The 144,179-nt window shown below is 47.8% G+C and overlaps 1 protein-coding gene across 1 annotated transcript; it reads left to right on the top strand.

The window, feature by feature from the left end:
- The first annotated feature begins 27,033 nt into the window (after positions 1-27,033).
- LOC147108494 (bone morphogenetic protein 7-like) lies at positions 27,034-134,475 on the top strand. Its single transcript, XM_086004276.1, is given in 10 exon segments — positions 27,034-27,058; positions 27,303-27,495; positions 67,605-67,753; positions 88,305-88,412; positions 97,305-97,362; positions 110,136-110,167; positions 115,519-115,534; positions 125,649-125,715; positions 127,642-127,752; positions 129,266-134,475. Coding segments are annotated over 10 exon segments (909 nt in total). The 3' UTR covers positions 129,416-134,475.
- Positions 134,476-144,179: the final 9,704 nt, after the last annotated feature.

Here is a 144,179-nt window from a genome sequence, read left to right as displayed (position 1 = left end):
TATACTCTAATAATGAACACTACCGATATGCAATATAAAATTTAAAATTAACACGTTATACCTTAATCCTTTATACACATTTTTGAACAAAGCTATATACAAGCACTGCCCGTCTCCGGGCGGCCAGCCTAATCCCTGTTTGGGCTGCCACAGGCTGCTCCCTGTGGCGTGGCTGGATTGATCCCAATTTCTAGTCCCTCACAGCTTATGGCTGTTGGTTGGGGACTTCTGTCTTTTGGCTTCTCCCTGGCTCGGGAGTCCACCCTATTCCACTGGAAAGCTGGTGACCATACTTTCTTGGGCTGGGGTACCTGAAGAGACCTCCTAGGGAGTGTCGCTGGTGGGGCTACCCCAGCGAGCGGACCCTTAGCTCGGGTCACACTCCTTGCTAGCTGGGGACCTCCTCCTTCGGGTCCCTTCCTTCCCAAACCTGGGCTGGGGACAGGCAATCCCTTGCCACCGGCTGCCGGTGGCTGAGAGCCTTCCCCTTCAGGTCTGAGACCTGGTTCAGGCTCCTCCCTGGAGTCCCACAAGAGAGGGGGAATCGCTCGGGCCAAGTGCTGGGGAATTCTCCTCTCACGCACGCAACTGCGCCTGCGTGTGCAGTCTGTGTGAGCGTATGCGCTGCAGGCTGAGGATTTCTATTCTCAGGTTCAATCCCAGCTGCCTGTTTCCCTGCCCCCGGCTCAAACACCCTGCATTGTTTAATATAACTGGCAGCCTGCCAGTAATCCTGTTCTAAATCCTTTTCCCTTACCAGGGCTGCCTTAAAGGTGGAATCTTGGGCTTGGGCCTGCTTTTGGTCCGGGGCCAAAGCTATCCCCTGTGTGCCTCCCCTGCCCTGGATTGTTGCTACCAGACCTGCTCTCCTTCCCTGTCCCCCTGCTTCAACAACTTACACTGGTCATGAATGGCTTCTCCCCTAACACAAGCCACAGCGCCTGCCTGTGCAGCCTGTGAGCTTGTACCCGCTGCGGGCTGAGGATTTTTGACCTCAGGTGCACTCCCAGCTACCTGTTTCCCTGTGGGTCCCATTAAGCTAAATGGGACTTTGTTAGACCGGGGTGAATTGGTCAGGTCTTCCGAGTGGACCACCATGCTGGAAGCTCCAGTGTCCACCGAATATCTCCCCTGCACCGTCTTCACCCCCATTTTAACATAGGGCCTGCTCCTCTCAGCATTTTTGCGGGGACACAGGTCAAGAGGCTGTGCTGGCTCTAGTCATTTCTGGGAGTGGTATGGGGCAGATGGGGTCAAAGCACCGGTGGTGGCTGCTACTCTCCCCTGGCCAGTCAGGAGAGACCGTAGGGACTATAAAAATGACTCGATCGCAGCGGGAGGGATATCTGGTCCTGCCTTTTGGGCTGGGGCTGTGGGATCCTTTCCCTGGTTAACCTCCCAGGGATTCTTACAGTCTTTTCTCCAGTGACCGTCTTTCCCGCACCCATAACAATTTAACCTAGCCTGGGAGGGACGGTTCCCCTCCTGGTGCCACTCTTTCTTACTCTGGCTCCCAGGTTTAACCTCATGGACCTTTTCCTTGGGTTAGGGCATCTCGATACACCTTAGGTTTCTAAAGGCTACTGTGAGCTGGCGGATCACTGCTTCTTCGGTGCTCTGGGGGTTTCGGGGGTCAAACCAAGCTGTGACCTGGGCTTGGATCTGGGGTAGGCTGTTTGTCATAAGACAATGGAGCCAGTGGGTCAATTGGACTGGGTCCAGTGCTGCCCACCCAGACATTCCCGGGCATGTGCTCCGGTAGACTGGCCACAGCCTGTCTGCGAACGCCTTTGGGGACTCCCCTGGGAGCTGCAGCGTTCTTTCTACCCGGGCGAATGGACTACCATCATTGAGTCCCGTGGCCTCCAATATCTCATTCTTGAGACCCTCATAATCCCTCTGCCCCCTTTTGCACTCACCAGATAGGGACTGGAGGAGATCACCTGCCAGGGAAAACAGCAGAATTTTTGCTTGCTCTGCGTCATCGCAGTCATTTACACAAGCTGCCTGCTCTATCTCCCTGAAGTGAAGAGAGGGGTCTCCCTTTTTAGTGAGCTTGGGGATGTGGCTAACCATGTCCCTGAGCTGGTGGGTGCCATACAGCACCACAAACTGATTCTGGATGGCCCCTGACTCATCTTCATCAACGGGCGGACCGTACCTCCGTTGTCGGAGGGGGTGCATTGGTCCCGGTCCCGGCCTATCTAGCGGGGCCTGCTGTGCTTCCTCTACCACCTCATCCTCCACCCCCCTTTGCTGCCAGAGCTCCTGAAAGCTCGGAGCCGTGGGTGGCGGTCGTGGGACCTCTTGTTAAGTCCGTGAATGATTGAGACACGGACTAGCAGGAGAGAAACAAAGAGATCTTGACTGGTGAAAGGCATAAATGAAACTAAAACAACAGAGGCTCTCTAGCGCCTTTTATACAGGGGTGGTCACTGCCGGTACTGCAGTCTGAGACCAGTTATTCTCTTAAAGGTACATACACAACAATTCCTCCCCTTTTAGATAAACAGTACATAACATTCATTTAACAACTAATGATAACGAATTACAATCACAATTACTGTTGCTAGATACATTGGTTAAGTTTAAGCAATTATAAGTTCAGTCTTTGAGGAGGCTTCCTGATTCTGTCTGGATAACGCCTCTTTGGGGTATCAGGTTCTTCTGGCAATGTTGAGTCGGAATCAATGTTGTTGTTTGGTTCATCTGCTTCCAATATTACCGGGTCTGCGGTAGCTGCAATTGGAATGTCGATTTCATTACCAGGTGTATCAGATCGTGGTGTGGAGTTGACGTTTTCCAGTGACTCTAGAATCTGGTCAGCATGTCGTCTTATAATGCGCTCCCCAATGTCCACGGTATACATGAGAGGTCCTTGTCGTGTACAAATCGTTCCTGGCTGCCATTTCTCAGTGCGGTAGTCCCGGGCCAAAACTGGTTGACCTATCTTAAAACTCCTGGTCGGCCTTTCATTCATATTCTGAAACTGCCTGTTCTCCACATCTCTTCGGACGTTTGGCTTAACCAAATCCAAGTGGCATCGTAGTCTTCAATTGAAGAACATCATGGCTGGAATTTGGTTGGTAACCGCATGTGTCGCATTCCGGTAGGCAAACAAGAAGTTGTCCACCTTGTGTTGTAGGGGTATATCTTCATTACACATTGCCTTGATAGCCTTCTTGAATGTTTGGACAAACCTCTCGGCCAATCCATTAGTGGCTGGATGATATGGGGCAGATGTGTAATGCTTAACACTATTGTTCTTTAAGAACCTCCGGAACTCTTCAGACACAAACTGTGGTCCATTGTCAGAGCAAATCTGTTCAGGCAGCCCATTCCTGGCGAATATGGTTCGTAAAACTGTGATAGTTTTTTCCGTGGTGGTTGAGGACATTTTTATTACCTCTGGCCACTTTGAATGTGCATCCACCGCAATTAAAAACATTGAGTCCATGAAGGGACCAGCAAAATCAATGTGCACCCTTTGCCATGGAATGAGGGCCACTCCCATGGATGCAGAGGAGCTTGTGGTGGGGCGTTTTGGACCTTCTGGCATCCTGCACAGCTCTTGGTCATCTCTTCGATTTCTCTATCGATTCCCGGCCACCACACAAACGCTCTGGCTAAGCTCTTCATTTTTACCCTACCCAGATGACCCTCATGAAGCTCATTGAGCACTCTATCCGTCAACTTAGGTGGAATTACTACTCTGGATCCACACATCAAGGTTCCTCTGCACACTGACAGCTGTTCTCTTCTCGGCGAGAATGCTGGCAGCAGTGGTTCGCCATGTGCTGACCATCCCTTCACCTTTAAATCATAGACCCGTGATAGTGTCGGGTCATTCCGTGTTTCCTTTTCTATGTTTGCATTCATCACAGGGAGACATTCGACTATGGTCGAGTGGAATAACTCCATTGGATCCACTGCAAGGTCTTCTTCTTCCACCGTCGGCAACGGTAGACGTGACAATCCATCAGCATTTCCATGCTGTTTAGTTCCTTTGTACTCGATGTCATATTGGTGTGCCCCTAGGAAAAGGGACCATCTCTGCAGCCGTTGTGCTGTCATTATCGGTACGCCCTTCTGAGGGTTGAAAATGGAGACAAGAGGTTGATGATCGGTTAGTAGAGTAAATTTTTGACCATGCAGATAGTGATTGAACTTCTTCACCCCCCACACTAGGCTGAGGGCCTCTCTGTCAATCTGGGCGTAGTTACGCTCGGCAGAATTTAACGAGCGTGACACAAAAGCTATCGGCCTCTCCGAACCATCAAGGAATTTATGTGACAGTACCGCCCCAATGCTGTAGGGAGACGCATCACACGCCAGCCTGATTGGCAGTGCTGGGTTGTAGTGAGCCAATACTTCCTTTGAAGTGATTAAGTCCTTACTCTTCTGAAAAGCACGCTTACAATCATCGCTCCATTTCCATGCTACCCCCGTTTGTAGCAGGGCGTTCAGTGGGTGCAGAATTGTCGACAAATTTGGCAAAAACTTCTGAAAGTAATTCACCAACCCGAGGAATGACCTCAGCTGCGACACATTTTCAGGCGCTGGGGCCTTAACAACCGCTTCAATTTTGTCAGGGGACTTATGTAACCCCTCTTCATCAATCAAGTGGCCACAATACGATGTCTGTTTCTTAAAAAATTCGCACTTGGGGCGGTTGGCTCGCAGCCCATGTTCCCGTAGTCTAGTGAGCACCTGTTCTAGGTTGTTAAGGTGTTCACTGTCATCTTCACCTGTTACAAAGATGTCGTCCAAGTAACACTGAGTCCCCGGAATCCCTTGCAGGACTTGTTCCATCGCTCTTTGCCATATCGCCGGAGCCGATGCTACTCCGAATACCAATCGATGATACTGGTAAAGACCTTTATGAGTGTTTATCGTGAGATACTTCCTAGAAGACTCTTCAACCTCCATCTGCAAATATGCTTGTGCTAGGACAATTTTTGTAAAACGCTTCCCTCCAGACAGCGAGGCGAAGATGTCTTCTATCCTTGGAAGAGGATATTGTACTGTGCGAAGGATAGGGTTCACCGTCACCTTGAAATCCCCACAGATGCGAATCTTCCTTGGCTCTCCGGACTTATTGGTTAACGTTTTCTTCATGACAGGAACGATGGGTGTTGCCCACTCGCTCCAGTCGACCTTAGACAACATGCCCACCTTCTCCAGATTCTCCAGCTCTGCCTCGACGGCTGGGCGAATTGCATATGGTACCGGTCTCGCTTTGAAAAACTTGGGAACTGCATTCTCTTCTATTTTTATCGAGGCGATTATGCCTTTAAGCGTGCCCAGTTCTTGTTGAAATACCTCTTTGGTGTTAGCTAAGATTGTTGACAATCGTCCAGGAGTGACGTCTTCATCTTTTTTACCGTCCACCGTCATTGCATGAATGGAATGCCAATCTAAGTTTATCTTCCTGATCCATTCCCATCCCATTAACGGTGGTCCACCATTTGGCAGTATGTAGAGATACAATTTCCGTATTTTCTTGCCATTGTATTCGACAGGCACCCTTATTTTTCCTCTGGAGTATACTTTTTGCCCCGTATACGTCGTCAAGATGATGGATGTCTCTCTCAAGGGTATGTGTGAAAATAGCCACTCGTAGTCACGTCGATTCATGACGGTTAGCGCTGATCCTGTATCCAATTCCATTTTAACTTGGGACCCTACTTATCGTGAGAGTGACCCAAATGGTTCGGTGATCCTCTTTTGCGATTACATTGTGAAGTTTGAGACAGCTTAGTCTTCTGTTTCCGGATTCACTATCGCTCATCTGGTCTTCGGAACTACTGTCCGTCATCTTTTGTACTTTCTTGTACGGTTCCTTAGTAGCCTTTTTGTTGTCGCTGGTCTTCTTCCCAGACCTACAAACTCGTGCAATGTGTCCAATCTTCCCGCATTGTCTGCATATTTTATCTTTGGACCAGCAGTCCTTCTGGTCATGGTTAGTTCTGCCGCAGCGATAACATTTTGCAAATCCCCGTGTCACTTCGTGGGTGCCGTATTCCTGTGGTTTTTGTTGAATTTCTGCAGATCCCCTGGCTGCTGCTTCATACGATACTGCCACGCTTAAAGCCTTATCTAGCGTCAGCTCTTTTTCTGCGAGTAACTTCTTCTGTGTTCCTTCACTCAGGAGTCCACAGACAAATTTGTCCCGTAGGGTATCTGCCAGTCCTGCTCTGAACTGGCAGTGCTTTGATAGCTTGCGTAGTTCCGTAAGATACTCAGCATTGCTCTCATCTTTGTGCTGAGTTCTCCTGTGGAATTTAAATCTTTCTGCTATCAACAGCGGTGCAGGGTTTAAGTGCTCCTGTAGAACAGCAACAATTTCGTTAAAACTCTTCGCCTTCGGTTTGGCTGGAGTAATCAGGTCCCGCAATAGGCCGTACGTTCTAGCGCCCATTAAGTTTAACAATACTGATGCCTTTTTCCCCTTCACTATATCGTTTGCCTCGAAATATACCTCGACTCTTTCCACATATGTGGTCCAGTCCTCTAATGTTTTATCAAAAGCAGTGATACAGCCAGTCTTCGGCATCTTGCAAATCTAAAATGGCACCTCCCGCGCTTTGCCTTCTTCCCCGCTGTTGTTAGCGCTGCTTTCCATGGTTTCTTGCGCGTATTCTTTTTCTTTTATTATTTTCCCGTCGTGGAGCGGACCCTCTGGGATGTTTCCCTCCCTCTTCTGAGGTCCGAACGCTGCCCAGCTTCGAAACACCAGCCGCGCCCTGTATGCTCCACCCTCTCTCTCTCTCCTTGCTTCCCGACTCGCTGCCCGGCCCCGTTGCAGCCCAGGAAGGATCAGAGCACTACCTGCCACCAGCCCAATTAGCTGGGAAACCACGGACCAAGGAACCCAGCCTGGCTCTGGACAGTCTCTCCTGCAAGTTTTGAAATCGATGATTGACGGTCGACGCCCGTTTCTCGAGTTTCAATGGCCTATTTTTTTTTTTTTTTTTCTTCTGGCTCCGACCTTCAACACGTCGTCGGAGCTGCTGCTGAGTTGCAGGTACGTACATTTCTAACTCATCGCCAGTGTTAAGTCCGTGAATGATTGAGACACGGACTAGCAGGAGAGAAACAAAGAGATCTTTACTGGTGAAAGGCATAAACAAAACTAAAACAACAGAGGCTCTCTAGCGCCTTTTATACAGGGGTGGTCACTGCCGGTACTGCACTCTGAGACCAGTTATTCTCTTAAAGGTACATACACAACACCTCTGATTCCCTGACCAACCTTTTCCTGGGTTTTGCCGGTGGGACGGTTTTATTTGGGTTGCCGGTAAAATCCGGCTGACCTGCCTTTGGGCTGATCAGACATATCATCCCCTTTGCCCTCTTTAAAGCCATATTCAAGCTTTCTATCTCTTCCCTGCAGGGACCATGATCTGCTTTCTCAAACCCTTGCTCGCAGGCCACCTTATATGCTGCCTTTACCTCCCTAACCTTTTCTTCCTGCGCTTTTACTTCTTGTATGGGGCGGGCGTTCTCCTCCCGCACCCTCATCTCATTGCTCTTGGCCTCTGCAACTAGGCACTTCAGGTACTCTGACTCGTGCCTCGTGTGGCTTTTGCCCTCACTAAACTGGACCACCAGGTGCTCTATCTTGGCCTGGTATTCTTCAACCTCCCTTTCCCTATCCCAACTATCTGCTCTAGATTCCCTAAGCCTGCAGGTAACTTCCCCAAGCCTGCGGGCACCTAACCACAAACAGACCAGTGGGCTGATAAAAAGAAAACCAATAACTGCTGCTCTCTCCAGACCCAAACCACCATCTGCTACATCGCATACCATTGCCGATGGTCCTGCCACCGTCTCCATTTTGTAGAAATTAACGGGGATGGGGTTATAACTGGGGTTATAGTCTCTGGCCAGTCAGAAGTATCTGAGCTGCTCCAGAGCCCCGTGCGGTTTCGAATCGCCCCCCTTTTCTTGGTTCTGACTGCCAGACTTATTCAGTAGCAATGTAGACAAAATGAGACTCATGGTTGGGTGCAAAGAAGACCAGTATTTATTGAAATAAAAGGAAATAAATTGAAAATAATCAATGCAGCACACCTATGTTTAATACAGCACTATTTTGTTTAATACAACACTCTTTTACTTAATACAGCACTTTTACCTAGTGCGGCACACTTTTACTTAATACAGTACACTTTTGCTTACTACAGCACTCTTTTGCTTAGTACAACACTCTATTACTTAATAGGGGAGAGGAAACGGACACATCGAGGGAAATTTGACTAAAATTACAATTTTAACAAAATTCCCCTTAATTCCCACCCCTAATACCTCTCTAAGTTGCCTTGTAATGGGCCAGAAAATCTATGCTCACCAGTGACACACCTGCTCCGTGCCCCTGCAGTCTGTATTCTTCACCACCCCAAAGTAGAGATACCCCAGTATTTAAAAGTAACTGCTGGAATTCCACATCGTTTGGGCGGGCTTGCTGAGCTGTTCTTCTGTAGGCAGAGCATGGAGGCGATGTGGCAGAGAGAGAGAGAGATGGCTTCCTGAGAGGCTATCTATATACCCCAATTGGGAGCCGAAATCTTCGCGTCCAAATCCGCATGTATCTGGGCTATGCAAAAGGGAATCGATCTGTCCCCATTGACTGTGATGGGTTTTAATGTATTACCCCATTCATTGACTGGTTTAAATAAAGCTGTCTCAGTTTGAAAAAAACATGTCTGTTTCCTTAAGTGCTGAGTAAACAGCCCTTGGATGTTAGTGTAAACAAATCCAATTGTCCTGCGGTCACCGCCCAACCGCAGTTGATTGACAGTCTCAAGTACTTAATCTCTTGAGTCAACATTGTAGAGCTTTCGTGTGAACAAACATCCATTGTCCTGCGGTGAAACTTCCTAAACTGCAGTTGATTGACAGTTTAAATAGCTCATTACTTCAGAGGCTGGGTTTTTTTTAAAATCCTTTGTCAGCCATCTTTGATTTTCCTTCCACATACACACAGGCTGTGTTGTGTCTTTTGCCACGAGGCCGGACAGCCATCTTTGATTTTCCTTTTCACATACACACAGGCTGCACTTTTCTTCTGCCACGAGGTCTGACGGCCATTTTGATGCCCTGGATTTTTAAAGGTATATTCTACCCAGGTTTTCTTTAATCAAAAATATAATCTTCGGGGCTGTACAAATTTTGGAAATTCTTGCGAAACCTTACACATTGGTTTCTTGCTATTTCCAACAGGTTTAGACCATCGGAAAATTTCCAGCCTAACTGAGGAAAATCTCTCCTTTAGAGTCAATAATAATGGATGAAATCAGTGAACACTTTGAGAGGCACAGGCTAATCAGGGGCAGTCAACATGGATTTGTAAAGCATATGTCATACTTGACTAATTGTTTGAGGAAATCACAGTATATATAGATAAAGGAAATACAATCGATATTGCATGTATGAATTTTCAGAAAACATTTGATAAGTTTCCACTAAAGAGAGTTCTGAAAATTAAGCCACATGGTATTGAAGGGAATGTGGAGAGATAGCTATCTAGAGAACAGAGAGTTAATAGCAGGTATAAAGGGCTATTTTTCAGATGGGCAGGATGTGGGTAGTGGTGTCCCAGAGATTGGTGCTGAAAGCACTTTTGTTTTCCATTTATCTAAATTATTTGGACATAGGCACAAGAGGAATGATATCAAAGTGTGGTATAGATACCAAGTTAGTGGGCATGGCAATCTATGAAGAAGAATGCAATAGATTGTAGGAGGAGAAGGCCAATAGGTGGCAGATGCAGTTCAATGTAGAGAGATGTGGAGTAGTTCATTTTGGGAAAAAGAGCAATGAAAGAAATTATACCCTAGATAGCAAAGTTCTTCATAGAGTGGAGGAACAGAGATCCATATCTTTAAAGGTGTGATTGCAGGTAGGGAAGGCCTTAACATGGAATTCTGGGTTTTATACAGAGAATATTAAAGCAAGGCAATGAGGTTGAATCAGTACAATACATTCAGTACCAGGAATGAAAGGTTATAATTATAAAGAAAAGTTTGAAAATGAGGGCTTTTTCACTGGAACAGATAGGGTTAAGATGTGAGGGGGGATCTTAAAGAGGTTTTCCAAATTATGAAAGGTTCTGAGACAGTAAATAGTGAACAATTATTTGAAGACGGCATAGGCTCCAGAGTAACACTTGAGGACAAGAGGCAGGGTTAGGAACATTTTTCACAGAGACTTATTAGAACATGGAACACTTTACTGCAAGTGGGCATTGAAGCAGAGATTGTATCATCATTTAAAATGGAATTGGATAAGCATTTGAAATATTATAAGATAAAGGGAGAGGGAGATGGGCTTAGAGTAGTCTGGTTGAAGAGTTAGCACTGGCAGAGGCCCCTGGGCCAAATCAGCTCCTTCTGTACTGTAATTCTATGATTTAAAGGTCTGATAATTTATTAATCTTGTGACTGACAGTATGGTATTCTGAAGTGGTTCCAACAGTAGCGCATCAGAAAATAAAATTATTCAATATCTATCGATGCACCTACATCAATCTATCTATCTATCCACTTTTTCTATCTATCATTTATCTATCTATCTATCTCTAGTTGTCCATCTATCTATCTCTGTCCATCTAGCATTGTTTGTCTCTCTGTCTATTTATCCCTTTATCTATCTCTGTTTATCGATTTCTTTATCCATCTATACACATATATCTCTTTGTTTCTGTCTCTCTAATTACATAGAATTACAATGGCCCCGAAATTTACGGGCCAACGCGTTCGGTGCGGCAGGGAGGAGTTAGGGACAGGAAACCCAAAAATACGGGTTTCCTGAACATCCTGCAGTTTTGCTTTTAATTTTTTTCTCCAGGTTTTCCGCTTGACAGCCAGCGTGACTGACAGACTGGCTGCATATAGGGCAAGAAAGACTGTAGCAGAATGATGTAGTGGAGGAGCAAGTAGAGAGAGATCACTGTCGTGCGTTCTAGTAGAGAGATCTCGGAGGGGTGCAGATGGTGGTCGGGAGGCGAGATCGCAGAGAGGGTGGAGATGGTAATCAGGAGGTGAGATCCCAGAGAGGGTGGAGATGGTAATCAGGGGGCGAGATCCTGGAGAGGGTGGAGATGGTAATCAGGGGGCGAGATCCTGGAGAGGGTGGAGATGGTGGTCGGGGGGCGAGATCCCGGAGAGGGTGGAGATGGTGGTCGGGGGGCGAGATCGCGGAGAGGGTGGAGATGGTAATCAGGAGGTGAGATCCCAGAGAGGGTGTCGATGGTAATCAGGGGGCGAGATCCTGGAGAGGGTGGAGATGGTGGTCGGGGGGCGAGATCCCGGAGAGGGTGGAGATGGTGGTCGGGGGGCGAGATCGCGGAGAGGGTGGAGATGGTGGTCGGGGTGCGAGATCCCGGAGAGGGTGGAGATGGTGGTCGGGGGGCGAGATCGCGGAGAGGGTGGAGATGGTAATCAGGAGACGAGATCCCAGAGAGGGTGGTGATGGTAATCAGGGGGCGAGATCCTGGAGAGAGTGGAGATGGTGGTCGGGGGGCGAGATCGCGGAGGGGGTGGAGATGGTAATCAGGGGGCGAGATCCCGGAGAGGGTGGAGATGGTAATCAGGGGGCGAGATCCCGGAGAGGGTGGAGATGGTGGTCGGGGGGCGAGATCGCGGAGAGGGTGGAGATGGTAATCAGGAGGTGAGATCCCAGAGAGGGTGGTGATGGTAATCAGGGGGCGAGATCCCGGAGAGAGTGGAGATGGTGGTCGGGGGGCGAGATCGCGGAGGGGGTGGAGATGGTAATCAGGAGGTGAGATCCCGGAGAGGGTGGAGATGGTAATCAGGGGGCGAGATCCCGGAGAGGGTGGAGATGGTGGTCGGGGGGCGAGATCGCGGAGGGGGTGGAGATGGTAATCAGGAGGTGAGATCCCGGAGAGGGTGGAGATGGTAATCAGGGGGCGAGATCCCGGAGAGGGTGGAGATGGTGGTCGGGGGGCGAGATCGCGGAGGGGGTGGAGATGGTAATCAGGAGACGAGATCCCAGAGAGGGTGGTGATGGTAATCAGGGGGCGAGATCCTGGAGAGGGTGGAGATGGTGGTCGGGGGGCGAGATCGCGGAGGGGGTGGAGATGGTAATCAGGGGGCGAGATCCCGGAGAGGGTGGAGATGGTGGTCGGGGGGCGAGATCGCGGAGGGGGTGGAGATGGTAATCAGGGGGCGAGATCCCGGAGAGGGTGGAGATGGTGGTCGGGGGGCGAGATCGCGGAGAGGGTGGAGATGGTAATCAGGAGGTGAGATCCCAGAGAGGGTGGTGATGGTAATCAGGGGGCGAGATCCTGGAGAGAGTGGAGATGGTGGTCGGGGGGCGAGATCGCGGAGGGGGTGGAGATGGTAATCAGGAGGTGAGATCCCGGAGAGGGTGGAGATGGTAATCAGGGGGCGAGATCCCGGAGAGGGTGGAGATGGTGGTCGGGGGGCGAGATCGCGGAGGGGGTGGAGATGGTAATCAGGAGACGAGATCCCAGAGAGGGTGGTGATGGTAATCAGGGGGCGAGATCCCGGAGAGAGTGGAGATGGTGGTCGGGGGGCGAGATCGCGGAGGGGGTGGAGATGGTAATCAGGAGACGAGATCCCGGAGAGGGTGGAGATGGTAATCAGGGGGTGAGATCCCGGAGAGGGTGGAGATGGTGGTCGGGGGGCGAGATCGCGGAGAGGGTGGAGATGGTAATCAGGAGACGAGATCCCGGAGAGGGTGGAGATGGTAATCAGGAGACGAGATCCCGGAGAGGGTGGAGATGGTAATCAGGAGACGAGATCCCGGAGAGGGTGGAGATGGTAATCAGGGGGCGAGATCCCGGAGAGGGTGGAGATGGTGGTCGGGGGGCGAGATCCCGGAGGGGGTGGAGATGGTAATCAGGAGGTGAGATCCCGGAGAGGGTGGAGATGGTAATCAGGGGGTGAGATCCCGGAGAGGGTGGAGATGGTGGTCGGGGGGCGAGATCGCGGAGGGGGTGGAGATGGTAATCAGGGAGCGAGATCCCGGAGAGGGTGGAGATGGTAATCAGGGGGCGAGATCCTGGAGAGGGTGGAGATGGTGGTTGGGGGCCGAGATAGCGGAGGGGGTGGAGATGGTGGTCGGGGGGTGAGATCATGGAGCGGGTGGAGATGGTAATGGGGGCGGAGAGATCACAGGGGGGGAGTGGAGATGGTGATCGGGGGAGAGATCATGGAGTGGGTGGAGATGGTGATGCGGGGAGAGACTGCAGGGGGAGTGGAGAAGATGGTCGGGGGGAGAGATCGCGAGGGGGTGAAGATGGTGGTTGGCGGGAGAGATCGCGGATGCTGGAGATGGTGGTCAGGGGAGAGATCACGGGGGCTGGAGATAGTGGTCGGCGGGAGAGCTCATAGGGGGGTGACGATGGTGGTCGAGGGGAGAGATCACGGGCAGTGGAGATGGTGGTCGGGGAGAGATCGTGGGGGCTGGAGATGGTGGTTGGGGGAAGAGATCGCGGGGGGTTGGAGATGGTGGTCGAAGGGAGAGATCACAGAGATCGTGGTCAGGGGGGCGGAGATGGTGGTCGGGGAGTGGAGGTCGTGGTTGGGGGAGGTGAGATTGTGGAGGATGGAGACGTTAGTCAGGGGATCCGATCGCGGGTGGGGGGGAAGCAAACAGATCGCGGGGTTGGGTGGGGAGATCGGGGGTCAGAGATCATGGAGGTTGGTCGGGGGTTGGACAGATCATGTGGGGGTTTACAGGGCAACTTGTTGGGCTGGGAGGAAACCCATCTGCTCCTCCTGGCCCATAAGCAGTGCTGTAAAGGTACTTACCTGACAAATCCAGCCCTTCTCACCTCCTTTAACATGCTGAGGTTCCTAAGGCCAGGGAAACCCGGTCAACATGAGTTTAATATAAAAAATTGTTAAAATGCAGGCACGCAGCCACCTTAAAAGGTTTTACTGACTGACCGACTGACCGACCTCCTGAAACCAGATTGGTCACCCACCCCCTGTCCTGCCTCCGTTAAAACTGGACGTGGGCGATCTCGCCCCCCGACCCAAAGTCACCCATTTTTGGCGGTTAAAATTACCACCTTGGAGTCTACAGCACAAAAACAGGCCATTCAGCCCAACTGGTCTATGGCCAGCATTTATGCTCCACAATAGTATATCCTTCAACAGTATTTCTTTCTCCATCATATGTTTATCTAGCTTCCCTTTTAATGCATCTATGATATTCGCCTCAACTACTCCTTGTGGTAGCGATTTCCACATTCTCACCACTCTTTGGGTAAAGAAGTTTCCCCTCAATTCCCTATTGAATTTATTGGTGACTATCTTATATTTATGGCCCCTAGTTTTGGTCTTCCCCACAAGTGGAAATAGCTTTTAATGAATTTTTACATATATGTAATAGTGCCTATACTATCTCTTCCCTAACTTCTTTTAATTTGCACAATGCAATCCATCCAGGGGTTTTATCCTCTCTAAGTTTGATTTGTTTATCAATTATATCTCCCCCCCTCCTTTCTATCTTAAACATCTATCTTTTTTGATCACAAAATTTCTCAACTCCATCCGGGTCCTTTTGCAATTATCTTCAATGTGTCCTCTAGTTACTGACCCTATCAGTTTCTCCTTATCTACTCTATCAAAACACCTTTATTAAATCTCCCCTTAACCTTATCTGCTCTAAGGAGAACAATCCCAGCTTCTCTGGTCCAAGCAGCGCCTGAACAGGAATTTGAATCCTGGACCCTCAGCTTAAAAGTCTGATGCACCATCGACCGAGCTCTCCAGGCTGAAAATCACAGGGCTTGCCAGGGTTTGAACCCGGAACCTCTTGCATTTTAATCAGTGAACCTCCCTATGCAAAAATCATACCCCTAGACCAACAAGCCACTAGCAAATCTAGCTCTCCATTTATTTAGCTGTATTTCTGTCTGGAATTATCTGTATCTCTCAATCTACATCTCTACTTCTCTATCTCTCTCTTCACCCTGCTAGCTCAACCTATCTATCTCTACACATATCTATCTTCGATATCTCAACAAGACTGGTATTTATTGCCCATTCCTAGCTACCCTGAGGTGGTGATGGGTCGCCTTTTTAGTAGCTTGATATGAGTGGCTTTCCAGGCCACTTCAGAGGCTAGTTAAGAGTCAACCGCGTTGGTGTGGGACTGGAGTCGCAGATAGGCCAGACTGGGTAAGGACAGCAGGCTTCCTTCCCTAAATGACATTAATGAACCAGTTGGGGTTTTACAACAATCCAACAGTCAGTTTTACTGATACCAACTTTTTATTTCCAGCTTACGTTCTCTGGATTATTAGTCCAGTAACATAAGAACATAAGAAATAGAAGCAGGAGTAGGCCAATCGGCCCCTCGAGCCTGCTCCGCCATTCAATAAGATCATGGCTGATCTGATCCTAACCGCCAATCCACTATCACAGAACCATCTCCTGAATCTATCAGAATTAGACACACAAAATAGGAGCAGGATCAGGCTACACGGCCCCTGGGCCCGCTCCGTTACCCACAGGGCCATGACCGATCCGAACCTAGACTCATGTCCAAATTCCTGCCCGCTCCCCGTAACCCTTAATTCCCTTTACTTCTAGGAAACTCTCTATTTCTGTTTTAAATTTATGTAATGATGTAGCTTCTACAACTTTTTGGGCAGCATATTCCATGGACCTACCACCCTCTGAGTGAAGTAGTTCCTCCTCATCTCAGTTTTGAAAGAGCAGCCCCTTATTCTAAGACTATGCCCCCTAGTTCTAGTTTCACCCATCATCGGGAACATCTTCCCCGCATCCACCCGATCCAACCCCTTCACAATCTTATATGTTTCAATAAGATCGCCTCTCATTCTTCTGAACGCCAATGAGTAGAGTCCCAATCTACTCAACCTCTCCTCATATGTCCATCCCCTCATCCCCGGGATTAACCGAGTGAACCTTCTTTGTACTGACTCGAGAGCAAGTATGTCCTTTCTTAAGTATGGACACCAAAACTGTACGCAGTATTCCAAGTGCGGTCTCACCAATACCTTGTACAACTGAAGCAATACCTCCCTATTTTTATATTCTATCCCCCTAGCAATGAAAGCCAACATTCCATTGGCCTTCTTAATCACTTGCTGCACCTGCATACTAACCTTTTGAGTTTTGTGCACCAGGACCCCCAGATCCCTTTGTACTTCAGTCCTTTCCAGTTTCTTGCCATTAAGATAATAACTTGCTCTACGATATTTCCTGCCAAAGTGCATAACCTCACACTTTCCAGTATTGTATTCCATCTGCCAAATCTCTGCCCACTTACTTAGCCTGTCGATGTCCCCTTGCAGGTTTTTTATGTCCTCCTCACTCATTACTTTCCCTCCCATCTTAGCATCATCTGCAAACTTTGATATGTTACACTCGGTCCCCTCCTCCAAATCGTTAATATAGATTGTAAAGAGTTGGGAACCCAGCACTGACCCCTGCGGAACACCACTAGTTACTGATTGCCAGTCTGAGAATGAACCATTTATCCCAACTCTCTGCCTTCTGTTAGATAGCCAATCCTCTATCCATGCCAGAATATTACCCCCAATCCCGTGATTTTTTATCTTAAGCAATAATCTTTAGTGTGGCACCTTGTCAAATGCCTTTTGGAAGTCTAAATACACTACGTCCACTGGTTCCCCTTTATCCACCCTATACGTTACTTCCTCAAAGAACTCCAGCAAATTTGTCAAACATGACTTCCCCTTCATAAAACCATGCTGACTTTGTCCTATTAAATTATGATTATCCAAATGTCCTGTTACTGTCTCCTTAATAATGGACTCCAAAATTTTACCTACCACAGATGTTAGGCTAACCGGTCTATAGTTTCCAGCCTTCTGTCTACTGCCCTTTTTAAATAAGGGTGTTACATTAGCAGTTTTCCAGTCTGCCGGGACCTTTGCCGAGTCCAGGGAGTTTTGGAAAATTATTTCCAATGCATCCACAATCCCTACCGCCACTTCCCTCAAGACCCTAGGATGTAAGCCATCAGGTCCAGGTGATTTATCCGCCTTGAGTCCCATTATTTTACCGAGTACCACTTCCTTAGTGATTTTGATCATGTTTAGCTCCTCCCCCACTTTAGCCCCCTGTTTGTCCAGCGTTGGGATATTCTTAGTGTCTTCTACTGTAAAGACTGATGTAAAATATTCATTCAGTGTTTTTGCCATCTCCATATTTCCCACCATTAATTTCCCGGTCTCATCCTCTAAGGGACCAACATTTACTTCAGCCACCCTTTTTCTTTTTATATAACTATAAAAACTCATACTATCTGTTTTTATATTTTTTGCTAATTTACTTTCATAATCTATCTTCCCTTTCTTAATCAATCTTTTTGTTATTTTTTGCTGTCTTTTAAAGTTTTCCCAATCCTCTATCCTCCCACTAGATTTGGCTACCTTATATGCCCTTGTTTTTAGTCGAATACTATCCTTAATTTCTTTACTTAGCCACGGATGGCTGTCTTTTCTTTTACACCCTTTTCTTCTCAGTGGAATATATTTTTTTTGAAAGTTGTAAAATAACTCCTTAAATGTACACCACTGATCATGTATCGTCTTACCCTTTAATCTATTTTCCCAATCCACTCTACTCAATTCCGCTCTCATACCTTCATAGTCTCCTTTATTCAAGCTTAACATGCTTGTTTGAGATCCAACCTTCTCACCCTCTAATTGAATATGGAATTCAACCATGTTATGGTCACTCATTCCAAGGGGATCCTTTACTAGGACATTTTTAATTAATCCCATCTCGTTACACATGACCAGATCTAAGGTTGCTTGCCCCCTGGTCAGTTCAGTTACATACTGCTCAAGAAACCCATCCCTAATACACTCAATGAACTCATCCTCAAGGCAGCCCTGCCCAATTTGATTTGTCCAATTAATATGATAGTTAAAATCCCCCATAATTATAGATGTTCCCTTATCACAAGCCTCAACTATTTCCTGATTGATACTCCGTCCAACAGAGTTGCCACTGTTCGGAGGCCTATAGACTACGCCCACTAGTGTTTTTTTCCCTTTATTATTCCTTACCTCCATCCAAACTGTTTCATTATCCTGATCTTTTGACCCAATATCATTTCTCTGTATTACAGTGATTCCTTCCTTTATTAACATAGCCACCCCACCTCCCCTTCCTTCCTGCCTGTCCTTCCTGATCATTAAATAACCTGGTATGTTTAATTCCCAGGCATTGTCACCCTGCAGCCATGTTTCTGTAATGGCCACAAGATCATACCCATATGTAGTTATTTGTGCCATTAACTCGTCTATTTTGTTACGAATGCTACGTGCATTCAGATAGAGAACTTTCAAAGATGTTTTGTGACACTTAGTTCCTGCTTTTGTCCTTTTTATTACTTTACCTTTTACTCCATACCTTCTGCCCCTTCCTGACACGCTCTGGTTTTTAATTTCCCCACTGCTACCTAAGTCTATGACCTTCTCTGTTGTCATTTTTATTATTTGCTCTCTAGGAACCTCCCCCCCACTAGTTAGTTTAAAGCCCTCTCTACAGCCCTAGTTATATGATCCGCCAGGACTCTAGTCCCTGCACTGGCCAAGTGAAGCCCATCCCAACGGAACAGCTCCCTCCTGCCCCAGTACTGGTGCCAGTGTCCCAGGAAGCAAAACCCATTTCTCCCACACCAGTCTTTGAGTCACGCATTTAACTCTCTAATTGTATTTGTCCTAGCCAAATTCGCTCGTGGCTCAGGTTATTACCCTTGTGGTTCTGCTTTTTAATTTGGCCCCTAGCTGCTCAAACTCCCTCAGCAGAACCTCCTTCCTTGTCCTATCTATGTCATTGGTACCAACATGGACCACGACAACTGGATCCTCCCCCTCCCACTCCAAGTTTCTCCCCAGTCCAGAGGAGATGTCCTTAACCGTGGCACCGGGCAGGCAACACAGCCTTCGGGACTCTCGCTCTCGGCTGCAAAGAACTCTATCTATCCCCCTAACGATACTATCCCCTACCACTACAACATTTCTTTTAACTCCCCCCACTTGAATGGCCCCCTGCTCCACGGTGCTGTGGCCAGGCTGTTCATCCTCCCTGCAGTCCCTGCTCCTGTCCCCACAGGGAGTAAGAGCCTCGAACCTGTTGGACAAGTGCAAGGGCTGCGGCTCCTCCAACACTACCTCCTGGATCCCCGTACCTGCCTCACTTCTAGTCACACCATCCTGGCCCTGGCCACGGACTACATCTGAATTAATTAATCTAATTGGTGTGACTACCTCGTGACACACAGAGTCCAGGTAACTCTCTCCCTCCCTGATGTGTCTCAGTGTTTGAAGCTCGGACTCCAGCTATTCAAGAAGGGTAGTAGGGAAAAACCGGGGAACTACAGGCCAGTGAGCCTAACATCAGTGGTAGGAAAATTACTGGAAAAAATCCTGAGGGACAAAATTTGTCTCCACTTGGAGAGGCAAGGATTAATCAGGGATAGTCAACATGGCTTTGTCAAGGGAAGATCATGTCTGACTAATTTGATTGAATTTTTTGAGGGGGTGACTAGGTGTGTGGATGAGGGTAACGCAGTGGATGTGGTATACATGGATTTCAGTAAGGCCTTCGATAAAGTCCCGCACAGGAGACTGGTCAAGAAGGTAAGAGCCCATGGAATCCAGGGTGCCTTGGCACATTGGATACAAAACTGGCTTAGTGGCAGAAGGCAGAGGGTGATGGTCGAAGGTTGTTTTTGTGACTGGAAACCTGTGGCCAGTGGGGTACCACAGGGATCGGTGCTGGGTCCCTTGCTGTTTGTGGTCTACATTAATGACTTGGATATGAATGTAAAGGGTATGATCAGTAAATTCGCGGATGATACTAAAATTGGTAGGGTGGTAAATAGCGAGGAGGGTAGCCTCAGTCTGCAGAACGATATAGATGGGTTGGTCAGATGGGCGGAACAGTGGCAAATGGAATTTAACCCGGAAAAGTGCGAGGTGATGCACTTTGGGGGGTCTAACAAGGCAAGGGAATACACAATGAATGGTAAGACCCTAGGCAAGACGGAGGGTCAGAGGGATCTGGGTGTGCAGGTACACAGATCCCTGAAGGCGGCGGAACAGGTGGATAAGGTGGTAAAAAAGGCATATGGGATACTTGCCTTCATTAGCCGAGGCATAGAATATAAGAGCAAGGAGGTTATGATGGAGCTGTATAAAACACTGGTTAGGCCACAGCTGGAATACTGTGTGCAGTTCTGGTCGCCACACTACAGGAAAGATGTGATCGCGTTAGAGAGGGTGCAGAGGAGGTTCACCAGGATGTTACCAGGGCTGGAGCGCTTCAGCTATGAAGAGAGACTGGGCAGATTGGGTTTGTTTTCCTTGGAGCAGAGGAGGCTGAGGGGGGACATGATTGAGGTGTACAAAATTGTGAGGGGCATAGATAGGATGGATGCTGAGGAGCTTTTCCCCTTAGTAGAGGGGTCAATAACTAGGGGGCATAGATTCAAGGTAAAGGGAGGGAGGTTTAGAGGGGATTTGAGAAAGAACTTTTTCACCCAGAGGGTGGTTGGAGTCTGGAACTCACTGCCTGAAAGGGTTGTGGAGGCAGAAACCCTCACAACATTTAAGAAGCATTTGGATGAGCATTTGAAATGCCATAGCATACAAGGCTACGGGCCAAATGCTGGAATATGGGATTAGATTAGACAGGGCTTGATGGCCGGCATGGACACGATGGGCCGAAGGGCCTCTATCTGTGCTGTATTACTCTATGACTCTATGACTCTAACACGGAGCTGGAGTTCCTCGAGCAGCCAACACTTACTGCAAATGTGATCACTGTGAGCATCAATGGTGTTCACCAGCTCCCACATATTGCAGCAGCAACACATCGCCTGATCTCCCATTCTATGTAATTAATTAAATTTATTAATATTATTCTTAAATATCCTCTGCCCCGATTCTAGATGGTGAATATCACACCTTAGAAACTATAAACCAAAGAGATTTAAGCTTAAAAGGGAGAAATACTCACCAACCAATCACTTACCCGCTTTCTGGTGACGTCACACTTCGATTACTTTTTACCTCTCTCCTTCCAGACTGGAGACTGGTAAACCTACCTGGTCTCTGGGGCCCTTTATAGCCCCACTCTGCCGCTCGAGTTTCCCACCGATGCTGTGAGGCCTTACCTGGGTCTCTGGGACTTTTATAGCCCCGCTCTGCCACTCGAGTTTCCCGTCAACGCTGTGAGGCCTTACCTGGTCTCTATACTACACTATCAGTGACACTACTAGTGTTAGCTGTGGCTCAGTGGGTAGCACTCTTGCCTCTGAATCAGAAGATTGTGGGTTCATAATCCTACTCCAGAGATTTGAGCTCAATAATCTAGGCTGCCACTCCAGTGCAGTACTGAGGGAGTGCTGCACTGTTGGAGGTGCTATCTTTCAGAGGTTCTATCTGCTCTCTCAGGTGGACGTAAAAGGTCCCATGGCACTATTTCAGAGAATAGCAGGAGAGTTATCCCCGGTGTCCTGGCCAATATTTATCCCTCAATCAATGTAACAAAAACAAATTATCTGGTCATTATCACATTGCTGTTTATGGGAGCTTGCTGCGCACAAATTGGCTGCCGCGTGACTTCACTTCAAAAGTATTTAATTGGCTGTAAAGTGCTTTGGGATGTCCAGTGGTCGTGAAAGATGCTATATAAATGTAAGTCTCTTTTTTACCTGACCCAATGGTTTCTTAAATTCAGTTTGGGCTCTAATAATGAGACAGAAAAGGGGGAAATTTTCCGTGGCCACTAAATAGTGGGAAAGAGATAGAGTAGCAAGTTTGCAGGCAAGTTACAGGAAGATGCAAGAACTACAGAGTAGTGATAACAGGGGATAATGGGGGACTTCAATTATCCTAATATAGACTGGGATAGTAACAGTGTAAAGGGCAAAGAGGGGGATGAATTCTTGAAATATGTACAAGAGAACTCTCTTGATCAGTACGTTTCCAGCCCAATGAGGAAGAAAACAGTGCTGGATCTAGTTCTGTGGAATGAAGTGGAGCATGTTTCAGTGGGAGAGCATTTGGGGATCAGTGATCATAATATCATCAGTGTTAGAACAGTCATGGAAAATGACAAGGTACAATCAAGAGTAAAAATATTTATCTGGAGGAGGCCTAACTTCAGTGAATTAAAAGTGGATCTGGCCCAGGTGGATTGGAATCAAAAATTGGTAGAAAAAACAGTAATTGAACAATGGGAGGCCTTCAAAGAGGAGATGGTTCAGGTAGAGTAGGCACATTCCTATGAGAGGGAAAGGAAGGACTTCCAACGCTAGATCTCCCTGGATGACTAAAGATATAGAGGTTAAAATGAGACAGTAAAAGAAGGCTTATGACAATTATAATGTTCATAATACAGTAGAGATCCAAGTTGAATATAGAAAGTACAGAGAAGATCTAAAAAGGGGAGTAAGAGGGCAAAGAGAGAATATGAGAATAGAAGGGAATCTAAAAGTCTTTTATAAATATACTAGCTGGGGGTGCCCAGCGGTGCCGAGGCTTTTTCGAGAGCATGTTGTTGTTGGAAGAGAGAGAGAGAGTGAGTGGGGGGGGGAAAGAGAGAGAGAGAGAGAGCGAGTGGGGGGGAAGAGAGAGAGAGAGAGTGGGGGGGAAGAGAGAGAGAGAGAGCGGGGGGGAAGAGAAAGAGAGAGAGAGCGAGTGGGGCGAAGAGAGAGAGCGAGTGGGGGGAAGAGAGAGAGCGAGTGGGGGGGAAGAGAGAGAGCGAGTGGGGGGGAAGAGAGAGAGCGAGTGGGGGGGAAGAGAGAGAGCGAGTGGGGGGGAAGAGAGAGAGCGAGTGGGGGGGAAGAGAGAGAGCGAGTGGGGGGGAAGAGAGAGAGCGAGTGGGGGGGAAGAGAGAGAGCGAGTGGGGGGAAGAGAGAGAGCAACTGGGGGGGAAGAGAGAGCGACTGGGGGGGGAAGAGAGAGCGACTGGGGGGGAAGAGAGAGCGGCTGGTGGGGAAGAGAGAGCGACTGGGGGGAAGAGAGAGCGACTGGGGGGAAGAGAAAGCGACTGGTGGGGAAGAGAGAGCGACTGGGGGGGAGAGAGAGTGACTGGGGGGAAGGGAGAGCGACTGGGGGGGAAGAGAGAGTGACTGGGGGGGAGAGAGAGCGACTGGGGGGGAAGAGAGAGCGACTGGGGGGGAGAGAGAGAGACTGGGGGGAGAGAGAGCGACTGGGGGGGGAGAGAGAGCGACTGGGGGGGAGAGAGAGTGACTGGGGGGAGAGAGAGCGACTGGGGGGGAGAGAGAGCGACGGGGGGAAGAGAGAGCGACTGGGGGGGGAAGAGAGAGCGACTGGGGGGGAAGAGAGAGCGACTGGGGGAAGAGAGAGCGACTGGGGGGGAAGAGAGATCGACTGGGGGGGAAGAGAGAGCGACTGGGGGGGAGAGAGAGCGACTGGGGGGGAAGAGAGATCGACTGGGGGGGAAGAGAGAGCGACTGGGGGGGAAGAGAGAGCGACTTGGGGGGAGAGAGAGCGACTGGGGGGGAGAGAGAGCGACTGGGGGGGAGAGAGAGCGACTGGGGGGGAGAGAGAGCGACTGGGGGGGAAGAGAACTCCCTCCCCCCTCTCCCTCACACTCCCCCCCCTCCCTCACACTCCCCCCCTCCCTCACACTCCCCCCTCTCCCTCACACTCCCCCCCTCTCCCTCACACTCCCCCCCTCTCCCTCACACTCCCCCCCTCTCCCTCACACTCCCCCCCCTCTCCCACACACTCCCCCCCTCCCTCACACACCCCCCACACTCCCCCCTCCCTCACACTCCCCCCCTCCCTCACACTCTCCCCCCCTCTCCCTCACACTCCCCCCTCTCCCTCACACTCCCCCCCTCTCCCTCACACTCCCCCCTCTCCCTCACACGCTCCCTCCCCCTCTCCCTCACACTCCCCCCCCCACACTCCCCCCTTGAGCTGAGCGGCGGCCGGCACCGGGAGCGGGAGAGCGGGCTCTCGCGGGCGGGCGCAGGCGCAGGCGCGGTCAGTGCCAGCGGCGCGAGGCGTCCCGCAGGGAGCAGGCAGGGAAACCCCGCGGCCCGGCGGCCGTTAGCGAGCGGCTCGAGCGGGAAACTTCGGGCGGCCCACCCGCGCTCCAGCCCCGACGCCATCAAACCTCCCCGCCCGGTGGAGGAGCCCGGGCCCCGACACCGTCAAACCTCCCTCACCTGAGAGAGAGAGAGAGAGAGAGAGTGAAATTTGTTGCTTTTAAAAAACGCCGGTTTTTCCGGTCCCGCACTCACGGGAAGAGAGAGAGGGGGAAGTAGAGAGAGAGAGAGAGGGAAGAGGAGAGAGTGGGAAGAGGAGAAGGAGAGAGAGGGAAGAGGAGAAGGAGAGAGAGAGGGAAGAGAGAGAGAGAGAGAAATTTTTTGAGCTTCAGGCCTGCCTGCAGCGGGCCTGGAGAGCAGCACCGAGTCCCCCCTGCGCGAGGGTGAGGAGGAGGGGAGGGACGGCAGCGGTTAGGGGATCACTTAATTTCCTACTGTTGCTAAACACAATTTAAAACTCAAATAAATTGTTATTTAATTCCCTAACACATAATTCAAATATTTACCTTAGTTCCCTAACACACAGAAAGTGTGGGGAAAAAATCGTGAAAAATCAAGATGGCGGCCACTCACCTCGGTTCATAACGCTAAGGCCCGCCCACACACGCACCGATTGGTTGACCGTCAGGTCACCGAAGCGTAGGATCGGTCAATCGTCAAGTCACTCAACACTGAACTGTATGATAGCACGCGCCAGGAACCCGCCGTACGATTGGTCGACCTCGATGTCACACGGTCGCTAATGAGATGCTAATGAGCGGAATGTTGAACGTTTTTTGGATACCGCGGGCGCGATTTTTGTCCGGCCGAAATGTAAATACACCTATGACTGGTCCGTAATCGTAAGCTTTCTTTTGACGTGACGCACGCGTCGGTACGCTCTATAACTTTCAAACGTATAGAGAACAGACAGACAGACAGAAGAGCCGCTTTATATATATAGATAAATAGTAAAAGGGTAGTCAATGGAAGGGTAGGGCCGATTAGGGACCAAAAAGGAGATCTTCTTGCGGAGGCAGAGGGCATGGCTGAGATACTAAATGTGTCTGTCTTCATTAGAGAAGAGGATGCTGCCAATGTAGCAGTAAAAGAGGAGGCAGTAGCAATATTGGATAGGGTAAACATAAAGAGGTGGTACTTAAAAGGTTGGCAGTCCTCAAAGTAGAAAAGTCACCCAGCCCAGATGGGATGCATCCTAGGTTACTGAGGGAAGGGTGGAAATTTCAGAGGCTCTGGCCACAATCTTTGAATCTTCCTTAGATATGAGGGTGGTGCCAGAGGACTGGAGGATTGCAAATGTTACACCCCTGTTTAAAAAAGGGAAAAGGGATAAACCCGGCAACTACAGGCTAGTCAACCTAATGTTGGTGGTGGGGAAACTTTTAGGGACAATAATCTGGGAGAAAATTAATTGGCATTTAGAAAAGTATGGGCTAATAAATGAAAGTCAGGGTGGATTTGTTAAACACAAATCATGTTTGATTAACCTGATCAAGTTCTTTGAAGTAATGGTTGATGAGGGTTGTGCGGTTGATATTGTGTATATGGACTTTCAAAAGGTGTTTGACAAAGTACCACATAATAGACTTGTTAGCAAAATTAAAACCCATGGGATTAAAGGGACAGTGGCAGCATGGGTACAAAATTGGCTAAGGGGCAGAAAGCAGAGAGCAGTGGTGAATGGTTGTTCTTCAAACTGGAGAGAAATATACAGTGGTGTTCCCCAGGGGTCGGTATTAGGACCATTGCTCTTTTTGATATATATTAATGACCTGGACTTGGGTATACAGGGCATAATTTCAAAGTATGCAGATGATACGAAACTAGGAAATGAAGTAAACAAAGAGGCGGATAGTAACAGACTTCAGGAGGACATAGACAGACTGGTGAAATGGGCAGACACATGGCAGATGAAATTTAACGCAGAGAAATGTGAAGTGATACATTTGGTAAGAAGAATGAGGAAAGGCAACGTGAACTAAATGGTACAATTTTAAAAGCGGGTACAGGAACAGAGAGACCTGGGGGTGTATGTACACAAATCTTTGATAGTGGCAGGACAAGTTGAGAAAGCTGTTAAAAAAGCCTATGGAATCCTTGGCTTAATTAATAGAGGAATAAAGTTCAAAAGCAAGGAAACTATGCTAAACCTTTATAAAACACTGGTTAAGTTTCAGCTGGAGTATTGTGTCCAATTCTGGGCACCACACGTTAGGAAGAATGTCAAGGCCTTGGAAATGGTTCAGAAGAGATTTACTAGAATGGTATCGGGGATGAGGGGCTTGTTATGTGGAGAGACTTGAGAAGCTGGGGTTGTTCTCCTTAGAGCAGAGAAGATTAAGAGGAGATTTGATAGAAGTGTTCAAAATCATGAATGGTTTTGACAGAGTAAATAAGGAGAAACTGTTTCCAGTGGCAGAAGGGTCAATAACCAGAAGACACAGATTTAAGGTGATTGATGAAACAACCAAAGGCGACATGAGGAAACATTTTTTTACATGAGTTGTTGTGATCTGGAATGCACTGCCTGAAAGGGCGGTGGAAGCAAATTCAATAGTAACTTTCAAAAGGGAATTGGATGAATACTTGAAGGGAAAAATTGACAGGGCTATGGGGAAGAACAGGGGTGTGGGATTAATTACATAGCTCTACCAAAGAGCCAGCACAGGCACGATGGGCTGAATGGCCTCCTTCCGTGCTGTATCATTGTATGATTTTATGATTCTATGATGCTCTCAGCACATATCGGGAAGTTAAGTACCCCCAATTCAACAACAACAGCAACAATTTACATTTATACAGCACCTTTAAAGTAGAAAAACATTCCAATGCTCTTCATAGAGGTGTAATCAGACAAAAAATCATAGTTTTCCTTCCATTCATTTTATTTTCCGATATGGACTCCCAGCACGTAAGTGGAAAATATGCCCCAGAGTCAGAATGAACTCCTGGCTTCAAACTCTGGGTACAAAACATGAGAATGTCGCAAACCTGGTCAGTTGAATCCTAAATTTACACTTGCACCAGTTAAAACACTTGAACAGAAAATCCTTCACTCTGCTTCTGTCCATAATGCAAAAATGTAACAGATGCAAGTCTGTTTCCAATACATTCTGCTTCTCTAAAGAGAAGCTTTATAGCTGGTTATATGGTGCAGTTGTACATTACATGCTGTCCGTTGAATATCCTCCTGTGCTTCCTGTTTCTAGTGGAATACGACAAGGAGATTTTCCACCAGCGGCGACATCACAGAGAGTTCAGGTTTGACCTCTCGAAGATCCCAGAGGGGGAGGCTGTAACAGCAGCAGAGTTCCGAATCTATAAAGACTATACAAGGGAGCGCTTTGAAAACGAGACCTTCCAGATTACAATCTACCAGGTGCTGGAGGGGCACACAGAAAGGTGAGTGAAAGAGGGGCATGGAGGCACTGGTTTACAGGTAGTTGGGAAAGTCTCACAGCACATTTGGCTCCAGGGTGCGAATACTGTCTAGGCATTCAGAGACTGTGTTTAATATCCCCTCAGAGACATCACGACATGTCACAAGATCTGGCTTTGCTGCCTGTCTCTGGAGGCAAAGCACTGCCAGAGCAAGAGTACTTAGAGCACTGCATTCAGTTCTGGTCTCCATATTATAAAAAGGATATAGAGGCACTGGAGAAGGTGAAAAAAAGATTTACATGGGGTTGTAACTATCAGGAAAGATTGAACAGGCTGGGGGTCTTTTCTCTACAAAAGAGAAGGCTGAGGGGTGACCTGATAGAGGTCTTTAAAATTATGAACGGGTTTGATAGGGTAGAGAAGATGTTTTCACTTGTGGGGGGAGTCCAAAACTAGGGGTCATAAGTATAAGATAGTCACTAATAAATCCAGTAAGGAATTCAGGAGAAACTTCTTTACTCAGAGAGTGGTTAGAATGTGGAACTCGCTCCCACATGGAGTGGGTGCGGCGAATATCATAGATGCATTTAAGGGGAAGCTAGATAAGTACATGAAGGAGAAAGGAATAGAAGGATATGCTGATAGGGTGAGATGAATAGAGTGGGAGGAGGCTCATGTGGAGCATAAAAACCAGCACAGACTAATTGGGCTGAATGGCCTGTTTCTGTGCCTTACATTCGATGTAAGGTAAAGGACCAATCATCAGATCGCCATTTTAGACTGTAGTGGGTTGGCTGAGCTCCCACCTTGCTTATACAGGTAAATGTATGGGTGGTTTGCCATGTTAACACGACCAACCTCTCCCAGCCGGAATGGTAAGGCCGTAAATAGATTCTATGATAGTCACACATGGGCACCAATGTTTCCTTTAAGCTGCACGGCAGTCTGGAGGTCCCGCGCAGCTGGCTCACTGGCTTTTGAATGGAAAAACCGCGCATGGGCGGAAATTTGAATCGCCGCGCAGCCTGTTAAAGGGGCCGTGCACCCAAAAAAAAATGCGTGGGAACATTGGTGGGCACATTGTTCCGATATTACCAAATCCACCCTGGGATAAAAACAGGGCAGATATGGTACAGTAGAAGCTAGGTCACCATATTTTTATTTTTTCATTCTCGGGATGTGTGCGTCACTGGCAAGGCTGGGATTTATTGGCCTACCTTGGTTACCCTGAGAAGATTGTGATAAGCCTTTTTCTTGAATCGCTGGTATTAGAGTTCTTTGAGGATGTAACGAGCAGGGTGGATAAAGGGGAACCAGTAGATCTAGTGTATTTGGATTTCCAAAAGGCATTGGATAAGGTGCCACATAAATGGTTGCTGCATAAGATAAGAGCTCATGGTGTTGGGGTTAATATTATTAGTATGTATAGAGGATTGGCTAACTAACATAAAACAGAGAGCCGGGATAAATGGGTGATTTTCACGTTGGCAAACAGTAACTAGTGGGGTGCCACAGGGATCAGTGCTGGGGCCTCAACTATTTATAATCTATATTATTGACTTGGATGAAGGGACTGAGTGTAATGTAGCCAAATTTGCTGACGATGCAAAGATAGGTGGGAAAGCAAGTTCTGAGGAGGACACAAAGGGCAGGATTTTCATTGGGCCGTGGAGGCGGGATTGGAGGCGTGTGGGGGGTTAAAATCTCAAAATCGGGGGGCACAAAGCCATCCCGCCCCCAACCCGCCTCCATGCCAGTTTCAAAGGAGGCGGATACCCGACCTGTGTTGGGACCCGCCTCCCCAAGGCGGGAAGGGGATTAGTGCCAATTAACTGCCTGTTAACAGGTAGTTAACAGGCATTTTTTAGCCTAATCCCTATTTTTATTGCTGAAGTGTGGGATTCCCGATGGCTCCCAACCACGCCAAGTTAGCGAGGCAGACAGTCGGGCTGAAGGGCTTGGAGGGTTCGAGATGTCCAGTGTTCAGGTGAGTGATGGATGCATGAGTGCAGAGGTAAGTGTGTTTGGTGTGTGTAAAGTGTTTAAATAACTTTCATTACCTTTACTTACCTTTGCAGCCTTCCTTCCGTCAGGTCTCGGGAGTCCCTCATCTCACCGGCACAGAAAGCAGAATGGCCGCGAGCTGTCAAAAGTTGCAGCATTCAGCTTTCTGTTCTGGAGAGATCTCTAAATCAACTTGGAGTACAGATTGTCAGTGTTTGACAGCTTCAAACAGCTGTCAAACGCTGATATTTCATCTGTCAAAAGCTTTTGTTGCTGGGTGGCCTTTAATTGGCCTGCTGAGCCTGCTGGGCAGGCTCAACAAGGTCAATCAAGTGAAAATCGAGTGGGTTGGCCACAACTCGATGGAGGCAGGACTACAACCCCGAAAGTTGTAGTCCCGCCGCCTAAATGAAAATCCAGCCCAAAGAGTCTGCAAAGGGATATAGATAGGTTAAGTGAGTGGGCAAAAATTTGGCAGATGGAGTATAATGTGGGAAAATATGAGGTTATCCACTTTGGTAGGAAGAATAGAAAAGCAAAATATTATTTAAATGGAGAGAGATTACAGAATGCTGCGGTACAGAGGGAACTGGGTGTCCTCGTACATGAAACACAAAAAGTTAGCATGCAGGTACAGCAAGTAATTAGGGATGTTGGCCTTTATTGCAAGGGGGATGGAGTATAAAAGTAGGGAAGTCTTGCTACAACTGTACAGGGCGTTGGTGAGACCACACCTGGAGTACTGTGTACAGTTTTGGTCTCCTTATTTAAGGAGGGATATACTTGCATTGGAGGCAGTTCAGAGAAGGTTCACTAGGTTGATTCCTGGGATGAAAAGGTTGTCTTATGAGGAATGGTTGAGCAGATTGGACCTAGACTCATTGGAGTTCAGAAGAATGAGAGGTGATCTTATTGAAACATATAAGATTCTGAGGGGGCTTGACAGGGTAGATGCTGAGAGGATGTTTCCCCTCGTGGGGGAATCTAGAACTAGGGGGCATAGTTTCAGAATAAGGGGTCGCCCATTTAAGACGGAGATGAGGAGGAATTTCATCTATCAGAGGGTTGTGAATCTTTAGAATTCTCTACCCCAGAGAGCTGTGAGTGGAGGCTGAATCATTGAATGTATTCAAGGCTGAGATAGACAGATTTTTGAACTACAGGGGTGTCAAGGGTTATAGGGAACAGGCAGAAAAGTGGAGTTGAGGCCAAGGTCAGGTCAGCCATGATCTTATTGAATGGCGGAGCAGGCTCGAGGGGCCAAATGGCCAACTCCTGCTCTTATTTCTTATGTTCTTATGGTAGTGGTTTTGGTACAACTGAGTAGCTTGCTAGGCCACATTAGTGTGGGATTGGAGTTACATACAGGCTAGACCAGGTAAAGACGGCAGGTTTACTCCCCTAAAGGACATTAGTGAACCAGTTTGGTTTTTATGACAATCCGACAGCTTCATGGTCAGGTATTTTTTAATATAACTGAATTCAAACATAATGCAAGTGCGATATAAAATAGAAGAGTTTAACCTAGGCTGACCTAACATGTTTGCCCCCCACAACCCCCCAAAAAAGGAATGATATTTAATATAGCAGTATCTGCAGCAGCCTGAATCAGACACACTGTAGGCATTACAGATTTATCGTTTTTAAAGCTGAAAGGATTATTCTCATAACAAGAACAGGGGCCCAGGGATTCCACTGTCACACTGGGCTTTGACATATAGCACCTTCTGCTGGAGGGTGTGGGGGGAGCACGGGTGGGGTTTTGTTCTTTGATGCTGTATTTTGTCAGTCTGTGTTGGGCTGTGAGGTAAATGAGGCACAATAAAGGAATTCACATTTTGTTCCCTTTGGGATAATTGTTTGATGGTTCTTGTGCCATTTCAGTTGCCGATCACTGTATATTTATAACACACATCCTTTGACCCATGTGGAATGCATATATTTATCAGTACTAAAAAGTCATTTGACACTTGTCTGCCTGGCTGTAGCTGTGGCTCTTTAATGTACATTTACATTGTATGACAGATTACACAGCAACCAACAACTCATTCAAATGTTGGCAACTTCACTTCTGGATGCTGCATCTTCCCTGATGGTTGGAGGAACGTTTGTGTTGGCCACTGATTGGGAAACTGGATTATAAAAGCACCCTGTTAATGTGGGATTAATCGTTGCCCGCAGAGATAAAGTATAGGGCAGCTGAGAGACAGGCTGGCTACGTAGACTGATGCGAGCATTCTCTGCTATATCTGGTGTAATCAACCACCACCTAGACCGAAGGGTGTGTTGATACGGGATGGAGGACAGAAGTACAGTCACAAGATTGGTAAATGAAATACAGCAGTTAGCTGTGTTTTATTTTTAGAAAACGGGGAAAAAGGTTCACGTCTGTCAAAATCCAAAAACATACGACGTTCAAAAAAGAAACATGAAGAACAAAACCATCACCCACCCCGGGTGGTTAGGAAGGCAGTCCTTAAATCAATTTTCTCCAAAACAATAAGCCAGGGTTACTTTACCACTGGATCTTTCTCAGCCAGTCCAGGGATCACATCAGGCTCTCAGAACTAAACAATATTCCATCCGGGTTCAACAGCAGACCTCTCTGTGGCAGCTGCAAGCTGGCCCCCAACAGCAGCCTTGGCCTGGCGGTCCGGTCCGGTCCGGTCCGGTCAGGTCAGGTCAGGTCAGGTCAGGTCAGGTCAGGTCAGGTCAGGTCAGGTCAGGTCAGGTCAGGTCAGGTCAGGTCCTGGCCCTCTCCTCAGACACTGGCCATGAAGGGATGCACTAGTTTGCCTTTTGAACTCCTGAGCTAATGGGTAGATTTGCCTCAGGTGTGTTGGAGGTGGGTGTGGCCTTCGCCTGAATTGGAGTGAGAGGGGGACTTTGCCTCCATCTGGTGGCCACATACCGTCCATCCACCACAAACCGCCCCCATAGCTCACACTGGCTAGAGATTCAAACATGTGCTAAAATGACAAAGGCATGGCTGTGGGAGGGGAGCAGGGAGCAAATGCAGAATTGGGGGGGAGTGAATGGACCAAAGGCTTAGAGGTACAAATTTTAACTTTGATTATAAGTAGTTTTAAATGTCAAAGAGGGTCAGCCTTGGCTCAGAGGTAGCACTCTTGCCTCTGATCAGAAGGTAGTGGGTTCAAACCCCACTTCAGAGATTTGAGGCCCCGTCTGCCCTCTCAGATGGATGTAACAAGATCCCATGGCACTATCTGAATAAGAGATAAGTTCTCCCGGTGTCCTGACCAATATTTATCCCTCATTCAACGCCACTAAAACAGATTACCTGGTCATTTACCTCATTGCTGTTTGTGGGAGCTTGCTGTGTGCAATTTTAGCTGCTGCATTTCCCTGCATTACAATAGTAACTACATTTCAAAATTACTTCATTGGCTGTGAAGACATTGGCCCAGTAATTCCGTTCCAAACGCGTGAGTACGGTCGGGGTACTCACGCGTCTGGCTGGAGGAAATGCCGGTTTTCAGCATGCACAGCGCATGCGGGGAAAACCGGCATTTCCTGTCCTCTGAACGAAGGGGTTCAGAGGCACAGCACGTGCGACTGCACAGGCAGCGCGTGCGCAGTGAACTTCGTCGATTTCATTCATAGATTCAGTGAGGTTAAGTCCTTACAACTTACACATGAAAAAAGCATGTGTAAAGTTGCTCCACAGGCTGCGGAGGAAGATATATTTTATTGTGGAGCTTCTGAAAGGCAATATTTTTGTTTGGGAAAGGGAGGAAAGTTATTTTAAGAAATGCTGAGGTAAGTTTAAAAGTTTAATTTTTTTTTTTTAAACGAGTTTTCAGTACTGTAGGTAGAAGGAGCAATTGTGGCTGTGTGAATTGAATTTGCTGTGTTTATTAAATGTGAAAATGACTGTTCTAAAATGAGTAATGTAACATTTCCAACATTTTTAAGAAAGAAACTTTTCATCAGTAATATATTCTTTTAAGTAATTATGTATGTATGTCCGTATATATTCCTTTATGTATATGTATGTATGTATATATTCCTTTACTTATGTGTATATGAATGTATGTATTTCATTATGATTTTCCAATAAGTTACTTTCTCTGAAAGTCATAATTAAACACATACATTCATACACATAAGTAAAGGAATATATACATACATACATATACGCAAAGGAATATATACGGACATACATACATAATTACTTAAAAGAATATATTACTGATGAAAAGTTTCTTTCTTAAAAATGTTGGAGTCATTTTCACATTTAATAAACACAGCAAATTCAGTTCACATAGCCACAATTGCTCCTTCTACCTACAGTACTGAAAACCCGTTTTAAAAAACAAAAATAAACTTTAAAACTTACCTCAGCATTTCTTAAAATAACTTTCCTCTCTTTCCCAAACAAAAATATTGCCTTTCAGAAGCTCCACGATAAAATATATCTTCCTCCGCAGCCTCTGGAGCAACTGTACTCATGCTTTTTTCATGTGTAAGTTGTAAGGACTTAACCTCACTGAAAGCATGAATGAAACTGGCGAATTTTACTGCGCACGCGCTGCCTGTGCAGTCGCACGCGTTCTGCCTCTGAACCCCTTCGTTCAGAGGACAGGAAATGCCGGTTTTCCCTGCATGCACTGTGCATGCTGAAAACCGGCATTTCCTCCGGCCAGACGCGTAAGTACCCCGACCGTACTCGCGCGTTTGGAAGGGAATTACTGGGCCAACATTTTACATGTCAATAAAATGAAAAATTTAATAATTGCACGATTTGCCCCCTCGCATCTGCGACTGAGGGTCCAAGGAGGTGCATTGCGCAAGAGGTCATCGTCGCACGTATCCTTACAGTGTTCCCTTTCGGGAACTGTATGAAGTGGTGGAAGGATTTCTGGCCACGTTAACGCTCCTTCCGTGACCATAACCATCTTCATACCAGCCATTAGGGTGGTGAGTCCTATGGCGTGAGGGTTTTACGGGCTCCCACAACCCATCTGAGGGGGGGGACCACCCACACCCGTGGACACAAGTGTCCCGCTGGATGTCCACCCAGAATTTATAGTTGGAGCTCCGACTCCACTTGCCGGGACTGTCTGGAGCGGGGTTCGAAACCCTACTCCTTCTGGCCCAGCGGCGGGGATGCTTACCGCTACGCAAAAGGCCCACTCCGCGCAAAAGGTGACACCCATACGTTTCCTGCGCCTTTTCCCTCCCCGTGACTGGAGCCCTATGCTGCCACTTGAAAGACCAAGCTATCATCTGTCCTTTTTGCGGCGCCTTGGACTTCTCATTACCAATGATGAGCAGGCGCTGCGCCTCCACCTCGTTGAGGAGATTGTTGAGGTCATCATCAGTTCAATTGTGAGTTCTTTTAATGCCGTGAATTGTGCTCATTCCAGCCATTTCACGTTGCTAATCGGAGTGGGCCTTTGGCGTAGCGGTAGGATCCCCGCCACTGGGCCAGACGGGGTAGGGTTTCGAACCCCGCTCCAGACAGTCCCGGCAAGTAGAGTCGGAGCTCCGGCTCTAAATTCTGGGTTGACATCCAGTGGGATATTTGCGTCCGTGGGTGTGGGTGGCCCCCCCTCCTCGTATAGCTTGTGGGAGCCCGTAAAACCCTCCCGCCATAGGACTAACCACCCTAATGGCTGGTACAAAGATGGTTACGGTCACGGAAGGAGCGTTAATCACGGCCATAAATCCTTCCACCACTTCATACAGTTCCCCAAAGGGAACAGTGTGAAGACACGTATGACGTCGACGTTGCTAAATAAATAAATGGAATGAAAAAAATTCTTTCAGGGCTTTTAAAAGTCTTTAAATTGCTTTAATTCTGTTTAAAACTACTTCAGATTCTTCAAAATTATGTAAACGTTTTTAAAAGTTTATAAAAGTTACCAAAAGCTTCATAAAAATACCAAAAACCTATTTGAAATGCTGCTCTGCATGTAAAAATGCTTTGCAGCTTGTGAGCAGCATTGGGGTCGTGTCCTATTAAACTGAGACCTCAAGGGGCGTGTCTCAGTTGCACAGCGCGCTCCAGGCTTCGCGCTGGCTGCACTCCTGGGTGGCGTGACGTCAGACGCTGCCCGGGATTCTTCTCTTTCAAAAAGGAATTCCAGGCGTCCCTGGAGGTGAACGGCAGGCGCGTCGGGTAAGTGCAGATCGGGGGCTTGCACGCGCGGCAAGCCCCCGATCCGAATTTCTGCCCCATTAGGTCATCCTGAGGTGTGAACCTAAAGGCACTATCGAAATGCAAGTTATTTCTTCTTATCTATTGGTCTACGGAGTAGTGAGGGTACCATAATCAACCTGGTTTTAAAAAAGCAAATGTTAACATATCAGTATAATAGCAAAATACTGCGGATGCTGAAAATCTGAAACAACAACAGAAAATGCTGGAAAAACTCAGCAGGCCAGGCAGAATCCGTGGAGAGAAACAGAGTTAACGTTTCAGGTCTGGGACCCTTCATCAGAACTGGAAAAAGCTGGAAATGTAACAGATATTAAGCAGGTGCAGAGACAGGGTGGGGGTGGGGGCTGGTGTTAGGAGGCAAGGAAGGAATTCAAAGAACATACCGTGCTTATGTAAGAGGCAGGAAAGATAAAATCTTGCAAATGGGAATGGCAAAATCATACAGCATGAAAAATGGGGGCAGGGGTTATAGTTTGAAATTGTTGAACTCAATGTTGAGGTCAGAAGGCTTTAAAGTGCCTAATCGAAAGATGAGGTGCTGTTCCTCGAGCTTACGTTAAGCTACATTGGAACAATGTAATAGGCCGAGGACAGAGAGATCAGAGTGGGAGTAAAGTGGTGAATTAAAGTGACAGGCAACCGGAAGCTCAGGGTCACCCTTACGGACTGAATGGAGGTGTTCCGCAAAGCGGTCGCCCAATCTGCGTTTGGTCTCCCCAATGTAGAGGAGACCACATCGTGAGCAGCGAATACAGTATACTAAATTGCAAGAAGTACAAGTAAATTGCTGTTTCACCTGGAAGGGGTGTTTGGGGCCCTGGACAGTGGGAAGGGAGGAGGTAAAAGGGCATGTGTTGCATCTCCTGCGCTTGCACGGGAAGGTGCCAGGCGAAGGGGAAGGGCTGTTAGGGATGATTAAGGAGTTAACATATCAGATTTGTCAATATAGGGAGATTTATAAAAGACAGGATCTAAATAACAATTTCAGGATTAATTTCAATCTGTTAGGTGGACAGGAGACAAATTAAATTGAACATAAATGTGAACTATTCCACAAAGATCAAAAATTGTGTGTTAATGAGTATACAATGAACTGGCACAAGTAGAATTAGAAAGGGAACTGAGTGGAATTGTGTTTTTAATGTTCAGGTAATGTGGTGAAGTAATATAAAAAGCAAATAGAATGCTGGGATATATAGTCTGAACTGTAGAATACAGGTCTACAGAGGTTATATACAATGCACTGGTCACACGTCACAGTTGTATGGTGTTTAGCTCTGGTTACATGTCACAAAAATATATACATGCAACGGAAAAGTCAGAGAAAACAGCAACGAAACAGTTCCAAATGTAAAGGAGGTGAACTATGAGGGCAGGTTATAAGATCTCAAGTTTCACAGTCTAAAGATAAGATGGTTCAGGGGAGGGGCTAATCGTGGTGTATAAAATATTAAATGGGGTAGAAAAAGGAATCCCAGAATATTATTTCAAATTATGTCAGGGAAATAGGACCAGAGAGCATAAACTTAAAGTAGTGAAAAATTAGTTGAAATCAATATTATATGAAAAACTAATGTGATGTGGAACATTGGTTAATCACCTATCTTTACTTTGGCCATCGCCAAAAGGTTTGACATAACCATCGTGTTTTTAAACAAGTGGCCATTGTGCACTCTCTCTTCATGCCTATATACTTTCCTCTCAAATCTATGTGTTATAACTCAAGGCTCATCTCTGAATCTTGTATCATTAACTCAGGGGTTCCCCAGAGCTCTGTCCTGTCTCCCACTCGGTTCCTTCTTCAGATGTGTCAGATTAACCCAGTCAGCAGCATGCTTGCCTGTATGTCAGAATGTTGTAGGTTCAAGCCCCACTCCAAGACTTCAGTACGTAATCGAGACTGATACTTCAGTACAGTAGACAGGGGGTGCTGTATTGTTGGAGGCGTCATCTTTCAGATAAGACATTAGACTGAAATTCCACTTAAAAGTTTCCATAGTACTATTTTAAGAGCAGGTGGTTCTCCCAGTGTCCTGGCCAACATTCATCAACCAACACCACCAAGAAAACGCATTAATCTCATGTTCTGCTTAAATCTTGCTGTGCATTATCAGCTGCCATTTATGAATACACAGCACTAATGAGTGAACTCCAAAAATATTTCACTGGTTGTGAAGTGCTTTGGGACATCCTGAGAATGTGGCAAGGTTCTATAATGAATGCATTTATTTTCTTACTTTCATATCAATGACCCTCCCCATTCATTATCCACCCATTCACATTTTTCTGATAATTCAACTGTACATTCATTAACTTCCTTCAGATCGCACACACTTGGTACTCATAACTTTCTTCAGATCACACACCCTCAGTGCTCACAGCCTCCAGTCCTCTTGCTGTGCAATCGTGGAAACACTACTTCTAGGTCTCCACCATACCCTTCAATGGGGCAATGAAACATTGGGCTAGATTTTCGGGGAGCCGTCAGGCGGGGTTTCAGGCATGTGGGGGGGGGAAATCCCGAATTTGGGGGTCCCGCCACCATCCCGCCCAAAACCCCGCCCCACGTAAGTTTCAGGGGCGGCGGGTACCCGCCCCGCACTGGGACCCGCCGAAACCAGGCGGGAAGGGATTAGTGCCAATTAACTGCCTGTTAACAGGTAGTTAACAGGCAGTTTTTAGCCTAATCCCTATTTTGAGGGGTTTCGTGTGCGTTTCCCGACTGCTCCAAACTACGCCAGGTAGAGCAGGCGGGCCGTCGGGTTGAAGGAGTTGGAGGGGTCGCGATGTCGGCGCTCAGGTGAGTGATGGGTGCATGAGAGCAAAGGTAAGTGTGTTTGGTGCGTCTAAAGTGTGTAAAGAACTTTTACTTACCTGCACTTACCTTAGCAGCTTTTCTTCCTTTAGCCGTTGGGAGCATCACTCAGCCGGAACTGAAAGCTGAATGGCTGCGATCTGTCAAAAAGTGACAGCCTTCAGCTTTGAGTGCCGGTAAGAGTTCTAACTGAGTCTGTGCAGAATGACTCAGCTTAGAACTCAGAGTGTCAGTGTTTCACAGCTTCAAACAGCTGTGAGACACTGATATTTCATCTGCCAAGAACTCTTGACAGATGAAATTTCAGTCTGTGACGTCACTTGTTGCCGGGTGGCCCTTAATTAGCCTGCTGAGATCGCTGGGCGGGCTCAACAAGGTCAATCAAGGGAAAATCGGCGGATTGGCCGGACGTCGAAGTAGGCGGTTTAAAAACCCAAAAGGGGAAGTCCCGCCTTCTTCCCGACAGGTTCGGCAAAATCTACCCCATTTGTTGTTTCCATTTTTCAAAGATGCATTAGGATAGACTCCCCTCTTTGAACACCCATTGGGTGCCTGTTAGGTGCAACGTACCTGAGGTGAGCTGTGTCTGTAAGAGGATAGGAGTGTTCTTATTCCCTCTCCCAGGCCAGTGGCATAGTCTGGGTGAATTCCAGGCACAGGGGCATTCACTGGTAGGGCCTTACATTGACATTAGGGGGGGCAGAAACACAAATGCAGCTGCAGGATGTCTGGAGAGTCGCAGGAAAAGGTCCTGAAGAAAGAGATCATCCTGGGGGGTAAATTCCTAACATTAATACTGCCCTTATTTAGAAACATAGAACATAGAAAAATAGGAGGAGTAGGCCATTCGGCCCTTTGAGCCTGCTCCTCCATTCAATATGATCATGGCTGATCCTCTATCTCAATACCATATTCCCGTTCTCTCCCCATATCCCTTGATGCCTTTTGTGTCTAGAAATCTATCTATCTTCTTCTTAAATATATTCAGCGACTTGGAGTCCACAGCCTTCTGTGTAAGAGAATTACACAGGCTCTACACTGATTGAAGAAATTTCTCATCTCAGTCCTAAATGTCCTACCCCGTATACTGAGACTGTGACCCCTCGTTCTAGACCCCCCAGCCAGGGGAAACATCCTCCCTGTATCCAGTCTGTCTAGCCCTGTCAGAATTTTATATGTGTCAATGAGATCCCATCTCATTCTTCTAAACTCTAGTGAATACAATGCTTCCAATGCTCGAGCTGACCCCGGGTCTCTGCAGGTCACCTGGTCCACAAGAAGCTCCATACAAACCCTACTTTTTTCTTCTATTAATTAATTTCATCAAATGCCCTTCTGCTGTCACACCCAACAATCTGACAGAGTAACGTGAGGCAGGAGGCTGCCAACCTCATTGTTGTGGAGAAGACTTGAAGTAATCAATCTCCACTCCTGTTTCCTCTCAGGGACTGAGTAAAAAGGAAAATTCATGATAGTTTTGCACATTTCTCACAATTTAACCAACAGCAACCAGGCTATTGCTTTTAATGTCTCCATCTTAACCATTCTTCAGTGATCAGAAGTGTTGCCCTCACTAACTCCTCCAAATTCAAATGGAGCTCCCACATATCCTTCATTACTCATGGTCCCTCAAAATGCTTGGTTTCCTCTTTCCTGTTAAACATTTCTTTCCATCCTCAACAGCGCATTCAATGAGAAGCATCTATCCTCGGTGGGTTTTCTTAAGTGTATCATGTTGCTTTGTAACTGGAGCAGCTCAATTGAAATGTTAGCATGTGCAGATTGACACACTGTGATAGAGACAACCTTATTTCCTTTGAATGCCAAAACATTAGACAAATGTGAAACTCTTAAGGGAAATGTATGTGAGAAAATAGCAGATTCCCAGCATTAACATCTCCATGTATGTAAGATCTGTCTGATTACTTCAAAGAAATGTCTGTGACTTCAAGGATTTCCCATGGGATAAATAATGTCCTAGCAGCTCGGCTTTAGTTGAGGGAGGAAATATGAATTCTGTGACAAAATTAAGAAATTAATTGTTCATGTACATCTTCAGATCAAGAGAAACCTGTTTCCTCCAAAGTCTTCTCACTATCAAATTCTGCTGATATATATTCTGAAAAACAGTATCTTGCTCTAGCATTTGACTTCGGTGTATTGATTAACCTGTAAATAAATCTGACTAATTAGCCTGTATCCATTGATCTGTCAGTGCCCTTTAATCTACTTTCGGAGGAAACGGGAGAATGTCTGAGCTTCCCATGTGAATTCCAATATTACTCAATTAAGGGGTAATTGTTAACCTAGATGCACTATCTCAGCACATCACATCCAAGGGGCAGGTTATAGGTGCACTGAGCTTCTTATGGAAGTAGCCTTATTGCCGCAAGCATAAAAGTGTTGGAAAAAAGCCCAACCTGCAACACTGTTCCAATATCCAGGGAGACTCTATTAACCCCTCTTGGACCTGAACAAGCTTGTTGTCTAAGTATGCAATCCCTCTCTTACTTCTAGCGGGGTGAATTTCTACAGGGGTACTTCTGCTTGTCCGCTGTAACTTCAGCTGAAGAGCCATAGAAACCCTTGAAAAGTAACGTAAACAGGGTTTCCGCAGCCCCCACCCCCACTCGGAAGTTAGGGCGGGCGGGCAAGCGCAAGAATCCCCACAACATTCGCTCCCCAGCCTCTAACCACTTGTCCTCTGTTGAAACCTTCCTTATCTTTCTCTATGTTATCAATACTATATCATGGTCAGGGCTTATCTGAACTTTGCTCTCTTCCTTCTAAGCTCCAAATCTACCATCCAACTCTGCATCTCCACTATGCTGAAATCAAGAATCATCGCAGAACCTCCTACTCTAAATTTCCCAAGTCCTCAAAACTAGATCTCTTTATTTCCCTCAATCCTTCCTTCTTCCTGCAACCTTCCGGCTTTTAAAATCAAGTTTGGTGTCGCCTAATCACTAATTCCGGATTTACCTCATCTCTTGTCCTGTCCTGCACCATGGGCGTTACCTTCTAAATTTAAAAAAATAACTTAATGATAAATATTTGGAATAATCTACCCGACAAGGTAATAGAGAACAAAACATTTGGGTAATTCAACATGCAATTGAAAGAAAGGATTTGTATTTCTACAGCATCTTTCATGACCTCAAGAGACCTTCGGACAGAAGGAAAGAAAGAACTTACATTTCTATAGCACCTTTCACGGCCTCAGGACATCCCAAAGTGCTTTCCAGCCAATGAAATACTTATTAAGTGTAGTCACTGTTGTAATTTAGGGAAACATGGCAGCCAACTTTCACACAGCAAGCTCCCACAAACAGCAATGAGATAATGATCAGATAATCTGTTTTTGTGATGTTGGTTGAGGGATAAATATTGGCCAGGACATCAGAGAGAACACCCCTGCTCTTCTTTGAAATAGCGCCATGGGATCTTTTATGTCCCCCTGAGCGAGCAGACGGGACCTCGATTCAATGTCTCCTCAGAAGGCCTGCACCTCCAACAGTGCAGCACTCCCTCACTACTGCACTGAAGTGTCAGCATAGATTATGTGCTTAAGTGTCTGAGTGAGTTATTGAGGCACGGCTTACAATCTGGATGCTGAGATGCAAAAATTAGAATAAGTGGGGGGCGGGGGATGAGCTTCAATGGGACAAGTCACCCTTCTCCTTGATTTTTTGCTTTAGTATAAATCAGGTGGCCTTCAACTGCAAAATCGAAGTCTGAATTATGATACAGTTGAGTTTTTTAGTTTTGTGAGTAAAATTAGATACAGATGACCGTGATTAAGGGACCCAAATGATGGCAAGCCCTGCTATGGTGCACTGTGGGTCATGTCGTTTTTATTACTGCATCAATACACATGTTTCAATCTGACATCAAATACTGAAGCTTTGGCACCAAGCCTTCCTAGAGGCCACTAAAACCAACAGAGCTTTGTTTTTCTTGAAAGGTTAAAAAAGTATATTTTTAGTACTAAAGTGGGGACGATCCACTGTGCTGACAGGTTGTCAACATTTTCCATTCATTGCAGTTCTTAATTTGAAGTGAATGGATTCTATTAAACATCCACTCTGTGGTCACATCTGCATTACATTTTGAAAGATGATATTAGGCTGCTTTTGTTTTGATATCAATCCACAGGGACAAAGTATAATTTCCAAGTCTAAGCAACATGGGATTTTAAAATAATTCCGCTTCTGATTGTTATTCCTTCAAGTTGACTATCAGGTACTAGGTTTATATCAGGTGCTGGGTTTATATCACATACTGGGTGTATGTCACATACTGGGTGTTGTGGCGAAATAAAATTAGTTAAATCCGCACACTAGTCTGTAAATGGTAAAGAGCCAAGCAGTTTATTTAAAACACAAAACTATTCAACAGTACAATACAAACAGTCCGCGGAAGTATCTAAAGGCTGATCAGGGAGTACAGCTAGAGCTCCTTAGCTCGTTCCTGGCTGTCTCCTCGATTGACTTCAATTTCTAATATTTAAGTGTACAAAAGTCGTCGATACCTCGTGCACAGCTCATGACATTGTTCTAATTGGCTTAAAGCCCACATGCACAATTCGTTACATTGATTTGATTGGCTTGAAGCCCGCATGCACAATTGCTGAATGTCACATGAGCTTCATGATCTCATCTGTTGTTCCCTACGTGATTTTACTTTCCTAGTTCACGGCTGGTGCCTCTGCCTCCGCTGTCATCACAGAAACCAGAAACCACAGAAACCACACAGTGCAGATAGAGACCATTTCGGCCCATCGAGCCTGCACCGACACATATCCCACCTGATCCCCGTAACCCCACGTATTTAATCCCCCTAACACTAAGGGTCAATTTATCATAGCCAATCAACCTAACCCACACATCTTTGGACTGTGGGAGGAAACCGGAGCACCCGGAGTAAACCCACGCAAACACGGGGAGAATGTGCAAACTCCACACAGACAGTCGCCCGAGGCTGGATTCGAACCCGGGTCCCTGGCGCTGTGAGGCAACAGTGCTAACCACTATGCCACCGTGCTGCCCATCCTGTGTGCAAGTTGCACTGTTAACCCCTTAAGTCCTGAAGGGCACCTATGTTACCCTTCAATAAAAATCCACTTCACTGGGTATATATCAGACACCATGGGGGTGAAATTGGGCTCGGTAGAACCCGTTTTTTGTGTGCTACGAAGCACCTTAGGGATCCAAAATGCATTTGCTGCACACGCACACTTCTGACATGAAGCACGGCAGATGCCATATTGGTAAAGGGGTTAGCGCACTTAACGTCTGCCGGAAGTATGATGCCAGCGCTGCCATTTTGGAGCTCCAAGCTCCAGCCGAAGCCTTCTCTTAACCTCGCATAGCAGCATGAAGGACCCCTCCACCAGTGCTATTTAAAGGGATCATCAACTTCTTACAGGTTAGTTGCTGGTTATTGCTTCTGGCTGTTGCTGCAATTTTACAAGTTTTGGGTGCTTCCTATAGTTGTTTAAATATTCAATAATCTACAGGGAGTGGTGTGGCAGGTGCTAAAGCATTTTTTGCTGAGTCCAAGGCTTCTGCACAGAACAGATGCTCCCAGACATGGGTGCAGTAGTAGGTCTTCCTCTTGAAATCAAGTGTGACTGGGAGAATGAGCAGAGGCCATGCAGAACAAGACAAGCTGCTAGAAGAAGGAAGAGGAGGAGGGGGAGAAGGGCTCTCAGCAGGAAGCCATATCTGCCCAGGGTGTTCAGGGAGCAATTCTCCTACCTGAACTTCAGCGACGACCAATGTTTGAGACATCTGCACTTCACTAAAGAGGTTGTCACAGAAATCTGCCAACTACTGCAGCCACAATTCCAAACTCAGAGCAGGGCAAGGACTGCATTGCCACTGGCTGTGAAGGTGACTGTAGCTAAGAACTTTTATGTGCCTGGCTCCTTCCAGGCTGCTGTTGGAGATACTAGTGGCCCAGAAATTCGGGTCTCCACGGGTGAGTACGCGCTGGATACTCACCCGTGGGCCCGATGGAAGTGCCGGTTTCTTGCATGCACTGCACATGCGCAGGAAACCGGCACTTCCGTTCCTCTGAACGAAGAGGTTCAGAGGTCGAACGCGTGCGCAGGGGAGGCTGCGCGTGCGCATCAAACTTAGGTTTTTTTTACAGGTTTTCCCAGGAGGGTAAGCCTGCAGAATTTACACATTTAAAAAGCAGGCGTAAGGCCTGCTTTTTACAAGGTAAGTGGTGAATTAATTAAAATTAAAACATTTTTTCCACAGGTTTATTATTTTTAAATACTTTAAAGCAAGGTAAGTTTATTTTTAGCCCCGTTAGAATGCACACATATTGCTTTGCGTGTGCCTCATGTCAAATCTGTCATGTACCTGAATCAAAAGGGATTCCACTCCCTCAATGTGCAGCTGGTGTGTGACCACAGGCAGCACATCATGCAGGTCAATGCCCGATATTCTGGCAGCAGTCACGGTGCATTCATTCTGCAGCAGTCCTCTGTGCCAGCTGTATTTCAGCCACCACGGCAAACCAAAGGGTGGCTACTGTGCGACAAGGGCTCTCTGCTGACGACATGGCTCATGACTTCAGTTCGCAACCCAGGCACCCGCGTGCAGCATGCAAACAATGAGAGCCATGCTGCCACAACAAATCTTATAGAACAGATCATTGGCATCCTGAAGCAATGATTCCGCTGCCTGGACTGCTTTGGGGGAGCCCTTCAGTACTCGGCTGAGCGGGTCTCAATATTTGTGGTGGTATGCTGCATGCTGCATCCTTGCCATCATGAGGGAAGAGCTCTTGCCACCACCTATCAGGCAAGAAGCTGAGGAGCAGGAGCATGAGGAGGCGGAGGAGGAAGAGAAGGACGAGGAAGGCAGGCATCAACTGAGACAGCCCCATTCTGCCCGGGCTGTACGTGATGAACTAATTCAAGGGCGATACCACTAACCTCAACCCCAATTCCCTATTCACCAAAAATCCCACACTCCTTATCTACCTTCTGTCAGTGGTCAGCACATCACTGTCCTTTTGTTCACAATACAAAAATAAAAGCCAACACAAGATACACATTCCAATCCAAATTTATAAATTTAATCATGATGTTGTAGCAGTACCACCGAGTGTCCCTTACTTACCTACATAATTCCCTTTAACTACGTTTGTATAGAGTTTGTATGTTCGGGCCGTTGCCCCTTTAAGAACGCGACCTAACGCGATGACGCGGGCAAACGCGATGACGCGGCTAAACGCGAGCCGGCCCAGCTCGGCCTCCCACTCCCACGACAATCGCCGGCCCGGCTCGGCCTCCCGCTCCCTCGACGGCCGCCGGCCCAGCTCGGCCTCCCGCTCCCGCGACTTCGGCCGCAACGGCCAGCTGCAGTGCCGGGTAACGCGATGACGTCACGTCGCAAGTCACGTGACCGTCCCAAGCACGGGCAAATGCAATGACGTCATCACGCAAGTCACCTGACTACCCAAGCACGGGAAGAACGCGATGACATCATCACGCAATCCATGAGACTGCCTACTCAGTCCTCGTGGTGTCTCCGTCTGGTGAAGACCTATTTTATGGCTCTCCTGTACCTAACTCTGCAACCTGTTAGAATTCCTCTGTTCCTGCATTAAAAATCTTTTTGATTGTTCTCCTGGAGTCGAACTCGATTATTAAGTAGGAATTCGTCCAATACATACATAGGTGAACCCGAATACCTACAATTAGTGACCCCGTCTCCGTGAATGTTTTTCACGGAGGAAGCGTGCAGCCTGAACCCCGCCTCTGTGAACGTTTTCACAGAAGAACGGCACGACGAACAACAACCGATGAACAACAACCGGCGAACAACAACCGACGAACACCAACCGACGAACACCAATTCCTACAATTGGTGACCAACGACGTGAGGATGGGAGCTCATCAATACCTACATTGGTGACCCCGTTTTTCGTGAACATTTTTCACAAAAGCAGCGCAGCCGGACCCCGATTTTTCGTGAACGTCTTTCACGAAAGAAGCACGCCTGGAAGCTACAGCCGTTTCGCTCAGCTACCGCAACACTGGGAGCAACAACCGCCCTCGTGCTTTATCCTGGTAGAAGCCCCGTTCGCCTTGTGCAACATCGATACGGCGCAGACCATGTACCTGGATACGGTCTCCGTTTTCGACAGCTCTACCGAATTTCGGAGCGTCAGCCTCTTCAACAACCCCACGGCAGAACAGCAAGTATAACACCCTCACAGCGCGGGTACAGCATGTTTACGGGCTCACAGGATCGGAGCGCGCCCCGGCGGAGCAGCCACAAGGACTCGGCCCTCGTAAAACACTCCTCGCAACCTACGAGGACTCGCTCCTCGCAAACCACGAGGATTCCTCCCTCGCGAACCACGAGGACCCATCCCTCGCAAACCATGAAGATTCGCCCCTCGCAAACCATGAGGACCCATCCCCCGCCGACGCCGCACCAGCCCGTCAGCCTGCTGGTCTGTTTTTTTACCATGCTTTTCGGCGCGACGGCGAAGCGTTGCCGCCCTCCCGGCAGTTTTTCCTCCTACCGAAATCAACAACAACTAGAAGCGTTGCCGCCCTCCCGGCAGTTTTCCCCCCTACTGCAATCAACAACAACTAGAAGCGTTGCCGCCCTCTCTACAGTTTTCCCCTCAACAAAAGCAAACATCTACTGACACTGCGACCATCGAGGACGGGTCCAACGGGCATCCCGTGGCCGCGATTGGCCACGCAAAAATTGCTGTCATCACCGATCACTGATCAACGCAGCAACGGTTCACTCACTTCTGTGTTACCGTAGTAGCACTACGGCACGCACCGTTCCGTGCGTTCCCGACTGCCGGAGAGTTCGCTCGCCTGTCGGTGAGTTCACCGACCAGCTCAGCCCCACGTTTTTTTCCTCCTGGATCACCCGTTCAGCGTTCCTGCAGATTTCGTCAGACTGGGGACCTTTTCCCAACAATGACAGAGCCATGGTCCGTGTCTGCCCAATCTGCCAGTCGATATGACGCAGCCAGCTGTTTCGCCCCGGCGCCCGCTTCGAACCACGGGCTACAGAGGTCACACGCTTCCACGGTCCTTCGCATGGCTGAATACGTTTTATTCGCCATGACGCCACGGTCCTTCGCAAGGCTGGATACATTTTATCCGCCACGACGCACGCAAGGGTCCGCTCACGACCAGCACATATTTGGACCTCGCCCGCCAAGTCGAGACAGCACGACTGCCTAGACCACCGACCACCCATCGTCGTTACGCCAACCCAAGTACGACCACCCGCCAGACCGTCAGCCAGCCAGCAGTCTCCGTCTCGAGACTACAGGAGTCATTCGGACAGGCTCGTCAGACCATCTCATCGTTTGATGTCGACCATTAAAGCGAATTCTGGGGGGGCGCATGTAGCGGTACCACCGAGTGTCCCTTACTTACCTACATAATTCCCTTTAACTACGTTTGTATAGAGTTTGCATGTTCAGGCCGTTGCCCCTTTAAGAACGCGACCTAACGCGATGACGCGGGCAAACGCGATGACGCGGGTAAACGCGAGCCGGCCCAGCTCGGCTTCCCGCTCCCGCGACAACCGCCGGCCCGGCTCGGCCTCCCGCTCCCACAACGGCCGCCGGCCCAGCTCGGCCTCCCGCTCCCGCGACTTTGGCCGCAACGGCCAGCTGCAGTGCCGGGTGCCGGGTAAACACGATGACGTCACGTCGCAAGTCATGTGACCGTCCCAAGCGTGGGCAAACACGATGATGTCATCACGCAAGTCACGTGACTACCCAAGCGCGGGAAGAACGCGATGACATCATCACGCAATCCACGGGACTGCCTACTCAGTCCTCGTGGCGTCTCCGTCTGATGAAGACCTATTTTATGGCTCTCCTGTACCTAGCTCTGCAACCTGTTAGAATTCCTCTGTTCCTGCATTAAAAACCCTTTTGATTGTTCTCCTGGAGTCGAACTCGATTATTAAGTAAGGAATTTGTCCAATACCTACATAGGTGAACCCGAATACCTACAATGTAATGTATACAAAAATAAACTAATCAGCCTTGTGCATTCCCTTAGTACCTGTTTTCCGTGTGCCTTTGCCTGTCCTAGAGCTCCTATGAAGTGCTACCCCAGTGGCTGCAGCATGGCTGGTGAAAGGCTGCTGAATTTCAGTGGAGGAGAATGCAGATGGCCTTGGAGGGCAACCTCAAGCAGCTCTTGGCCTAGAAGACCTGGCTTCAGACTGCACCATGTCGGCATGTGCAGCAGCAGTCTGGGCGGGCTGGCTGACAGGTAACAGCAAGGGCACTGGCGGACTGGCAGGGGTGGGAGCACGAATGCTGTCATCCTGAGAGAGGAAAGCAGGTTTGTGCTCCATGGAGCCACTGCCATTCCCCCAGGGTGGTGCCTCAGCAATCTTAGTAATCTGTTGGAGGACAAATTGTTGGACTGCTGTGACACCCTGGAAGCTCCTTTGAACACTGGTATCCAGAGCCATGATGGCAGCAGTCTGAGCTTCCACTACAGCACACAGACGTTGGGTGGCTGCTGCATGTGCTGCAATGTAAGATTCTACATCAGCCATCAGACGCTGTATCATGGTTGGTTCCACAAGTGCTTTGATGGAATTAGTCACCAGTTCCATGCTGGAAAGGATGGGCTCCAAGCTCTGCGCAAAGCACTGTGCCACGTTGGTGCCGGACTCCTCCATGCTCCTTGACATTGAACGGAGGCTTTCTGGCAGGATTCCCAATGAACCAAGCCTTTCGGTGTGTACACGCATCAGCCTATTTCTGTTGCCTGGCCCATTGAAATCCTCATCGGAGTGCTCTGCAGCAGAACTCGTGTGCGAGCTCACCCTCTGTAAAGCTGGCACCTGCGCTATCTTTGCCCCCTGCCTTGGCTGCATTGCACTTGTGCCCGGTGTCCCACCACATGCAGATCCCGCCTCTATTCTATCCTCTAAATTAAACGCTGTGTCAATATCTCAGCTGGTGGCTGCACATGTGAAATCAAGTGATGGTGTGTCTTCATTATCACTGTCTTCTTGCTCTTCCTCCACTGCCTGGCCAGGTTGCAGTTCTTGGGTATCTGAAAGGAAAAAGGGACAAGGGTAAGGTTGTGGTGAGGAGAGAGGTGAAAGAAAGTGCATGCTTAAACCAACTGCAGCTTGTAAGTCAGAAGACATTGTGGGATGAGGGGGAAGTGAGATCTGAGCAGGACGATTAGGTAGGAGGATACCATCATCTTCAATGGTATTTCTTATGTTCTTATGTTCAATTGAGTCAGCCCCGCTGGTGGCCATGGCCTCAGCAATGGCCCTTCCCATAATGGCCAGCTCCGTCGTCTCCATGGGAGTTAGAACATGCAGACACACCTGTCCCCCTCCTGTTAGTTCCTGCTGCCTCTGGTTGTGCGCCACCTTCGCCTGCAAGAGTCATAGAGTCATAATGGCACAGAAGGAGGCCATTCAGCCCATCGAGTCCACGCTGGCTCTCTGCAGAGCAATCCAGGCAGTCCCACTCCCCTGCTCTATCCCCATAGCCCTGCAAGTTTATTTCCCTCAAGTGCCTATAAAAACATTGAGTGTCTCCTCTTCCATCGGCAGCGAGTTCCAGGTCCTCACCACTCGCTGTGTAAAAAGTATTTCCTCATGTCCTCCCTGTATCTCTTGCCCAAAACCTTAAATCTGTGTCCCCTAGTCCTTGTACGATCAACCAATGGGAACAGCCTTTCCCCGTCTAGCCTATCCAAACCCATCATAATCTTGTACGCCTCTGTCAAATCACCCTGCAACCTCCTTTGCTCTAATGAAAACAAATCCAGCTTCTCCAACCTGTCCTTGTAGCTAAGATCCCCCATCCCCGGAACCATTCTGGTAAATCTCCTCTGCACCCTCTCAAGTGCCTTCACATCCTTCCTAAAGTGTGGTGACCAGAACTGGACAATACTCCAGTTGTGGCCTAACCAGCGCTTTATAAAGGTTCAGCATAACTTCTCTACTTTTGTACTCAATACCTCTATTTATGAAGCCATACCCCATATGCTTTGCTAACCACTCTCTCAATATGTCCTGCCACCTTCAGGGACCTATGCACATTAACTCCCAGGTCCCTCTGTCCCTGCACACTCTTTAAAACTGTGCCATTAAGTGTATGTTGCCTCTCCCTGTTCCTTCTACCAAAATGCATCACCTCACACTTCTCTGTATTAAATTCCATCTGCCACTTGTCTGCCCATTCTGCTAGCCTTTCAATGACCTGTTGCAGTCGATTGGTATCATCCTCATTGTTTGCCACGCCCCCAAGTTTGGTGTCATCGGCAAATTTAGAAATTCTACTCTGTATTCCGATGTCCAGGTCATTTATATATATCAATAAAAGCAGTGGCCCCAGCACTGACCCTTGGGGAACACCACTGTCTACTTTCCTCCAGTCTTCCCATTTGCTTTGCTAACCACTCTCTCAATATATCTCGCCACCTTCAGGGACCTATGCACATTAACTCCCTGGTCCCTCTGTCCCTGCACACTCTTTAAAACTGTGCCATTAAGTGTATATTGCCTCTCCCTGTTCCTTTTGCCAAAATGCCAAAGAGAGAGGGAAGTGTGTCTGTGAGTGTCGTGCAATATGTTTGGGTGATGTGATTGTCATGGTTGAATAACTGGCAGTGTGTGAAAGCTGTGAGTGTGAGGCTTGAAACAGTGCTAAGTGTGTGAAGGTGAGATGAAGCATATGAATGTTAGGTAGGAGACCTGACTAATAGATATTGTTGGTAGGTGAGTGATGAGGGTGTGGTGAATTGAGCAATGGATAAGGCTAGTGGTGCAGTTGGTGATGCATTTGAAGATGCATTCACTGACCTCGCAGTGCTAGATCCAGGTTTTTGGGACTAAACTCCTGGCATTGACCTCCGCAGCTATCTGTTCCCACTGCCTTTGCGTGTGTCTGGAGGGCCTCCTGCCCCCCTGAGGGTACAGGACATCTCACCTCCTTTCCAACTCCTCCAACAAGACCTCCAGTGCAGCGACCAAAAAACTGGGTGCCCACTCACTCCCACGGTCAGCCATTCCTCATTCTTTTGGGTGCTGCCTGCCTCGTCCCTTCCTCTGCCTCCTCCTCAGTGTCAGCTGTGGCTCAGTTGGTAGCACACTCGCCTCAGAGTCAGAATGGTTGTGGGTTCAAGTTCCACTCCAGGGATTTGAGCACATAAAGCTAGGCTATTACTCCAGTGCAGTGCTGAGGGAGTGCTGTACTGTCGGAGGTGCCGTGTTTCAGATGAAATGTTAAACCGAAGCCCAGTCTGCTCTCTTAGGTGGGCGTAAAAGATCCCATGGCACTATTTCGAAGAAGAGCAGGGAAGTTATCCCTGGTGTCCTGGCCAATATTTATCCCTCAACCAACATAACAAAAACAGATTATCTGGTCATTATCACATTGCTGTTTGTGGGAGTTTGCTGTGCGCAAATTGGCTGCCACGTTTCTCACATTACAACAGTGACTCCACTTCAAAAAGTACTTCATTGGCTGTAAAGTGCTTTGAGACGTCCAGTGGTCATGAAAGTCACTATATAAATGCAAGTCTTTCTTTTTTTCTTTCTTCCTCAGGTGGTCGCGGAACACGTGGTGGCAAGGGCTGCGTCCTCATAAGACATAAGACATAAGACGTAGGAGCAGGAGTAGGTCATTTGGCCCCTCAAGCCTGAGCCGCCATTCAATAAGATCATGGCTGATCTGATCTTGGCTTCAACTCCACTTCCCTGCCCGCTCCCCATAACACTTGACTCCCTTACCATTCAAATATCTGTCTATCTCCACCTTAAATATAATTAATGACCCAGCCTCCACAGCTCTCTGGGGAAGAGAATTCCAAAGATTCACGACCCTCTGAGAGAAGAAATTCCTCCTCAATTCCATTTAAATGGGTGCCCCCTTATTCTGAAATTATGCCCCCTAGTTCTAAATTCCCCCACGAGGGGAAACATCCTCTCTGCATCTACCCTGTCAAGCCCCTTCAGAATCTTATATGTTTCAATAAGATCCCCTCTCATTCTTCTAAACTCCAATGAGTATAGGCCCAACCTGCTCAACCTTTCTTCATAAGACAACCCCTTCATCTCCGGAATCAACCTCGTGAACCTTCTCTGAACTGCCTCCAATGCAAGTATATCCTTCCTTAAATAAGGAGGCCAAAACTGTACGCAGTACTCCAGGTGTGGTCTCACCAACGACCTGTACAGTTCTAACAGGACTTCCCTACTTTTATATTCCATTCCCTTTGCAATAAAGGCCAACATTCCATTTGTCTTCCTAATTACTTGCTGTACCTGCATGCTAACTTTTTGTGTTTCATGTACAAGGGCCCCCAGATCCCTCTGTACCACAGCATTTTATAATCTCTCCCCATTTAAATAATAATTTGCTTTTTTATTTTTCCTACCAAAGTGGATAACCTCGCATTTTCCCACATTATACTCCATCTGCCAGATTTTTGCCCACTCACTTAGCCTATCTATATTCCTTTGGAGATTCTTTGCGTCCTCCACACAACTTGCTTTCCCACCTATCTTTGTATCATCAGCAAATTTGGCTACATTACACTCGGTCCCTTCATGCAAGTCATTAATATAGATTGTAAATAGTTGAGGCCCCAGCACTGATCCCTGAGGCACCTCACTAGTAACAGTTTGCCAACGTGAAAATTTCCCATTTATCCCAACTCTCTGTTTTCTGTTAGTTAGCCAATCCTCTATCCATGCCAAAATTTTACCCCCAACTCTGTGAGCTCTTATCTTGTGCAGTAACCTTTTATGTGGCACCTTATCGAATGCCTTCTGGAAATCCAAATACACGACATCTACTGGTTCCCCTTTATCCACCCTGCTCGTTACATCCTCAAAGAACTCCAGCAAATTTGTCAAACATGATTTCCCTTTCATAAAACCATGCTGACTCTGCTTGACTATATTATGATTTTCTAAATGTCCTGCTACCACTTCCTTAATGATGGACTCTAGCATTTTCCCAATGACAGATGTTAGGCTAACTGGTCTATAGTTGCCTGTTTTCTGTCTCCCTCCTTTCTTAAATAGGGGTGTTACATTTGCAGTTTTCCAGTCCACTGGGACCTCTCCAGAATCCAGGGAATTTTGGTAGATTACAAACAATGCATCCACTATCTCTGCAGCCACCTCTTTTAAGACCCTAGGATGCAGGCCATCGGGTCCAGGGGACTTGTCCACCTTTAGTCCCATTAGTTTGGCTAGTACTTTTTCTCGAATGATAGCGATTGTTTTAAGTTCCTCCCCCCCACCCCAATTGCCCCTTGATTATCCATTATTGGGATGCTTTTAGTGTCTTCTACTGTGAAGTCTGATACAAAATATTTGTTCAAAGTCTCTGCCATTTCCCTGTTTCCCATTATTAATTCCCCAGGCTCATCCTCTAGGGGACCAATGCTTACTTTAGCTACTCTCTTCCTTTTTATATACCTGTAGAAGCTCTTACTGTCTGTTGTTATATTTCTTGCTAGCTTACTCCCATAAGCTATCTTCTCTCACTTTATCATTTTTTTAGTTGTCTTTTGCTGGTTTAAAAAAAATTCCCAATCCTCTGGCCTTCCACTATTCTTCGCAACATTGTATGCATTTGTTTTCAATTTGATACCATCCTTTACTTCCTTAGTTAGCCACGGATAATGGTTCATCCTTCTCTTGGAGTCTTTCTTTCTCACTGGAATATATCTTTGCTGAGAGTTATGAAATATCTCCTTAAATGTTTGCCACTGCTTTTCTGCAGTGCTACCCTATAATATATTACCCCAGTCCATTTTAACCAAGTCTGCCTTCATACCTTTGTAATTACCTTTATTTAAGTTCAGGACACTAATTTGAGACCTAGCTTTCTCACCCTCAAACTGAATTTGAACTTCTACCATGTTATGATTACTCTTCCCAAGAGGATCCTTCACTTCGAGATAATTAATTAATCCAGCCTCGTTACACATTACCAGAACTAAAATAGTCTGCTCCCTGGTTGGTTCCACAATGTATTGTTCCTGCATACACTCTGAGGACTCTTCCTCAAGTCTACCTTTGCCAATTTGCTTTGTCTAATCAATATGAAGATTAAAATCTCCCATGATTATAGCCGTAACTTTCTTACCAGCCACTATTATTTCTTGATTTCTACTCTGTCCTACAGTGTGGCTACTGTTTGGGGCCCTGTAGACCACTTCCATCAGTGACCTCTTAGCCTTATTATTTTTTGTCTCCACCCAAACTGATTCTATGTCTTGATTTTCTAGGCCAATATCATTTCTCATTACTGTACTGATCTCATCCCTTATTAACAGAGCTACACCACCTCCTTTTCCTTTCTGCCTATACTTATGAAATGGCAAATACCCCTGAATATTCAGTTCCCAGCCTTGGTCACCTTGCAACCACGTCTCTGTAATGGCTATCAGATCATACCCATTTATTTCTATTTGTGCTGTCAACTCATCTATCTTATTACAAATGCTGCGTGTGTTTAGATATAGAGCTTTTAATCTTGTCTTTTTACCATTTTTCCCTACTCTGATCCCTCTTTCTGATGCACTCTTATGTGTATACGCTCTGTCCCTTCCTGTCATGCTCTGGTTATCGTTACCCCTATCGCTACCCTGCACTTTTGCCTTCTCATTTTTCTTTGACTTTTTAAATTTCCGCTCCCTCCCACTATTTCGTTTAAAGCCCTATCTACAGCCTTAGTTATTCTATTCGCCGGGACATTGATTCCAGCCTGGTTCAAATGAATCCCGTCCTGATGGAACAGCTCCCTCTTACCCCAGTACTGGTGCCAGTGCCCCAAGAATCGCAACCCATTTCTCCCACACCAATCATTGAGCCACTCGTTCATCTCTCTGATCTTATTTACCTTATGCCAATTTGCACGTGGCTCAGGTAGTAATCCAGAGATTATTACCTTTGTGGTTCTGCTTTGTAATTTAGCCCCGAGCTGCTCATACTCCCTCAGCAGAACCTCTTTCTTTGTCCTACCTACGTTGTTGGTACCTTCAAGGACCATGACAACGGGATCTTTTCCCTCCCACTCTAAGTTCCTCTCCAGCCCAGAGGAGATGTCCTTTACCCTGGCACCGGGCAGGCAACACAGCCTTCGGGACTCACGCTCTTGGCTGCAGAGAACAGTGTCTATCCCCCTAATTATACTGTCCCCTACCACTACCACATTTCTTTTGGCTCCCCCCACTTGAATGGCTCCCTGTACCACAGTGCTGTGGTCAGTTTGCTCATCCTCACTGCAGTCCCTGCTCTTGCCCACACAGAGAGTAAGAGCCTCGTAACTGTTGGACATGAGCAAAGGCTGAGGCTCCTCCACCACTACCTCCTGGGTCCCCCTACCTGCCTTGCTCATAGTCACACCCATCTATCCCTGACCATGGACCAAATTTGAATGAATTAATCCAAGGGGTGTGACTGCCTCCTGGAACACAGCATCCAAGTAACTCTCCCCCTCCCTGATGTATCGCAGTGTTTGAAGCTTGGACTCCAGCTCATCAACATGGAGCTGAAGTTCCTCAAGCAACCAACACTTGCTGTAAATGTGGTCGCCGTGGACCTCAATGGCGTACACCAGCTCCCACATGTTGCAGCAGTAACACATTGCCTGCCCTGCCATCTCTAATCTATTTAATTAATGAAGTGTTTAAGTTTTGAACGTTTAGTTTTGAATCCCGGCTCTTAATTTAAATTAATGCCCAATAAAAAGCAAGAAAAACTGACCAACCAATCACTTCCCTGCTTTCCTGTGACATCACACTTTGAATCTTTCTACCTCTTTCCCTCCCAGGTCGGTTGTCGCTGCTCCGGGCTCGCCGTTTTTAAACAGCCGCTCCGCTCCGCTCCCGCCCTTTTTAAACAGCCGCTCCGCTCCGCTCCCGCTCTTTTTAAACAGCCGCTCCGCTCCGCTCCCGCTCTTTTTAAACAGCCGCTCCGCTCCGTTCCCGCTCTTTTTAAACAGCCGCTCCGCTCCGCTCCCGCTCTTTTTAAACAGCCGCTCCGCTCCGCTCCCGCTCTTTTTAAACAGCCGCTCCGCTCCGCTCTTTTTAAACAGCCGCTCCGCTCTGCTCTTTTTAAACAGCCGCTCCGCTCCGCTCTGCTCCGGGCTCGCCGTTTTTAAACAGCCGCTCCGCTCCGCTCCCGCTCTTTTTAAACAGCCGCTCCGCTCCGCTCCCGCTCTTTTTAAACAGCCGCTCCGCTCCGCTCTGCTCCGGGCTCGCTCTTTTTAAACAGCCGCTCCGCTCCGCTCCCGCTCTTTTTAAACAGCCGCTCCGCTCCGCTCCCGCTCTTTTTAAACAGCCACTCCGCTCCGCTCCCGCTCTTTTTAAACAGCCGCTCCGCTCCGCTCCCGCTCTTTTTAAACAGCCGCTCCGCTCCGCTCCCGCTCTTTTTAAACAGCCACTCCGCTCCGCTCCCGCTCTTTTTAAACAGCCGCTCCGCTCCGCTCCCGCTCTTTTTAAACAGCCGCTCCGCTCCGCTCCCGCTCTTTTTAAACAGCCGCTCCGCTCCGCTCTGCTCCGGGCTCGCCGTTTTTAAACAGCCGCTCCGCTCCGCTCTTTTTAAACAGCCGCTCCGCTCCGCTCTTTTTAAACAGCCGCTCCGCTCCGCTCCGCTCCGCTCCCGCTCTTTTTAAACAGCCGCTCCGCTCCGCTCCCGCTCTTTTTAAACAGCCGCTCTGTAGAAAAGGGGGGGGAAGGTGGGGTGTGGTTTTTGGTTGCCCCTGGGGTTTGTCTCTGGCCAGTCAGAAGTATCTGAGCTGCTCCAGGCCCCATGCTGTTTCGAATCGCTCCCCTTTCTGGTTCTGACCGCCGGACTAATTTCAGTAGCGATGTAGACAAAACGAGACTCATGCTTGGGTGCAAAGAAGACCAGTATTTATTGAAATAAAGAATAAATTGAAAATAATGATGAATACAGCACACTTTTACTTAATACAGCATACCTTTGCTTAATACAGCACACCTTTGCTTAATACAGCACACCTTTACTTAATACAGCACACTTTTGCTTAACAGGGAGGAAAAATGGACACATCGAGGGAAAATTGACTAAAATTACAATTTAACAAAATTCCCCTTTAATTCCCACCCCTAATACCTACCTAGTTTGCCTTGTAATGGGCCAGAAAGCTTATGCTCACCAGTGAACGCCTGCTCCATGCCCCTGCGGTCTGTCTTAGATTTTTCACTGCCCCGAAGTAGAGATACCCCAGTAATTCAAAAGTAACTGCTGGTATTCCACTTCTTTGGGTAGTCTGCTGAGCAGTTCCTCTGGTAAGCAGGGCACGGAGGCGAGGCGGCAGAGAGAGAGAGAGTGGCTTCCTGAGGGGCTATCTTTATACCCCATTGGGAGCCGTTATCTTCGCGCCCAAATCTGGATATATCTGGGCTATACAAAAGGGACCAATCTGTCCCCATTGAATGTAATGGGTTTGAATGTGTTTCCCATTCATTTAATTGGTTTGTGCTCAGTTTAAAATGTCTCAAGTGCTGGACAAACAAGTCCTTAAGTGTTCAGTCAACAGCACTCAAGTGCTTTGTAAACAATCCATTGTCTTGTGGTCACCGCCCAACCGCAACTGATTGACAGCTTTAAGTACTTAAGCCCTTGAGTCAACATTGTAGAGAGCTCGTGTAAACAAACAATCCTTTTGTTCCTCTGTTGAACTTCCTAAACCGCAGTTGATTGACAGGTTTAAATACCTCAAGTACTTCAGTCAGTGATGGGGGATGTTCAGACAGGCTGCCTTTGTCTTCTGCCACGAGGCCTGACAGCCATTTTTGATGCCCTGGGTTTTTAAGGTACATTCCAACCAGGTTTTCTTTTAATCAAATAATCTTCGGGGGCTGCAGAAATTTCCAAAATTTTGCGAAACCTTACAGCTCCGCTCTGCTCCCGCTCTTTTTAAACAGCCGCTCCGCTCTGCTCCCGCTCTTTTTATACAGCCGCTCCGCTCTGCTCCCGCTCTTTTTAAACAGCCGCTCCGCTCCCGCTCTTTTTAAACAGCCGCTCCGCTCCGCTCCCGCTCTTTTTAAACAGCCGCTCCGCTCCGCTCCCGCTCTTTATAAACAGCCGCGCCGCTCCGCTCCCGCTCTTTTTAAACAGCCACTCCGCTCCGCTCCCGCTTTTTATAAACAGCCGCTCCGCTCCGCTCCCGCTCTTTTTAAACAGCCGCTCCGCTCCGCTCCCGCTCTTTTTAAACAGCCGCTCCGCTCCCGCTCTTTTTAAACAGCCGCTCCGCTCCGCTCCCGCTCTTTTTAAACAGCCGCTCCGCTCCCGCTCTTTTTAAACAGCCGCTCCGCTCCGCTCCCGCTCTTTTTAAACAGCCGCTCCGCTCCGCTCCCGCTCTTTTTATAAACAGCCGCGCCGCTCCGCTCCCGCTCTTTTTAAACAGCCGCTCCGCTCCGCTCCCGCTCTTTTTATACAGCCGCTCCGCCCTGATCCCGCCTTTTATAAACAGCCGCTCCGCCCTGATCCCGCTTTTTATAAACAGCCGCTCTGCCCTGATCCCGCTCTTTATAAACAGCCGCTCCGCTCCGCTCCCGCTCTTTTTATACAGCCACTCCGCCCTGATCCCGCTTTTTTATAAACAGCCACTCCGCTCCGCTCCGCTCCCGCTCTTTATAAACAGCCGCGCCGCTCCGCTCCCGCTCTTTTTAAACAGCCACTCCGCTCCGCTCCCGCTTTTTATAAACAGCCGCTCCGCTCCGCTCCCGCTCTTTTTAAACAGCCACTCCGCTCCGCTCCCGCTTTTTATAAACAGCCGCTCCGCTCCGCTCCCGCTCTTTTTAAACAGCCACTCCGCTCCGCTCCCGCTTTTTATAAACAGCCGTTCCGCTCCGCTCCCGCTCTTTTTAAACAGCCGCTCCGCTCCGCTCCCGCTCTTTTTAAACAGCCACTCCGCTCTGCTCCCGCTTTTTATAAACAGCCGCTCCGCCCTGATCCCGCTCTTTTTAAACAGCCGCTCCGCTCCCACTCTTTTTAAACAGCCGCTCCGCCCTGATCCCGCTCTTTTTAAACAGCCGCTCCGCTCCGCTCCCACTCTTTTTAAACAGCCACTCCGCTCCGCTCCCGCTCTTTTTAAACAGCCACTCCGCTCCGCTCCCACTCTTTTTATAAACAGCCGCTCCGCCCTGATCCCGCTTTTTATAAACAGCCGCTCCGCTCTGCTCCCGCTCTTTTTAAAACAGCCGCTCCGCTCCGCTCCCGCTCTTTTTATAAACAGCCGCTCCGGCCTGATCCCGCTCTTTTTAAACAGCCGCTCCGCTCCGCTCCCGCTCTTTTTATAAACAGCCGCGCCGCTCCGCTCCCGCTCTTTTTAAACAGCCGCTCCGCTCCGCTCCCGCTCTTTTTATACAGCCGCTCCGCCCTGATCCCGCTTTTTATAAACAGCCGCTCCGCCCTGATCCCGCTTTTTATAAACAGCCGCTCTGCCCTGATCCCGCTCTTTATAAACAGCCGCTCCGCTCCCGCTCTTTTTATACAGCCACTCCGCCCTGATCCCGCTTTTTATAAACAGCCACTCCGCTCCGCTCCGCTCCCGCTCTTTATAAACAGCCGCGCCGCTCCGCTCCCGCTCCCGCTCTTTTTAAACAGCCACTCCGCTCCGCTCCCGCTTTTTATAAACAGCCGCTCCGCTCCGCTCCCGCTCTTTTTAAACAGCCACTCCGCTCCGCTCCCGCTTTTTATAAACAGCCGCTCCGCTCCGCTCCCGCTCTTTTTAAACAGCCACTCTGCTCCGCTCCCGCTTTTTATAAACAGCCGCTCCGCTCCACTCCCGCTCTTTTTAAACAGCCGCTCCGCTCCGCTCCCGCTCTTTTTAAACAGCCACTCCGCTCTGCTCCCGCTTTTTATAAACAGCCGCTCCGCCCTGATCCCGCTCTTTTTAAACAGCCGCTCCGCTCCCACTCTTTTTAAACAGCCGCTCCGCCCTGATCCCGCTCTTTTTAAACAGCCGCTCCGCTCCGCTCCCGCTCTTTTTAAACAGCCACTCCGCTCCGCTCCCACTCTTTTTATAAACAGCCGCTCCGCCCTGATCCCGCTTTTTATAAACAGCCGCTCCGCTCTGCTACCGCTCTTTTTAAACAGCCGCTCCGCCCTGATCCCGCTCTTTTTAAACAGCCGCTCCGCTCCGCTCCCGCTCTTTTTAAACAGCCACTCCGCTCCGCTCCCACTCTTTTTATAAACAGCCGCTCCGCCCTGATCCCGCTTTTTATAAACAGCCGCTCCGCTCCGCTCCCGCTCTTTTTAAACAGCCGCTCCGCTCTGCTCCCGCTCTTTTTAAAACAGCCGCTCCGCTCCGCTCCCGCTCTTTTTATAAACAGCCGCTCCGCCCTGATCCCGCTCTTTTTAAAACAGCCGCTCCGCTCCGCTCCCGCTCTTTTTAAACAGCCGCTCCGCTCTGCTCCCGCTCTTTTTAAACAGCCGCTCCGCTCCGCTCCCACTCTTTTTAAACAGCCACTCCGCTCCGCTCCCGCTCTTTTTAAACAGCCACTCCGCTCCGCTCCCACTCTTTTTATAAACAGCCGCTCCGCCCTGATCCCGCTTTTTATAAACAGCCGCTCCGCTCTGCTCCCGCTCTTTTTAAACAGCCGCTCCGCCCTGATCCCGCTCTTTTTAAACAGCCGCTCCGCTCCGCTCCCGCTCTTTTTATAAACAGCCGCTCCGCCCTGATCCCGCTTTTTATAAACAGCCGCTCCGCTCTGCTCCCGCTCTTTTTAAAACAGCCGCTCCGCTCCGCTCCCGCTCTTTTTATAAACAGCCGCTCCGCCCTGATCCCGCTCTTTTTAAACAGCCGCTCCGCTCCACTCCCGCTCTTTTTATAAACAGCCGCGCCGCTCCGCTCCCGCTCTTTTTATAAACAGCCGCTCCGCCCTGATCCCGCTTTTTATAAACAGCCGCTCCGCTCTGCTCCCGCTCTTTTTAAACAGCCGCTCCGCCCTGATCCCGCTTTTTATAAACAGCCGCTCCGCTCTGCTCCCGCTCTTTTTAAACAGCCGCTCCGCTCCGCTCCCGCTCTTTTTATAAACAGCCGCTCCGCCCTGATCCCGCTTTTTATAAACAGCCGCTCCGCTCTGCTCCCGCTCTTTTTAAAACAGCCGCTCCGCTCCGCTCCCGCTCTTTTTATAAACAGCCGCTCCGCCCTGATCCCGCTCTTTTTAAACAGCCGCTCCGCTCCACTCCCGCTCTTTTTATAAACAGCCGCGCCGCTCCGCTCCCGCTCTTTTTATAAACAGCCGCGCCGCTCCGCTCCCGCTCTTTTTAAACAGCCGCTCCGCTCCGCTCCCGCTCTTTTTATACAGCCGCTCCGCCCTGATCCCGCTTTTTATAAACAGCCGCTCCGCCCTGATCCCGCTTTTTATAAACAGCCGCTCTGCCCTGATCCCGCTCTTTATAAACAGCCGCTCCGCTCCGCTCCCGCTCTTTTTATACAGCCACTCCGCCCTGATCCCGCTTTTTATAAACAGCCACTCCGCTCCGCTCCGCTCCCGCTCTTTATAAACAGCCGCGCTGCTCCGCTCCCGCTCTTTTTAAACAGCCACTCCGCTCCGCTCCCGCTTTTTATAAACAGCCGCTCCGCTCCGCTCCCGCTCTTTTTAAACAGCCACTCCGCTCCGCTCCCGCTTTTTATAAACAGCCGCTCCGCTCCCGCTCTTTTTAAACAGCCACTCCGCTCCGCTCCCGCTTTTTATAAACAGCCGCTCCGCTCCCGCTCTTTTTAAACAGCCGCTCCGCTCCGCTCACGCTCTTTTTAAACAGCCACTCCGCTCTGCTCCCGCTTTTTATAAACAGCCGCTCCGCCCTGATCCCGCTCTTTTTAAACAGCCGCTCCGCTCCCACTCTTTTTAAACAGCCGCTCCGCCCTGATCCCGCTCTTTTTAAACAGCCGCTCCGCTCCCGCTCTTTTTAAACAGCCACTCCGCTCCGCTCCCACTCTTTTTATAAACAGCCGCTCCGCCCTGATCCCGCTTTTTATAAACAGCCGCTCCGCTCTGCTCCCGCTCTTTTTAAACAGCCGCTCCGCCCTGATCCCGCTCTTTTTAAACAGCCGCTCCGCTCTGCTCCCGCTCTTTTTAAAACAGCCGCTCCGCTCCGCTCCCGCTCTTTTTATAAACAGCCGCTCCGCCCTGATCCCGCTCTTTTTAAACAGCCGCTCCGCTCCGCTCCCGCTCTTTTTATAAACAGCCGCTCCGCCCTGATCCCGCTCTTTTTAAAACAGCCGCTCCGCTCCGCTCCCGCTCTTTTTATAAACAGCCACTCCGCCCTGATCCCGCTCTTTTTAAACAGCCGCTCCGCTCTGCTCCCACTCTTTTTCAACCAAGATGGCCAAGTTGTGGAGGATGCAGCAGACCACCACGAAATGGGACACCTGCTCCGGCATGTACTGGAGGGCTCCTCCCGGGTGGTCAAGGCAACAGAACCGTTGCTTCAGCACCCCGATGGTCTGCTAAATGACGTTCCTCGTGGCAGCATGGCTGTCCTTATATAACTACTGACCATGAGTGGTGGGGTTGCGGAAGGGAGTCATCAGCCAGGTGTAGAGTGAATAGCCCTTGTTTCCAAGCAGCCATCCTCGGGTTCGACGAGATGGCACAGATGACTGGCGCAGGATGAAGGCATCATGACTGCTGCCAGGATACCGGGCATTCGCCATCATGTTGTGCTGGGCCTGGTCGCACACCAACTGCACATTAACAGAGTGGTAGACTTTGCGGTTGCAGTACATCTCAGGATTGAAATGCGGTGCCCACAAAGCCTCGTGTGCAGTCGATGGGGAAGCTCGATATCCTGGCAAAGCCACATGCGCACTCCTCTTGCTTCTCTCTGTTCAGAGAGAAGACAATATAGTGCCTTCTCCTGGAGTACAGAGCCTCTGTGACCTCTCGGATGTAGCGATGGACGGCAAAGTGGGAGATGTTAGCTATGTCGCTTGCTCCGGCCTGGAAGGATCCGGTAGCAAAATCCTTCAGGGCCACGGTCACCTTGAGGGGCACTGGCAGCACCATCGTTACCATGCTCTGAGGCTGTAGGTCTGCTTCCAAGAGGTGGCAGAGTTCTGTGGCCACCTCCTTGGTGAAACGGAGCCTCCGAATACACTGCTCCTGGCTTAAGTGCAGGTAGAAGTGCTCTCGGAAGACCCTAGGTGGGTAAGGCCAACTGCTGAGAGCCCGCCTGCCCCTCCTCCCCCTCTCTCTGCAAACAGCTTGTCCTCTTCTTTGCTGCCTCTGCTCCATCTCCCTGTCATGTTGCAGTGAGGGGGACTACAAATAGAGCGCCCATGACTAGGAGCAAGTGGTCTGGCCAGAACCCTTGAATTCAGAAGCAAGGCCTTCTCTACTTACAGCAACACTCTTTGTCACCAACTTTAAATAACTCTAGAAAGCTCCAAACAGTTCTGCAAACTTACACAAAGCCAGTAGAAATAAAAAAGCAAGTTACCTGAAAGTTGTTGATGATCCCTTTAAATATCACTGGTGGGGTGTCCCTCGTGCATTCAGCTGTTCATGTTTAGGAGAGGGCATTGATTGGAACGGTGACATCGAAAATGGCAGGTCGTGCGTCAAATTAGCGTTGCATCCTGATTGACTTCACAATCTGCCTCATTTGAATTCTATCGCTGCACAAAGGCAAAGGCCGTGCTACCGACCTGCCCAATATAGCGACCGCCGAGGCACTGGCTGCAAGCGAGGTGACCACCATTTTTTTTGCCAGCGCCAGCCTTAAATGACGATGCCGAAGTACCAAATTTCACAGCCTGAGTGTATATCAGATACTGGGTGTATAGCAGGTACTGGTTGTAATATCAGGTGCAATGAAGTAGAAATTTAAGCATGCCCATTTTTGTGTGTATGGGTGGACAGGTACTGGGTGTATATCAGTACTGGGACATATTGGTATCATTCGCTGCGCCTGAATGGTGAGACCCGAGGCGGCCTCTATTCTGTGTCTCGGACCTCATTACAATGGAGCCGGTGAGACGCAAACAGCCAGTTAGTGAAGAAGAAACCAAGGTCAGGCTAGCATTGCAGTGGCCCTCGGGTATTGCATATGCTTAGGGCCGAGCATCTGTTTCAGGCATGGTCCCTGATGCCTACTTTTTCCCTTCACCAATATGGCAGGGGGTGCACTTCCAAATGGAAATTTGCGCAAGCTTCCTGCCCGCCATATTGGGGCCTTAGTAGACCAGTTAGTGCCTGAAAAAGTAGGCGCAGCGTGGCTGAACTTATGGGCCAATGTGTATATCGGGTACAATGTATATATCGGCTACAATGTATATATTAGATAAAATATGTATATCATGTAGGGGGTGGTGTTTGGGGTCAGCTTCGCCTCTGACTTATGAGCGGTTCGAATCGCTCCCATTCCCTTGATTCTAGACCTTGGACTTATTTGGGGGCTGTAATGAAATTGCAGCCGACAACTGAATTTTGGTGAAAGAATTTTGATCTTTATTTGAGAAAGAAAATACAACACAATAATCTTAACACTCTAAAAATGGGGAACACTTCGGTACATATGAGGGAAAATTACAGTAGACAAATACTTCACCCCTCCCAATCCCACTTCACTAACTAAGTTGGGCTCCAAAAGGACCAGGGATAATGCTCACCAAACGAATCCTTGACAGTTGAGCTGGTTCGCGGTTTCGGAATTCGCTGGATGTGTTGGTTGGTGCCTGCAGTACCCCGGACGCGGTAGAGGAATTCGACTGCGTGTCTGGTGATGTTCTGGATCGCTGACACTGTTGAGAACTTCTGTGGAGAACTGGTGCTTCCAGAAAGAGAGACTGTGAACTGTTGCTTCCAGAGAGGGAGAACTCCTGTGTCGAACTCGAGAGCGAACTGTGTAGAGAGAGAGAGCTACAGCTACAGGGATTACAGCAACAACTAGACCTACTCGACAAATACTGCCAAAATTGGGCTCTAACAGTAAATCTAAAGAAAACCAACATCATGATTTTTCAAAAAAGGCCCAGATGTCAGGAAAACAAATACCAGTTTACCCTCAGTGATACCACTATAGGACACACTATGAGCTACACCTACCTTGGTCTAACTATTACAGCATCAGGGAGCTTCAGCATAGCAGTGAATGCACTAAAAGAAAAAGCACGAAGAGCCCTATATGCAATAAAAAGAAAATTCTACAACATCCAAATCCCAATCAAAATCTGGCTCAAAATATTTGACAGCATAATCCTGCCCATTGCACTGTACGGTAGTGAAGTATGGGGCCCGCTAAATCACCAAAGCTACACTAAATGGGAAAAACACACAATAGAAGCCCTACATGCAGAATTCTGCCGAAGCATCCTTCGCACCCAAAGAAAAACGCCAACAAATGCATGCAGAGCCGAACTAGGCAGATACCCACTGATAATAAACATCCAAAAACGAGCACTAAACTTCCTAAATCACCTCAAATCTAGCTCCCCAGACACCCTTCATTTCAAAGCCTTTCAGACCCAAGAGCTAAACCCAGAAAAGAGTCCCCTGAGTCAGCTGCAACTGAAACTAAGTACTCAGCCGGACCCTGACCAGCCCCAGACCAACACAGCCGTCCAAACACCAATCCGAGTGAACCAAATCATTAAAAAATGCAAAGAAACCTACCTGGAACATTGGAACAAAATAACCGAAAGCCAAAGCAGATTAGAATGTTACCGGGCCCTAAAAAGAGAATATAAACTGGCAGACTACCTCACGACCATCAGAGACACAAAACAGAGACAGACCCTCACCAGGTACAGACTAAGCGACCACCAACTGGAAATTGAAAAAGGCAGATACAAGAAATCCTGGCAGCCTAGAGAGAATAGAATATGCGATCAATGTCTGGCCGGCGAGGTTGAAACAGAGATGCATTTCCTCCTAAAATGCGAAAAATTCAACACATCAAGAAACATATTATTCAACAAGCTAAGCCAAACAACCCCAGATTTCAAGGAATTGGATGACCTGTCAAAATTGAGATTAGTCCTAGGAGAAGGAGACAGACCATACCTTGGGGCCAAATATGTAACAACATGTCACAACCTGAGGACTGTTTAAAATTAAGACTGTTTAAAATTAATATTGAACGTACCAAATGAAGTACAAAGACTGTTTAAAATTAATATTGTTTAAAAGTAATATTGTATATACCCAACAAATGTCAAATCGATTGACACCTACAGAATGTTGGAAAACTGTACCTTTTTGCTATGTAAGCTTTGGCAATATGGTTCTCTGTAAACTTTCATGCCAATAAAGCATTTGAATTGGAATTGGAATTGGAGCTGCCTTTCTGAACTGACTGCTGAACTCTGTAGAGAGAGAGAACTGCTTGAACTGCTTCTTGATGATTTCCTTGATGAACTCCCCTCGATGAACTAACTGCTTTCTTGTAAAAACAGGCCTCCAATTGTACTAAACGAGGCCTGCTAATTGTTAGATTTTGGGCGGGCTCATTAATATTGATTTGTTCAATTGTTTAATTGGTTTCGGGATGGTGAGTGGTTTCGGGATGGTCCCGTCGATTGTTTAACCTCTTGATTAATTGTAGTAAAGTTGTCTTTTCCTGTGGGGGCCAAGGTTCTTTTGTTGGTTGGTGGCATGTTTTGCATTATGCAAGATTTTGGATTGTTCTGTAATTTGGGCGGGAACTGCTTTTCCATTGGTCTATTGTCAGTATGTAAAATGACTGAGACAGTCTAGATAAATCCCTAGGCAGCTTGGTTAATGCCAATACCCAAAACTGTCCATTTACAGAAGCCAATCCCAATTCCTTTGTTGCAGCCTTTTTCCTTCCACAGGCTCGAACATGCTTTTAAAAATAAAACCAAAATCCTGGGGTCTTTGATTTTAAATCTCCCTTAGGCCCAATATTCTTATACCATTCTGACATGGTTTATTAACAGTCCAAAAATCCCTTCTTTAGGGTAATCTTCTTGGTTTTGGGGGATCTGCTGAATTTTGAGAATCTTACAATCAGGAACAATCTACAAATGAATTAAGAGTCAGTTGAGGCAACCTTTTCTAGTACAGGTTACCAGGAATTTGCATAACATCCCTTTATTTTCTTTCAGTGAGTCCGACTTGTTTCCCCTGGACTCTATGACTATCTGGGCTGAAGAGGAAGGGTGGCTGGTATTCGATATTACAGCCACAAGTAATCATTGGGTGGTGAATCCAAACAATAACCTGGGCCTCCAGCTCTATGTGCAGACAACTACCGGTAAGATTCAGACACTGGCACTGTTGGCTATCCTACCATTGAACTGTGGGAAAAATTTTAACCAGCAAGATCAAACAGACAGACCTGCATCTGAACCCCCGTCTCCATCTGTATACCAGTATCTATGCCTCTCTGTACTTGTATCTGAACCTGTGTTTTCCTGTATCTACACTTGTACCCATATTGGTATCTGAACCTGTACTTTCCTGTATCTACACCTGTACCCATATTGGTATCTGAACCTGTATCTTTCTATACCTGCACTAGTATCCATATTTGTATCTGAACCTGTATTTTCCTGTATCTACACCTGCACCCATATTCGTATCTGAACTTGCATCTTCACGTGTACCCATATTGGTACCTGAACTTGTGGAGATAATTTTAATCTAACCTGCTCAGTGAGAAGTTAATATGATAGGGTCATCGAACCATTTTACTTTCCATTGGCTTCGGCAGAGTGTAAAATCGGGTGGAGTGTAAAATGGGCAACTGATTTGATCCTCTCAGCTTCCTGCTGGGCGGGTTAGGTTAAACTTACCCCTTGTATCTCTACTTGTACATGTATCTAAACCTGTACCAACATCTGCACATGTACTTCTGTATGTATTACTGTACCTATATCTCATACAGGTATAAAAAGTGGTGTGGTAAAGTAAAGCTATATCTATATCTGTATCTCTTCCTGTACTTGTATCAGTATTTCTATCTGTACGTGTATCACCAGCTGACCTATACCTCCATATGTACCTCACCTCTACCTGAACCACTTGTGTACTGGAGTTGTGTCTGGACCGGCATCACTGCCTAAAAGTCATGGGCGTGCAAGTCCTTTCTCCAATTTAAAAGATCTTGTTTGGCTCTCGACAAAACAACTCTGCATTCTAGCCCAATTCCATCTCAATCCTCATTTATTGCCCATCCCTCGTTGTCCTGAAAATATGGTGGGCTTTTTATGCGAGTTGCTAGGGCACTTTAGAGAACATATAGGCCACGATTTTGTCATTGGATGCAGGTTGGGAGCGGGTTATGTGGTTTCCGGTTTCCAGTCGTGCCCCCAACTACATCCGGCCCACGGATGTGATTTTCCCTTGATTGATCTTGTTAAGCCTGCCCTGCAGGCTTGCCAGCCAATTAAGGGGAAGCCGGTCAGATGACGTCATTTGATGACGCATCATCTGCCGGTTTTCTTAAAGGGACCAGGCACAATTTTATTTTGACGGCTCATTTCTCAGTGTTTGACAGCATTGAGGTGCTGCAAACACTGACAATGACTGTTCAAAGGTGAGCTCTTGCACCCAGGCTCTCCAATGACTCCCTCCATAGGCTAGAACAGATGGCAGCTGCAGGTGAGGTGACAGAAGCAATCTGTCACTGGTGAGAGAGGTTCTCCCAATGAGGTGGGACTAGACATCCAATTCAAAACTTCTTACCTACAGAAAAGTGTAAATGGATTAAAAATGATTTTCTCAACATTTTCTTACCTCTAAAACTCACCAATGCACCATTGGATCCTTCACACCACTTCTGCAGCTGTCATCAATCCAGAAACATTACAGCAGACTCACAACATGCCACACCTACCTGGCGTTGTGTCTGGATGTCGAGAAGCCCGAGGCAGAAGCGGCAAAATTGAAAAAGAGCCTGTTAACTACTATCAAGTACCTGTTAACAGGCAGGTAAGTGGCTTTAATCCTCTTCCTGCCGCTGGGTGTCGTGTCCATGCGCAAATCGGGGACCCGACTCTTGGGAAGATTGATTGGAGGCGGGTTGACAGCAGGTTTCCTACCCGCTGTCATTCTTTGCAATTTTGACAGCGGTCCCTCCTCCAAACCCACACTCTGAGCACCGGCAAAATTCCGGCCTAAGAGTCAACCATTACCAGATTTGCTGAATTTAATTTCATAATTTATCATGGTGGCATTTGAATTCATGACTTGGCTTTCAGGCTAGTATACGACTGTACACATCCGTAATGAGGCTCAGGAATGAACAAATAATCCTTGTCCACTATATTCTGGCTTACTGAAATATATCACGTGACTCCCTGCCCTTAGTATTTGGATCAATACACACTCTATAGGCCTGATTTTAATCCTGCCACCCAACTGAAATGGTGTGGGCGAATGGTTAAAATGGCTGTCATACACTTCCCTCTGAGTTCCTGATGCACTGCGGCCTGCTGCCATTTTAACTGCGCAGTTTACAGTTTCTGGTAAGGACCTGCCAAAGGAAAGCAGGGGCCTCATTGATATGTAAATATTGGGGTCCTATAATGCAATTAGGACCCCAACTCAATTTTAATTCTTGATCCTACAGTGAATCCTGGCAGCAAGCAGGAGCGGGGCCAGAAGATGCCCAGAAATGTAACTGATTTAATTGTCTTAAGGATTTATTGTTGGTGAGAAGAAGCAGGAACAAGAAAACCTTAGGCCTTCCCCTGGGCTTCCCTAGCTCTCCCCTGACTGCAGTTCCCTCCGGACCCTCACTCCACTTCCCCCATCCCCTTCCTTGCCCTCCTCTCTGCCTCCCCTATCCTTGTAACAATTTCCAACCTTCTATTTCCATTCCTCTCCTCCGCTCCGCTTCTCCCCCCTTTTCCCCATCCCTACTCTCCTCCTTTCCTATTATCATCTCTCCTTGATCCTGTGCCCCAAACCGACCCCATCTCCACTCTGTTCCTCCTCTCCATTATCAAATCCTCTCCCTGTTCTCCATTCTGCCCCTCTTCCCACTCCATCCCCATTCCCCCCTCAACCCCATGCCTCCTTCTCTCAACTTCACTTTTCCTGTTCCTCTCCCCTTATTTTTGCCTTCCCCCTCAGTCCACCTGCCTCTTTTCCCCCTCTCCTCCCACATCCTTTCCCCCTTTTGCTCCTCTCCCTTTTTTTTCCCTCCTCTCTCATTTTCTCCTGCTCTCCTCACCACTCTCCTCCTCCCTTCCTCACCCCTCACCCATCTCCTCTGCCCTCCACCCTTCAAATTTCTCCTCTCCTCTCTCCCACCTCGTCCCCACTCTTCCACCTTCTCCCCTTCCATCCACCTTCCATTTTCTCCTCATCCTCCCTTCTCATAGAAACATAGAAGATAGGACCAGGAGTCGGCCATTCGGCCCCTCAAGCCTGCTCCACCATTTAATGAGATCATGGCTGATCATCCAAATTCAGTACCCTGTCCCTGCTTTCTCCCCATATCCCTTGATCCCTTTAGCCTTAAGAAATATATCTAACTCCTTCTTGAATATATTTAATGAATTGGCCTCAACTGCCTTTTGTGGTAGAGAATTCCACAGGTTCACCACTCTCTGGGTGAAGAAATTCCTCCTCATCTCTGTCCTAAATGGCTTACCCCTTATCTTTAGACTGTAACCCCTGGTTCTGGACTCCCCTGCCATCGGGAACATCCTTCCTGCATCTAGTCTGTCTAGTCCTGTTAGAATTTTATAAGTTTCAATGAAATCCCCTCTCATTCTTCTAAACTCCAGCGAATACAAGCCCAATCGACCCAATCTCTCCTCATACGTCATTCCTGCCATCCTAGGTATCAGTCTGGTGAGTCTTCGCTGTACTCCCTCCATGGTAAGAGCATCCTTCCTCAGATAAAGGTGACCAAAACTGCACACAATACTCAAGGTGTGGCCTCACCAAGGCCCTGTACAACTGCAGCAAGATATCCTTGCTCCTGTACTCGAATCCTCTCGCTATGAAGGCCAAAATACCTTTTGCCTTCTTAACCGCCGACTGCACCTGCATGCTTACCTTCAGCGACTGGTGCACAAGGACACCCAGGTCGCGTTGCACTTCCCTTTCTCCCAATCTATTGCCATTCAGATAATAATCTGCCTTCCTGTTTTTGCCACAAAAGTGGATAACCTCGCATTTATCCACATTATACTGCATCTGCCATGCATCTGCCCAATCACCCAACCTGTCCAAATCATATTGGAGTTTCTCGGCATCCTCCTCACAGCACACACGTCCCCCCCAGCTTTGAGTCGTCTGCAAACTTGGAGATATTACATCTAGTTCCCTCGTCTAGATCATTAATACATATTGTGAATAGCTGGTGTCCTAGCGCCGATCCCTGCGGTACCCCACCAGTCACTGCCTGCCACTCGGAAAAAGACCCGTTTATTCCAACTCTTTGCTTCCTGTCTGCCAACCAGTTCTCAATCCAAGTCAGTACCTTACCCCAATCCCATGTGCTTTATCTTTACACGCTAATCTCCTATGCGGGACCTTATCGAAAGCCTTCTGAAAGTCCAAATACACCACAGCCACTGGTTCTCCCTTATCTATTCTACCAGTTACATCCTCAAAAAATTCCAGTAGATTAGTCAAGCACGATTTACCTTTTGTAAATCTATGTTGACTTTGTCCGATCCTGTCACTGTTTTCCAAGTGCTCTGCTAGTACATCTTTTATAATGGACTCTAGCATTTTCCCCACTACTGATGTCAGGCTTACCGGTCTATTATTCACCATTTTCTCTTTACCACCTTTTTTGAATAGTGGGGTTACATTAGCTACCCTCCAATCCATGGGAACTGTGCCTGAGTCTATAGAATTTTGGAAGATGACCCGCAATGCATCTACTATTTCTAGGGCCACTTCCTTAAGTATCCTAGGATGTAGATTATCAGGCCCTGGGGATTTATCGGCCTTCAATCCCGTCAATTTCCCTAACGCCATTTCCCTACAAATACTGATTTCATTCAGTTCCTCCCTCTCATTAGACCCTATGTTCCTGGCATCTCTGGGAGGTTATTTGTGTCCCCCTTTGTGAAGATAGAACCAAAGTATGTATTTAATTGGTCAGCCATTTCTTTGTTCCCCATTATAAATTCCCCTGATTCTGACTGCAAGGGACCTACGCTTGACTTCACCAATCTTTTTCTCTTCACATATCTATAGAAGCTTTTATAGTCAGTTTTTATGTTCCCAGCCAGCTTACTCTCATACTCTATTTTCCTCCTCTTAATTAATCCTTTTGTCCTCCTTTGCTGAATCCTAAACTGCTCCCAATCCTCAGGTTTGCTGCTTTTTCTGGCCAATTTATATATCCTCTCCTTGGATCTTATGCTATCCCTAATTTCCCTCATTAGCCACAGTTGCGCCACCTCTTTTGTTTTATTTTTATGCCAAACAGGGATGACCAAATTCTGTAGTTCATCCATGCGATCTTTAAATGTTTGCCATTGCCTATCCACCGTCAACCCTTTAAATAACGTTCCCCAATCCATCCTAGCCAACTCGTGCCTCATACCATTGGGGAAACACTGTGTGTATGTAGATAAACCTGTATAATCCCCTTTTAACTGCTGTATTCCCCTCCCCCCGCAAGACAGTTGCAAGCTGAGAGGAATAAGGCACGTTCAGACTTGCCTGCTGCTGATAGAAGGAAAACCAATCAGGTTCCAGCAGGTGACCAATCCGTGAGTCATCACAGGTTCGCGGGCTTCACAAATTCAGTACTGTATTGTGAGAGTTGGAGTAAAGACCTATTTCTTGTAGCTCACTGTGTTGCCTATTTCTTTACACGGGAGACCATAGTCCCCCACATTGGTGACCCCGAATGTCGGCGGCCGAAGCCCCCGACTCACGCAGCCCTACAGAGGCCAGCAACGACCCGATGGCAACCAGCAGCAGCCTGATGTCGGCCGGCGCCGCGTCCTTGAAGCTCCCCACCTTCTGGGAACACCAAGCACCAGCTTGGTTCGCGCACTCGGAGGCCCAATTCACCCTTCGCAGGGTTCAAGACGATGAAGAAAGGTACCTCCACATAGTCTCAGCACTAGCAAGCTCTACCGCCGCCGAAGTTCTCGACCTGCTGGGGAACCCACCAAGACCGGCAAGTACTCAACCATTAAGGGCCGCTTGCTGCAGGCTTACAGCCTGTCCAAGGAGGAGAGGGCCCGCAGGCTTCTTTCACTACCAGGCCTCGGCGATTCTACCCCGACCCAGTTGATGAGCCGGATGCTTGCGCTCCTGGGCTCTGAACCGCAGTGCTTTTTGTTTCGGGCCCTTTTCCTCAGCCTGCTTCCTCAGCAGGTACAGACTGCCCTCGCGGGGTCCCCGATCACGGACTGCGTACAACTGGCAGCCGCTGCGGACAAAGTTTTCGCTGTCGCCCAACTCGGCTGTGCAACCACGAGGCTCCCCGACACCACCGAGCGCGCGCCGCCACGCCAGGCCGCAGAACTATGCTACTACCATGCGCGTTTCGGCCACAAGGCCCAATGCTGCAGAGCACCCTGCTCTTTCGATCAAACCAAGATGGCCGCCCGGCCCAACGCACCAGCTCCGCGCCGCCGCCTAGGCCCGCTCGACCGCACCCCCGCCGCCACGATGGCCATCGGCACCGCAGGTAAACTGCTGTACATAACCGAATCTCTTTCAGGGCGCAGATTCCTTTGCGACACCGGAGCCCAATGCAGCATAATTCCTGCCTCCCAGCTCGACATCCAGGCAGGCCGCAGCGGCCCACCCCTCGTGGCGGCAAATGGCGCAGCCATCGCTACTTTCGGAAAGCGACGGGCCGAGGTTTGTTTCAACGGCCAGCGATTTACGTGGGATTTCGTGACGGCCTCGTTGGCACATCCTTTGCTGGGCACCGATTTTCTTTGCGCCCACGGACTCCTGGTCGACGTCCGCGACAGGCGCCTGATCAACGCAGCAACTTTCGCTTCACTGGCCTGCCAGCAAAGCAACAGCCCGGCCCTCGTCGGGTCCTGCTCCGCCCCGGCGCATGACGACTACGCCCGCCTACTCGCAGATTTCCCGAGGCTCACACAACTGACCTTCTCAGCCACGGCAGCCAAGCATGGGGTCGAGCACCACATCGCCACTACGGGACCACCAGTGTTCGCTCGAGCCAGACGCCTGGACCCAGACAAGATGACGGTGGACAAGGAAGAATTCGCCACGATGGAAAAACTGGGCTTCATCCGCCGCTCGAACAGCCCTTGGTCGTCCCCCCTCCACATTGTGCCCAAGCTGGGCGGTGGCTGGCGCCCCTGCGGCAACTACAGACGGCTCAACGACGCCACCACGCCCGATAGATACCCCATTCCGCACATCCAAGACTTCTCGGCACACCTAGCAGGAAAGTCCGTCTTTTCCAAGGTCGACCTGATTCGCGGCTACCATCAGGTCCCCGTCCACCATGCAGACGTCCAGAAGACGGCGGTCATCACCCCCTTTGGACTGTTCGAGTTCCTGCGCATGCCCTTCGGGCTTAAGAACGCCGCACAGGCCTTCCAACGGCTCATGGACTCCGTCCTACGGGACCTGAGCTTCCTGTTCATCTATCTGGACGATATCCTCGTGGCCAGTACCAGCAAGGCCGAGCACATCGCGCATTTGTGCTCCCTCTTCCAGCGCCTCAGCCAACACGGGCTAATCGTCAACCCGGCCAAATGCCAGTTCGGAGCAGCCCAAATTGACTTTCTCGGCCACAGAATCTCGCCAAGGGGAGCCATTCCCCTACCTTCCAAGGTGCAGGCGGTGGCGGACTTTCCCCAGCCCACCTCGGTTAAGGCGCTGCAGGAATTTTTGGAGATGGTCAATTTCTATCACCGGTTCGTGCCCAAGGCTGCCGCACTCATGCGCCCCCTCTACGAAGCCACCAGGGGCAAAACGGGCAAAGAGCAACTCACCTGGTCCAGCGAGATGGCGACAGCCTTCCACCAGACCAAAAGCGCCTTGGCCAACGCCGCACTACTGGCCCACCCCATCCCGGGTGCCAAGACCGCCCTCACCACGGACGCCTTGGATTATGCCGTCGGCGCCGTCCAGCAACAGTGGGTCGAAGGCGCGTGGCAGCCACTGGCATTTTTCAGCCGACAGCTGCGCAAGAACGAGCAGGCTTACAGCACGTTTGACAGAGTGCTCCTGGCCCTGTTCCTGGCAATCCGGCACTTCCGTTTCCTTCTGGAAGGCCGGCCGTTCACCGCATTCGTGGACCACAAGCCGCTCACTTTCGCCATGGCCAAAGTAACCGAACCCTGGTCCGCGCGCCAACAGCGCCAACTCAACTTCATCTCGGAGTTCACCACGGACATCCGCCACGTCGCCGGCAAGGACAATTTGGTGGCCGACTGCCTCTCAAGACCCTCGCTCCATGCAGTGCACCTGGGCGTCGACTACGCTAGCATGGCGAGAGACCAGGCTGCCAACGCGGAGATCCAGGCCCTCAGGACATCAACTACCAGCCTCACCCTGGCCGACATCCACTTCCACGCAGCCAGCACAACCCTCCTGTGCGACGTCTCAGTCCCCTCGCCTTGGCCGGTCATTCCATCCACCTGGCGCAAGCGAGTTTTCGACATCATCCACGGCCTCTCACATCCAGGGATGCGTGCGTCTCAGAAACTTATGTCCGCCAAGTTCACCTGGCCTAGACTCCACAAGGATGTGAGAGACTGGACCAACACATGCGTGCCGTGTCAGCGCGCTAAGGTCCAGCAGCACACCAAGGTGCCATTGGAGTGTTTCCCAGTGCCCGAGAGGCGTTTCGACCAAGTCCACATCAATCTGGTAGGCCCCTTGCCGCCGTCGCACGGTTTTACACACCTGCTCACAATCGTCGACCGCACCACCAGATGGCCCGAGGTGGTTCCCCTCGCCTCCACCACCATGACCGACGTCGCGCGAGCATTCGTCTCAACATGGGTGGCCCGGTTCGGCGTGCTGACCGACATATCCTCGGACAGAGGCCCCCAGTTCACCTCCCACTTGTGGAATGCCATCATCGCCGGCCTCGGCACCAAGTTGCACAGGACAACAGCCTACCACCCGCAGGCCAACGGGCTCTGCGAGCGCTTTCATCGTTCTTTGAAAGCCTCCCTCCGCGCCAGCCTGGTCGACACCAGCTGGATCGACAAACTACCCTGGGTTCTCCTGGGATTACGTACCGCGCCCAAAGAGGACCTCCGCGCCTCTGCGGCCGAGATGGTCTACGGCCAACTGCTCAGAGTACCAGGTGACTTCCTCCCCCTGACAACGGAGCCGTGGTCGGCCGCCAGACAGCTTTCCCTGCACCAGGACGTGGCCCAGCAATTCCGTCCAGTGCCCACTTCGCAACACGGCCCGCAGCCGTCCTACGTGCCTCGAGACTTACGACATGCGGAGTTTGTCTTCGTGCGCCGGGACGTGTACAGAGGCCCGCTGCAGGCACCATACACCGGCCCCTTCCCAGTATTGGAGACGGGGGACAAAGCTTTTCTTATCGATGTCGGCGGGAAGCCGGACCTTATTTCAGTAGACCGCCTCAAACCGGCGCACCTGGACCTCAGCTTCCCATTTCGGCTGGCTCTTCCCCCACGGTGGGGCAGACCTCCCGCGTTGGCGGCGGCTCCACAAGAGGACCAAGACACGCCAGAACCTTACTTTCCGACCGCCGCCCCACCTTCGCCGGCAGCCCGTCCAGCCAGCCCACCGGCAGACCAGCCGCCAGACCAGCTGACGAACCAACCGGCCGACCTCCCAGACAGCCCTCCTCACACGCCAGATGGCTACTACAGCCACTACGGCCGCTTGGTCAAACCTCCGCAGAGACTGACTTTTACAGTTAACGAGGATTCTGGGGGGGCGTATGTGGCGTTGCCACATTGGGGAAACACTGTGTGTATGTAGATAAACCTGTATGATCCCCTTTTAACTGCTGTATTCCCCTCCCCCCGCAAGACAGTTGCAAGCTGAGAGGAATAAGGCACGTTCAGACTTGCCTGCTGCTGATAGAAGGAAAACCAATCAGGTTCCAGCAGGTGACCAATCCGTGAGTCATCACAGGTTCGCGGGCTTCACAAATTCAGTACTGTATTGTGAGAGTTGGAGTAAAGACCTATTTCTTGTAGCTCGCTGTGTTGCCTATTTCTTTACGCGGGAGACCGTAGTCCCCCACACCATCGTAGTTTCCTTTATTTAAATTCAGGGCTCTAGTCTCTGAGTCAACTACTTCACTCTCCATCTTAATGAGGAATTCTATCATATTATGATCGCTCCTCCCCAAGGGGCCTCGCACAACAAGATTGCTAATCAATCCTTTCTCATTACATAATACCCAGTCTAAGATGGCTTGTTCTCTATTTGGTTCCTTGACATATTGGTCCAGGAAACCATCCCGTATACACTCTAGGAATTCCTCCTCCACAGTATTGTTACTAATTTGGTTAGCCCAATCTATATGTAGATTTAAGTCACCCATGATAACTGCTGTGCCCTTATTGCATGCGTCCCTAATTTCATGTTTAATGCCATCCCCAACCTCAGCATTACTGAATGAATCAGAAATAATTTATGCATATCTTTCAATCAGGAGGTTAAGTGGATGGGATAGAGTCCACAATAGAGTAGATGTACATTAGGTATGGTTGAAATTTGATGGGTTGAAAGACCTTTTCTCAATTTATGTTTTATTTTGTTATGTTAGTTCTTGATCCCACTCCCTCATTAGTCTACATTTCATGTTGTCTTTACATAATTTTTTTCTTACCTCCAAAAGCAACCCAGCAACATTCCATATTATTTGTCTACACATAATGCATTCACAATTCAACCCAAACAAGCGTTATTCCCACCATAGTGTCACGCTTAACAGGAGCATTAATGTGACAAATCATAGACTAGTACAGCACAGCACAGAAGAAGGCCATTGAGCCCATCATCAAGTCCGTACCGGCTCGTTTGAAGAGCGATCCAGTTAGTCCCACTCCCCTGCTTTCCCCATATCCTTGCAACTTTTTTTCCTTCAAGTATTTATCCAATTCCCTTTTGAAGGCAGCTATTGAATCTGCATCCATCATCCTATCGAGCAGTGCATTTCAAATCCTAACAACTCATTGCGTAAAAGTTTTTCTTCACCTCTGGTTCTTTTGCCAATCACCTTAAATCTGTGCCCTCCGTTGTTGACCCTTCAGCCATTGGAAACAGTGGCCGTGATTTTACCAGCATTCAGAGGGCGGGTTTGGAGGCGGGTCAGGTGGTAAAATTGCAAAAATTGACGGCAGGTTCCGATTCTGGCATCAACCCGCCTCCGTGCAACTTTCCCAAAGGCGGCCTCCCAGACTCCCGATCGGTCCCACCACCAAGCGGTGGGATAGGCCCTTAAGGCAATTAACTTCTTGTTAATGTTGTGTATGTAATATGTGTGCTACTTTGAACCTATGGACAGGACTGCACTACTTGTTGGGCGTAGTGATACGCAGTACCACTCCTGGCCATAGGGGTATAAATAGTACTGTGGGTACTGATCCCCCTCAGTTCCCGCCTGTGGGCATGAAGTAAAGACCTACGTATAGTCCCTACCTCCAACCAGTAAAGACCTGTTTTATTGTTACTGATTAAGTCTGAGTATTAATTACTTGAACAACTCACAGATTTAACACTGGCGACGAGTCTGATTCGGACCCTGCGGCAGTCACTCCACGGCAGCTTCGTCCACAGCCAGGACGTTGCAGAGAGGTTTCCACCCTCTCCACCCCACTGGAAGACATCCTGACCTCGGAGCCTCCATCAGCGACCGTCAGCTTCTTCTCCAGTTTGGTGGTGGGTAAGCCGTTGTCTGAGCTGGGCAGCGACGCGACAGGCAGTCGACCGCGTTGGCCGCACGAACGGGGCTGGGGGAGCTGGAGGAATAGGGCGCGAGAGCCGCTTCGAGCGGGAGGCGTTTCAACAGAGCGATCGCATCTCCTGATAAGAGCCGAGAGCCGCTTCGCGATCCAGCGATCGCATCCGCTGATAAGGGCCGCACTCGGGCGATCGCGGCGAAGATAAGGGCCGCACTCGGGGGCTGAAGGGAGACGGCGTTGGGGGACGGGTGAAGACCGCCAAGCGTGGGAAAACCGCCATTTTGTGGGCGGAGGACGACGGCAAGAGCGGGAAGCCGCCATCTTTGATAACAAGTAAAGAAAATAAAATCTGAGAAATTGCAAATCTACAATGCCTAAACACGGGAATATTAGCACCTTTGATAGTGACCTCGAAGATTGGGCCATATATGTTGAAAGAGTAAAAAATTATTGTAAGGCCAATAAAATTCGTGACCAAGATAAAGCTCTAACATTATTAAATTTAATGGGTGCGAAGACATACGGGCAATTGAAACACCTGTTATCACCAGATGAACCGGCGGATAAGACGTTCGATGAGATTGTTACTGTCCTGAAAGATCATCTAAACCCCACGCCGCTGATGCTAGCGGAACGATTTAAATTTTACGACAGAAGGCAGCTACAGCATGAAAGCAATGCTGATTATTTGCTGGAATTGCGTAAATTAGCGAAATATTGCCAGTTTGGAACGGGACTGACAGAGGCACTTCGAGACAAATTTGTGTGTGGTTTATTTAAACAGGATACACAAAAGCGACTGCTCGAGGAGAATGAGCTGACGCTTGAGAAGGCGGTCCATATGGCAGCAGCACACGAAGCCGCAGCGAGAGGCACGGCAGTAATGCAGCTACGGTCACCGGAGCTCAGTGCACACAAATTGGGTGTGAGTTCTGGCAAATGTTATCGTTGTGGAAAGACAACGCATGATCAGAACCAGTGTTGGTTTAAAAACCAAGAATGTAGAACTTGTGGTAGGCTTGGACATATAGCTAGAGTATGCAGGTCAGGGAAGAAGACCAGCAACAAGAAGTCACCGCAAGGAAAATACGCAAAGGTACACAAGGTGACCGAACAGGAGTCCGATTCAGACGCTAGCAGTAATGAACTGGCTAGCTTAAGCTGTAATGAACTGGCTAGCTTAAGAGTACTCAACGCTGGTAAGGGTGCAGACCTCCAGACAATTTGGGTCACTCTTCAGATAGAAGGAGTCCAAGTAAAACTGGAATTGGACACTGGATCGGCATTGACGGTCATAAATAAGAAAGATTACGGAAAGTTATTCCAACATATTCCCCTACAGGATACGGGGATTATATTGAAAACATACACGGGGCAAAGAGTGTACCCCATCGGGAAAATAGAGGTTGCAGTGGTCCACAAGGGCGAAGACAGTCAAATAATGGACTTATATGTGATATCTGAAGGAGGTTCTCCACTACTAGGACGGGAGTGGATTAGGAAAATGAATATGGACTGGCATTTCCTACAAACAATAATGAGTGAGAACTCGGTGAAGATAGTCGGCCCAGACTCTGGAACGGATGATGGTAAGCCCAACTCAGGTGCAAAAGACAAAGTTTCAGCACAGAATTCCACTGAGCAACAACAACATAGTTTAACTGTGGATTCTGAGTCTGGCAAGTCTACTGATGTGCCCATTTCTGAGGGACACCGGGCTCGAACTCAACTCCATTTCAAACTACAACAGCAATTAGAACAAATGCTTCGCCGTTTTGAGCAAGAGTTGAATGCAACGAAAGAGTTCTTTGATATAGAGTTGGAGAATCTGGAAAGACAACAGAAGCAGCTGATGGAGAAAATGGAGCAGGAGCACACAAAACGTCTGATGTCAGAGGAGTTAACGGTCAGCCAACTCCTGCATATGCTGAAGGACAGGACTCTGAAATGGGAAAAACTTGAACACGAACTTCAATATTCAAACGAAAGGGGTTCGGAGCTCTCAAAGGTTATTGGAAGAGCTGAGGTGGCAACACAGACTGAGATGACTGCAACAGAGCAGCCCTTGGATGCCAAAAGTATGCTGACTCACGTCAACGTAGAACAACAGACCGCTGAAACAGCTGCTCCGGTAGAGGGATTGAATAGTCCGATCAATCAATCTCCAAAAGAAGTTGAAGTAGTAAAATCTCAAATGAGGTCATTAGTAAACGACTTGCTGAAAGCCCAGAAAAAGCTGGATGAAGAGGTACGCATGAAGAAGTCTCTTCAGGAAAGATGTCTGGACTTGGAACAAAAGCTGGCTAACGCCCAGCTGGGTATGGAGGAAATAGAAGACCCTCTCGCTGGCCTAGATCAGGACGACACCGAATATTACTATGTCCTGTCCTGCCCAACTTGTAACTTCGACTCCCACCATACAGAAATCATGGAGGAGCACCGAAAGTCTACGGAACATCGGGAGAAGGTGGCTCTACTACGGAAAAAGGAGGAAGAGAAGGAGGAACTGCGCATGCAGCTGGCAGCTGACAGTGGAGCCCAGAGAGTCTCCAAGAAGCAGAAAAGGAAAAGTCGAAACAGAAGATGACCCATCTGAACCATTATTACCTCTACCAGATCACACACGTGGTCCCTCCGAACGGAGCCAATTCAGTTCGGAAGTTGAAACTGTTAAATCCATGGAAGGACCATTGAATGAGTCACTCCAGCAACGTGAACCGACTCCACCACAGAGATTGAATCTGTGAACTGTTTTCCGCAGAGACTGAATCTGTGATCTGTTTTGACATGAAGTTATCTATGTTATTCTGTTATGTAAACCTGAAGTTATATATGTATATATGTTATTACGTTATGTTAAATGGGGAGATGACTGTAAAGCTAGGAAGGGAGGAATGTTGTGTATGTAATATGTGTGCTACTTTGAACCTATGGACAGGACTGCACTACTTGTTGGGCGTAGTGATACGCAGTACCACTCCTGGCCATAGGGGTATAAATAGTACTGTGGGTACTGATCCCCCTCAGTTCCCGCCTGTGGGCATGAAGTAAAGACCTACGTATAGTCCCTACCTCCAACCAGTAAAGACCTGTTTTATTGTTACTGATTAAGTCTGAGTATTAATTACTTGAACAACTCACAGATTTAACAGTTAACTGCCTGGATAATGCTATTTTGACAGTGATTTTAGATTTTACCACTTTTTCTGCCTGTTCCACGCTGTTCCCAAACCACACCAGCTGATTGTGGCGGGTTCACAAGTGGCTGCCTTCTTCACAGCTTCAGCTCCAGCATAATAACGGAGTTCTCAACAAGGCTCAGTTGCAGGTGGCAGAACTTTGTTTTTTCAGGTCTTGGAAAACTTTTTGCAGGTCTACTGATCTTGGAAGTGGTTAAGCTGAGATCCATCTCCACTGTGACCTCCTAGGAAACCCCTCTCCCCACATTGACTGAGCATTTCCTCAACTGAGATATCTACCAGCAGCATGGGAAGCATTTATTTCCTTTCATCCTAGTCCTCAGATTCGGAGGAACGGCAGCAGCAGAACCAGGCGCAACAGCAACAGCAACAACAGGAGCGCCAACCTCCTCCTCACCCACCTGATGCTGCACAGGGCAGAAGGCGTCAGCGCAGGGCTGCACGTCACTGCAAGAGATACCCCCAACACAGGGTTTACAGGCCGAGGATGACCTTCCTCAACATGACTGAGCAGCAGTGCCAAAGGAGACTGAGGCTTTCGCGAGAGGTAGTCGCTGACATCTGCGCAATGCTGCACCAACACCTGGAGCCCAGAGGAGCGGCTGGACACCCTTACCAGTGGCTGTCAAAGCCACCACTGGGCTCAATTTTTTTGCTTCAGGGTCCTTCCAGGGCTCATCAGCAGACATCAGCGGCATCTCCCAATGGGCCGTACACACTTGAATCACGCAGGTAACTGATGCCCTCTTTGCAAAGGCGCACAATTACATCCACTTCTCCACAGATCAAGCAAGTGCAACCGCGCGTGTAGTTGGCCTTGCAAATATGGCAGGCTTGCCAATGGTGCAGGGCGTCATAGATTGCACACATGTAGCCCTTAAGGCACCCCATCACAAGCCAGCTGTATTTGTCAACCGCAAGGGATTCCATTCCCTTAACATGCAGCTGGTGTGTGACCACAGGAAGGACATTTTGCATGTTTGCACGAAGTACCCTGGCAGTTGTCATGACTCGATCATCCTGCAGCAGTCTAGTGTGTCTCCGCTCTTCAATCCGGCAACCCAACTTTCCGGATGGCTACTTGGAGATAAGGGCTATCCCCTGAAGACGTGGCTGGTGAGGCCGTTGAGGAGGCCATCGAACGAAGCTGAGGAGCGCTACAATGCCAGCCACATTTCTGCCAGAGCCATCATCTAGCAAACCATCGGCTTGCTCAAAATGCGATTCAAATGCCTTTACCGATCAGGTGGAGCCCTACAGTACTCAGCAGCCAGGGTCTCCAGAATCATCGTGGTCTGCTGTGCACTGCACAACATCATGGCTTGCAGCTGCCTGAGGAACAAGTGGCTCAGCACATAGCCTCCTCAGATGAGGAGCAGGAGAAAGAAGACCTTGCGGAGGCGGATGAGCAAGCTGCAGCAGCAGGCGAGCACATTGCTGCCCGAGACGCATTAATTTTTGCCAGATTTGCTTAGGTAGACGAATCAAACAGATGTGGCTGGCACCTTCTTATCACACCATAGACAATGGACAAGAACCTGTGGGTTCCTATCACTCTGACCACCATCATTACAAATGCAAGTCGCCCTGAGCCCTCAATGTGCAACTTCCATTTCCCAGATCACATAGGCCAGAACTTCAACTGTTTGCCATCACTTCTGTTTATTCGATGTACAAAGGATGACAATGGCAAAAATGAAACACAACACAACAGAACACCCAAGTGACTATCCTTGTGACTAATTGTGCTTTATCTTCCTCTTACGCGTGCTTCTATGTGGTGCTTCCCCTGTGGCTTCAGCAGATGTGGAGGCACCTTGCTTACTTTGATGCTGCTCCTGCTTTGACACCTTTGGTAGGCGTCCTCTGGGTTTGCGAGCCTGTGAGGGCTCGGCAACAGTCTGCTCCTCCTGCATCTGTGCAGGGGCTGAGATGCCCATCTCAATTGGATGAGGACTCTGGTGGGGCTCTGACTGAGGGCTACTCAGTGGCATGGGAGTGTGAGCACTTGGAGAGGAGCCCCCACTTCCTTGCTGCCTGCCACCAACATCCCTATCATGGGTCAGCCCCACTTCAGTGCTAGCAAGTGGCTTGACAGCACCTTGCTGCATATCAGGGGGGCCATGAGGACCCGTATCTGCACTGGCAGTCCTACTCAAAAGGACTTCTATGAAGCTTTGGTTTCTCTGCTCAATAGCTGCCCATCGCTCCTCCAGAGATGTCAGTCTATTCTGAACATTCACCATATTTTCCTGATTCTGGCGACTTATTTCCTCCATGACCCAAGCCAGCCTTTCCACGGAGGTTTCCATCCCTTCCGTGGTGGTATGTTCATGCACCATTGCCTCCAGAAAGTCACTGCTCATGTTAGAACATAAGAAATAGGAGCAGGAGTAGGCCAATAGGCCCCTCGAGCCTGCTCCACCATTCAATAAGATCATGGCTGATCTGATCCTAACCTCAAATCTACTATCACTCTACATCCCTCCTGAACCCATGTGATCTCCTGGGAGAGGTGAAAAACCAGATAAAAAACCCAATGGCCAATTTGGGAGAAAAAAATCTGGGAAATTCCTCTCCGACCCATCTAGGCGATCGAAACTCGTCCAGGAGATCACTGTCCCTATATTTTCTACAGTACTTACCTTCTGTAAAAGGTGATCTCTACCCCAGCCAGGAACAGGAATAGAACCATCTCCTGAAATCTAACACATAATTAGAACACAAGAAGTAGGAGCAGAACCAGGCTACACGGCCCCTGGGCCTGCTCCGTTACCCACAGGGCCATGACCGATCCGAACCTAGACTCATGTCCAATTTCCTGCCTGCTCCCCATAACCCCTAATTCCCTTTACTTCTAAGAAACTATTTCTGTTTTAAATTTATTTAATGATGATGTAGCTTCCACAGCTTTCTGGGCAGCAAATTCCACACACCTACTACCCTCTGAGTGAAGAAGTTTCTCCTCATCTCAGTTTTGAAAGAGCAGCCCCTTATTCTAAGATTATGCCCCCTAGTTCTAGTTTCACCCATCATTGGGAACATCCTCACCACATCTACCCGATCAAGCCCCTTCACAATCTTATATGTTTCAATAAGATTGCCTCTCATTCTTCTGAACTCCAATGAGTAGAGTCCCAATCTACTCAACTTCTCCTCATACGTCCACCCCCTCATCCCCGGGATTAACCGAGTGAACCTTCTTTCTACTGACTCGAGAGCAAGTATGTCTTTTCTTAAGTATGGACACCAAAACTGTATGCAGTATTCAAGGTGCGGTCTCATCAATACCTTGTACAACTGCAACATTACCTCCCTATTTTTATATTCTATCCCCCTAGCAATAAAAGCCAACATTCCATTGGCCTTCTTGATCACTTGCTGCACCTGCATACTAACTTTTTGAGTTTCGTGCACCAGGACCCCCAGATCCCTTTGTACTACAGTACTTTCCAGTTTCTTGCCATTAAGATAATAACTTGCTCTATGATTTTTCCTGCCAAAGTGCATAACCTCACACTTTCCAGTATTGTATTCCATCTGCCAAATCTCTGCCCACTTACTTAGCCTGTCTATGTCCCTTTGCAGGTTTTTTATGTCTTCCTCACTCACTACTTTCCTTCCCATCTTTGTATCATCTGCAAACTTTGATATGTTACACTCGCTCCCCTCCTCCAAATCATTAATATAGATTGTAAAGAGTTGGGGACCCAGCACTGACCCCTGCGGAACACCACTAGTTACTGATTGCCAATCTGAGAATGAACCATTTATCCCAACTCTCTGCTTTCTGTTAGACAGCCAATCCTCCACCCATGCCAGAATATTACCCCCAATCCCATGATTTTTTATCTTAAGCAATAATCTTTAGTGTGGCACCTTGTCAAATGCCTTTTGGAAGTCTAAATACACTACGTCCACTGGTTCCCCTTTATCCACCCTGTATGTTACTTCCTCAAAGAACTCAAGCAAATTTGTCAAACATGACTTCCCCTTCATAAAACCATGCTGACTTTGTCCTATTAAATTATGTTTATCCAAATGTCCTGTTACTGTCTCCTTAATAATGGACTCTAAAATTTTACCAACCACAGATGTTAGGCTAACAGGTCTATAGTTTCCAGCCTTCTGCCTACTACCCTTTTTAAATAAGGGTGTTACATTAGCAGTTTTCCAATCTGCCGGGACCTTTGCTGAGTCCAGGGAGTTTTGGAAAATTATTACCAATGCATCCACAATCCCTACCGCCACTTCCCTCAAGACCCTAGGATGTAAGTCATCAGGTCCAGGGGATTTATCGATTTTAATCGTATTTAGCTCCTCCCCCACTAGAGCCCCCTGTTTGTCCAGTGTTGGGATATTCTTAGTGTCCTCTACCATAAAGACTGTTAGACATGGACTCCTCCATCCTCTCCACACTCGCAGTAACCCTGGATGCAAAGCCTGCCAGAGACTCCTGCACTTGTTCCTGGAGTTCCAGCACCGCTCTCTTTCTGGATGGACCCAGAGGCACAGGGTCCACATGCAGCTGAGCAGAGCTGGGAGCGCCCTGCGGCCTCCGACGAGGACTCTCCACTGCTGGCCCTGTCTCCACAATCTGCTGATGCTCACTTGTGAGCTGTGATACACCAGGTGACAACACTACTCCATGTCGCGAAGGTCCCACCGAGGTGTGCATATCTGCGCTGGTGCTGGGTGCGCTTAATTCTGCTGACGCTGCGCCCTCAGAGGTTGCAGGTTTCTCTGAGGTGTCTTCCAGCGCAGGCTCTGCCTCCTGGACAGTGGGGAGGGGGGCTGTGGTCCTGTGGTGGAGTAAAGGCATGAGTTAGACATGTGATATTAACGTAGCATGCACATGGAATTGTGCAGATGATCATAAGTCAATATGTATGAGCATCAGATGCCATATCAGTCACTTATGCAATGTAAATGAGAGAGATGCAAATCTATTCTGTCACCAGCTTGCTCTGCTGCGCCCGTCTGACCGTGCCCCACTTCCACATCATCATCGCCTCCAATGATCTCCAGCGCCGCCTCCTCAGCGTTGGTGAGATGGGCTATGGAAGGTAGCCCTCCTCCTGCCTTAGCCCTCTCCCTCTTATTGTGGGCTCTTTTCCTGCAATGAGGGACACAAGTGGAGTGTGAGTGAGAATGATGGAGTGAGTGTAGAGAATCCATAGCATAGAAGCTTAGAAGGAGACAAAGATGAAGTGAGGGCCCTCCCTGTGCATTGTTAGTTGTTGTCATAGCATCATAGTGATAGCGAGTGTGAGGGCAACATAGTCGATAGTGAAGTGATTGTGTAGATAGAGAGGGATGGTTAAGGGTGCAAGGGATGTAAGGGTAAAGTGGGATGTGCAGAAGTAGGTTGACAATGCAGAGTGTTGGTGATGAGAGGAGATGATTTTAAACACCTCTATCAAATCTCTCCTTAACCTTCTCTGCTCCAAGGAGAACCAATTTCTTCAATCTCTCCACGTAACTGAAGCCCTTCATCCCTGGTACCATTCTATTAAATCTCCTCTGCACCCTCTCTAAGGCCTTGACATCCTGCCTGAAGCATCTCACTTGACAATTTTTACTGGTTCTCAGCCAGCCATTTAGGTGAGGGAAGAATACTAATCGGACGTATCAACTGATATGCACTTGTGACCTTGGCAAACTGTATGCTGCAGTGTTCTGGCCCATTGTAAGGAGAGCAGCGTGGAGCACCAGAAATGGGGATATGTGAGACATATGTAAATGGTGAATAAACTAATTTTTAAAATATTTGTTTTTAAAGGACAAAGTGTCAATCCCAAGACAGCAGGACTGATAGGAAGACATGGGCCTCAGAATAAACAACCATTTATGGTAGCCTTTTTCAAAGCCACTGAGGTTCACATCCGGAGTGCACGATCAGCGGGTGGTAAACAGAAGAACCAGAGTCGCTCTCGGTCTTCCAAGAGTCAGGAATCTTTAAGAGCAACCAGTCTAGCAGGTAGACACACTCTGCTCACAGCTTTAACAATTCAGTTTTTACTTGCCCAGCCTAAAAGATATCACTGTGGTGCCATTTCACCTGTTAAACATCTGAATACAAAAGGAATCTGTGAACTGCAGTCTCAGAAAACCAGACAGCTTAGTGTAGTTAAGACCTTGATATTAGCTGGCGTGATGTTTGTGTTTTTAAGAGGTTTATGTGTGACATTTTATGCAGGAGGCCAGCCAGGTTCAACATCTTCAGTCAATGGGCTAAAGCTGTGAGAACCCAGCCAAGATGGTGTCTGAATGTGTAACAACTAGGGTTCTGATCTGGAAGGTCAAAAATCGGAAAATCGGAATAGTCTGACTAAAGCATTCCAAGTCAGTCAATTCTTAAAAAAATCCAGCTGCATTTTAAAGTCTGCACACTACAAGGGAAACCCTTTCAAATTGGATATTTAGCTACTGACAGCAAGATCAAGCACTAAACATTGCCTGTGACAGAAATTCTTTTTAAAATAAGTTCCTTTGGTGCCTAGTTGTTTGAGAGGATTCAGGTTATACATTTATACAATTGGTAACACAGAGCCAAGAAATTGCAACACACAGCCCGCTTCCGCCGACAACCCAATTCTGCTGCTAATTCTTATGTTCTCCCCCCAAGCCCTGGCTGCCAATCAACCCCCCAAGCCCTGCCCCCCATCTCCCCCCAGCCCTGACCCCAGATCCCCTCAAGCCCTGACCCCTGATCTTCTGCCCAGCCCTGACCCCCGATCTCCCCCCCAGCCCTGACCCCCGATCTCCCCCCAGCCCTGACCACCGATCTCCCACCCCAGCCCAGACCTCAATCTTTCCAAACCCTGAACCCTGATCTCCACACTAGCCCAGACCCCCGATCTCCCCCCAGCCCTGACTCCCGATCTCCCTCCAAGCCCTGACCCCATGATCTCTCAAGCCCTGACCCATGATCCCCCCAGCCGACCCCCAAACCCCCAGCCCCTACCCCCGATTCCCCCAATCCCTGACCCTCAATCCACCCCCTCAGCCCTGACTCCCGATCTCCCCCAATCCCTGTCCCCTGATCTCCCCCAATCCCTGTCCCCCGATCCACTCCCGCAGCCCTGACCCCGATCCACTCCCCCCCAGCCCTGACCCCGATCCACTCCCGCAGCCCTGACCCCGATCCACTCCCCCCCAGCCCTGACCCCGATCCACTCCCCCCCAGCCCTGACCCCGATCCACTCCCCCCCAGCCCTGACCCTGATCTCACCCCAGCCCTGACCTAGACCCCCCCCAGCCCTGGCTCCCATCTCCCCCCAATCCCTGACCCGTCCTTTCGCCGGGAATTAGCTCTGGCATTCTCTTGATTGGCCATTGTTTATAATGTATCCGGAGCCTCGGCTGTTCTTCCGCTGAAGTTACGGCAGCCGATCAGGAGAAGCCCCAAGGCCAGGCATTCCCTGCAGACTATCCAGACAATTACACTGATGTCACCGTGAATCACAACTCCTACACCAGTAGTGCGGTACCTCTTCTGTCTGGTGCACCAGAAGTGGGTATAGCCAGTGCCATAGAACTATCTACAGCAACTACTTCCATTTATATAGTGTAACAAAAAGTCCTCGGGCACTTCACAGATGTGCAAGGATGGAAATGGATGCTGAGCTAGAGAAAGGGATGTTAAGAGTGGTGATCAAAAGCTTGCTTGAAGAGGAGAGAAAGGTGGAGAGGTGTAGGGAAGGAATTCCAGAACGTGGGGCCTAGGCTGTTAAAAGTACAGCTGCCAACAATTTGGTGAAGGGAGGGACAATGCATAAGAAGCCAGGGTTGGTCTCAGTGAAATATTATCAAGTCCTCGTGAGCCAGCTCTTGTGCTACTAACGCGGTGTCTATTCAGGCTTTTCTGTGTCCTAACAGAAAGAGTTCTGATCTTCTATGAAGCCAATGTCAAGTTATGTTTTTGTTGCCTATAGTGTAAAGGGTGGCTTAACAGGTGCAGTCTGTTGACCTGGCTGTTAAGAAAGAGACTGACGATGTTTACTGCCTCTTTTATAGCCTCCTCCCTATATGGGAAAGCAGTGTGGACCTAAAATAAGTCTGCTCAGTCATCCAGGATGCTGCTGAAAGATGTTACAACCTTTAATATCCAGTGACCACACTCCTGGAAACTATGTGTACATAGGAACATAAGAATTGCTAGATGAAAAAAGACCAAAATCCATCTAGTTCACCTTCTACCCTCCTGATAGTAACATGATACAACGGTAATGGAGTTGTTGACCAATCTTGGCAATCAATCTCTATCAATTAGTCTACAATAGATCTAGACATGAGGTGAGGAAACCCCCAGTGGTGGAGAGCTATGGAAACCATGGGCTCAATTTTGCCAGGCCCAAGGATAAGGGATTGGAGGCGTGTGAGGTGTCGCAAAAAATGGCAGACGGCTCCGATCCCATCTCCAGCCCGCCTGCGAGCAATTTTCCCAGAATCAGGATTTCAGACCCCGTTTCCATCCCGCTTCCAAGAGGCGGGATAGGCCCTTACAGCCCTTAACAACCAGTTAATTGCCTCTATAATCCCATTTTGAGAGGCCTTTCTGATTTTAACACTTTCTCCCCATCCTACACGTCTCCTCTGGAACACACCAGTTAATCCTGGCAGCCTCACAAGTGGATTGCTTACCAACAGCTGCAGCTCCACCATTAAAAAGGAGTTTTCACCAATGATCATTTGCAGGTGGCAGAACTTTGTTGTCTCAGGTCTGGGGGAACTTTTAGCAGGCATACCCATTGTTGTGGAAGTTTGGAGCCTGACACCCATCTCCAATGTGACCTCCTGGGAATCCCCTCTCTCTACCTTGACTGAGCGCTTCCTCAACTGAGGCATATACCAGAAGCCTGGGAACCATTTATTTTCTTTCCTCCTGGACATCAGATTCGGATGAAGACCAGCCGTGGCAGCAGCAGAACCATGAACAACAGCAGCACCAACACCAATAGCAACAACAGGAGCGCCAAGCTGCTGCTCACCCACCTGAAGCTACACAGGCCAGAAGGCACCAGCGCATGACCACATTACTGCCCAGGATGCAAGGGACGCACTCATGTTGGCCAGATTTGCTTAGCCTGCACAATCAAACACTTTTGCCTCGCACCTTCTTACCAGAGCATCGATAATGGACAAGAACCTGCGGATTCCTATCACTCTGACCACCATACTGACAATTGCAAGTCGCTCTAAGCCCTCAATGTGGAAGTCCCATTTGCGAAATGACACAGGCCACAACAGTTTGCCAGCAGAAGTTTTTATCACAACAAACAACTGATGGCATTTCAAAAATAAACATAACATAACACCCAAGTGACTACCCTTGTGACTACTTGTGCATTATCTTCCTCTTACGCATGCTCCTATGTGGTGCTTCCCCTGCGGCTTCAGCAGATGTGGAGGCCCCTTGCTCACTTTCTTGCTGCTCCTGTCTCGACGCCTTTAGCGGCTGTCCTCTGGGGTTGCTAACCTGTGAGGGCTCGGCAACAGTCTGCTGCTCCTGCGGCTGTGCAGGGGATGAGACGCCGATCTCAGTTGGGTGAGGACTCTGGTGGGGCTCTGACCGAGGGATTTGCAGTGGCATGGTCATGTGAGCACTTGGAGAGGAGTCCCCACTTCCTTGTTGTCTGCCACCAACATCCCTCTCATGGGTCAGCCCCACTTCACAGCTAGCAAGTGGCTTGACAGCATCTTGCTGCACTTCAGGGGGGCCATGAGGACCCATTTCTGCACCGGAAGTCCTACTCCAGAGGACTTCCATGAAGGTCTGGTTTCTATGCTCAATAGCTGATCATCGCCCCTCAAGAGATGCCAGTCTATTCTGAACAGTGACCATGTTTTCAACACTCTGGCGACTTAGCTCCTCCATGGGCGTAGCCATCCTTTCCTCTACCATAGCCATCCTTTCCATGGTGATGCGTTCATGCACCAATGCCTCCACAAAGGATCTGCTCATGTTCACGATGGACTCCTCCATTCGCTTCACACTCACAGCGACCCTGGAGACAAAACCTGCCAGAGACTCTTGCACCTGTTCCTGGAGTTCCAGCACCGCTCTTCTTCTGGATGGACCCGGAAGCACAGGGTCAACATGCAACATGCAGCTGAGCCGACCTGGCAGAGTCCTGCAACCTCCGACGAGGGCTCTCCTCTGCTGTCCCTGTGTCCACCATCTGCTGATGCTCACTTGTGAGCTGTGATACACCAGGTGACAATACTACTCTATCTCGCGAAGGTCCCACCAAGGTGTGAGTGTCTGCGCTGGTAATGGGTGCGCTGAATTCTGCTGACGCTACGCCCTCAGAGGCTGCAGCTTCCTCTGAGGAGTCTTGAAGCTCAGGCTATTCCTCCTGGACAGTGGGGGGTAAAAGGAAAGAGTTAGAGATGTGAGATAAAGGTTACATGCACATTGAATTGTGCAGATAATCATAAGTGAATCTGTTAGAGCATCAGAATCATTATCAGTCACTCATGCACTGTCAATGAGAGAGATGCCAAACTATTCTGTCACCAGCTTGCTGTGATGCGCCCGTCTGTCCGTCCCCCACTTGCGAATCTTCCTCCGGCGATTTCCAGGGCCGCCTCCTCCGAGGTGGTGAGCTGGGCTACTGAGGGTGGTTCTCCTCCTGTCCTTGCACTTTCCCCCTTATTGTGGGCTTGTAGGAACGATAGTTCCTATCTGAATAATTGCAGTTCGACTCAGTAAATCAAAACAACAAAGTTTAATAACAATGAAGTTAACTAGTAAACTACAGGAGAAGATGTATACAGGTCTGTTCAGGCGGCGAGGCACTCGAAGACTGCTGGAAGGTTCTGGAAACCGACGTCATGATGTCATCGCATTCTTCGCGCCACTGGCGGTCATGTGATCGGCGTCATGACGTCATCACGCAGAGTATAGGAAGGTACATATATATATAGTTAACAAACAGTTTAAAGGTGCAGTACGTGGCTGCACTACAATGCAGTTAAAGAGATTATTCGCAAATGTTCTGAGTCTCTTAGTGGCTCCGCCACAGGCGCCCCCCCAGAATGCTCTTTAACAGACAGTGTCAAATGAACAGGAGGCTTGATAAGCCTGGTCGAGCGACGGCGAAACTCAGGCAGCGGGAATGGAGCGTTGAAGGACGAGTCGGTTCTTGGCTGCGTCTGGAGCGGCACGACAGGCGTGGAGGAAACAAGAGGTGCTAGTGTAGGCGACATGGAAACCGATGCAGGCGGTTCACTGGCGGGCTGGTACCAAGCTGGTCCGGCGGTCAACGGAGGTCGACCACGGCGAGGCGGTTGAGCAGCAACGACTGGTTCACTCCGATCGAGATGGGCCGGTTTAAGTCAGTCAATAGAGATGGTATCTGGTTTGCCACCGACGTCCACCGTGAAAAAATTTTCACCCGATGAGATGACCCGAAACAGTCCAGCATAAGGTGGTTTTAACAGGCCTCTGTGAGCGTCCTGCCGAATAAAAACATATTCAGAGCTCATGAGCTCTGCCGGGACGTGAGGCCTCTGTAGGTTGTGATTCGAGGTTGGAATAAGCAGGCAATTCTTGGCCACCTCCTGATGCTGGAGGAGCTGCTGAGCCGCAGACCACGATTCCATGTGTGAAGGGATAAAGTTACCTGGTACCCGAAGCGGCTGGCCGTAGACTAACTCGGCCGATGAAGACTGGAGATCATCCTTGGGGGCTATTTGAAGGCCTAGTAACACCCAGGGGAGCCTGTCCACCCAGTTGGAACCACGCAAGCTGGCCCGGAGTGACGCCTTGAGCGACCGATGGAACCGCTCGCACAGGCCATTCGCTTGCGGATGGTATGCGGTGGTGCGGTGCAGCTTGGCACCCAAACCTTGCGCGACTGCTGTCCACAACTCTGACGTAAATTGTGGGCCTCTGTCAGAGGAGATGTCGGATGGTACCCCGAACTGAACTACCCACGATGAAACGAACGCCCTGGAGACGTCTGATGCAACAGTAGCACTCAATGGGATCGCCTCTGGCCACCTGGTGGTATGGTCCACTACCGTCAGGAGATGTGTGAAGCCTCGCGAAACGGGAAGAGGACCCACTAAGTCCACGTGTACGTGGTCGAAACGGCGTTCTGGCACCGGAAATTCAGCCAGTGGAGCTTTGACATGGCGATTAAATTTTGCTTTTTGACAATCCACGCAATGGTTTGTCCAGTCCTGGACGTTCAAATGCATTCCTTTCCAGACAAATTTACGGGACATTAGTCGTTGTGAAGCACGCATCCCTGGGTGCGATAAATCATGTATGGCCTGGAAAATTTTCTTACGCCATTCCAACGGCACGATGGTCCTGGGCACTCCCGTGGATGTGTCACACAAAAGCGTGGTTCCCGCCGCCTGGAACTTAACATCGGCCACCTGCCAACTGGAAAGCGTGGTCCGGTATGCCTGTACTTCGGGATCTGCCAGTTGCTCTTCTGCCAACCCAACGAAATCGATACCCAGGTGGACTGCCTGGACTGGAGAATGGGAGCGACAATCGGCCGCGAGATTATCTTTGCCGGACACGTGCCTTAGATCCGTCGTAAATTCGGATATAAAGGTGAGGTGGCGCTGCTGGCGGGCTGACCAAGGCTCTGTCGTTTTTGCCATTGCGAATGTACGTGGCTTGTGGTCCACGAATGCAGTAAACGGACGCCCTTCTAGGAGAAAACGGAAGCGTCGGACGGCTAAAAACAGGACCAACAACTCCCTGTCGAAAGTGCTATATTTTTGCTCGTTCTTGCGAAGCTGACGGTTGAAGAATGCTAACGGCTGCCACGCACCATCGACCCATTGCTCTTGAACCGCCCCGATAGCATAATCAGAGGCATCTGTAGTGAGGGCGATGGTGGTGCCCGGTAATGGGTGAGCAAGCATGGTTGTGTCTGCCAACGCCGCCTTGGTGTTAAGGAACACCTGGTCCATCGGCAGCGTCCAAGTGATAGCGTCCTTTCCCGACTTCCCTTTGAGCGCTTCGTACAGCGGCTGCATCAACTGGGCTGCCTTGGGGACGAACCGGTGATAGAAGTTCACCATCCCCAGAAACTCCTGCAGGGATTTGACTGTGTGAGGCCGTGGGAATGCTGTAACTGCCTCTACCTTGGTAGCTAGTGGGACGGTGCCGTCCAAAGTGATCTTGTGTCCCAGGAAATCGATGCTGGATAATCCAAACTGGCATTTGGCAGGGTTGATGATGAGGCTGTGCTGGCTGAGACAGGCAAAAAGTGTGCGCAAATGCTGTAGGTGTTCCTGCGAATCTCTACTGGCGATGAGAATGTCATCCAAGTAAACAAAAAGAAAGGGCAAATCTCGTAACACAGAGTCCATGAGCCGTTGGAAGGCCTGCGCTGTGTTTTTCAACCCGAAAGGCATTCGGAGGAATTCGAAAAGTCCGAACGGTGTGATGACCGCCATTTTGGGGACATCTTGCGGGTGTACCGGGACTTGGTGGTAACCGCGGACGAGATCCACCTTGGAGAAAACGGAGTTGCCAGCCAGATGGGCCGAAAAGTCCTGGATATGAGGTATTGGATACCTGTCCGGTGTAGTGGCTTCATTTAGCCGTCGGTAATCCCCGTAAGGTCGCCAGCCACCGCCTGGTTTGGGGACGATATGCAGTGGGGAGGACCAAGGGCTATTGGAGCGTTGGACAATCCCGAGGCATTCCATGGTGCGAAACTCAGCTTTTGCCGCTGCGAGCTTGCCTGGTTCCAACCGACGTGCCCGGGCATAAACCGGCAGTCCCTTCGTCGTGATGTGATGCACCACTCCGTGCCTCGTGACTGCTGCTGAAAAAGCAGGCCTGGTGAGCTCTGGAAACTCCCCGAGCAGGCGCGTAAACCCATCCTGTGCTGCAAGCGTACAGGCAATCGACCAGGGCATGGTGGTGCTGCGATGGCACGGCAGTGCGTGGAAAGTGGATGCATTTATGAGTCAGCAGTGTTGGACGTCGACCAGAAAGCCGTTGGCGCAGAAAAAATCGGCCCCCAGGATAGCCTGCGAAACTTTAGCCACAATAAAATCCCAAACAAATCTCTGACCACTGAAGGTTAAATTGTCTGTCCGTTTTCTGAACGTGCGGATATCCGCGCCATTAGCTGCCTCGCGGGGTGGACCGCGCCCGCCGGATTGCAGATCGAGCCTTGAAGCTGGCAGAATACTGCACTGGGGTCCAGTGTCGCACAAAAAACGTCGCCCTGTCATGGAATCCGTGATGTACAGCAGCTTTCCCGCCGAACCAACTGCCATGGTGAAGTGGACGTTTTTTTTAGACCCAGTCAGTTTTGCCGAAAGACGCGGGCTTCGTGGAGTTTTTTTTTTGGGGCGAAAAACTGCAGGGCGGGCGGCAGCATCGAGCTTTGGCACCAAAACGAGCGTGGTATGCACACCAGCCTGCGGGAGGAGGGCTGGGCTGCGCCCGCGAGGGGGAAGGGCGCCTCGTGGCTGCACAATACTGCTGCGCAACAGTAAAAAACTTGTCTGCCTCAGTCGCAAGTTCTACACAGTCCGTAATCGGAGAATTGGCCAGGGCCGTCTGAACCGGTTCTGGTAGCTGGTTAAGGAAAAGTTCGCGGAACAAAAAACATTGGGGCTCCGAACCCAAAAGAGTGAGCATCTAGCTCATCAGTTCAGAAGGTTTTGAGTCCCCGAGGCCGGGCATAGCAATAAGCCTGCGTGCGCGCTCCGACTTATTGAGACCAAACACCTGTAGCAAACGAGTTTTAAGAGCCTCATACTTGCCCTCTTCTGGTGGATTGCCCAGGAGGCTGACGACCCGCAAGGCCGTGGTGCTGTCGAGAGCGGAGACCACGTGAAAATAACTGGTCGGATCCGCTGTAATCTCTCGGAGTGAGAACTGGGCTTCTGCCTGGAAGAACCATGCTGATGGCTGTTGTTCCCAGAACAGTGGAAGTTTAAGGGCGACGGCGCTCGTGTTCATTCTTGAATCTCAACGAAAGTTGTTCGATGAGATCGGGGTCACCAATGTAGGAATGGTAGTTCCTATCTGAATAATTGCAGCTCGACTCAGTAAATCAAAACAACAAAGTTTAATAACAACGAAGTTAACTAGTAAACTACAGGAGAAGATGTATACAGGTCTGTTCAACTGCAAGGCACTCGAAGACTGCTGGAAGGTTCCGGAAACCGACGTCATGACGTCATCGCGTTCTTCACACCACTGGCGGTCACGTGATCGGCATCATGACGTCATCACGCAGAGTATAGGAAGGTACATACAGTATAGTTAACAAACAGTTTAAAGGTGCAGTACGTGGCTGCACTACAATGCAGTTAAAGAGATTATTCTCAAATGTTCTGAGTCTCTTAGTGGCTCCGCCACAGGCTCTCTTTTCCTGCAATGAGGGACACAAGTGGAGTTTGAGTGAGAATGAAGGAGTGAGTGTAGAGAATCCATAGCATAGATGCTTAGAAGGAGACAAAGGGCCCTCCCTGTGTGTTGTAAGTTGTTGTCATTGCATCACAGTGATAGGAAGTGTGAGGGCTGCATGGTAGAATAGTTAAGTGAATGTGACCATAGAGAGAGAGGGAATAGGGAAGGGTGCAGGGATGTCAGTGTCAAGTGGGATGTGGAGGAAGAGGTTGGTAAAGCAGAGTGCTGGAGAGGAGAGGCGATGGGGATCAGATTGAGGGTGACCTCCTGGGCCACTTGCATCCACAGAATCTGCTGGGGAGGCTTTTTCCTCCCTGAGGAAGGGAAGAGCACCGCCTTATTTGATCTTGCTCCCTCCACCAGAGCTTGGAGGGAGGCCTCATCGAACCTTGGAGCACACTTTGGCCTACTGCTGGACATAGTGGCTGAATGAAGTGATCACAACAATGGGCATAAAGTTTAAAGTCTCCAGAAGAAGCAAGGCTACTTGCAGGCCTTAAATCCAGCAGCATTGATGATGTCATCGGAGGTGACTTTCTGTATGAAAAGACTCATTGGGCCAGGGGATCCACACGCTGGAAATCAAGTCACCAATTAGGGCAAAATCACACTTTTTCCCACTTCACATCGGAGTCGGGGTCCTGACATGAAAACCACCTGACACAACCCAGCCCACCTCAACAGCAAAATCGAGCCCCATAGATCATAGAGTCATAGAGTCATAGAGTTATACAGCACAGAAAGAGGCCCTTCGGCCCATCGCGTCCGCGCCGGCCATCAAGCCCTGTCTAATCTAATCCCATTTTCCAGCATTTGGTCCGTAGCCTTGTATGCTATGGCATTTCAAGTGTTCATCCAAATGCTTCTTGAATGTTGTGAGGGTTCCTGCCTCTACCACCCTTTCAGGCAGTGAGTTCCAGATTCCAACCACCCTCTGGGTGAAAAAGTTCTTCCTCAAATCCCCTCTAAACCTCCTGCCCCTTACCTTGAATCTATGCCCCCTTGTTATTGACCCCTCTACTAAGGGAAAAAGTTCCTTTCTATCTAACCTATCTATGCCCCTCATAATTTTGTACACCTCAATCAGGTCCCCCCTCAGCCTTCTCTGCTCCAAGGAAAGCAACCCCAGCCTGTCCAGTCTTTCTTCATAGTTGAAGCGCTCCAGCCCAGGTAACATCCTGGTGAATCCCCTCTGCACCCTCTCCAAAGCAATCACATCCTTCCTATAGTGTGGCAACCAGAACTGCACACAGTATTCCAGCTGTGGCCTAACCAGCGTTTTGTACAGCTCCATCATAACCTCCCTGCTCTTATACTCTATGCCTCGGCTAATGAAGGCAAGTATCCCATATGCCTTTTTAACCACCTTATCCACCTGTTCTGCTGCCTTCGGGGATCTATGTACATGCACACCAAGGCCCCTCTGATCCTCTGTCTTTCCTAGGGTCTTACCATTCATTGTGTATTCCCTTGCCTTGTTAGTCCATCCAAAATGCATCACCTCACACTTTTCAGGGTTAAATTCCATTTGCCACTGTTCTGCCCATCTGACTAACCCATCTATATCGTCCTGCAGACTGAGGCTACCCTCCTCGCTATTTACCACCCCACCAATTCTCGTGTCATCTGCGAACTTACTGATCATACCTTTAACATTCACATCCAAATCATTAATGTAGACCACAAACAGCAAGGGACCCAGCACCGATCCCTGTGGTACTCCACTGGACACAGGCTTCCAGTCACAAAAACAACTTTCAACCATCACCCTCTGCCTTCTGCCACTAAGCCAGTTTTGGATCCAATGTGCCAAGGCACCCTGGAACCCATGGGCTCTTACCTTCTTGACGAGTCTCCTATGTGGGACTTTATCGAAAGCCTTACTGAAATCCATGTAAACCACATCCACTGCACTACCCTCATCCACACACCTAGTCAACCCCTCGAAAAATTCAATCAAATTGGTCAGATATGATCTTCCCTTGACAAAGCCATGCTGACTATCCCTGATTAATCCTTGCCTCTCCAAGTGGAGACTCATTCTGTCCCTCAGAATTTTTTCCAATAATTTCCCTACCACTGATGTTAGGCTCACTGGCCTGTAATTCCCTGGTTTATCCCTACTACCCTTCTTGAATAATGGTACTACGTTAGCTGTTCTCCAGTCCTCTGGCACAAAGTCCAAAGTCACCGGTTCCTCCCAAGCATTCTACACTGAAATGTAGGTGTTGTGTCCGTGTATAGTAAGACACAGACTGCGGAGAGCGGTACAACAGGTGTTTACTGAACGTGGCTCACACTGGAACTGATCTGTACAGATTACTACTCAGTGTTATATACAGGTGTGGTCACTGCCGGTACTGCAGTATACATGAGCTGTAAAAGATAGTTCCCCCCTTAAAGGTATATACACTACAATTCCTCCCCTTTTAGATTAACAGTACCATAACACTCATTTAACAATTAAATATCAAACTAATTACAATTAACACTTTCAACATGCAACATTAGCTGAAAATAGTCTATTTATATATTCAGTCTTTGGGGAGGCTTCCTGATCCTTTCTGGATAGCGCCTTTCCCGAGTGTCTTGCTCTTGGTGCGGAGGCGATTCTGGCCCCCTGTCGTCGGTTGGTTCATCAGCTTCCGATGCTACTGTTTCTGGGGTAGATGCGACCTGTACGTCGGGTTCATCACCAGGTACGTATGGGCAAGGCATGGGGTTGACTTGTTCCTGTGATTCTAGGATCTGGTCAGCAAGGCGTCTCACGATGCTCTCCCCAACGTCCACTGTGTACATTAGTGGGCCCTGCCGTGTGCATATCGTTCCTGGCTGCCATTTTTCTGTTTGGTAGTCGCGGGCCAAGACTGGTTGCCCTACATTGAAGCTCCTTGTTGGCTTCTGATGGATGTGCTGGAATTGCTTACTCTCTACATCTCTTCGTACGTTTGGTCTGAGCAAATCCAGGCGAGATCTTAACCTTCGGTTAAAGAACATCATGGCTGGTGCCTGGTTGGTGACTGCATGTGTCGCATGTAGGCGAAAAGGAAATTGTCCACCTTGTGCTGCAGCGGAATGTTGTCATTGTACATAGCCTTTATTGCCTTCTTAAAGGTTTGTACGAACCTCTCAGCCAATCCATTTGTGGCTGGATGATACGGGGCGGATGTGTAATGCCTTACTCCATTCTTTTTCAAGAACCTCCGGAACTCTTCGGACACAAACTGTGGTCCGCTGTCAGAGCAAATCTGTTCTGGCAAGCCATTCTTGGCAAAAATGGTCCGTAGGACTGCAATAGTTTTCTCCGTGGTGGTGGAGGACATTTTGATGACCTCAGGCCATTTCGAGTGCGCATCCACGGCTATTAAAAACATTGAGTCCATGAATGGACCAGCAAAATCAATATGCACCCGTTGCCATGGAGATGAGGGCCACTCCCATGGGTGTAGAGGGGCCTGTGGTGGTGCATTTTGGACTTTCTGGCATCCTGAGCAGCTCTTGGTCAGGTCCTCGATTTGTTTATCGATTCCCGGCCACCACACATAAGCCCTGGCTAGGCTTTTCATTCAATATTTTGACAGGATCCACTGCTGGTGCTTCCTCCGCAGTAGGCAGTGGCAGGCATGATAGCCCATCAGCATTTCCATGCTGTTTCGTGCCCTTATATTCAATCTCATAGTGGTGCGCCCCTAGAAAAAGTGACCATCTTTGTAGTCGTTGCGCAGTCATCACCGGAACGCCCTTCTTCGGATTAAAAATGGAGACAAGAGGCTGGTGATCAGTCAGCAAGGTGAATTTCTGCCCGTGCAGATAGTGATTGAACTTTTTCACTCCCCACACTAGGCTGAGGGCCTCCCTGTCAATCTGGGCGTAGTTACGCTCGGCTGAGGTTAGTGATCATGACGCAAAGGCTATTGGCCTCTCTGAGCCGTCCGAGAATTTGTGCGACAGCACCGCTCCAATGCCGTAGGGTGACGCATCACATGCCAACCGAATTGGTAATGCTGGGTTGTAATGGGCCAATACTTCTTTCGATGTGATTAGTGTTTTGCTCTTCTGGAAAGCTCGTCTACATTCATCACTCCACTTCCATGGCACCCCAGTTTGCAGTAGGGTGTTCAGTGGGTGTAGTATTGTAGACAAATTTGGCAAGAACTTATGGTAGTAGTTTACCAGTCCGAGGAACGACCTCAGTTGTGACACAGTTTCCGGTGCTGGAGCCTTGACTACTGCCTCAATCTTCTCTGGGGACTTATGTAACCCCTCTTTATCGATAACGTGGCCACAATACGAGATCTGTTTTCTAAAAAACTCGCATTTGGGGCGGTTAGCTCGGAGCCCATATTCCTGCAATCTAGTGAGCACCTGCTCCAGGTTGGCAAGGTGATCACTGTCATTTTCGCCCGTGACCAGGATGTCGTCCAAATAACACTGGGTCCCTGGGATCCCTTGCAGGACTTGTTCCATTGCCCTCTGCCAAATAGCCGGAGCTGATGCTACCCCGAATACCAGCCAGTTGTATTGGTAGAGACCTTTATGGGTGTTGATTGTGAGGTATTTTTTTGATGCTTCTTCTACCTCCATTTGCAGATACGCCTGGGCCAGATCAATCGTAGTGAAGCGTTTCCCTCCAGATAGCGAGGCAAAAATATTTTCAATCCGCGGGAGTGGATATTGTACGGTGTGAAGGACCGGGTTCACTGTTACCTTAAAGTCCCTACAGATGCGAACCTTCCTTGGTTCCCCAGGCGTGCTGCTCAACGACTTTTTCATCACAGGGACGATGGGTGTAGACCACTCGCTCCAGTCTACCTTGGACAGTACACCTGAACGTTCCAGACTCTGCAGCTCTGCTTCGATGGCTGGGCGGATCGCATAAGGTACCGGTCTGGCCTTAAAAAATTTTGGGCTTGCCTTTTCTTCAATTTTAATTGTCGCTGTCATGCCTTTTAGTGTTCCGAGTCCTTGCTGGAACACTTCTTTCGCGTCAGTTTAGATCTTTGACAGTCGCCCAGGTGTGACGTCGTCATCCTTTTTGTCAGCCACAGTCAGTGCCTGTATGGAATGCCAATCCAGTTGTATTTTCCGGATCCATTCACATCCCAGTAATGGTGGTCCTCCATCTTGCAATACATACAGGTCTAGTTTTGGTGTTTCCTTACCGTTATATATAACGGTCACCCTTATTTTTCCTTTGGGGTAGACTTTTTGCCCCGTGTACGTCTTCAAAATAATTTTTGTGTCTCTCAAGGGTATGTGTGAGAATAGCTGCTCATAGTCCCGTCGGTTTATGACTGTTAGGGCTGATCCTGTGTCCAATTCCATCTTTACCTGGACTCCTGCTATCTTGAAAGTGACCCAAATGGTTCGGTGATCCTCCGTTGTGATCACATTATGTAGTTTCAGACAACTCAGTTCCCTGCTTTCGGAGTCGTTATCACTCTTTTGTTCGTCTGAACTATTCTCCGTCATCTTATGTACCTTCTTGTACTTTTCTTTGGTAGGTTTCTTATTGCTGGTTTTCTTTCCCGACCTGCAGACTCATGCTATGTGTCCTACTTTTCCACACTCTCTGCACACTTTGTCTTTGAACCAGCAATCATTCTGGTCGTGTGTTGTTCTGCCGCAGCGATAGCACTTCTCTGTTCCATATGACATTTCATTTGTGCCGTATCCTTGCGGTCTCTGTTGTATCTCTGCAGCGCCCCATGCTGCTGCTTCATATGATACCGCAATGCTGAAAGCCTTTTCAGATAAAAGCCGTTTCTGGGTTCCTTCACTTTGAAGCCCACACACAAACTTGTCCCTTAAGGTATCTGCCAGTCCCGCTCCAAACTGGCAGTGTTTCGATAGTTTGCGCAGTTCTGTTAAATAATCAGCATTGCTTTCATCCCTATGCTGGTTCCGTTTGTGAAACTTGAATCTTTCTGCTATCAGCAGCGGTGTGGGGTTTAAATGTTCCTGTAGTATCGTTACTATGTCTTCCAAACTCTTTTCCATTGGCTTCGTTGGGGTTACTAGATTTCATAATAAACCATACGTCTTTGCACCCATTAAATTTAACAATACCGACGCTTTCTTGTCATCTGACACCTCATTTGCCTTGCAGTATACCTCTATTCGTTCGACATATGTAGTCCAATCTTCGACTTCATTGTCAAATGTGGTGATACTGCCACTCTTCGGCATTTTGGGTGTGGTTTAAAATGGCGTCTCCCAATGGCTTAAAATTGCGTCTCCCGCGCTTTCCTTCCTCCCCCGCTGCTACCAACGCCGCTCCCGGCGGTTCTCGTGGCAATGGCGGCACCCTGTAGGTTTCACGCACTTCTCCTGCGCTGCTGCCAATGCTGCTCTCGGCGGTCCTCGTGGCAATGGCGGCACCTCACGGGTTTCTGCGCGACCCTCTCCCTCTCTTCGACGCTGATCAGCCCCTGAACACCGGCTGCGCCCTGTGCACTCTGCCCTCTCTCTCTCCCCCCCGTCGATGCTGCTCGGCCCTTTGCTGTGCCGCTCGGTCGGGCTCTAGCCCGCCGCTGTCCGGGAAGGGTCTGCGCACTACCTGTTGCCAGCCCGTTTCGCTGGACCACCTCAACTGGAAAGCCAAGCCTGGCTCTCGACAGCCTCCCCCGCAATTCTCGAGTCTCTGCTGGATGACTGGGCGGTTGCCCGTGGTCGACGCCCGAGTCTCTGGCCTTGACCTCCAATCCACTGATCTCCAGGAACGAATCCCTGGGAGGTGATGCAGAGTTGCAGGTAGGTTCGAACTTGCCTTGTCGCCAATGTTGTGTCCGTGTATAATAAGACACAGACTGCAGGAGAACGGTACAACAGGTGTTTACTCAATGTGGCTCACACTGTACTGATCTGTACAGATTACTACTCAGTGCTATATACAGGTGTGGTCACTGCTGGTACTGCAGTATGCATGAGCTGTAAAAGATAGTTCCCCCCTTAAAGGTATATACATTACAGTAGGCTCAAAGATATGGCTCCTAGCATCCCTCAGCCTGCGGTTTTGTGAGTCTTCTTCTCATATCCTTCTCACATTCGCTGATTGAGCCAGTTTCAACCTCTTGCCCCTTAGTTGGTGCTCCAACAAGCCAAAGAACAACAGTTGGCCATTAACACTGACAGAAACTCCAAGAACACTTTACCTTGGACAATGGCCAGCTATTTCCAAACATGACTGCTATTTGTCTGGCCACTGCCCTTTGACCCTCCCAACATAAATGAGCCTACTGGTAGCAGAACTACCATCAGTGTACCTCTTCAGGTCATAGAGGCACACAAGCCTCTTCACCACATCTAGGTGGAAGTCAATGTACAGGTTATTGACTTAGTTTTAGGGAATGGAGCTGGGCAGGTAGAAGACGTATCAGTGTGGGAGCATTTTGATGCTAGTGACCATAATTCTATTAGATTTAAGGTAGTTATGGAAAAGGACAAGGATGGACCAGGAATAAAAATTCTAAATTGGGGAAAAGCAAATTTTGCTAACCTCAGAGGGGATTTAGCCATAGTGGACTGGAAACAGCTACTTGAAGGTAAATCAGTGTCAGAGCAGCGGGAGGCAGTCAAGGAGGAGATCCAGAGGGTTCAGACCAAATATGTGCCCTTAAAGGTGGGACGAACAAATCTAGAGCCCCCTGGCTGTCTCGGGACATACAGGGTAGGATAAAGAAAAAAAGGGAGGCGTATGACAGATACCGAGGGCTAAATACTCCAGAATCTTTAGAGGAGTACAGAAAGTGCAGGGGTACAATTAAAAAAGATATTAGGAAAGCAAAGAGAGAGCATGAAAAATTCTTGGCAAGTAAAATCAAGGAAAACCCAAAGATGTTTTATAAATATATTAAGAGTAAGAGGATAACTAAAGAAAGGGTAGGGCCTATTAGAGATCATGAGGGTAATCTGTGTGAGGAGGCGGGAGATGTCAGTAGGGTTCTTAATTAATACTTTGCGTCTGTTTTCACAAAGGAGAGAGGTGAAGCAGACATTGCTATCGGGGGGAGGAGTGTGAAATATTAGATGTAATAAACAGAGTGAGAGAGGAAGTATTAAGGGGTTTAGCAGCTTTAAAAGTGGATAAATGCCCAGGCCCGGATGAAATGTATCCCAGGCTGTTAAGCGAAGCAAAAGAGGAAATAGTAGAGGCCCTGACCATCATTTTTCAATCCTCTCTGGCTTCAGGTGTGGTGCCGGAGGACTGCTAATGTGGTACCCTTGTTTTAAAAAGGGAGAAAAGGATAGACCGAGTAATTACAGGCCAGTCAGCCTAACCTCGGTGGTGGGAAAATTATTGGAAAGAATTCTGAAGGACAGGATGAATCTTCATTTAGAAAGACACGGATTAATCACGGATAGTCAGCACAGATTTGTTAAGGGAAGGTCGTGTCTGACAAACTTGATTGAATTTTTTGAGGAGATAACAAGGAGGGTAGATGAGGGTAGTGCATTTGATGTAGTGTATATGGACTTTAGCAAGGCTTTTGATAAGGTTCCACATGGCAGACTGGTCATGAAGTTAAAAGCCCATGGGATCCAGAAAAAGTGTCAAGTTGGATTCAAAACTGGCTCGGAGACAGGAAGCAGAGGGTAATGGTTGATGGGTGTTTTTGTGACTGGAAGGCTGTTTCCAGTGGGGTTCCACAGGGTTCAGTACTAGGTCCCTTGCTTTTTGTGGTATATATCAATGATCTAGACTTGAAAATAGGGGAAATGATTAAGAAGTTTGCAGATGATACTAAAATCGGCTGTGTGGTTGATACTGAAGAAGGAAGCAGTAGACTGCAGGAAGGTATCAGTAAATTGGTCAGGTGGGCAGAACAGTGGCAAATGGAATTCAATCCGGAGAAGTGTGAGGTAATGCATTTGGGGAGGGCTAACAAGGAAAGGGAATACACATTAAATGGGAGGACACTGAGTAGTGTAGAGGAACAAAGGGACCTTGGAGTGGATGTCCACAGATCCCTGAAGGTAGCAGGCCAGGCAGATAAGGTGGTTAAGGCATACAAAATGCTTTCCTTTATTAGCCTTGGAATAGAATACAAGAGCAGGGGAGTTATGCTTCAACTGTATAAAACACTAGTTAGGCCTCAGCTAGAGTACTGCGTGCAGTTCTGATCACCACATTACAGGAAAGATGTGATTGCACCAGAGAGGATACAGAGGAGATTTACAAGGATGTTGCCGGGAGTAGAGAATCTTAGCTATGAGGAAAGACTGGATAGGCTTGGTCTGTTTTCCTTGGAACAGAGGAGGCTGAGGGGAGACCTTATTGAGGTGTATAAAATTTTGAGGGGCATAGATAAAGTGGATAGAAAGGACCTATTTCCCTTAGCAGAGGGGTCAAAAACCAGGGGGCACATATTTAAAGTAATTGATGGAAGGTTTAGAGGGGATTTGAGAGGAAATTTCTTCACCCAGAGGGTTGTGGGGGTCTGGAACTCACTGCCTGAAAGGATGGTAGAGGCAGGAACCCTAACCACATTTAAAAAGAACTTGGATGTGCACTTGGGATGCTCTAACCTGCAGGGCTACGGAACAAGAGCTGGGAAGTGGGATTAGGCTGGATAGCTCTTTGTTGGCCGGTGCGGATTCGATGGGTCGAAATGGCCTCCTTCCGTGCAATAACTTTTTATGATTCTATGAGATGCAGAAGAAACTGATTTCTGCAGGAGTATCTTGTCTACTATCTTGTATCTTGTCTACTAATAAGATCGCCTCTCATTCTTCTGAACTCCAATGAGTAGAGTCCCAATCTACTCAACCTCTCCTCATATGTCCATTCCCTCATCCCCGGGATTAACCGAGTGAACCTTCTTTGTACTGACTCGAGAGCAAGTATGTCTTTTCTTAAGTATGGACACCAAAACTGCATGCAGTATTCCAGGTGCGGTCTCACCAACACCTTGTACAACTGAAGCAATACCTCCCTATTTTTATATTCTATCCCCCTAGCAATGAAAGCCAACATTCCATTGGCCTTCTTAATCACTTGCTGCACCTGCATACTAACCTTTTGAGTTTCGTGCACCAGGAACCCCCGATCCCTTTGTACTTCAGTACTTTCAAGTTTCTTGCCATTAAGATAATAACTTGCTCTACGATTTTTCCTGCCAAAGTGCATAACCTCACACTTTACAGTATTGTATTCCATCTGCCAAATCTCTGCCCACTTACTTAGCCTGTCTATGTCACCTTGCAGGTTTTTTGTGTCCTCCTCACTCACTACTTTCCCTCCCATCTTAGTATCATCTGCAAACTTTGAGATGTTACACTCGGTCCCCTCCTCCAAATCGTTAATATAGATTGTAAAGAGTTGGGGACCCAGCACTGACCCCTGTGGAACACCACTAGTTACTGATTGCCAGTCTGAGAATGAACCATTTATCACAACCCTCTGCCTTCTGTTAGATAGCCAATCCTCTATCCATGCCAGAATATTACCCCCAATCCCGTGATTTTTTTATCTTAAGCAATAATCTTTTGTGTGGCACCTTGTCAAATGCCTTTTGGAAGTCTAAATACACTATGTCCACTGGTTCACCTTTATCCACCCTATATGTTACTTCCTCAAAGAACTCCAGCAAATTTGTCAAACATGACTTCCCCTTCATAAAACCATGCTGACTTTGTCCTATTAAATTATGATTATCCAAATGTCCTGTTACTGTCTCCTTAATAATGGACTCCAATATTTTACCTACCACAGATGTTAGGCTAACCGGACTATAGTTTCCAACCTTCTGTCTACTGCCCTTTTTAAATAAGGGCATTACATTAGCAGTTTTCCAGTCTGCCGGGACCTTTGCTGAGTCCAGGGAGTTTTGGAAAATTATTACTAATGCATCTACAATCCCTACCACCACTTCCCTCAAGACCCTAGGATGCAAGCCATCAGGTCCAGGTGATTTATCCGCCTTGAGTCCCATTATTTTAGCGAGTACCACTTCCTTAGTGATTTTGATCGTGTTTAGCTCCTCCCCCCCTATAGCCCCCTGTTTGTCCAGTGTTGAGATATTCTTAGTGTCTTCTACTGTAAAGACTGATACAAAATATTCATTCAGTGTTTTTGCCATCTCCATATTTCCCACCATTAATTTCCCGGTCTCATCCTCTAAGGGACCAACATTTACTTCAGCCACCCTTTTTCTTTTTATATAACTATAAAAACTCTTACTATCTGTTTTTATATTTTTTGCTAATTTACTTTCATAATCTATCTTCCCTTCCTTAATCAATCTTTTTGTTATTTTTTGCTGTCTTTTAAAGTTTTCCCAATCCTCTATCCTCCCACTAGATTTGACTACCTTATATGCCCTTGTTTTTAGTCGAATACTATCCTTAATTTCTTTACTTAGCCACGGATGGCTGTCTTTTCTTTTACACCCTTTTCTTCTCAGTGGAATATATTTTTTGTGGAAGTTGTAAAATAACTCCTTAAATGTACACCACTGATCATGTATAGTCTTGCCCTTTAATCTATTTTCCCAATCCACACTACTCAATTCCGCTCTCATACATTCATAGTCTCATTTATTCAAGCTTAGCATGCTTGTTTGAGATCCAACCTTCTCACCCTCTAATTGAATATGGAATTCAACCATGTTATGGTCACTCATTCCAAGGGGATCCTTTACTAGGATATTTTTAATTAGTCCTGTCTCGTTACACAGGACCAGATCTAAGGTTGCTTGCCCCCTGGTCGATTCAGTTACATACTGCTCAAGAAACCCATCCCTAATACACTCAATGAACTCATCCTCAAGGCAGCCCTGCCCAATTTGATTTGTCCAATTAATATGATAGTTAAAATCCCCCATAATTATAGATGCTCCCTTATTACAAGCCTCAACTATTTCCTGATTGATACTCCATCCAACAGAGTTGCAACTGTTCGGAGACCTATAGACTATGCCCACTAGTGCTTTGTTCCCCTTATTATTTCCATGCTGTTTCGTGCCCTTATACTCGATTTCATATTGGTTCGCCCCTAGAAAAAGGGACCATCTTTGTAGCCGTTGCGCAGTCATCATCGGAACGCCCTTCTTTGGATTAAATTGGTTGGTGGTCAGTCAGCAAGGTAAACTTCTGCCCGTGCAGATAGTGGTTGAACTTTTCACTCCCCACACTAGGCTGAGGGCCTCCCTGTCAATCTGGGCGTAGTTATGCTCGGCTGAGGTTAGTGACAGAGACGCAAAGGCTACCGGCCTCTCCGAGCCGTCCGGGAATTTGTGCGACAGCACTGCTCCAATGCCATAGGGTGATGCATCACACGCCAACCGAATTGGTAGTGCTGGGTTGAAATGAGCCAACACCTCTTTCGATGTGATCAATTCTTTGCACTTCTGGAAAGCTCATTTACATTCGTCATTCCACTTCCATGGTACCCCCGTTTACAGTAGGGTGTTCAGTGGGTGTAGTACTGTAGACAAATCCGGCAAGAACTTATGGTAGTAGTTCACCAGCCCGAGGAACAACCTCAGTTGTGACACATTTTCCGGTGCTGGAGCCTTGACTACTGCCTCAATCTTTTATGGGGACTTATGTAACCCCTCTTCATCAATAACGTGGCCACAATACGAGATCTGCTTCTGGAAAAACTCGCATTTGTGGCGATTAGCTCGGAGCCCATATTCCTTCAATCTAGTGAGCACCTGCTCCAGGTTGGCGAGGTGATCACTGTCATTTTCGCCCGTGACCAAGATGTTGTCCAAATAACACTGGGTCCCTGGAATTCCTTGCAGGACTAGATCCATTGCCCTTTGCCAAATAGCCGGAGCTGATGCTACCCTGAACACCAGCCGGTTGTATTGTTAGAGACCTTTATGAGTGTTGATCGTGAGGTACTGTTTCGAGGCTTCTTCTACCTCCATTTGCAGGTATGCCTGGGCCAGATCAATCTTAGTGAAGCGTTTCCCTCCAGATAGCGAGGCGAAAATATCTTCAATCTGCGGAAGCGGATATTGTACCGTGTGAAGGACTGGGTTCACTGTCGCCTTAAAGTCCCCACAGATGCGAACCTTCTTTGGTTCCCCAGGCATATTACTCAACGACCTCTTCATTACAGGAACGATGGGTGTAGCCCACTCGCTCCAGTCCACTTTGGACAGTACTCCTGAACGTTCCAAACCTTCCAGCTCTGCTTCGACGGCTGGGCGGATTGCTTAAGGCACCAGTCTGGCCTTAAAAAACTTTGGGCTTGCATTTTCCTCTATTTTGATCATCGCTGTTATGCCTTTTAGTGTTCCGAGTCCCTCCTGGAACACTTCTTGTGCGCCAGTTAGCTTTTTAACAGTCGTCCAGGTGTGACGTCATCATCCTTTTTGGCATCTACAGTCAGTGCTTGCATGGAATGCCAATCTAGCTGTATCTTCCGGATCCATTCACGTCCTAGCAGTGGTGGTCCTCCATCTGGCAATACATATAGGTCCATTTTTGGTGTTTCCTTGCCGTTATCACAATCACAGAATCACAGAAACCCCACAGTGCAGATAGAGGCTATTTCGGCCCATCGAGCCTGCACCGACACATATCCCACCCGATCCCTGTAACCCCTACACCAACACATATCCCACCCTATCCCTGTAACCCCATGTATTTAACCCCCTAACACTAAGGGTCAATTTATCATAGCCAATCAACCTAACCCGCACATCTTTGGACTGTGGGAGGAAACCGGAGCACCCGGAGAAAACCCACGCAAACACGGGGAGAATGTGCAAACTCCACACAGACAGTCGCCCGAGGCCGGATTCGAACCCGGGTCTCTGGCGCTGTGAGACAACAGTGCTAACCACTATGCCACCGTGCTGCCCTTTATATAACATTCACCCTTATTTTTCCTTTGGGGTAGACTTTTTGCCCCGTGTATGTCTTCAAGACAATCTCTGTATCTCTCAAGGGTATATGTGAGAATAGCCGCTTGTAGTCCCTTCGGTTTATGACTGTTAGGGCTGATCCTGTGTCCAATTCCATTTTCACTTGGACTCTGGCTATCTTGAGCGTGACCCAGATAGTTTGGTGATCCTCCGTTTTGATCACCTTATGTAGTTTCAGACAACCCAGCTCCTTGCTTCCGGAGTCTGTATCACTTTTCTGTTCGTCTGCACTACTCTCCGTCACCTTATGTACCTTTTTGTACTTCTCCTGTGGAGATTTCTTGCTGCTGGTTTTCTTTCCCGACCTGCAGACTCTTGCTATGTGCCCTACTTTTCCACACTGTCTGCACACTTTGTCCTTGAACCAGCAATCATTATGGTCGTGTGTTGTTCTGCCGCAGCGATAGCACTTCACTGTTCCGTATGACATTTCATTTGTGCCATATTCTTGCAGTCTCCATTGTATCTCTGCAGCGCCCCGTGTGGCTGCTTCATGTGATACTGCCATGCTGAAAGCCTTGTCCAGCGTAAGATCCTTTTCTGATAGAAGCCGTTTCTGGGTTCCTTCACGTTGAAGCCCACACACAAACTTGTCCCTTAAAGTATCTGCTAGTCCCGTTCCAAACTGGCAGTGTTTCGATTGCTTGCGCAGTTCCATTAAATACTCAGCATTACTTTCATCTTTATGCTGGTTCCTTTTGTGAAACTTAAATCTTTCTGCTATCAGCAGCGGTGTGGGGTTTAAGTGGTCCTGTAGGATTGACACGCTGTTTTCAAAATCCTTTTCCACTGGCTTCTCTGGGGTTACTAGGTTTCGCAGTAAGCTATACGTTTTTGCACCCATTGAATTCAACAATACCAGCGCTTTCCTGTCATCTGGCACTTCATTCGCCTTGCAGTACACTTCTATGCGTTCGACATATGTCGATCAATCTTCGACTTCATTGTCGAACGCTGTGACACTGCCACTCTTCGGCATCCCTGGGTGTGGTTAAACTGGCTCAAAATGGCGTTTTCCCGCGCTCTCCCTTCTTCTCCACTGTGGCTCACAATGGCATTTTCCCGCGCTTTCCTTTCTTCCCCGCTGACGCTGCTCGGCCTTTGAACACCGGCTGTGCTCTGTGCGTTTTCCTTTCTTCCCCGCTGACGCTGCTCGGCCCTTGAACACCGGCTGCATGCTGTGCGTCTTCCTGCGCGCCTCTCTCACTCGTTGACACTGCTCGGCCCTTGAACACCGGCTATGCTCTGCTCTCTCTCATTGACGCTGCTCAGTCCTGAACACCGGCTGCACCCTGTGCGCTCTTGTTGACGCCGCTTGGTCCTGAACACCGGCTGCGCCCTGTGCACTCTAACCTCTCTCTTCTCCCGTCGATGCCACTCGGTCCTGAACACCGGCTGCGCCCTGTGCGCTCTACGCTCTCTCTTCTCCCGTCGACGCTGCTCGGCCTTTTTCTGTGCCATCGGTCGGCTCTAGCCGCCGCTGTCCGGGAAGGGTCTTCTCCGTACCTGTTGCCAGCCCATTTCGCTGGACCACCATGACTGGAGAACCAAGCCCAGCTCTCAACAGCCACCCCTGCGATGCTCAAGTCCCCGCTGGCTGGTCGACGCCCGTGCTTCTGGACTCGGCTTTCTTCTTTCACTGTTCTCCAGGAGCGAATCCCTGGGAGGTGATGCAGAGTTGCAGGTAGGTTTGAATCTTCTCGTCGCCAATGTTAGATCCGTGTATCTTGATGTTGTGTGTCCTTCAATAACTAGGCAAGAGACTGCAGGGAACAATCAACAGGTGTCTACTGGATGAGGGTTAATCTAAAACTAACCGTACAGATCCCTGCTCAGGGTTTATATACATGTGTGGTCACTGCCGGTACTACAGTATACAGGAGCTGTAAAAAGTAGTTCTCCCCTTAAAGGTACATACACTACAGTGGTTGGGTGCAAAGAAGACCAGTATTTATTGAAATAAAGAATAAATTGCTGTACAGTGAAAATAATAGCGAAAACAGCACACCTATACTTAATACAGCACACCTTTGCTTAATACAGCACACCTTTACTTAATACAGCGTACTTTTACTTAATACAGCACACTTTTACTTAATACAGCGTACTTTTACTTATTACAGCACACTTTTACTTAATACAGCGTACTTTTACTTAATACAGCACACTTTTGCTTAATGGGAGGAGAAACGGACACATCGAGAGAAAATTGACTAAAATTACTATTTAACAAAGTCCCTCTTTAATTCCCACCCCTAATACCTATCTAGGTTGCCTTGTAAAGGGCCAGAAAGTTTTATGCTCACCAGTGAATGCCTGCTCCGTGCCCCTGCGGTCTGTCTTAGATTCTTCACCGCCCCGAAGTAGAGATACCCCAGTAATTCAAAAGTAACTGCTTGTATTCCACTTCTTTGGGTGGGCTGTTGAGCTGTTCCCCTTGTAGGCAGGGCACTGAGGCAAGGCGGCAGAGAGAGAGAGAAGTGCTTCCTGAGGGGCTATCTTTATACCCCATTGGGAGCCGTTGTCTTTGCGCCCAAATCTGGATGTATCTGGGCTATACAAAAGGGACTGAACTGTCCCCATTGACTGCAATGGGTTTGAATATGTTAACCATTCATTTTAACTGGTTTGCGACTGGTTTGAAACGTCCCACTGAATCCTTAATGTTCAGTTAACAGCACTCAAGTGGTTTGTAAACAATCCATTGTCCTGCGGTCACCGCCCAACTGCAAATGATTGACAGCTTTAAGTACTTAAGCCCTTGAGTCAACATTGTAGAGGGCCTATAAACAAACAACCCTTTGTCCTGTGAGTGAAACTTCCTAAACTGCAGTTGATTGACAGTTTCAAGCACTTCAACATATTCACACAGGCTGGTGTTTTCAAATCCTTTTGTCAGCCAGCGATGGGAGATATTCTGGCAGGCTGTCTTTTTCTTCTGCCACGAGGCCTGACAGCCATTTTGATACCCTGGGTTTTTAAGGTATATTCCACCCAGGTTTTCTTTAATCAAAAAAATAATCTTCGGGGGCTGTAGAAATTTTCCGAAATTCTTGCGAACCTTACAGTCCCCCATCGGATACTAAAACTTGCTTGTAGTATTCTGTTTAAAGGTGAGCAATAATTTCTGACCCCCACAAACAACCTTCCCTCATACTTATCTATATCTATCTCTGATCCCCGACACCTCCATCTCCCCTACCCAGAGAGAATCGTAGTATACGGTAGGCATCTATCGAAAGAAAAACATGATTAGTTACAATAATTCAAACATGGAGGGGGCCCAATGCCCCTGCACCACTTGTGACATAGTTTTAACATGATACAACATCTTTAATGGGATTACCACCAAGCCAAAACATATCTGATAAAAATACAAATGGAAGAAAATGAGCTTCCTTTTTTTTTATAATGCAATTGCTGGACACTTTAATAAATGGCACCATTCTTCAGCCATAAATGTATTTCAAACTTTCACAATCTATGGACACAATAATTCATAGGCATATGCAATTTGTTCAATTAACTCTAAACACGTAGTACAATTTCGCAGCTAGGAACTAAATTCACACATTATTTCCTTCGGAGTTGGGACCAGTACATAATAGAAAATATAAAATAATTAACAGGCTTTTTGAAAACTCTTAATCTTAATCTGGATTTCCAATAACAGTTTAATAGCTGTGGGCATCTGCCTCCTGCAGACCCCTCCCTTCATGGGCTAGGGGTGCTCCCTTCCCCGAGCATCCAAAGACACGATGGTCCTCTGCACTGTAGTGTATGTACTTTTAAGAGAGAACTACTTTTACAGCTCCTGTATACTGTAGTACCGGCAGTGACCACACCTGTATATAAGCCTTGAGCATGCCTCTGTACCCCCAGTCTTGAGACTACCCTACTCCAGTAAATAGCTGTTGATTGTTAAATTACAGCATCCGTGTGGTTATTGAAAAACATCATACTCTCAGAATCATGGATCTAACAGTGGCGACAAGTGTTGATTCGAATTTACCTGCAACTCTGCATTTCCCTTCGAGGATTCGCTCCGGAAGGGCGGTGGAAGAAAGTCGAGGCCAGAAACACGGGCGTCGACCACGAGCAACCGCCCAGTCGTCCAGCGGAGAGTGAACATCGCAGGGGAGGCTGTGGAGAGCCGGGCTTGGTTCCCGAGCCACGATGATCAGCAACAGACTGACGACAGGTACCAGGTACAGCGCAGACCCTTCCCGCACAGCGGCAGCTGGAGCCGACCGATGGCAGAGAAAAAGCCGAGCAGCGTCGACGGGGTAAGATAGAGGGTGAAGCGCACAGGGCGCAGCCGGGGGTTGGAAACCGAGCGGCGTCGAGGAAAAACAAAACGGAGAGAGAGAGGGTAAAGCAGCAGCCGGGTTCAGGACCAAGCAGCGGAAACGGGAAAGGCGCGCAGAAAAAAAACGCGCAGAGCGCAGCCAGGGCTCAAGGGCTGGACAGTGTCCACGTGGAGAAGAAGGGAGAGCGCGGGAGACGTCATTGAGCTGCAGAGAAGAAGGAAGAGCGCGGGAGACGCTATTTTTAGAAGCCGCAGTAGAGAAGAAGGGCAAGCGCGGGAAGAAAGGAAAGCGCGGGAGATGCCATTTTGTGCCAGCGGAGAAGAAGGGAAAGTGTGGGAGACGCCATTTTTGACAGTTAAATCACACCCAGGGATGCCGAAGAGTGGCAGTATCTCTACGTTCGACAATGAAGTCGAAGATTGGGCGACATATGTGGAACGTATTGAGGTGTACTGCAGGGCGAATGAAGTGCCAGATGCTAGGAAAGCACTGGTTTTGTTAAATTCCATGGGTGCAAAAACTTATGGGTTACTGCAAAACCTAATAACCCCAGAGAAGCCTGTGAATAAGAATTTCGAAAGCATAGTAGAAATCCTACAGGACCACTTAAACCCCACACTGCTGCTGATAGCAGAACGATTTAAGTTCCATAAAAGGAACCAACACAAAGACGAAAGCAATGCTGAGTACTTAACGGAACTGCGCAAGCTATCGAAACACTGCCAGTTTGGAGTGGGACTAGCAGATACATTAAGGGACAAGTTTGTGTGTGGGCTTCAAAGTGAAGGAACACAGAAACGGCTTCTATCAGAAAAGGATCTTACGCTGGACAAGGCTTTCAGTATGGCAGTATCACACGAAGCAGCCACAAGGTGCACTGCAGAGATACAATGGAGACCGCAAGAATATGGCACCAATGAAATGTCCTATGGAACAGGGAAGTGTTATCGCTGCGGCAGAACAACACACGACCAGAAGGAGTGTTGGTTCAAGGACCAAGTGTGCAGACAGTGTGGAAAAGCAGGACACATGGCAAGAGTCTGCAGGTCTGGGAAGAAAACCAACAGCAAGAAATCTCCACAGGAGAAGTACAAAAAGGTACACAAGGTGATGGCCAGTAGTTCAGATGAACAGAAAAGTGACACAGACTCCGGAAGCAAGGAGCTGGGTTGTCTGAAACTACATAAGGTAACCAAAATGGAGGATCACCAGACTATCTGGGTTACACTCAAGATAGACGGAGTCCAAGTGAAAATGGAATTGGACACAGGATCAGCCCTAACAGTCATAAACCAAAGGGACTACAAGCGGCTATTTTCACATATACCCTTGAAAGCTACAGAGATTGTCTTGAAGACGTACACGGGGCAAAAAGTCTACCACAAAGGAAAAATAAGGGTGAAAGTGATATACAAAGGCCAGGAAATACCTAAAATGGACTTATATGTATTGCCAGATGGAGGACCACCACTGCTAGGACGTGAATGGATCCGGAAGATACAATAAGATTGGCATTCCATACAGGCACTGACGGTTGAGGCCAAAAAGGATGACGACGTCACACCTGGACGACTGTCAAAAATTCTAACTGACGCAAAAGAAGTGTTCCAGGAGGGACTCGGAACACTAAAACGCATAACAGCAATGATTATAATAGAGGAAAATGCAAGCCCAAAGTTTCTTAAGGCCAGACCAGTGCCTTATGCGATCAGACCAGCCGTCGAAGCAGAGCTGGAAGGGTTGGAACATTCACGAGTACTGTCCAAAGTAGACTGGAGTGAGTGGGCTACACCCATCGTTCCTGTAATGAAGAGGTCATTGAGTAATACGCCTGGGGAACCAAAGAAGGTCCGCATCTGTGGGGATTTTAAGGTGACAGTGAACCCAGTCCTTCACACGGTACAATATCCGCTTCCACGAATTGAGGATATTTTTGCCTCACTATCTGGAGGTAAACGCTTCAGCAAAATTGATCTAGCCCAGGCGTACTTGCAAATGGAGGAAGAAGAAGCCTCGAAACAATACCTCACGATCAACACTCATAAAGGTCTCTATCAATACAACCGGCTGGTGTTCGGGGTAGCATCGGCTCCGGCTATTTGGCAAAGGGCGATGAATCAAGTCCTGCAAGGGATTCCAGGGACCCAGTGTTATTTGGGCGACATCCTGGTCACGGGTGAAAATGACAGTGATCACCTCGCCAACTTGGAGAAGGTGCTCACCAGATTAAAGGAATATGGGCTCCGAGCTAATCGCCACAAGTGCGAGTTTTTCCAGAAGCAGATCTCATATTGTGGCCACGTCATCGATGAAGAGGGGTTACATAAGTCCCCTGAAAAGATTGAGGCATTAGTCAAGGCTCCAGCACCGGAAAATGTGTCACAACTGAGGTCGTTCCTCGGGCTGGTAAACTACTACCATTAGTTCTTACCAAATTTGTCCACGGTATTACACCCACTGAACACCCTACTGCAAACAGGGGTACCATGGAAGTGGAATGATGAACGTAGACGAGTTTTCCAGAAGTGTAAAGAATTGATCACATCAAAAGAGGTGTTGGCCCATTTCAACCCAGCACTACCAATTCGTTTGGCATGTGATGCATCACCCTATGGTATTGGAGCGGTGCTGTTGCACAAATTCCCAGACGGGTTGGAGAGGCCAGTAGCCTTTGCGTCTCGGTCACTAACCTCAGCCGAGCACAACTACGCCCAGATTGACAGGGAGGCCTTCAGCCTAGTATGGGGAGTAAAAAAATTCAACCACTATCTGCATGGGCAGAAGTTCACCTTGCTGACTGACCACCAACCACTTGTCTCCATCTTTAATCCTAAGAAGGGCGTTCCAGTGATGACTGCACAACGGTTACAAAGATGGTCCCTGTTTCTAGGGGCGAATCAATATGAAATAGAATATAAAGGCACGAAACAGCATGGAAACGCTGATGGGCTATCACGCCTGCCACTGCCTACTGTGGAGGAAGCACCAGCAGAGGACCCGATCGAGATATTTTATTCGTCAATAATTGAAAGATTGCCAGTAACGAACGCGGATATAGAGAAGGAGACCCGCAATGATCCGACACTGTCTCGGGTATATGATTTGACAGTGAGGGGATGGCCAACACATGGCGACTCACTGTTGCCAGCATTCTCATCCAGAAGAGAACAGCTGTTAGTCTTCCAGGGGACAGTGATGTGTGGATCCCGAGTGGTGATTCCACCCAAGTTAAGGGAGAGAGTGCTAAATGAGCTTCATGAAGGTCATCTGGGAGGGGTGAAAATGAAAAGCCTTGCTAGGGCTTATGTGTGGTGGCCGGGGATCGATCAACAAATCGAGGACCTAACCAAGAGCTGCTCAGGATGCCAGAAGTTCCAAAATGCACCACCACATGCCCCTCTACACCCATGGGAGTGGCCCTCCTCTCCATGGCAACGGGTGCACATTGATTTTGCTGGTCCATTCATGGACTCAATGTTCTTAATAGCAGTGGATGCTCACTCGAAATGGCCTGAGGTGATAAAAATTTCCTCAACCACTACAGAGAAAATGATTGCAGTCCTACAGACCATGTTTGCCAGGAACGGCTTGCCAGAGCAGATTTGCTCTGATAATGGACCACAGTTTATGTCCGAAGAGTTTTGGAAATTTATGAGAAGGAATGGGGTCAGGCATTACACATCCATCCCGTATCACCCAGCCACAAATGGATTGGCTGAGAGATTCGTACAAACCTTTAAAAAGGCGATGAAGGCCATGTGCAATGATGAAATTCCACTACAGCATAAGGTGGACAATTTCCTATTAGCCTACAGAAATGCGACACATGCAGTCACCAACCAGACCCCGGCCATGATGTTCTTTAACCGAAGGTTGAGATCTCGTCTGGATTTGCTCAGACCAAATGTGCGAAGAAATGTTGAGGATAAACAATTCCAGCACATCAATGAGAAGCCGACAAGGAGCTTCAATGTAGGACAACCAGTCTTGGCCCGTGACTACCGAACAGAGAAATGGCAACCCGGAACGATATGCACAAGGCAGGGACCATTAATGTACACAGTGGATGTTGGGGAGAACATTGTGAGACGCCACGTCGATCAGATCTTAGCGTCACAGGAACGAATCAACCCCATGTCTCGAGTACCTGGGGATGAACCCAACATACCGGTAGCATCTACCTCAGAACCAGTAGCAGTGGAAACCGATGAACTAACCGACGAAAAGGGGCCAGAATTGCCTCCGCACCAAGAACAAGAACCTCAGGAAAGGCGCTATCCCGAAAGGATCAGGAAGCCGCCCCAAAGACTGAATCTATATATGGACTATTGTTGTTTAATGTACATGTTAAAGTGTTAATTGTTATTTGAATATTATGGGTACTGCTAATCTAAAAGGGGAGGAATTTTAGTGTATGTACCTTTAAGAGAGAACTACTTTTACAGCTCCTGTATACTGTAGTACCGGCAGTGACCACACCTGTATATAAGCCTTGAGCATGCCTCTGTACTGCCAGTCTTGAGACTACCCTACTCCAGTAAATACCTGTTGATTGTTAAGTTACAGCATCCGTGTGGTTATTGAAAAAATCATACTCTCAGAATCACAGATCTAACATGCACCTCCCGAAACTCTGAAAAAGACTTTAAAAAAAACATCTAGCCAGGTTCCCTGGCTCGGGGGAATGTGATCGTGCCCCGCGACCTTGGCTCACATAGACAACATTTTGGAACGGTATCATACTTAAAACTTCTACTCTAATAATTAACACTACCGAATTGCAATATAAGATTAAAATTAACACATTCTAACTTAATCCTCTGTACACGTTACTTAAACAAAGCTATATACAAGCACCGCCCATCTCCGGGCAGCCAGCCTAATCCCTGTTTGGACTGTTGCAGGCTACTGCCTGCAGCGAAGCTGGACTGATCCCAACTTCTGGTCCCTCGCAGCTTATGGCTGCGGGTTGGGGACTTCTGTCTTTTGGCTTCTCCCTGACTCGGGAGACCGCCCTATTCCACTGGAAAGCTGGTGACCATACTTTCTTGGGCTGGGGTACCCGAAGAGACCTCCTAGGGAAGCGTCGCTGGTGGGGCTACCCTGGCGAGCGGACCCTTAGCTCGGGTCACACTCCTTGCTGGCTGGGGACCTTCTCCCTTGGGTCCCTCCCTTCCCAAACCTGGGCTGGGGACAGGCAATCCCTTGCCACCGGCTGCCGGTGGCTGGGAGTCTTCCCCTACAGGTCTAAAACCTGGTTCAGGCTCCTCCCTGGAGTCCCATAAGAGAGGGGGAATCGCTTGGGCCAAGTGCTGGGGATCTTCTCCTCTCACGCCGCGACTGTGCCTGTGTGTGCAGTCTGTGTGAGAGTACACGCTGCAGGCTGAGGATTTCTATTCTCAGGTTCAATCCCAGCTGCCCGTTTCCCTGCCTCCGGCTTTAACAACTGCATTGTTTAATATAACTGGCAGCCTGCCAGTAACCCTGTTCTAAATCTTTTTCCCTTACCAGGGCGGCCTTAAAGGCGGAATCTTGGGCTTGGACCTGCTTTTGGTCCAGGGCCAAAACTATCCCCTGTGTGCCTCCCTTGTCCCGGATTGCTGCTACCGGGCCTGCTCTACTGGGGTCCGAGAACTCTCCTTCCCTGTCCCCCTGCTTAAACAACTTACACTGGTCATGAATGGCTCCTCCCCTAACACAAGCCACAGCGCCTGCCTGTGCAGCCTGTGAGCTTGTACCCGCTGCGGGCTGAGGATTTCTGACCTCAGGTTCAATCCCAGCTGCCCGTTTCCCTGTGGGTCCCATTAAGTTAACTGGGACCTTGTTAGACCGGAGTGAATTGGTCAGGTCTTCTGAGTGGACCACCATGCTGGAAGCTCCAGTATCCACTGAATATCTCCCCTGCACCATCTTCACCCCATCTTATCGTAGGGCCTGCTCCCCTCAGCATTTTTGCGGGGACACAGGTCGACAGGCTGCGCTGGCTCTAGTGATTGCTGGGAGTGGGATGGGACAGACGGGGTCAAAGCACCGGTGGTGGCTGCTGCTCTCCCCTGGCCAGTCAGAAGAGACCGTAGGGACTGTAAAAATGACTCGATCGCAGCAGGAGGGATATCTGGCCCTGCCTTTTGGGCTGGGGCTGTGGGATCCTTTCCCTTGTTATCCTTCCAGGGATTCTTACAGTCTTTTCTCCAGTGACCGTCTTTCCTGCACCCATAGCAATTTAACCTAGCCTGGGAGGGACGGTTCTCCTCCTGGTGCCACTCTTCCTTACTCTGGCTCCCAGGTTTAACCTCATGGTCTTTTCCCTTGGGTTGGGGCACCTCGATACACCTCATGTTTCTAAAGGCTACTGTGAGCCGACAGATCACCGCTTCTTCGGTGGTCTGGGGGTTTTGGGGGTCAAACCAAGCCGTGACCTGGGCTTGGATCTGGGGTAGGCTTTTTATCATAAGACAACGGAGCCAGTGAGTCAATTGGACTGGGTTCAGTGCTGCCCGCCCAGGCATTCCCAGGCATGCGCTCTGGTAGACTGGCTACAGCCTGTCTGCGAACGCCTGCGGGGACTGCCCTCTGAGCTGCACCGTTCTTTCTACCCGGGTGAACGGACTACCGTCATTGAGTCCCATGGCCTCCAATATCTCATTCTTCAGATCCTCATAATCCTTCTGCCCCCTTTTGCACTCGCCAGATAGGGCCTGGAGGAGATCGCCTCCGAGGGAAAACAGCAGCATTTTTGCTTGCTCTGCGCCATCGCAGTCATTAACACAAGCTGCCTGTTCTATCTCCCTGAAGTGCAGTGAGGGGTCTCCCTTTTTAGCGAGCTTGGGGATGTGGCTAACCATGTCCCTGAGCTGGTGGGTGCCATACGGCACCACAAACTGATTCTGGATGGCCCCTGGGTCATCTTCATCAACGGGCGGACCGTACCTCCGTTGTCGGAGGTGGTACACTGATCCTGGTCCCGGCCTATCTAGCGGGGCCTGCTGTGCTTCCTCTACCACCTCATCCTCCACCCCCCTTTGCTGCCAGAGCTCCTGAAAGCTCGGAGCTGTGGGTGGCGGTTGTGGGACCTCTGATTCCCTAACCAACCTTGTTCTGGGTGTTGCCTGTGGGACGGTTCTATTTGGGTTGCCGGTAAAGTCCGACTGACCTGTCTTCAGGCTGATAAGACATATCATCCCCTTTGCCCTCTTTAAAGCCATATTCAAGCTTTCTATCTCTTCCCTACAGGGGCCATGTTCTGCTTCCTCAAACCCTTGGTCACAGGCCAGCTTATACGGTGCCTTTACCTCCCTAACCTTTTCCTCCTGCTCTTTTACTTCTTGTATGAGGCGGGCATTCTCCTTCCGCACCCTCATCTCATTGCTCTTAGCCTCTGCAACTAGGCACTTCAGGTACTCTAATTCGTACTTCGTGTGGCTTTTGCCCTCGCTAAGCTGGTCCAACAGGCACTCTATCTTGGCCTGGTATTCTTCAATCTCCATTTCCCTATCCCAACTCTCTGCTTTAACTTCCCAAAGCTTGCGGGAACCTAATCACAAACCAATCAGTGGGATAAAAAGAAAACCAATAACTGCTGCTCTCTCCAGACCCAGACCACCGTCTGCTACATCGCATACTGTTGCCGACAGTCCTGCCGTGGTCGCCATTTTGTAGCAATTATAGGGGGTGTTTTTGGTGTAATGGGGTTATTGTCTCTGGCCAGTCAGAAGTATCTGAGCTGCTTCAGAGCCCGGTGCAGTTTCGAATTGCTCCCCTTTCTGGTTCTGACCACCGGACTTATTTCAGTAGTGAGGTAGACAAAACGAGACTCATGGTTGGGTGTAAAGAAGACCAGTATTTATTGAAATAAAGAATAAATTGCTGTACAGTGAAAATAATAGTGAATACAGCACACCTATACTTAATACAGCACACCTTTGCTTAATACAGCTCACCTTTACTTAATACAGCGTACTTTTACTTAATACAGCACACTTTTACTTAATACAGCATACTTTTACTTAATACAGCACACTTTTACTTAATACAGTGTACTTTTACTTAATACAGCACACTTTTGCTTAATGGGAGGAGAAACGGACACATTGAGGGGAAATTGACTAAAATTACTATTTAACGAAATCCCCCTTTAATTCCCACCCCTAATACCTATCTAGGTTGCCTTGTAAAGGGCCAGAAGGTTTTATGCTCACCAGTGAATGCCTGCTCCGTGCCCCTGCGGTCTGTCTTAGATTCTTCACCGCCCCGAAGTAGAGATACCCCAGTAATTCAAAAGTAACTGCTGGTATTCCACTTCTTTGGGCGGGCTGTTGGGCTGTTCCCCTTGTAGGCAGGGCACGGAGGCGAGGTGTCAGAGAGAGAGAGAATGGCTTCCTGAGGGGCTATCTTTATACCCCATTGGGAGCCGTTGTCTTCGCGCCCAAATCTGGATGTATCTGGGCTATACAAAAGGGACTGAACTGTCCCCATTGAATGTAATGGGTTTGAATGTGTTAACCATTCATTTTAACTAATTTGCGACCAGTTTGAAATGTCCCACTGAATCCTTAAGTGTTCAGTCAACAGCACTCAAGTGGTTTGTAAACAATCCATTGTCCTGCGGTCACTGCCCAACTGCCACTGATTGATAGCTTTAAGTACTTAAGCCCTTGAGTCAACATTGTAGAGGGCCTATAAACAAACAACCGTTTATCCTGTGAGTGAAACTTCCTAAACTGCAGTTGATTGACAGTTTCAAGTACTTCAACATATTCACACAGGCTGGTGTTTTCAAATCCTTTTTTTCAGCCAGCGATGGGAGATATTCTGGCAGGCTGTCTTTGTCTTCTGCCATGAGGCCTGACAGCCATTTTGATACCCTGGGTTTTTAAGGTATATTCCACCCAGGTTTTCTTTAATCAAAAAAATAATCTTCGGGGGCTGTAGAAATTTTCCGAAACTCTTGCGAACCTTACACTGGTTTGCGATTTGAGGCTTTGTCCAAACCGATTTTCTGTTATACTCCACATGCGCTTTAAGTCAAGCTAACTGCGTTTCCAAGGAACGGATCTGATGGAGACCAGTAAGTGTACAGATATCATGGTAAAGAGAGCGAGAGAGAGACCCCAGTAGATCTCCCCCAGAAAGAGGAATTGAAAAGCTTAATAAGCATTCAGATACTGATGGAGACCATGGAAAGCACCAGAGGGCAGATATTTTCCCAATGAAGGGATTGAGAAACATCAGTCAATTCACAGATAGCTCCATTTGCGAGATTCAGGATTATGTGGAATATCAGATAAATAAAATTCCATTTTAATTATTCCAGATGTAGTAGGATATGTCCTGTCTGCAAAGCTCTCTGACCTTGCAATCTCTACAAGAATTGAATAGCTCTTTTCTACTTGAGCCTATAAACATCCAACTCTGCCTGCCAATTATTTGACACAGGAACATAGCCGAGATAATCGAAACAGACCTCATGCTGATATCCAGTTGTTAACGGCCTCTTATCTTTTATTATTACTAGAGAACAGTAGCAGTGACCAGCGCCAGGCCTGCATGAAGCATGAGCTGTATGTCAGTTTTCGTGATCTGGGATGGCAGGTAACTCCAGAGCTTAAAAAACTCTAAAAGCATTTTTGTTTCTTGTCCAAAATAATTTCAGAAGAGAAGATTCCAACTTACGTGGGATTTTTTATTGATTATTATTTCACAATTGCCTTTTAGCCAGAACAGCTCTAAGAATACTTCCATAACCTGTGTTTCAGGGAACTAATTCATCTTCCATTGGGGTTAGCCAAATGTCCCCTTGTGAGGCACGAATTTAAAGCTGTTCCACTCTCACATACCCATGGCAGCTGTGGATTCTCATTGAGATTAATCAGCATTCCAACCATTTCCAGTTGAGATGGGCTTTATTGTGTGAATATGCAGATTAATCTTAGCATGGGGCATTACCCGAGTTAGGATTCTGCAACTTTGGAACCCCATTCAGATTCCTGCACCCAGTATCCAACTGCAGTAGTCAGCTTAGCTCTATTGGTAGCACTTTTACTGAGTTAGAAGGTTGTATGTTCAGGTGCCACTTCAGCACATAAAGACTCCAGTGCAGTTCTGAGGGAGAGCTGCATCATCTGAGATGCTGTCTTTCAGATAAGATATTAAACTGAGAAACAGGTCTGATGGCCCTCAGGACTCTGCAATTGTGGGGAACCGATTTGGTATTTTCTAACCACTGTTCCCCAGGTAATGTGTTTGAAAGAAAACCTGTAAAATCTATTTAAAAATGTGGAAAGAAAATGTCCTGTAGAATCAATGTCTGAAAATTTGAAACTGAATGTTACAGTGATCTTAGAAGTGATTCCAGTAAATCAATAATAAACTGTGCTTCAACCTGGAGGGCATGGGATTGGTGGAACCCCCATTAATATAATACCTTAGGTACCAGCAACATAAGTGCAACGTCCTTAACCATTGTATAAGACCAGTGAGGCAGACTGGTGGGGTTGTCAATTGCTATATATTGAAGGAGGGGAGATCACTGCTTCATAGCTGACACCACATACTGCAATTCTTCCCACTACTTCGATTAAAGCATGCAGAAGCATACCAAGTTTATTCTTTATTAAAAAAGGCATAATTTTAATATTGATATACTTTATAGCTATCCAATTACACTGCTGAGTAAATCTAAACTTTTGTGGGACCAGGTTAGACACTAGAGCCTAAATTTTCTGATTTGTATATTATTTTGTGTCTGACTGTAATCTGTTTAAATAAATGAGTTACTGTTGGTGCTGATAGGAAAATCAATGTTTAACTTTCCATCTCTGGGACCTGATTTCAAATCCAACTCAGACTGATGGGATGAAGGTCTTTTCCATCTGCTGGCTGTGAGGGTCTCATGTGACTCAGCTTGGATTGAGTCTCAATCCAGTTCTTCGTGGTCATGGGTTCATGGCCCAAAGCTGACCCTAATTGGCTGTCTCACTTGGAGAGGCCACATGATGTCTGGCCGGTGTGCAAAATGGGCAATTGTCACAGTGGTGCAATAAGAGTGATCATCTGAGTTGGGGCTGAGACACGATTTTAGGGCTAAGTAGAGGGAGCCTTTCTTTACATCTGACCTAGGAGTGCTTGAAGCTGACTGCATGAAATGGAGTGTTCCATTCCCCAACAAAAACATCCGTCACCTTGATAAGCACAAAGTTCACAGAAAAATCAATCTTTTGTGACACCTGAAGGAGTTCTGTGCCTCTCAAAATTGCTGTGGAAGTTGTCATAATTACAAATGTCAGACCTGAACTCTGGTCTGACATCATTCATCCTTTCCTTTGAACTATTGCAGTTTTTTCCTTTTCTCTTGTGCACTATTAAATTGATATTTAAAGTGAAGTATATTTTTTTATAAATATGGTTGCGGTGCAGTTCTTGGAAAGACGTACCCTGAGTAGAACCATAGTTATTCATTGACAGTGATATCCAGAAGCTCTGTTCTGAATGTGTGTCCTTTTCCTCTCCTTCTTGAAGGACTGGATCATAGCTCCCGAGGGATATGCTGCATACTATTGTGAGGGAGAATGCTCGTTCCCACTGAACTCATACATGAATGCTACAAATCATGCCATTGTTCAAACTCTGGTAAGTACTGTATAACAAGTGTAAGTCACAGGAGGAAACAAAGTGACATCTTACAATATATGCAAAATCAAAGTCTGAAAATTTGAAACAGTGACTCCAATAAGTCAATAATAATATATTTGTGCCCTCACATTTTTAAAAAGATGGCGACATCAAACATGATCTCTTTATCTTCAGGCCATAAAGTGTGAGGCTGTGGAATACACTAGCAGAGTTAGTGATTGAAGCAGAGACCATGTCAACATTTAAGAATAGGTTTGATAGGCGGTTGAAAGAAAGGAGGATAAAGGGAGATGGGAACAGGGTGGGCACATGGGGTTAGGATACTGCTTGTGTGGAGGATAAATACCAACACGGACTGGTTGGGCCAAACGGTCTGCTTCCATGGCGTAAATTCAGTGCAATTCCATGCGAGTTCTTATCTGTTTCTTTGAACTGGAGATAGATACAGGGAATGAAATTGGTCTTTGGCGGTGGCACAAAACAGGTGATAGCAAATCAGCAGCCCGTTTTACTCCCCGCCTGAATTTAGTTTCCATTGACTTCAAAGGAAAATAAAATCGGGCGGAGTGTAATCCGGCTTCCGACTCAATTTCGAACATTTTGCACTACCGCTAAAAACTAATTTCACCCCCACATTGTCAAAATTTCTTCACTGCACCTAACTAATGCCACATTATTGATGAAGGCAAGCTAGAGGGAACACTGAGCTACATCTCAACTGTGACACATTATCAGTGGTGTAAGCCGCCGGAAGCTATGAGCTGTATCTCACTTGTGCCACACCATTACTGAGGCAGGCTACAGGGAGTTCTGTGCCATGTCTCACCATTGCTTGAGCGTACCACAGAGAGAGAACTGTGAGCTACACCTTATCTGTGCCCTGCTGGGGCAGGGATTGGTTATGACAATTAGGAGTTGGAAGTTTGATTAGCTTTGTATACACACAGATATCAGAAAGCTCCTTTGCTCACTTAGTGGGGGGACGGGTTGGGGGTGGGAATGAGTTGCAGTGTGGTACTGAGCCCTAAGACCAGGTTTAGTCTGTGCTGAGTTAGCTGGCCTCAGCCAGTAGTTGGGTGCAATAGTTGGCCTCAGTGCCCCATGGCTGGGGAGACTTTGCACTGCTAATCACTATCCAGTGAGCCCCGTTGGAAAATTTGTGTACATAGACGCTGGGTGAGAGTGGAATGAGGTTTGGCTGTGATACACTCACAAACAAATAGCCGCCCAACACTCACTGTCTAGGCCCTCACTTGGGTAACGTACTGGAGGTCAGCTGCTGACAGATGAACCGTATCTCAAGAGTCAGTGGCTTCAGGAGAGGAGGCAGAAACTTGTGTGGTAAGTGGAAGACCAGTATCTCATCTCATCTTGAAACATGTTCCCCTACACTGAGCTTTTTGTTTAAGGCTATGTGTGTGTAAGTGGACTCTGCCTATGGTTAGCTGTATTATAAGTTTCTTTGGTGTACCTGCTAAAGAAAATTATTCTCTCTTAATTTTACATTCAGGTTCATTTAATAAACCCAGAGAATGTCCCGAAGCCATGCTGTGCTCCCACACAGCTCAACGCCATATCCGTGCTTTACTTTGACGACAGCTCAAACGTCATCCTAAAAAAATACAGGAATATGGTGGTCAGAGCGTGTGGGTGTCATTAGCACCAGAGAGAGCAACCTGTATCTGATGGGTGTTGGAAACACTACCAGTTGTGGATCCCTCGCGATAAGTCAACGTGCCTAATGGTCTGAGGTGGTTTAAAGGAAAATCTAATTGTAAATTGAGAATTTTTAATGATCTTTATTTTTTAAGGTTGACTGTACATTGACTCCTTCTGTACTAAGAGCAAGAGTGGCATCAAAGGCTTTGAATTAGAATCGCCTCTTTAAAATTTGGGTTGTCCAACCTTTTAAAAGATAATGATGGCAGATTAACTCATTAAGTGTGAATACAAAGATTTTGCAATTTGTAGCAGGGAGAGGACATTTCCCGACAATTGATTTATTCCCCTCGAGTTAATTAATCAGAATGAGCAGGAGAAAATCCATACACAACGCCTGAGGTACGATATAACTGGATATTTCTGGGTTAAAACTCAACTGTGACCCATAATCTCACTGGAAGCTCAACAGTTGATTGACAGACTTCATGAAAAATTCTAGAAATACGGTGAAAAAATAACTTTGCCACAAAATGAAATACATTTACAGTGGCAGTGCAGGAATGTTTTTTCATGCCAGGGATACAGAAACCAGCAATTGTCGTGAATATTAGATTTGTAGAAAATAAAACTCTATGGTGAGGTACTAAATTTAGGGACTGAGAAGGAGGACAGTTTGATCCCCAGTCTGTGCCGAATTAACTGATGTTAATCAGAGTGGTGATGTGGCACTACACTTGGCCTCAGTACCTTCTGGAGAGGTGGGGGGATAGCAGCCAGGACGCTCATTGGTGAATTCTGCCCAATGATCCCTGCTGGATAGTGTGCAAGTATGGACATCAGCTGAGGATCTGAGTTATGATATCCCCCATGGTCAAATGGCCTGCAGACATTTACTATTTTGATTCATATATCAAGAATGGTCATTTGTCTTTGGTACTGGATCAGCCTGTGCAGCAAGAGTCAGCGGGCAGATGGGGGCCATTTCCAACCTCGCAGTTTGTGCGGTAACCTGGCAGAGCAGATCTACCTCTGGATTGCGATGACTCAGCCATCTTAACGCCCAGGGCTGAAAATGACACTCAGCACCTTCAGAAGCTTAGTAGCGAAAACTGAAAAAATAAACACATATAAAAGTTGATGTTTGGCAGCTTAGTGAAAGTTAAATGGCAGCACTGCAACTGAGAGGCTTTGACTGGAGACATTTATATGCAGGTTTCTTCCATTACTTGCAGTGTAATCCTGGAGTACTGTGCACAGTTCTGCTCTCCGTATTATAAAAAGGATATAGAGGCACTGGAGAAAATGTGAAAAAGATTCACTAGGATGGTACCAGAACTGAGAGGAAAGGCTGAACAGGCTGGGGCTCTTTTCTATAGAAAAGAGAAGGCTGAGGGGTGACCTAAAAAGAGGTCTTTAAAAATTACGAAGGGGTTTGATAGGGTAGACGTAGAGAAAATGTTTCCACTTGTGGGGAGACCAAAACTAGGGGCCATAAATATAAGATAGTCACTAATAAATCCAAAAGGGAATTCAGGCGAAACTTCTTTATGTGGAACTTGCTATGACAAGGAATAGTTGAGGCGAATAGCATAGATGCATTTAAGGGGAAGCTAGATAAACAAATGAGAAAGAAAGGAGTAGAAGGATATGATGATCGGGATAGATGAAGTAAGGTGGGAGGAGGCTCATGTGGAGCATAAACACCAGCACAGACCAGTTGGGCCAAATGGCCTGTTTTTGTGCCGTACATTCTATGTAATTGGAAACGCAAGTGTAAAAGTCATGTTTAGGATTAACTACAAATGAAGAGCAAAGCAAGTCTCCCCCTTCCCCCCACCCTTCCCAATGAGTTGCAGTCCAGAAGCCCTGAGTTGTATTATTGCTCTCCCCTTCCAGAAAGTTCACACATAACAATCTATCCAATGCAGATTTACATATCCAATCAATATTCAAAACAAAAAACTATTCTGTACCTGATTGCCTCGGATAATCTGAACCTTATTCTTTACTTCTGATTACCAACAACAAAACAACAATTTGCATTTATGCAGCACCTTTAACACAGTAAAATGTCCTGAGGCACTTCACAGGAACATTATCAAATAAAATTTGACACCGAACCACATCAGGAAATAGTAGGACAGATGACTAAAAGCTTGGTCAAAGAAGTAGGTTTTAAGGAGTGTCTTAAAGGAGGAGAAAGAAGTAGAGAGGCTGCCGATGGTGAAGTGATTAAAGTAGGGGATGCGCAAGAGACTAGAACTGGAGGAGCGGAGAGATCTTGGAGGGTTATAGGGCTGGAGGTTACAGAGATAGGGAGGGGCGAGGCATTGAGGGATTTGAAAACCAGGATGAGAATTTTAAGATTGAGGCCCTGCGGGATTGGGATAATCTGATCCTGTTCTTTACCCCTGATTACCTGGGATAATCGGAACCTGTTCTTTACTCCTAATTACCTGGGATAATCTGAACATGTTTATACCCTGATTACCTGGGTTAATCTAAACCTGCTCTTTACCCTGAATAGGGATTTACACCGAAGTTACGAGCAGGAAAAGCCCAGTGACAATATTCCTTCAATTAGATCACGATGGGACTGAGCTGTGGATTAGCTTTTCATGTTGTGTACAAACCCCAGCTCACACAGCTCTTCAGAAATCACCTACATTCTAAACCTTTCAGATCTTCAATTTTGCAGTGAATCAGGAAAAAGCGCTGCCAAGTTAAATCTCACTCGGCTTTGTATTACTCTGTTTCTTGCAGCATGCCACCTGCATGTTTCTCACCATTAACCTGGCCTGTTCTCAGTAATGCCTGATACTGTAATCACCTCTCTCCATTATCTGGACATGTTTTAAATAAAATGCAATGTTGTAATTAGCTCTCTCTCCATTCTAAGTAGCTCATTTCACAGTAATTGTATCTCTCTTGCTATTACACAGGCCTGTTCTGAATAATGCAATCATCCAATCTTCATGAATACTTTTTTTTAATATAAACATTTCTTTAATTCAAGGTCTGTATCTTGAGTAACATTTTTCAGGTACTGTTTTCCATTTCTGACTCACCTTGTTCAGTAATCTCTCACAGATCAGGAAGTCCCTGCTATTTCCTTGCAGCCTTGTAGGTGTTGCATACCTTGGGCCGTACACTTACTGACTGGGAACTGCTTGACCAATTTAATTTAAAAACAAATTTGTACATTTTCCCTAAACAGCGTTAGGGAATTTCACAGAAACCCATGAGTGATTATATATTACTGTAGCTTGTTTGTCAGTGTATACAGGCTGGGGTCCCCAGTGGAACTGGAAATTTAGGTAATTCACTTAGCGTAGCCACCCCATGCCTCTTTTCCAAAGGAGGATTGTGTTTTAAGGATGCACGTGCCTTTATGTAGATGGGTTGTCAACACGTGTGTTTGTCCATGTCTACGCAGGCCTGTGCAGGTGTGTGTCCCCATGCATGCACATTGGTGGATGTTAGTTGTTGTGTATGCATGCATGTGTATGTGAGCAGGCAAGCCATTTTAGGACTCAGATTTAATGAAACATCATGTCCCTATGCATAAAAGGCCTTATGGGGAGAAACAGCCTGAGGCTTTGTTAAATTACATTCTCAGTTTGTGACCTTACTTGAGGGAGAATGTTAGATTTGGTAAGTTCCAAATTATAGACAGTTTTTTGATTGGGATTCATGGCAACTGAATCTCACCTGGCTAAGAAAGGAGACAGCTGGTGGGCTTCTGACAGTGAAAGGCCCACCACACTGGATGTAACTCAGTACAGGATGTCATAATTGTGTATTCAACCCCTTCCTCCCATCACACTTTTCACTTTTCAGGAGATTGACAGATATGGTACGTACTCCATACACACATTCTGTCATTATATCTCACTCAGGATGGTCTCTCACTGCAGCCTAGAGTAGCAATTTAATAAAACTGTATAAGAATTTTACAGACGTACAGATGTCAAGAGCCAGTGATTATAAAACAAATTACAACTCCAAATAAGAAAACAATCAAACATTTAACAGTCAATGATTAAATTACGAATGGATTTTAATATCAATTATTAAGATACCCCTAGCGTCAACCTGGAATATTTGGTGATGTTATTCCAGATGATAAGCAAGCATAAAGATCAGACTCAGCCAGCACTCAAGTGAAGCACTATGACTTTGGAGTGCTGTTCTCCCCTTTGTCCTGTACTAGTGTGCTGCCTGATCCGTTGGATAGCCAAAATGAACAACCTTTTGTGTTGCCTTTAACGACCTCTCAATACAACATCTGGTCCCGCTTGGAGGATCAGACATCTACATCCTCCTTTATATTATTGCATGGTATTAGTGGCAGGAGTACCAGACATCTGCAACCATAGCAGATTTATCACTATGAAATATAAAAGCCTCTATGGTTGGCTAAGGGGTAGTGAGGCTGGACGGCATGCTGTTACTCAAGGTTCTTTGTTTAAGAATGTACACATGAAGCTGATTTTAACTTAATTCAGTGTGTGGTACAAACAATCTAGCCCACCATCTTCATCTGTTTCTAGTTAAAATGTAGCTTGTGTAGTTCAAATTAAAGGGATAATGTGGCCTATATTTTGGTTTTAGTCCAATATAAGTTCATTTTAAAATTCTTTCTTGACTAAAGCCACCAAATCATTAAATGCCCCTGAATTTCCTGACTTGCAGTAACTCTGTTCACATTAAGAGAATCTAAGAAAGCAGATGCTTTTACTTGAGACTAAATAGTTTTGGTTGCCGTGTAATGTCCAGGCTGTGTGTGTGTACAATATTTTATGTAAATAGTTTTTCACAGAACAAAAAAAAATTATTTATTTCTTTAGTGGTTTCAAATTCTTCCTTGTGACCCATACCAAGATGGGAACCTTTGTATTCTGGATAAAAATCTTTTCTTATTTAAAACCATATTTATTATAAAAGGGTTTGGCAGAATGTATATACACAATACTGTTTCATCCTGCAATAAAGTAAATTTTGAACATTTTTTTTGGTTTCTAAATAAAATGGTTTGTAAAAATTAGATGAATAAACAAGTACTACTCCAAAAATGTATGTGTCTGTTTTTGTTTTATTTACAATGTGTTGGGTATATGTAGGTCATGAATAAATTAAGGCTCAAAGACTGCACCTTTAGGCTTCTTAGACTTTACATAACCGTAACTCAATAGGGTGAATGCTGTACTCATTGAAGGAGAAGGTAACTGAGAAAATGAAATCTTTGGTAGGCACCAACCAATACAGTCTATTACAGGCAGATACTAACCCAAGAGTCTATCACAGTTAGACACTAAGATATTAATAGAATTACATATAATTACATAGAAGTTACTGCACAGAAACAGGTAATTCAGCCCAACTGGTCTGTGCCGGTGTTTATGCTCCACATGAGCCTCCTCCCACCCTATTCGTCAAACCCTATCAGCATATCCCTGTATTCTTTATTCCCTCATGTATATATCTAGCTTCCCCTTAAATGTATCTATGCTATTTGCCTCAACTACTCCATGTGGTAGTAAGTTCCACATTCTCACAACTCTCTGGGTAAAGAGGTTTCTCCTAAATTCCTTATTGGATTTATAGGGCGTGAACTTGCCAGCCCTGGGGAGGCGGGTATGGAGGCGGGGGACTGCCGGGAAAATGGCAGAATTTGGGGGCGGGTGCCGAACCCGCCTCCGTGCCATCTTGCCAGGAGATGGGTAGCCGACCCACGCCGGGACCCGTCTCCTTGGAGGCGGGAAAGGGATTACAGCCACTTAACTGCCTGTTAACAGGTAGTTAACAGGCAGATAAGAGGATTATCCCCACTTTACCCACACAAGTGCGAGCTTCTCGAAGGCTGCGAACCCCGCCAGGGTCACCGAGGCGAATAGTGGGTCTGCGGGGGTAAATGATGGTTACAAGTGTGGAGAGGTGAGTATCTGAGGTAAGTAGAAAGTGTTAGAAAAAGTTTACTTTCCTTTGTTTCTTCCTGCAGGCTTCAAGAGTTGGGCATGTGGAGAGTCTCACACCTCCGCGGCAGAGATGATAGATGGCTGCTGCATTCTCCAATGCAACAACCATCTAATTTCTGCTAAAGAAAGAGGTTTGATGAGTCTTGAATTCAAGAACTCATCAAACTACAGAGAATGTCAATGTTTGACAGCTTCACAGAGCTGTCAAATGATGACAATTCATCTGTCAAAAATTTTTGACAGATGAAAAGTCATACGCTGACGTTCTCTGTAACCGGCTTCCCCTTAATTGGCCTGCTAAGCCCGCTGGGTGGGCTTAACAAGGTCAATCAAGGGAAAATAGCGTGGGTTGGCCACAAGTCGATGGAGGTGGGACTAAAACCTGACAAGCAGCAGTCCCGCCTCCAACGCGCCCCCATTGGCAAAATCGCCCCCATAGAGTCCATCACAAGTAGACACTAACCTATAGAGTCCATCACAAATAGCCACTAACCTATACAGTCCATTACAAGTAGACATTAACCTATAGAGTCCATCACAAGTAGACACTAACCTATAGAGTCCATCACAAGTAGACACTAACCCATAGAGTCCATCACAAGTAGACACAAACCTATAGAGTCCATCACAAATAGACACTAACCTATACAGTCCATTACAAGTAGACATTAACCTATAGAGTCCATCACAAATAGCCACTAACCTAGAGAGTCCATCACAAATAGCCACTAACCTATAGAGTCCATCACAAGTAGACACTAACCTATAGCGTCCATCACAAGTAGACACTAACCTATAGAGTCCATCACAAGTAGACACTAACCTATAGAGTCCATCACAAGTAGACACTAACCTATAGAGTCCATCACAAGTAGACACAAACCTATAGAGTCCATCACAAGTAGACACTAACCTATAGAGTCCATCACAAGTAGACACTAACCTATAGAGTCCATCACAAGTAGACACTAACCTAGAGAGTCCATCACAAGTAGACACCAACCTATAGAGTCCATCACAAATAGCCACTAACCTAGAGAGTCCATCACAAGTAGACACAAACCTATAGAGTCCATCACAAATAGCCACTAACCTAGAGAGTCCATCACAAATAGCCACTAACCTATAGAGTCCATCACAAGTAGACACTAACCTATAGCGTCCATCACAAGTAGACACTAACCTATAGAGTCCATCACAAGTAGACACTAACCTATAGAGTCCATCACAAGTAGACACTAACCTATAGAGTCCATCACAAGTAGACACAAACCTATAGAGTCCATCACAAGTAGACACTAACCTATAGAGTCCATCACAAGTAGACACTAACCTATAGAGTCCATCACAAATAGCCACTAACCTAGAGAGTCCATCACAAGTAGACACTAACCTATAGAGTCCATCACAAGTAGACACTAACCTATAGCGTCCATCACAAGTAGACACAAACCTATAGAGTCCATCACAAGTAGACACTAACCTATAGAGTCCATCACAAGTAGACACTAACCTATAGAGTCCATCACAAGTAGACACTAACCTATAGAGTCCATCACAAGTAGACACAAACCTATAGAGTCCATCACAAATAGCCACTAACCTATACAGTCCATTACAAGTAGACATTAACCTATAGAGTCCATCACAAATAGCCACTAACCTAGAGAGTCCATCACAAATAGCCACTAACCTATAGAGTCCATCACAAGTAGATACTAACCTATAGCGTCCATCACAAGTAGACACTAACCTATAGAGTCCATCACAAGTAGACACTAACCTATAGAGTCCATCACAAGTAGACACTAACATATAGAGTCCATCACAAGTAGACACTAACCCATAGAGTCCATCACAAGTAGACACAAACCTATAGAGTCCATCACAAATAGACACTAACCTATACAGTCCATTACAAGTAGACATTAACCTATAGAGTCCATCACAAATAGCCACTAACCTAGAGAGTCCATCACAAATAGCCACTAACCTATAGAGTCCATCACAAGTAGACACTAACCTATAGCGTCCATCACAAGTAGACACTAACCTATAGAGTCCATCACAAGTAGACACTAACCTATAGAGTCCATCACAAGTAGACACTAACCTATAGAGTCCATCACAAGTAGACACTAACCTATAGAGTCCATCACAAGTAGACACTAACCTATAGAGTCCATCACAAGTAGACACAAACCTATAGAGTCCATCACAAATAGCCACTAACCTATACAGTCCATTACAAGTAGACATTAACCTATAGAGTCCATCACAAATAGCCACTAACCTAGAGAGTCCATCACAAATAGCCACTAACCTATAGAGTCCATCACAAGTAGACACTAACCTGTAGCGTCCATCACATGTAGACACTAACCTATAGAGTCCATCACAAGTAGACACTAACCTATAGAGTCCATCACAAGTAGACACTAACCTATAGAGTCCATCACAAGTAGACACTAACCCATAGAGTCCATCACAAGTAGACACAAACCTATAGAGTCCATCACAAATAGACACTAACCTATACAGTCCATTACAAGTAGACATTAACCTATAGAGTCCATCACAAATAGCCACTAACCTAGAGAGTCCATCACAAATAGCCACTAACCTATAGAGTCCATCACAAGTAGACACTAACCTATAGCGTCCATCACAAGTAGACACTAACCTATAGAGTCCATCACAAGTAGACACTAACCTATAGAGTCCATCACAAGTAGACACTAACCTATAGAGTCCATCACAAGTAGACACAAACCTATAGAGTCCATCACAAGTAGACACTAACCTATAGAGTCCATCACAAGTAGACACTAACCTATAGAGTCCATCACAAGTAGACACTAACCTATAGAGTCCATCACAAGTAGACACTAACCTATAGAGTCCATCACAAGTAGACACTAACCTATAGAGTCCATCACAAGTAGACACTAACCTATACAGTCCATTACAAGTAGACATTAACCTATAGAGTCCATCACAAATAGCCACTAACCTAGAGAGTCCATCACAAATAGCCACTAACCTATAGAGTCCATCACAAGTAGACACTAACCTATAGCGTCCATCACAAGTAGACACTAACCTATAGAGTCCATCACAAGTAGACACTAACCTATAGAGTCCATCACAAGTAGACACTAACCTATAGAGTCCATCACAAGTAGACACAAACCTATAGAGTCCATCACAAGTAGACACTAACCTATAGAGTCCATCACAAGTAGACACTAACCTATAGAGTCCATCACAAGTAGACACTAACCTATAGAGTCCATCACAAGTAGACACTAACCTATAGAGTCCATCACAAGTAGACACCAACCTATAGAGTCCATCACAAATAGCCACTAACCTAGAGAGTCCATCACAAGTAGACACAAACCTATAGAGTCCATCACAAATAGCCACTAACCTAGAGAGTCCATCACAAATAGCCACTAACCTATAGAGTCCATCACAAGTAGACACTAACCTATAGCGTCCATCACAAGTAGACACTAACCTATAGAGTCCATCACAAGTAGACACTAACCTATAGAGTCCATCACAAGTAGACACTAACCTATAGAGTCCATCACAAGTAGACACAAACCTATAGAGTCCATCACAAGTAGACACTAACCTATAGAGTCCATCACAAGTAGACACTAACCTATAGAGTCCATCACAAATAGCCACTAACCTAGAGAGTCCATCACAAGTAGACACTAACCTATAGAGTCCATCACAAGTAGACACTAACCTATAGCATCCATCACAAGTAGACACAAACCTATAGAGTCCATCACAAGTAGACACTAACCTATAGAGTCCATCACAAGTAGACACTAACCTATAGAGTCCATCACAAGTAGACACTAACCTATAGAGTCCATCACAAGTAGACACAAACCTATAGAGTCCATCACAAATAGCCACTAACCTATAGAGTCCATCACAAGTAGACACTAACCTATAGCGTCCATCACAAGTAGACACTAACCTATAGAGTCCATCACAAGTAGACACTAACCTATAGAGTCCATCACAAGTAGACACTAACCTATAGAGTCCATCACAAGTAGACACTAACCTATAGATTGCATCACAAGTAGACATTAACCTGTAGAGTCCATCAAAAGTAGATACTAACCTATAGAGTGCATCACAAGTAGACACTAACCTATAGAGTCCATCACAAGTAGACACTAACCTATAGATTGCATCACAAGTAGACATTAACCTGTCGAGTCCATCAAAAGTAGATACTAACCTATAGAGTGCATCACAAGTAGACACTAACCTATAGGCCACGATTTCGCCTACCGAGGCGGGTGCGGGGCGGCCGGTGGTTGGATGCGACCCCGCCGCTGGCTCCATCACGCTCTGCAAAAAGAATTTTATGCTGATTGGGCTTGTAAAGCCCACCCAGCGCGTTTGCCAGCCAATTGAAGGAAGCGGGTCTGATAACGTCACTTGATGACACGTCATCAGCTGGTTTCCTTAAAGGGGCCATGCGCAAATTAATTTTGACAGTTCTGCTGTCAGTGTGCTACAGCATTGAGGTGCTGCAAACACTGGCAAACACTGCACAGAGGTGCACGACTGCACCCAGGCTCTCCCATGACTATATGGAGGGAGTCACAGCACGCAGGGAGGTTCTCTTCCCTTCCAATGGGAGGAAGAGACCTCCCCAGGAGATCAGTGCTGCCTGATTGCACATTGCACAGGAGGATACAAGTAGGGATGTCATCAGGAGGACTATGCTACAGTGGTGCAAACCTCTCAGTAGATCACGATAAGTTACTGCTGTGTCACCCATCACATCCCCATCACTCTGCCTTCCCTACCCTACTCCTGCACATCCTTACGCACACCAACTTACCTTGCACCTCCACCCATCCCTCTCTATCTACATTATCACTTCCCCATCTCACTAGATCTCACTAGAGATGTCATTCTATTCTAAACAATGACCATGTTTTCAAGACCCTGGCGACCGAGCTCATCCATGGCCATAGCCATCCTCTCCTCTACTGTAGCCATCCTCTCCTCTACGGTAGCCGGCCTTACCACAGAGGTAGCCATCCTTCCCAAGGAGGTGCCATCCTTTTCACGGTGATGCATTCATGCGCCAATGCCTCCACAAAGGCTCTGCTCATGTTCGCGATGGACTCCTCCATTCGCTCCACACTTGCAGCGACCCTGGAGACAAAACCTGCCAGAGACTCCTGCACCTGTTCCTGGAGTTCCAGCACCACTCTCCTTCTGGATGGACCCGGAGGCACAGGGTCAAATTGCAGCTGAGCCAAGCTGGCATAGCCCTGCATCCTCCAACGAGGACTCTCCACTGCTGTCCCTGTCTCCACCATCTGCTGATGCTCACTTGTGAGCTGTGATACACCAGGTGACAACACTACTGTATCTCGCGAAGGTCCCACCGATGTGCGAGTGTCTGTGCTGGTGCTGGGTTCGCTGAATTCTGCTGACGCTGCATCCTCAGAGGTTGCAGCTTCCTCTGAGGAGTCTGGAGGCTCAGACTGTTCCTCCTGGACAGTGGGGATGGGGGCTATTGATGGTCCTGTGGGGGAGTAAAGGAAAGAGTTAGAGATGTGAGGTCAAGGTTACATGCACATTGAATAGTGCAGATGATCATAACTCAATCTGTTAGAGCATCAGAATCATTATCAGTCACTCATGCAATGTCAATGAAAGAGATGCCAAACTATTCTGTCACCAGCTTGCTGTGATGCGCCTGTCTGTCCGTCCCCCACTTGGGAATCGTCCTCGATCCCGGTGATTTCCAGGGCCGCCTCCTCCCAGGCAGTGTGCTGGGATACTGAGGGTGGCCCTCCTCCTGTCATGGCATTTTCCCTCTTATTGTGGGCTCTCTTTTCCTGCAATGAGGGACATAAGTGGAGTTTGAGTGAGAATGATGGAGTGAGTGTAGAGAATCCATAGCATAGATGCTTAGAAGGAGACAAAGGACCCTCCCGGTGTGTTGTAAGCAGTTGTCATTGCATCACAGTGATAGGGAGAGTGAGGGCTGCATGGTAGAATAGTTAAGTGAATGTGACCATAGAGAGAGAGGGAATGGGTAAGGGTGCAGGGAAGTAAGTGTCAAGTGGGTTGTGGAGGAAGAGGTTGGCAAAGCAGAGTGCTGGTGAGGAGACACGATGGGGATGAGATTGAGGGTGATGAGAAAGTCATACTCACTTTTCCTGTGCGGAGAAAGTCATGAAACCTCTTCCTGCATTGCAGCCAGGTTCTGCAGCTCATCGAGATGAAGTTGACCTCCTGGGCCACTTGAACCACACAGCTTTAGTCTCCTGGGGTGGGTTTTTTCTCCCTGAGGAAGGGAAGAGCACCTCCTTATTGGATCTTGCTCCCTCCACCAGAGCTTGGAGGGAGGGCTCATCAAAACGTGGAGCACACTTTGGCCTACTGGTGGACATAGTCGATCAATGAAGTGCTTACTACAATGGCCATAAAGTTTGCAGTCTCCAGAAGAAGCAAGGCTGCTTGCAGGCCTTAAAGCCAGCAGCACTGATGATGTCATCAGAGGCGACTTTCTGGATGAAAAGATTCATTGGGCCAGGGGTTCCCACACGCTGGAAATCAATTGCCCAATTCGGGGAAAATCGCACTTTTTCCCCACTTCAATTCGGAGTCAGGATCCTGACATGAATGCCACCTGACACGCCCCAGCCGGCCCACAATGGCAAAATCCAGTGCCTTGTGTTCAGGACTCATCAAACCTTTCTACTTTGCAGAAATCAGCTGGCTGTTGTATTGTAGGATGCAACAGCTAGTCTGTGATCTCTGCAATGGAGATGTCGGGGACTCCGGCTCCACAGCGGCTGAAGGCTGTAGATAGAAACAAAGGTAAGTTAACATTTTCTAACAATTTACCCTCACCTCACATACTTACCACTCCACACTTGCACCCATCACTCACCTCTACATCGCACTTTCAGACCCCTCCGACCACCGCAGACCTCCTACCCACCTACTACACCCCAGCGGGGTTCCCCCAGGTCGGGAAGCCCACACTTCAGGATGAAAAATGGGGATAATCCTATTTTCTACCTGTCAACTACCTGTTAACAGGCAGTTAATAGGCTTTAATCCTTTCCCACCTCCAAGGAGACGAGACCCGGAGCGGAACGACTTCCCGCCTCCTGGCAAGAGGGCACCCGCCTCCAAATTCTGCCACTTTCCCGGCAGTCCCGCCTCATCGGAGCTGAGAAAATGCAGCCCACAGAGTCCATCACAAGTAGACACTAAGCTATAGAGTCCATCACAAGTAGACATAAACCTATAGAGTCCATCACAAGTAGACATTAGCCTGGAGTCCATCACAAATAGACACTAGCCTAGAGTCCATCACAAGTTGGCACTGACACAGAGGCCTGGAAATTACTTTAAGCCAGTTTTCAGGCGCCAAATGGATATATGGAACAGGCCCTGTGCCCGAAGATGGAGGCCCGAGGATCATGAGAATTTGGTCATTGGGCCTTATCTAATAATAGGGGGTACAGTAGCATAGTGGTTATGTTACTGGACTGGTAATCCAGAGGCCTGGGCTAATGATTCGGAGAGATGATAAGAAATCCCACCACGGCAGCTTTGAAATTTAATTTCAATGAAATAAACCTGGAATAAGAAAAAAATTTAGTATCAGTAATGGTGATTGTAGTAAAAACCCATCTGGTTCACTAATGCCCTTTAAGGAAGGAAATCTGCTGTCCTTACCCGGTCTGGCCTATAGGTGACTCCAAACCCACAGCATTCTGGTTGACTCTTGAACTTCCCTCTGCTGTATTCAAGAAGATGGCTCACCACCACCTTCTCGAGGGTAATTAAGGATGGGCAATAAATGCTGGCCTTGCCGGTGACATCTACATCCCGTGAATGAATTAAAAAAAGTTGTGGTGAGCTGCCAGCGCCCACCATGCCTCCGCAGGCAGCTTGCCCGACTGGAGAGGCAAATTTTGGGCTGCCTGCCTCACCAACAATGGACATCAGGTAAGTCCCCAGGGCGGGCGGGCGGGTGGGAGGGGGTGGCCGATTGTGGGCCGACATTGGCCCTCCAGAGGATGGTGGGGCCGGGACGTGTGCTCCTCCTCATCCTGGCTCCACAGGAACATTTCTAAATTAATTTTAAAGAATACTTACCTTCCATTGATGGCTGCTGCTTACGCTGCAGCAGCTGCTGAAGAATCCTGAGCGGGACAGATCCAATGCCTACCCCACTCAGCCATGACTAATTTCAGCAAGAGGGCCTAAAACAGGCTTTAGGTAGGCACTGATTCATAGAATCCATCAACAGTAGGCACTGACCCAGAGTTAATCACAGGTAAACACTGACCCACAGGAACCATCACAGGTAGGCACTGATTGATAGAATCCTTCAATCGTAGGCTCTGATATGGAATCCATCACAGAGAAGCACTGGCAAAGAATCCATCACAAGTAGGCACTCACCCACAGAGACCATCACAGATAGGCACTAACTAATAGAATGCAGCTTTGATGCTTGCAATAGCCTTCCAACATTCACTGTACCAGAGAGCTGCTGGTGACTATGAAACAGTAAGCCAGCATAAGTCAGTGCCTTCAGGGCTTGAGTGCATAGTCTAGGCTAACACTTCAGTGCTGTACTGAGGGAGTGCTGCATTGTCAGAGGTGCTGTCTTTTGGATGAGATGTTAAACTGCAGTCTCGTCTGCCTTAAAAAGTTGTAAAGATCCATTGTCACTATTTCAAAGAAGAGCAGCGAGTT

This window comes from Somniosus microcephalus, chromosome 13 (genome assembly GCF_052327205.1).
Source record: "Somniosus microcephalus isolate GS21.2 chromosome 13, FLI_Smic_1.0, whole genome shotgun sequence".
NCBI lineage: Eukaryota > Metazoa > Chordata > Chondrichthyes > Squaliformes > Somniosidae > Somniosus > Somniosus microcephalus.
The sequence above is the reverse complement of the archived record's forward strand: the minus strand, read 5'-3'. Positions and strand labels throughout refer to the sequence as shown.